Genomic DNA, 144,179 nt, shown 5'->3' with positions numbered 1-144,179 from the left:
TACATGACAGCTAGAGACTGAGTGTGAACGAATGTGGCCTTTATTGTCTTTTCCTATCGCTACCTCGCGCACATGAGGGGGGAGGGGGTTGTTATTTCATGTGTAGCGGGGTGGCGATGGGAATTGATAAGGGCAGACAGTATGAATTATGTACATGTGTATATATGTATATGTCTGTGTGTGTATATATATATATATATATATGTATACGTTGAGATGTATAAGTATGTATATTTGCGTGTGTGGACGTGTATGTATATACATGTGTATGTGGGTGGGTTGGGCCATTCTTTCGTCTGTTTCCTTGCGCTACCTCTCTAACGCGGGAAACAGCGACAAAGCAAAATAAAAAAATAAAGTATATATATATATATATATGTAGGTTTGCGGCAGGGGTGTGTGATGTCTCCATGGTTGTTTAATTTGTTTATGGATGGGGTTGTTAGGGAGGTAAATGCAAGAGTCCTGGAAAGAGGGGCAAGTATGAAGTCTGTTGGGGATGAGAGAGCTTGGGAAGTGAGTCAGTTGTTGTTCGCTGATGATACAGCGCTGGTGGCTGATTCATGTGAGAAACTGCAGAAGCTGGTGACTGAGTTTGGTAAAGTGTGTGGAAGAAGAAAGTTAAGAGTAAATGTGAATAAGAGCAAGGTTATTAGGTACAGTAGGGTTGAGGGTCAAGTCAATTGGGAGGTGAGTTTGAATGGAGAAAAACTGGAGGAAGTGAAGTGTTTTAGATATCTGGGAGTGGATCTGTCAGCGGATGGAACCATGGAAGCGGAAGTGGATCATAGGGTGGGGGAGGGGGCGAAAATTTTGGGAGCCTTGAAAAATGTGTGGAAGTCGAGAACATTATCTCGGAAAGCAAAAATGGGTATGTTTGAAGGAATAGTGGTTCCAACAATGTTGTATGGTTGCGAGGCGTGGGCTATGGATAGAGTTGTGCGCAGGAAAATGGATGTGCTGGAAATGAGATGTTTGAGGACAATGTGTGGTGTGAGGTGGTTTGATCGAGTAAGTAACGTAAGGGTAAGAGAGATGTGTGGAAATAAAAAGAGCGTGGTTGAGAGAGCAGAAGAGGGTGTTTTGAAATGGTTTGGGCACATGGAGAGAATGAGTGAGGAAAGATTGACCAAGAGGATATATGTGTCGGAGGTGGAGGGAACGAGGAGAAGAGGGAGACCAAATTGGAGGTGGAAAGATGGAGTGAAAAAGATTTTGTGTGATCGGGGCCTGAACATGCAGGAGGGTGAAAGGAGGGCAAGGAATAGAGTGAATTGGAGCGATGTGGTATACAGGGTTTGACGTGCTGTCAGTGGATTGAATCAAGGCATGTGAAGCGTCTGGGGTAAACCATGGAAAGCTGTGTAGGTATGTATATTTGCGTGTGTGGACGTGTGTATGTACATGTGTATGGGGGGGGGGGGGGTTGGGCCATTTCTTTCGTCTGTTTCCTTGCGCTACCTCGCAAACGCGGGAGACAGCGACAAAGTATAAAAAAAAAAAAAAAAAAAAAAAAAAAAAAAAAAATATATATATATATATATATATATATATATATATATATATATATATATATATATATATATATATATATTCCAAAAGAAGGAACAGAGAAGGGGGCCAGGTGAGGATATTCCCTCAAACGCCAGTCCTCTGTTCTTAAAGCTACCTCGCTAATGCGGGAAATGGCGAATAGTATGAAAGAAAAAAAGAAAGATATATATCAGTGCATGTATGGTTCATGGCAAAGTGCCTAAAGATTGGCGGAATGCATGCATTGTGCCATTGTACAAAGGCAAAGGAGATAAAGGTGAGTGTTCAAATTACGTAGGTATAAGTTTGTTGAGTATTCCTAGGAAATTATATGGGAGGGTATTGACTGAGAGGGTGAAGGTATGTACAGAGCATCAGATTGGGGAAGAGCAGTGTGGTTTCAGAAGTGGTAGATGATGTGTGGATCACATAGCGAGGTAGCGCAAGGAAACAGACGAAAGAATGGCTCAACCCACCCACATACACATGTATATACATACACACCCATACACGCTCATATACATACCTATACATTTCAACATGTACATACATATACATGTACATACTCATACTTGCTGCCTTCATCCATTCTCGTCGCAACCCCGCCACTCATGAAATAGCAACCCCCTCCCCCCGCGCGCGTGCGAGGTAGCGCTAGGAAAAGACAACTAAGGTTATATATATATATATATATATATATATATATATATATATATATATATATATATATATATATATATACCGTGTGAAAATACTATTTTTTTTTTCATGCTTACCTGACCAGCATGCATAGCCCGTTCGTGTAAAATGTACTGATCCATCCAAAACCCGTTCGTGTAAAATGTACTCCTCCATCCGAGACTGATGGAGTGTTTTCGAAAGCGTGGTTGACGTCGTCAGTATATCGTGGTTAGGTTGATCTACAGGAGGCGACCCCAGACTCCAATGAATGAATGACCCATTCCGTAGCCACTCCTTTGAATACGATGTCTATAGACCCTGTGTAATTAAGTTACTATTCCACTCGTGACAGTCGCTTTACAGTCTCTGTATTTCAGGACCGAAAAACGTTTACAGAAAAAATAGATTTTGCGCAAAAAAATATTCTACAAAATTTACTTATTCCCTATTTTTTTTTTATCTAGTTCATTACATGCTTATTTTTTTTTTTTTTTTTTTGGTCACATCCTACTACGTCCACTGATTTTCATAAGTGTTGCAAGTGCTGTATCATACTTTTGTATTTTCCTGTATCGCGTCCTTTATACGCTGTATTACTGGAAAATCGGAAATAATCCTTTTCTTTTTTTTCATTACGAGCCAAAAACCCGTAAGAGTTGACAGGTATGTTATTTTCCAGGCGCCCTGAACCCCATCTCTGGGTTCGTCAATGCTTAGAGTAAACCTGTTGCTGTTTTTCTGGTCATAGACCAAAGGGCAACAGAAACACACCTCGACATTTGCTGGGTTTGTGAGACGTTTGCAGGAATGTGTTTTGAGGGTTTGGTTTTTCTTGTTTCGTTTTCTTCCTCTAACAGATCTCTCAGCAGACTTCTGTCTATTGCACAGCAGCCACGACCCTAGCGGGAAATTACGAAACGAATCTGAATCTGTGGATTCGCCGGTAGAGCGCGAAGCTCAATGCACAATTCCGTGGACTAACTCGAATCCCGGTCGAAATGATTTCGTATTGATTCATGAACCATTTGAAGCCCTAGCGTGGTGAACTGCTTCAAATATGAACCTTTCCTGAAAATTGTGCCAGAGCTTTTGTTTCGCCCGAGATTGCTTGATGAGTTGTTTCGCAGTTATAATCAAGGAGGAGAGGGTTTATTTTTTCGTAATATTGGGGAAAGGAGGATAGGCTTAGGATAAAGGGTTAGGTCCTTTAGAAATACCGTCCGAAAATCATGGAAAATAATTCACCCCCTCATTGCCAGACTACGTGGAGCCCCGACTTCTTATGAAGGTGTGATGGAGGAGGCAAGTTGACGATTGAACTGGGAGCAGCCACACTCACGCTGCTTGCTTGCCTCCTGTACATCCTGTAGAGTCTACGGGACCACTGAGAGATGGGAGTGTACTCCCCCTCTCTTAGCTTGAGGCGCAGGCTAGTTCATCATCACGAGTCTTCAGTACGAGTACACCCTGAGGTTGACATGAGCACTGAGCGTGAGGGAGGTGTGTGAGTGTGTAAGTGTGGGTTACCGTGTCATCAACATGACCGCTGGCCTCGCTCGCACACCAGCCTGAGTTTACGGGAGACCTGGCCAGTAACACACGTATATCAAGGTTAAATCCTTTTCCTTTTCTCCTTCATTGCCTAATATAATACTGGTGTGTTACGAGTGTGGTTAGAGAAGGCAGGAGTTTGCTCCCGGGAGACTTGATAACACGTAAAACCAATCATCCACTTGTTTCCTGTGGGACAGGGAGGCGCCGGGAATGGATGAAGGCTAGCAAGTATGAGTATGTACACGTATATACATGGGTCTGGAGAAGGCATATGATAGGGTTGATAGAGAGGCTTTGTGGAAGGTATTAAGAGTATATGGTGTGGGAGGTAAGTTGCTAGAAGCAGTGAAAAGTTTTACCAAGGATGTAAGCCATGTGTGCGGGTAGGAAGAGAGGAAAGTGATTGGTTCACATTGAATGTCGGGTTGCAAGAGTTTTGGAGAGAGGGTCAAGTATGCAGCCTGTTCTGGATGAGAGGACTTGGAAAGTGAGTCAGTTGTTCGTTGACGATACAGCGCTGGTGGCTGGTTCGGGTGAGAAACTGTAGAAGTTGTTGACTGAGTTTGGTAAATGTGTGAAAGAAGAAAGGTGAGAATAAATGTGAATAAGAGCAAGGTTCAGGAGGGTTCAAGGACAAGTTAATTGGGAGGTAAATTTGAATGGAGAAAAACTGGAGGAAGTGAAGTGTTTTACTTATCTGAGAGTGGATTTAGCAGCGGATGGAACTATGGAAACGGAAGTGAATCACAGGGTGGGGGAGGGAGCGAAAGGTTCTGGGAGCGTTGAAGAATGTGTGGAAGGCGAGAACGTTATCTCGGAGAGCAAAAATGGGTATGTTTGAAGGAATAGTAGTTCCAACAATGTTATATGGTTGGAAGGCATGTACTGTCGATAGGGTTGTGAGGAGGAGGGTGGATGTGTCGCAAATGAGATGTTTGAGGACAATATGTGGTGTGAGGTGGTTTGATCGAGTAAGTAATGAAAGGGTAAGAGAGATGTATGGAAATAAAAAGAGTGTGTTTGAGAGAGCTATTTCATGTGTGGCGGGTTGGCGACGGGAATAGATGAAGGCAGCAAGTATGAATATGCACGTGTGTATGTATGTATATGTCTGTGTATGTATATGTATGTATACATTGAAATGTATATGTATGTATATGTGCGTGTGTGGTGCTTTTATGTATATACATGTGTATGTGGGTGGGTTAGGCCATTTTTTCGTCTGTTTCCTTGCGCTACCTCGCTAACGCAGGACACGGCGATTAAGTATAAAAAATAATAAAAGTAAAATAGATAGACAGATATCACTTTTACTCTCCGGTTTAGATGCAGTGTGGTAAAGCGACTAGCCAGTCCTCACGGTGTACATAGTCTATTGACAGACACGACCGGGTTTTCACGGCTTTCTTTGGTTGATTTATTCGACCGTGAGCCTCTGTTGTGGTGCGCTGAGGCCGGGGCGAACCACAACGGCTGTGGAGGTGTAGTGTGGCTCTGAGGCTGCAGCTCAGCACGCCCGGGATCAAGATGGGTGTCAGACTGGCGAGAGAGAGAGAGAGAGAGAGAGAGAGAGAGAGAGAGAGAGAGAGAGAGAGAGAGAGAGAGAGAGAGAGAGATTCTAAGTGGTAAATAACTGTAAAGTGTATACGTGTGTGTGTGTGTGTGTGTGTGTGTGTGTGTGTGTGTGTGTGTGTATCCATCTATCTATCTGAGAAAAACCCCACTTGGATGCAAGAGGCGCAAGCCTCCTAGTTTCCACCTAGCCCAGAATGGGTGGATGGTGAGATGACGTCCCTGAACAGCTGGTGGTGGAACGTTCCCGGAAGCCGACAGTCAGGTGAGAGGTGCTACCCGGGACACACACACACACACACACAGAAAGAACGAAGGGATAGTTGGCTTTCCCGATCACACTGCTTCCAAGAGAGAGAGAGAGAGAGAGAGAGAGAGGAAGACTTGAGATCGCCCTTCCTCAGCCAGGGAGGAACTGGTTCGAGTCTCCTGCCACAGGGCATTGCAGATCTCCTCCCCCTCAGACCCATGACCCAAGTCCTGATCACCCGCCTGACACTGGCACTCGGGTAGTCAAATAGACTGGGAACTCAGCTAGGCTCCTCAGATTCACCCAGGCCTGTGAATAGCCATGTCCCCCAGCTGGCCACATCCCGAATGACTGGGAACTTGAGAGCGAACACAGTCCACGAATGAACAGATATTGCCCCCAGGGTGTGAGCTGCAGGGCAAGCAAGCTGCAGGATCATTTCCCTGGTTAAACTAGCTTATGTAGAGGTACTGTGAACCTCGGCCTGTTTAATCAGGGCTCCACAGGTGTGTGCCGACCCGACACTGAAATGTAGACAGTTTATAGGAAGAAGGGAAGACGAACGAAGACGAAGGAGGGAAGACGAAGGAAGGAACAGAATTCCGCAGTTTAGCTGTTCGAGAGAAGAGAGAGGTACCATAACGGTTAGGCCTCGAATGGCTGGTCTTTACGTAGAAAGTGTGGGAAGCAGCAGCTGCCAGACGCGTGCCACAGATCAAAGCCTTAGGGGCAGGGACACATGCAGACAGCTCACGAGACTCCTGGCCAAAATTATACCCATAGAACAGAAAAAGGAGCCGCAACATCGCGACTTGCAGAGAGAGATGGTTGCAGAGAGACGGAGCCAGGAGAATCATCGAGACGGAAGGCTTTCTATTCATCTCTGGTTGCTAGAGAGGTGGAGGAAGAGCTGTCCCCTGTAGAAGTGAAGCAACTGCTCGAACAGAGGGAAACCTGATCCTTGGACGGAGACATGGGGAGAAATAGCGCTTTAGCACGAGTGAATGAGAGGGTTCACAGGTTCGAAGTGAGAGAGGAAATACCTTCAGTACGAGAAAGAGAACGGGTATTAGTAGGAAGGGAAGGGAAAACGAGATGAAGTGTGTGAAGAAGAATCTTCAACACACGAGCGACGAAGGTTACAAGTAGGAGAGAAGATCATTTATTGAGAGAGGAAAGAGAATAAGTGACAGCGCAGAACCCTAAGGAATACCATTGTTGATGGGATAGATATGGAAGTTGCTCCACCATTAACTACTGCACTTGATAGACAAAGAGGAAACCATTCATTTAGGGAAAAGAGAGAAGCAGAAAAAAAAAAGACAAGAGAAAGGAGATCACAGAGCAAAGACTTATGCCACACCCTGTGAAATGGTTTGAAAATGTCGAAAATTACGGCAAAGGGGTTTCACCAAAATCCTTGAGAGACGAAGAGCAGAGATGAGTCGCATCTGAGGAAATATCACCGATGAAACTAGAACTGCAAAATCCGTATTGATGACCAGAAAGAAGGAAATGGATTCTAATTGTCTAAGAATGTGAGAGATTAGGATAGTTCCAAAGGCCTTGGCGAAAGCAGAAGCGAGAGCAATAGAGTGGTAGCTAAAGGGGTTAAAGCCGTCTGTTTTTACGAAGGAATAGGCTACACCAAGGTACGCCTCCGAGAGGAAGAGAAACTCTTGGGTTTTCAAACAGAGACGAAATAGGCGAGCAATGCTCGGAGCTACTTAGGATCGAGGAGGTATGTTATAAACCTTGCCCATCTGTAGGAACTGAGGGAACCTTTGGAAGATCCTGCACGGGGATATTGTAGGGGATATCATACGATCAGTGGGAGGAGATGGGGGCTGAGGGCTAGGGGCAGAATTGCCCAAAGTTGAGTCAGAGGCTTTATCAGTTGGAGGGTCAACTATGGACTGATCATGTATGAAGATTGGAGGAAGTGGTTAAATTGCAGAGGTTCGTGTAGTTGCTTTCGATTAAGGACCAAATTGAATTGTCAGCCGGAGATGCGGGCAAGTCAGCACACTTCCTTTCCGTGAAGATGTGTTCGACTTTATGAAGATCAACTTTGCAGTGATACCGAGAAAAATGACAGAGTAGAAGGTTGCATTGGAAGAGAAGAGTTTCATGGCTTGGTATGCTATGTCCCCGTTGCCATAGGCATCAGAGAAGGACTTGATCAAATCCTGACTCGTGGAAGAAAGATTTGATAGAAGATGAAATGTTGGATTCTATCCTAGCCAGGTTGTCATCCTCCGCTACGCGCTCAGCACAGCATGAGGCATCCCGGCCTGCGATGCAGAACCACGCGTCTCAGGAAAAGTCAATAGAGAAGATGTGCAACGATGACCGCCGAGGTCTCCCAGAGTGCAAAAGTTGGCGTATTGGGCGTATTGGCGTACCCAATTATAAGAGGCAGAAATAAGATTATGGTCGAGGGACCCTAAGGGGACAGAAATAACGTAATTATAGTGGGAGGGTTCAGAGATAAAAAAAGAGACGGTGCTGGATCGTGATGGTCGGGAACTTGTGTTGGGTGTTTGATTCCTTGTTCCAGGTGAAGCATAGTGGGGAAAATTGAGCTCTGTTAAGTAGAAAAACCACCACACGAGTCCTATCCCCCAACCAGAAGGCTACGACCAATGAGCCCATTCATAGCGCAGCCAGGCTTAACTTACCCTGAAAAAGAGGGATTCTTTTCACCCCCATCTGACCAACATTGACTCCGCTTTTGTAACTTCCTTTATACGTTGTACCCGATTCACGACAAAGCTGTAAACTGTTACCTGGGAAATCAATGAAGAACAGCATTGGAGAGTTTGAAATACATATGTCAACTTTATTGGTATAGAAAAGCACATCAAGAAGTTCAGAGTCGTGTACATAGAGTATTGAATAGCTTCGAGTTAAGTACACAGAGTATTGAATAGCTTTTCGTGCATGTGCTCTTGGTCTTTGATTCCCCCTTCAGGGAACCTCGATCGAGGTAACAGAGAGGGGTATGTGCAAGGTTAATGTGGTGAATCTCCGTACTCATGAGTTCACATGAGTAGATTTTGCCAAAGGACAGCATTGGCGCGCAAGAAAACATAATCATGAAGAACTAGCCGTGCGAGATACACTTCGTCATATGTGAGGCAGAAAGGAAAGACAGCTACCTGGGCCAAAGGAGTGGCGCTCGACAACCGCTTCTGAACTGGCCTCAAGTCGCAGCCGTTTCTGAACCCTTCCGTTACACAAGCAGGTAGTACCGGTGATCATACATTGCTCAGCGGCTACTTACAACACTCAACGGGGAGTACATGTTGCTTTTTTGTCATTCAATTTATCTTTCTAGTTATCAGGATGCTGGTGTCGAGGCTGTGGTGAACATATGCCTCTGTCGGGGGCGAGAGGAAGACACAGTCGTCGAAGATGAGGTGAACTCAGGTTTACTGAGGGTGTGGTGATGTAACCCAACCCTGGCTTTTGGCATGACGTGCAAAAGTGATGACGCGTTTGTTCAAGAGTCAAGCGAGGTTGGGTTCTGCCGAGGGTGTAGCGAAGTTGCGCTTGTCCGGGGAGAAGTGAAGATGTGTTTGTCCTGGGTGAACCGAGTTTAAGTTTATCATCCATGGAGTGAGAAGTTTGTCGAGGGAGAGGTGATGATGCGTTTGCCAGAGGGGGAGACACACACACAGCATTTCATTTCACGAATATTGGCGTCTCTGGTTCGGACTGTGTGAGTTGACTGGAATTCTGAAAGAGGGTCTCGAACCAACGTCTCACCAGCAACGAGAGCAGAATGAGGCAGTAAAGACAGCTGCTTGAGGACTCGCTTTGTCGTCGACGGCAAGGTGAGTGGGAACATAAACATGAGACACTAGCTAGACTGAACTGATGATACTTTCTTTACAAGCGAAGAATTCCATCATAATGAAAGTGATATGATCTATAGTCTCTCACAGAGCACACCATACTCCCTCGAGGCTAAATCAGGCGTTAGGCAACGTCTTGTTTGGCTTCAGCCATCGCAATCAAAACAAAGCCTCGCTCCGGCCCAGTTAGGTAAGGTGTAAAATATCTATGACTGGCCACCAGTCATCAAAACAAAAGCCTCTCTCTGGGCGAGTTAGGTAAGGTTAAGAGATGTGTTATTGACCTCCACCCACCAAAACCTATACAAAACCCTATATACGTAAGGTTACCTTAGGTTTTATTGGGTTTCCAGCCTTCATACCCCGTCTCCTCACCCTAATTAGGTAAGGTTTAAGCGGTAATACAACACCGTGAAACCGTACAATACATTCTAAACATTTACTCCCGCTTGAAACCTTACACACATTTTTTTTTTTTCTTTGACGGGTCACATACTGCCGCTTCCTCTATACAAATGGTTGTTTCAGGGAATTTCGGCAGTTATGTAAAGCATTAGCACGTTTTATTAATGATTTTATTAAAAAAAAAACAAAAAAAGAGATTCTCTTACGATGTAATGGGTAAATTTTAAAACAGGTGAGTGATGTATTTCTATCCCTCCATACTAAGTTTACGGAGGTAAACTTGAAGCATTTCATTGTTACTCTCTGAATAAAGAAACTGAGAAATTATAGATTATTTTCTACTTTTCATAACTTACGTGAATATGAGACCTCGGTCCCCTCAAGGTGATAAAACAGCATTAGATATGGTCAATGTATATAGTCAGGGCGAGAAACAGTAACGAATGGAGAGGTGAAAAAGATATTTCGGAGACACACTTGAGCCAGTCTTATGGCTACACAAGGAACAAGACATAAGCCATATCTCATAGCCAGTGGACACTTGCAGGTCCAATCATCCTATCATACGAAGTGAGGAAATGGTGTCATGATCATATAATCCCTATAATCACTTCCACTGTAGGAAGCATTTCCACGCGCGCGCTTTGATGACCAACGCTAGATAATCTGATTATTGGGAGCTGGTGGGGCTCGGCTGCCCCACGGAACGGTAGGTGCGTTACCCAACAGAAGGGGTGAGTGCCCTCACGGCTGGGGTGGCATAGGTTGCTGTTCTGCCCCACACGGGAGGAGTGGGTGTGGCTAATCCCTTCCCCACACGGAAGGGGTCGGTGTGGCTCCTTCCTGTCCCACACAGGAGGTGTCGGAGTGCCTGCTCCCTGTCCCACACAGGAGGGGTCGGTGTGCCTGCTCCCTGCCCCACACGAGAGGAGTCAGTGTCGCTCCTCCCTGTCCCACGTGGGAGAGGTCGGTGTGGCTACTCCCACCCACATGGGGAGTCGATGTGGCTATCTTCCCCACACATGAGGGGTTGAAGTGCCAGCTCCCTTTCCCACACGAGAGGAGTCGCTTTGCCTTTTCCCTGCACCATACAGGAGGAATTGGTGTGGCTGCTCCTTGACCCACACGGTAGGGGTGGCTACTCCCTGCACCACGTGGGAGGTGTCGGTGTGGCTACTCCCACCCACATGGGAGGGATCGATGTGCATGCTCACTTCCCCACACAGGAGGGGTCGGTGAGGGTGATCCCTGCGCCACATGGGAGGAGTCGGTGTGGCTGCACCCTGTCCCAGATGGTTGCTGCTTGTCCCATAACGGAGGGATCGGTATGGCTGATCACTCCCCTGTATGAGAGGAGTCGGTGTGGCTCCTCCCTACCCTACACATCAGGGGTCGGGGTGCCTACTCCCTGCCCCACACGGGAGGAGCCGGTGTGGCTGCTCCCTGCACCACACGGGAGGAGTCGGGATGGCTACTCCCTGCCCCACATGGGAGGGATCGGCTTTGCTGCTCCATTCCCCACACGGGAGGAGTCGGTGTGGCTGCTTCCTACCATAGGAAGGTGGGGTTGGAGTGACTGCTCCCTGCCCCACACGGGAGGGGTCGGAGTGGCTGCTCCCTCCTCCACAAGGGAGGGGTCGGTGTGGCTACTCCCTCCCCACAGCTGCCCCACACGGGATGGGTAGTTATGGCCACTCCCTGCCCTAGTAGGGGTCGGTGTGGGAGCTAACTGCCCCACATGGGTTGGATCGGTACTGCCTCACATAGGAGGAGTCCGTGTGACTGCTCCCTGCCCCACACGAGAAGAGTCGGCGTAGTTGCTCCCTGCCGCACACGGGATGAATCGGTGTGGCTGATCCCTGCCCCACATGTGAGGAGTTGGTGTGGCTGTTTTCTGCCTAACACGGGATGGGTCGCTATGGCTGCTCCGTGCACCACATGTAAGGGGGTCGATGTCGCTGCTCCCTCCACCACATGTAAGGGGTCGATGTGGCTGCTCCCTGCCCCATATTGGAGGGGTCGGAGCGGCTACTCCCTGCCTTCACGAGATGACTGGAAGTGACTGCTCCTTGCCCTACACGAGAGAAGTCGGTGTGGCTGCTCCCTACATCACAAGGGAAGAGTCGGTGTATCTGCACCCTGCCCCACACGGGAGGAGTCGGTGTGGCTGCTCCCTGCCCCACACAAGAGGAGTTGGTGTGGCTGATTCCTGCCCCACACGACACGGGTCTATGTGGCTACTCCCTGCCCCACACGCGAAGGGTCGGTGTGGCTGCTCCCTGCCCCAGACGGGGGGGGGGGGGGTGGGGGGTGGCTGCTCATTCTTCTACACTAGAGAGAACGCCGTGGCTGCACCCTACCCCACAAAGGAGGGGTCGGTGTGGCTCCTCCCTGCCCCACACGGGATGGGTCGGTATGGCTGCTCCCTGCACCACGTGGGAGAGGTCCGTGTGTCTGCTCCCTGACCCGCATGGCTGGAGTCGGTGTGGCTGCCTCTTATCCCACATGAAAGGCATCGTTGTGGATGCTCCTTGCCCCAAAAGGGATGAGTCGGTGTATCTGCACCCTGCCCCACACGGGAGAAGTCGGTGTGGCTGATCCCTGCCCAACACGAGATGAGTCGTTGTGACTGCTCCCTGCCTCAGAAGAGAGGGGTTGGAGTGACTCCTCCCTGCCTCACTAGTGAGGGATCGCTGTGGCTGTTCCCTGCCCCACACGACCACACGGGAGGAGTCGGTGTTGCCTCCTCCTGTCCCATAAGGGATGGGTCGGTGTGGCTGCTCACTGCCCTATATGGGAGGAGTCGGTGTGGCTGCACCCCACTCCACACATGAACAGCCGGAGTGCCTGCTCCCTGCCCCACACGAAAGAAGTCAGTGTAGTTGCTCCCTGCCCCACACGGGATGAGTCGGTGTGGCTGCTCTCTGACCCACACGAGAGTGGTCGGTGAGGCTACTCCCTCTCCCACACGAGAGGAGTCGGGGTGGCTGCTCCCTGCCCCACACGGGATGGGTCGGTGTGGCTGCTCCCTTCCCCACACATGAGGGGACGGTGTACCTGCTCCCTGACCCACACGAGAGGAGTCGCGTTGCCTGCTCCTTGCAACACCCGGGAGGAGTTGGGGTGGCTGGTCCCTTTCCCTCATTGGTCGTTGTGGCTCCTCCCTGCCCCACACGAGAGGAGTCGGTGGGGCTGCACCCAGTCCTACACGGGAGGAGCCGGAGCGACTGCTCACTGCACCACTTGGAAGTAGTCGATGTGCCTCTTCCCTACCCGACATGTGAGGGGTCGGTGTACCCGCTCCCTGCCCCACACGGCGGGCGTCGGTGTGGCTGCTCCCTGCCCACATGGGAGGAGTCAGTGTGGCTGCTCCCTGCACACACGATAGGAGTCGGTGTGGCTGCTCGCTACCTCACATCAGAGGAGTCGATGTGGCTTCTCTCTCCCACACACGAGATGGGTCGGTATGGCTGCTCCCTGCACCACACGGGAGGAGTCGGTGTGGCTGCTTCCTACCCAACAAATAGGGATAGGAGTGCCTGCTCCCTGCCCTACACGAGAGGAGTCGATGTGGCTGATTCCTACCCAAGAAATAGAGGTAGGAGTGCCTGCTCCCTGCCCTACACGAGAGGAGTCGGTGTGGCAGCTCCCTGCACCACACGGGAGGAGTCGGTGTGGCAGCTCCCTGCCCACATGGGAGGGATTGGTGTGGATGCTCCCTTCCCCATACAAGAGGAGTCGGTGTGGTTGCTCATGCCCCACACAAAAGGGGGTCGGTGCCCCTGCTCACTGCCCAAAATGGGAGGAGTTGATGTGATTGCTTCTTACCCTACACCAGAGGAGTCGTTGTGGCTGTTTTCTGCCACACACGAGATGAGTCGGTATGGCTGCTCGCTGCACCACATGGGAGTGGTCGGTGTGTCTGCTCGCTGCACCACCTGCCAGGGGTCGGTGTGTCTGCTCCCTGCACCACCTGCCAGGGGTCGGTGTGTCTGCTCCCTGCACCACCTGCTAGGGGTCGGTGTGTCTGCTCCCTGCACCACCTGCTAGGGGTCGGTGTGTCTGCTCCCTGCACCACCTGCTAGGGGTCGGTGTACCTGCTCACTGCCCAACATGGAAGAAATCGGTGTGGCTACTCCCTACCCCAGAAGGGAGGGGTTGGTGTGGCTGCTTCCTGCCACACACGGGAAGGGTAGGTGTGGCTACTCCCTACCCCACACGGTTGGGGTTGGTGTGGCTGCTTTCTACCCCACACGGAATGGGTAGTTATGGCTACTCACTGCCCCACATAGGAGGTGTCGGTGTGGGTGCTAGCTGCCCCACATGGGTGGGATCGGTGTGCCTGCTCACTGCCCCACATAGGAGGAGTCGGTGTGACTGCTCCCTGCCCTACGCGAGGTGGGTCGTTGTGGCTGGTCCCTGATCCCTACTCCACACGAGAGGTATGGATAGCTATGGCTGCTCCCGGCACCGCATGGAAGGGGTCGATGTCTCTGGTCCCTGCCCCATATGGGAGGGGTCGGTGTGGCTGCTCCCTGCCCCATATTGGAGGGGTCGGAGTGGTTACTCCCTTCCCACACGAGATGACTCGGAGTGACTGCTCCCTGCCCTACACGAGAGGAGTCAGTGTGGCTACTCCTTACCCCAAAAGGGAGGAGTCGGTGTGGCTGCTCCCTGCTCCACATAAGAGGAGTCGGTGTAGCTGCTCACTGCCCCACACGGGAGGGTCCGGTGAGGTTGCTCTGTCCCACATAGGGGGAGTCGGTGTAGTTGCTCACTTCCCCACATGTGTGGGGTTGGTGTACCTGCTCCCTGCGCCACACGGCCGGCGTCGATGTGGCTACTTCCTGCCCACATGGGGAGGAGTCGGTGTGACTGCTCCCAGCCCCACATGAGAGGAGTCGGTGTGATTGCTCCATGCCCCACAAGAGCGGAGTCAGTATAGCTGCTCTCTTCCCCACACAGGAGGAGTTGGTATGGCTGCTCCTTGCCCCACATGGGAGAGGTCGATGTCCCTGCTCATTGCCCCACATGGGAGGAGTCGGTGTGGCTGCTCCCTGCTCCACATGAGAGGAGTTGGTGTGGCTGCTTTGTGCCACACACGAGATCGGTCAGTATGGCTGGTACCTGCACCACATGAGAGGGGTCGGTGTGGCTACTCACTGCCCCACGTGGGAGAAGTTGGTGTGGCTGCTCCCTGCCCCAAAAGAGAGGGGTCGGTGAGACTCCTCCTTGCCTCACAAAGGAGGAATTAGTGTGGCTGCTCCCTGCCCCACACGAGAGAATTCGGTATGGCTACTCCATGCACTGCACGAAAGTCGGTGCGTCATCTCCCTGTCCCACAAGGGAGGAGTCGGTGTTGATGCTTTGTGCTCCACATGGGAAGGGTAGATGTAGCTGCTCCCTGCATCACAAGGGAGGGGTCAGTGTGGGTGCTAACTGCCCCACATGAGTGGGATCGGTGTACATGCTCACTGCCCCACATACAAGGAGTCGGTATGACTGCTACTTACCCCACATGAGAAGAGTCGGTGTGGTAGCTCCATGCCCCACACGGGATGAATCGGTGAGGCTGATCCCTGCCCCACACGAAAGGAGTCGGTGTGGCTGCTTTCTGCCCTACACGGGATGGGTAGCTATGGCTACTCCCTGCACTACATGTAAGGGGTCAATGTAGATGCTCCCTGCCCCAAATTGGAGTCGGAGTGCCTACTCCCTGCCCACACGAGATGATTCGAAGTGGCTGCCCCCTGCCCTACACGAGAGGAGTCGGTGTGGCTGCTCCCTACCCAACAAGCGAAGGGTCGGTGTAGCTTCACCCTGTCCCACACGGGAGGAGTCGGTGTGGCTGCTCCCTGCTCCACACGAGAGGAGTCGGTGTGGCTGCTCCCTACCCAACAAGCGAAGAGTCGGTGTAGCTTCACCCTGTCCCACACGGGAGGAGTCGGTGTGGCTGCTCCCTACCCAACAAGCGAAGAGTCGGTGTAGCTTCACCCTGTCCCACACGGGATGGGTAGCTATGGCTGCTCCCTCCCCCACATGGGAGGGGTCGGTGTGTGTGCCTGTTCACATCTCTACATGGGAGGAGTCGGTGTGGATGCTCCCTGCCCCACACGGGATGAGTCGTTGGGGCTGCTTCCTACCCCACACAAGAGAAGTCTGTGTGGCTGCTCCCTACCCAACACGAGAGGAGTCGATGTGGTTGCTTTCTGCCCCACACGTACTGGGTCCCTGTGGCTGCTCCCTGCACCACATGGGAGGGGTCCCTGTGGCTGCTCCCTGCACCACATGGGAGGGGTCCCTGTGGCTGTTCCCTGCACCACATGGGAGGGGTCCCTGTGGCTGCTCCCTGCCCCATATGTGAGGGGTCGGAGCTGCAACTCCCTGTCCCAAGCGAGAGGAGTCGGATTGACTGCTCCCAGCCCCATACAAGAGGAGTCGGTTGTGGTTGGTCCTTACCCCACAAGGGAGGGGTCGATGGAGCAGCTCCCTGACCCACACACGAGGGGTCGATATGACCGCTCCCTTCACCACAAGAGAGAGGTTGGTGTCCCTGGTCACTGCCCTACATGGGAGGAGTCGGTGTGGCTGCTACCTGTCCCACACGGACTGTATCAGTGTGGCTCCTCACTGCTCCACATGGGAGGAGTCGGTGTGGCTGTTGCCTGACCCACAAAAGAGGAGCCGGTGTGACTGCTCCCTGCCCCACATGGGAGGGGTCGGTGTGGCTGCTCCCTACCCCACACGAGAGGAGTCGATGTGGCTGGTCCCTGCCCCACGAGTCCCTGCCCCACACGAGGAGTCGGGATGGATGCTCCCTGTCCCCACATGGGAGGGGTTGATGTGGCTGCTCCCTGTGCACATAAGAGAGAACGGTATGGCTGCCCCCTGCCCTCATGGGATGGGTCGGTGTGGTTGTCCCTTGCCCACATAGAGGAGGTCAGTGTGGCTGCTCCTTGCCCATATGAGAGGGATCGGTTTGCCTGCCCCTTGCCACTGAAGGCTTGGTGTTGCTACTCCCAGCGCACATGGGAGGGGACAGTGTTGCTACCCCTTGCCCACATGGGAGGGGTCGGTGTTGCCACTCCCTGTTCACATGGGAAGGGTTTGTGTGGCTACCCCCTGCCCACATGGAAGAGGACAGTGGGGCTGCCTCTTTCCCACATAGGAGGGGCCGGTGTGTCTGTCTATTGCCCACATTAGCGGGGCTGGTGTGGCTGTCCCTTACCCACACTGGAGGGGACGGGGTGGCTACCCTACGACCACATGGGAAGGGTCGGTGTGGCTGCTCACTGCCCACATGGAAGGGGACGGTGTGGCTGCCCCCTGACTACCTGGAAGGGTCGGTATGGCTGCCCCCTGTTCACATGGGAGGGGTCGGTGTGGATACTCCCTCCCGGCATAAGAATGGTCAGTGTGGCTGCTCACAGCCCAAATAGTCGTTGGTCTGGTTGCCCCGTGCCCACATGAAGGGGGTCCGTGTGGCTACCCCTTGCCCACATGGGAGGGAAGGTGTGGCTGATCCCTCTCAACATGGGAGGGGTTGGTGTGACTTCCCCCTCCCCACATGGAAGGGGATTGTGTGACTGCCCCCTACCCACATGGAAGGGGATTGTGTGACTGCCCCCTACCCACATGGAAGGGGATTGTGTGACTGCCCCCTACCCACATGGAAGGCGTCGGAGTGGCTACCCGTTGCCCACATTGGAGGGGTAGGTGGGCTGTCCCTTGCCCACATTGGCTACGCTCTTGTGGCTGCCTCCTTTCCACATGGGAGGGGACGGTATGGCTACCCCCTGACCACACGGGAGGGGTCAATGTGGCTGCTTCCTGCCCACATAAAAGGGTATGGAGTGGCTGCCCTCTGACCTGATGGGAGGGATGGTGTGGCTTTCCCCTCCCCATATGGAAGGGGACGGTGTGACTGCCCCCAGGCCACATGGGAGGGGTCGATGTGGCTACTCCCTGCCCACATGGAAGGGGTCGGTGTGTCTTCTTGCCCACATGGTAGGGGTCGGTGTAGCTGCCCCCTATCCATATGGGAGGGGACGGTGTGGCTGCCCCCTGCCCATATAGGAGGGGATGGTGTGGCTTCCCCCTGCCCACATGGGAGGGGTCGTTGTGGCTGCTCCCTCCCCACATGAAAAGGGTTGGTATGGCTTCCCTCTGCCTACATGGAAGGGGATGGTGTGATTGCCCCCTGCCCACATGGGAAGTGTCGGTATGGCTGCACTTTGTTCAAATGGGAGGAGTCGGTTTGCCTGCCCCTTGCCCACATTGGCGGGTCTAGTTTGGCTGACCCCTTCCCACATGGGAGAGGACGGTGTGGCTGCCCCCTGCCCACATGGCAGGGTTGGTTAAGGTGCCCCCTGCCCACATGGACGGGGTCAGTGTGGCTGACCCTTGCCCACATTGGAGGTGGTCGGTGTGGCTGCCCCCCATCCACATGGGAGGGGACGGTGTGGCTACTCCTTGACCACATGGGAGGTGTCGGTCTAGGTTGCCCCTGACCACATGGGAGGGATTAAGGTGGCAGCTCCCTGCCCAAATGGGAGGTGTCATTGTGCCTACCCCATGTCCACATGGAAGGGGCCGGTGTGGCTGCCCCTTGTCCACATGGGATGGAACGGTGAGGCTGCCCCCTGCCCACATGGGAAGGGTCGATGTAGCTGCCCCCTGTCCACATGGAAGGGGTCGGTGTAGATGCCCCTTGCACCATATGGGAGGGGATGGTGTGACTGCCCTCTGAATACATGGGAGGGGACGGTGTGGCTGCCCCCTACCCATATGGGAGAGGATGGTGTGGCTGCCCCTTGCCCACATGGGAGGGGTCGGTGTGGTATCCCCTTACGCACATGGAAGGGGACGGTGTAGCTGCTCCTTGTACACATGGGAGGGGACGGTTATACTGCCCCCTATCCACATGGAAGGAGTCGATGTGGCTGCTCCCTGCCTACATGTGAGGGGTTGGTGTGGCTGTCCCTTGCCCCCATGGGAGGGGTCGGTGTGGCTGACCCCTATTCATATGGGAGCAGTATGGCTGCCCCCCCTGACCACATATTAGGGGTCGTTGTAGCTGCCCCCTATCCATATGGGAGGAGATGGTATGGCTGCCCCCTGCCCACATGGGAGGGGACGGTGTGGCTGCCCCCTGGGCACATGAGGGATTGGTGTGGTTGTCCCTTGCCCACATGGGTGGGATCGATGTAGATGCCCCCTGCCCACATGGAAGGGGTCGTTGTGACTTCTTGCCCACATGGGAGGGGTCGGTGTAGCTGCCCCCTATCCATATGGACGGGGATGGTATGGCTGCCCCCTGCCCACATGAGACGGGTTGGTGTGACTGCCCATTATCCATATGAGAGGGGACGGTATGGCTGCCCCCTGCCCACATGGAAGGGGATGGTGTGGCTGCTCCCTCCCCACATGAAAGGGGTTGATGTGGGAGGGATCGATGCAGATGCCCCCTGCCCACATGAAAGGGGTCAGTGTGGCTTCTCCTTGACGACATGGAAGGGGTCTGTGCGGCTGCCCCCTATCCATATGGGAGATAGTGTGGCTGCTCCCTGCCCACATGGGAGGGGTCGGTGTAGCTGCCCTCTTTCCATATGGGAGGGGATGGTATGGCTGTCCCCTGCCTACATGCGAGGGGATGGTGTGGCTGCTCCCTGCCCACATGAGGGATTGGTGTAGCTGTCCCTTGCCCACATGGGAGGGATCGATGTAGATGCCACTTGCAGACATGGAAGGGGCCGGTGTGGCCGCTCCTTGCTCACATAGGAGGGGTCGGTGTGGCTGCTCCCTGCCCACATAGGAGGGGTTGGTGTGGCTGCCCCCTGCTCTCATGGGAGGTGTCGGTGCAGCTGCTCCTTGCCTACATGGGAGGCGGGGGGGGTCGGTGTGGCATCCACTTACGCACATGGAAGGAGACGGTGTGGCTGTCATCTGTCCACATGGGAGGGGTTGGTGTAGCTGCTCCTTGTCCACATGGGAGCGGACGGTTATGCTGCCCCTTTCCCACATGGAAGGAGTCGGTGTAGCTGCTCCCTGCCCACATGTGAGGGATTGGTGTGGTTTTTCCTTGCCCACATGGGAGGGATCTATGTACATGCCCTCTACCCACATGGAAGGGGTCAGTGTGGCTGCCCATTGCCCATATGATTCTTTGTGGCTGCTCCCTGCTCACATGTAAGGGGACGGTGTGGCTATCGCCTGTCGACATGGGAGGGGTCGGTGTGGCTGCTCCCTGTCCACATTCGACGGGTTTGTGTGGCTGCCTTCTGCCCTCATGAGAGGGGTCGGTGTGGCTGCTCCTTGCCCCACGTGGGAGGGGTTGGTTTGGCATACCCTTACGCACATGGAAGGGGACGGTGTGGCTGTCATGTGCCCACATGGGAGGGGTTGGTGTAACTACCCCTTGCCCACATGGAAGGGGACAGTTATGCTGCTCCCTACCCACATGGGAGGAGTCGGTGTGGCTGTCCCTTGTCCACATAGGAGGGGTTGGTGTGGCTTCCCCCTGCCCACATGGAAGGGGTCGGTGTAGCTGCTCCCTCCCCACATGAGAGGGGTTAGTGTGGCTTCCCCCTGCCCACACGGAAGGGGACGGTGTGACTGCCCCCTGCCCACATGGGAGGTGTCGGGAAGGGTACCCTTTGTTCACATGGGAGGGGTCGGTTTGGCTGCCCCTTGCCCACATTGGCAGGGCTGATGTGGCTGACCCTTCCACACTTGGGAGGTGGTCGGTGTGGCTGCCCCCTATCCACATGGGAGGGGACGGTGGCCTGCCGAAATGGGAGGGGACGATGTGGCTGCCCCCTCTCTCCATATGGGAGATGGTATGGCTGACCCCTACCCATGTGGCAGGGGTCGGTGTAGCTGCCCCCTATACATATGGGAGGGATCGGTGTCGCTACCCCTATCCATATGACAGGGGATGGTATGGCTGCCTCGTGTCCACATGGGAGGGGACGGTGTGGCTGCCCACTGCCCACATGAAGGATTAGTGTAGCTTCACCCTGCCCATATGAAGGGGTCGGTGTGGCTGTCCATTGCCCATATGATTCTTTGTGGCTGCTCCCTGCCCACATGGGAGGGGTCGGTGTGGCTGCTCCCTACCTACATGGGAGAGGTTAGTGTGGCTGCCCCCTGCTCTTATAGAAGGGGACGGTGTAGCTGTCCCCTGCCCTCATGGGAAGAGTCGGTGTGGCTGCTCCTTGCCCAGGTGGGAGGGGTCGGTGTGGCATCCCCTTACGCACATGCAAGGGGACGGTGTGGCTGTTATCTGCCTACATGGGAGGGGTTGGTGTAACTGTCCCTTTCCCACGTAGGAGACGGTTATGCTGCTCCCTACCCACATGATAGGAGTCGGCGTGGCCGCTCCCTCTCTACATGAGAGGGGTTGATGTGGCTTCCCCCTGCCCACATGGAAGGGGACTGTGTGATTGCCCGCTGCCCACATGGGAGGTGTCGGTATGGCTGCCCTTTGTTTACATGAGATGGGTCGGTTTGCATGCCCCTTCCCACATGTGAGGGGACGGGGTAGCTGCCCCCTGCCCACATGGACGGGGTCGGTGTGGTTAACCCTTGCCCACATGGGAAGGGTCGGTGTGGCTGCCCCCTATCCACCTGGGAGGGGTCGGTCTAGGTTGCCCTTGCCCACATGGTTGGGATTAGGGTGGCAGCTCCCTGCCCAAATGGGAGGTGTCGGTGTGCCCACCCCCTGCCCACATGGGAGGGGTCGGTGTGGCTGACCCTGGTCCACATGGGAGGGGACGGTGAGGCTGACCCCTAACCACATGGGAGGGGTCGGTGTAGCTGCCCTCTGTCCACTTGGTAGGGGTCGGTGTAGCTGCCCTCTGTCCACTTGGTAGGGGTCGGTGTAGCTGACCCTTGCACCATATGGCAAGGGATAGTGTGGTGCCCCTTGCTCATATGGGAGGGGACGGTGTGGTTGTCCCCTGCCCACATGGGAGGGGTCGGTATGGCTGCTCCCTGTGTACATTGGAGGGAACGCTGTGGCTGCTCAAATGTTAGGGTCGGTTTGGCTGCCACTTGCCCACATGAGGGTTCTTTATGGCTGCTCCCTGCCAACATTTGAGGAGACAGCGAGGGGTTGGAGTGGCCGTCCCTTGCCCACATAGGAGGGGACGGTGTGGCTGTCCACTGCCCACATGAGGGGCGTCGGTGTTGCTGCTCCCTGCCCACATGGGTCGGTCTGGGTGCCTCCTGCCCACATGGGAGTGCTTGCTGTGGTTACTCCTTGCCCAAATGGGAGGGGTCAAAGTGGCTGCCTCCTGCCTACTTGGGAAGGGTGGGTGTGGCTAATTGCAGCCTCCGTAGAATTTTTCAGTTGTTCTATCTTTTTATTTTCATATATTTTGTTGTTTTTATACTGCCAGGTATTGCTTCTGAAAAAAATTTACTTTGCTTTTCGTCACCAGGCGACTTATTCCAACTCGACGCTGGAGACACGGGAGACCTCTATCACGGGGTCCAGAGCATTTGAGGAGCCTTAGTCCTGCAGCCAAGGACTGGAACCAGAGCTCCTGTCTGTCATGAAAGTCACGACCTGGTGAGGTGAGACAGGCTGAGCTACGCTGGCCAGTGAGGTAAGAAATATCACAGTATTACTGATGGTGTTTAATCAATGACAGATTTAGTGTAGAATTATTACAGACACTGAACCACTTCCATAAACCTGTTGATCATCGGAAAAGTCTAAAGGTCTTGTGTTGGTATTAAGTCTGTAAATGTACACAGCCTATCAGAAGAGCCGCACGCTGGAGAGAACCCCTGCTTCAACATAGTTCCGACACGGGAACGAGTGTCATAAGACAGAATAACACTGCAAGCAGTGGTACAATACTAGTAGTGCCAAGTGACATCAGGTGCTCATAGTGCCACAACCCCAGATGATTTGTACCAACAAACATTTAGTTACTTATGCCGACTGACAACACCAAATTACCTGAGCCAGATCAGTACTTGTACCAACAACGGAGGCACAGAGCGCTGGTGGCAACGAAGTACTAGGAACAGAACCAGCAAACAACAGTAGAGCACCAGTACTAGTAGACACCAGCAGAATATCAGTGCCAACAGCTGTAAGTAGAATAACGGTAGCCACAGAAAAATAAAGAGTAGCATCAGACAGCTGCAAAAGGAGAGCAGAGGAATATCAGGACCAACAGATGAGAGCAGAGTACCATTGTCAGCACACAACAGGATACCCTTACCAACAAGAAGAAAACACGCACTCACAGCAAGATGACAAGAAAATGGCCAAGTCCCTGGTATGAAGCTGTGATATCTAAGAGACAATTTCTAAAATGAGCTGAAGTTAGGAGAGTTAGTAACGCATCACAAAATCATCGTAAAGAATTTTACCATTGTGCAGCCCTTTCTTTCTTGAACTTTTGTTTGAGCTCAGGATTCCTGTCCACACTCTGTACTGCCTACTGTTCTCATTCATACCTTCATCAGTCTGAAGCTCACTTCTTAATGCTCTTTCACACTCCAGCGACTCCTTCTGCAGTTGTGCTACTCCTCACAATAACTCCTGACTTTACCTTTAAGATATTTCCAAACCGTTATAATGGGGGCAACATGCTGGTGATGTAGTCAGGAAAACCACAGAAAAGTGTGAGGCCTGGCTGCAGAAAGGGGCTCTGATTTTGCTGTATCATTCACGTTGGTAGATGTAAGCAAATGAGGCCATTCTGCCTCTTCCTAGCACTATCATTTGATCCTAGGACCCTTCATAGGTTTCCTGCAGCTTCAAGACTGACTTCAACTTTGAGAGTGGTTAAGGTGGGCTCCTTTGAGCCAAGATCCTCAATGACTTGGTACTCTGTTGTCATGAGAAAATGATAGTTTCGTTACTGATTTTTCAGTTGGTGTTAATGTTTGTAGGCAGAGTCCGCTAATACGCCAACACTTTGAAAGTCGAACACAACCGCAGATTATGAAGTATGATGTATGTATGTTTCCATAGGGAGGGTAACTGCAGTTCAGTTACAGTTGTAGGGTGGGTGTTTGGTGTCTTTAGTGTTGTCGCTGCAAATTGGGCACTGGGAGTCTTGTGACACAGTTTGTGATGCTGAGGACTGCTGGTGTCCAGAAAACAATGTGCAAGTTTGAATCATGTTTAGACAAGTCGGTATGTTACCAATACTTCCTGACGGTATCAAAAGAATTATTGACTGCGGTGTAGCTTGCCAGCACTTTATTGGCCAAGTTGAACTCTTCTGACCCAGTTAGCTGCCTTACTCACATGTGGATTGCTGACATTCTGTTCACATAGCCTTTCCTTGAACTACGTAACATTTGGCAACACAACTCATTCTTCTGTGGAGCGACGTGGGATCGCCCTGCTTTTTGGCAAAACTTCAGGTGTAAATGATGCAAGTAGTAGGTATGAACATTACACAGGAGTACATAGCTAGTAGTAGATAGGAACATTAGGCAGTAGAAGGTTAGAACATATTAGGGAGTGCAGCTTGTAATATTAGGAAAAATCCTCTGGAAACTGTACAAAAACTGACCCCTGCCAGTGGCTTATTAAGGGAGAGGCACTAATGGTTAAGAAGTGGCACTGAAGTTCATTAGTTATGGAGACTTTTGCAGTGGCCATCCCCCTTAAGAGTTCACAGAGGGTACGAGGATCAAATATAGATAGATAGACTGAATCGTCTTTATTTGAAGAGTAAAGTATCAGATGGATGGTGTCAGAGAACAAAAATGCAGAGTGACAAAGGCAGTGCACAGTTTCAGATGGTTATATCTCCTGGAAAAGCATCCAGGAGATCGGGCTGGTGGGACAGTTATCATGTCACTTTCGTGTAAACATCGTCACTGTGGTGTTTACTAGTAGTGATGGGATCTGTGAATACAGATGGCTTAAGTTTGAGACTGGAGTGATCTTCAGATTTCTAGCTGATGGATAGTGGGTGGTTATCATGTGATTTCAATGGGAGGAAGCCAACACTTACTAGTATTGGGTGTCATGCATATTGATATGGGACTGTACTAGAAATAATTTAGTTACATTGTCCAGATGCTGAATAATTGTGGATGCTAAGCACAAAGTGACTTTGTGACTCCAGGCAGCTTACACATGGTTCAGTACTGTTTGTATGGAATGATAAGTTCTTTTCTTGTCTGAACTGATAAACGAGTGTTCTGAAGGAATTTTGTTTGTTTACAGACTCTGTGTTGATTATGATGCAAGGGGTAAGACATCTATGTCACATATAATACTTATTATGGTAGGTGTTTTGTTGAATGGGACTGGTTGATCATTCACAGTAGTGAGGGTTCACATTGGATTTGAGTCTGTCATTGGTTAAGAGGGTGGTGATGAATTCTGTGAGGTTGCTGACATTCTAATTTGTCAAAGTTATTAAGTGAACTGCATGATACAGCATTGCATGTTTACTGTTGCCTGTACAGTGCAGAAGCGATGTGAAAGATTTATGCAAACACATTGCTATCATCTAATATCTAACAAAGTATCATTATTATTATTTGACTCATCATACAGTTCTAACCAACTAAAATTCTTGCTTTACTGCATTTGAATAGTGCAGGAAAATAACAATCAAGTAAGAAGTTAGGTTTAATAAATCATATGAATTCCAAAGTAATACAATTGGTACACTATAAAAAACACTTGAATCACCCAAAAGGACTTAATCATAAACAAAACAACCTAACATTCTCTTACTAAGTTTCAACAGTTTCCACTTTAGAAAACCACTACTCATCACCACCATCCTCCTCGTCCTCATCACCCTCTTCAACAACCTCTTCATTTTCATCATAATCACCTTCCTCAACATCATCACCTTCAGCAACATCAACCTCCTCTGGGTCATCACCCTCCTCAGCATCGTCAACCTCTTCAATTTCGTCACCCTGTTCAGCTTCATCACCCTCCTCAACTCCAACACCTTCAATGACATCTACTTCTATGTCTTCACCAACTTCCTCAGTATCTGCAACTTCCTCTTCCCCAGCAATGTCAACTACTTCAACATCACCTCCAGTCCCTTCTGCAGCAGTGTTGCCTTCCTTCATCTTTTCATCCCCATCTTTTTCTTTCTTTTCAGTCTCATTCTTGTTGGCTGCTTCAACCTGGGAAATAGGTAAATTAAGTTCTTGTGGCTTTCAGACACAAAGGAATGAATGAAATAACACAAGATGTTTAACAATACATCAGAAGAAACGAAGTTAATACATAATGCTGGAGGCACAAACCTGAAAGTAAATATTGGAAACATTTGCCATGGCCACCCACTTGAGGGGGTGGCCAGAGGCATCAGAGATATAGAGAGAATAGACAGACATATATATATCCTTCACTAAATTATCAAACCATTGCACATATAACTCAAGAAGCCAAAAAAAAAATTCCAAACAAGAGCTTATTTAATCAATCTTCACATCAAGCTAAATCAACAACACTAAATTAAATTCTACATTTACAATTCAAAGCTCACACTTGGCACCTATACATCATTTGCAGTTTAGTAGTCTTCCTCTTCTCCAAAAATAATCAGCCAACCCATCATAGAGCTATAGAGTAAGGAGGAATCACAGGAAAATGAGTGTCGAGTATTCTAGGAAAGGTGTACACAAAGAAGTTCACTGATAAGAGTGATGAAAGTGACTGAAGGTAAATAAGTGAGGAGCAAGGGGGTTTTAGGAAAGGAAAGGGGTGTGTGCATTAGAATTTTGTTAAGATGACTGAAAAATATTTACCAAAAGGTAAGAAACTATACACAACTTTTATGGATCTGGATATAGTGTATAATGTAGTCGGGAAGAATGCTTTATGAGATGTGTTAAGGGCATGTAGAGTAAGGGGAACAACCGTTGGATGGTGTGAAAGCCTTCTACACAGGAGCAAATGCACGAGTTACAGTGGACAGAGTTTAGTGAAAGTTTCAGTATACATGTGGGTGTGATGTAATTGTGGCTTTACAAAATTATGGATGGAATGACAAGAGAGATGAAAGCAAAACTAGGGAAAGGGGGTGCAGAGATGGAGTGTAGCAATGAGACATGGTAACAAGGGGTAAGGCTGTCTGTGGATGATATTTTGTTTGCTTAGAGTGAAGAGGAGTTACAAAAGGTTGAGTTTTTTTATGATGAGTAAAAGTGTAAGCAATTGAAGGTAAATGCAAGTAACATAACATTGTTTGAAAGGAAATGGTGAAAATAAAAATTCTGCAAAACCAGAAAGAAGAAAATGCTCTAAACTGTGTTTTGGATACGAGAGAAGAAAGACTGGAAGAGGTGAGAGAAATTAAGTATTTAGGAGCTGTCTGAGGTAAGTTCAGTCATATGGAAGGAGATAAAGGAGCTAGTAGAAAAAAAAAAAAAAAAAAAAAGTCATTGTCCCTTAATATAATAATGAAAGGTAGAGGTGTAAGTATGGAAGCAAAGAGAGGATTAAGGAACACTGTAGGCCTCCCATCCCTAACCTATGCAGCTGAAACATGGGATGAGTCTGAGGTCAAGAATATAAACTGTGGAAATGAGCTATTTGAGAGGAGCGTGTTGTAAGACTAGATGGCATAAGGAAAAAAATGAAGGGGAGTATGAGATCTGGTTTGGCAGGAAATGAAAAGGGAATGAACTGTCTAATGGTAGAGTGGGTGAAATGTAGTACTTTGGACATTTGGAAAGAAAGCAACACTGGGAGTTTGCAAGGAAAGTGTATGATTGTACAATTAAAGCAGTTGGTGTGAAAGGAACACTAGAGGGAGAGAAATGGTGGACGAATGCGTGGAATAGAGCATGCAAGGTAGGCACGTAAGGATATGGATTAGTGGAGATGAATTTTTCGTGTCCACTCCCTTATGGGAGTTCCTAGAGGGAATGGCCATATGAGATATAGATAAGATCAAAATTTTGCAAAGAAAATGATGGTAAAACAAATAAACTGTAAAGCATAGGAAAACATAACCGAGGAAAATTATACTGCAGGGGAGAACCAATAATACTATAGTGGATGAAACAAATTCAAGAATTAGCCAACATATGAATTAAACCAAATCTGTATGAAAGTGAAAAAAAAAAAAACAGTAGTAAGGGAAGGTCCAGTAACAATACTAGGAATGGATAAGAAATGCATCCAATCAAGTAGGTGTTCAGTGACAAGTGCAGGAAATAAAATATTAACATATGAAGGAAATGAACTAAAAACATGACAACCACTGAAGTGCTGGCTCCCTACACAACCATTACTAACCTTCCTGATATGTAGGCAGGTAGTACCTGCAATATACATATTTTTCTGATCAGTGGCTAATCTATGTGCCTAATTGCCTTATGGATCCAAACAAACCTTTAACAACTGTCTGCATAAACCATTTTACTATTCAAGCTTTCAAATTTCAATTTGCTACCACATTCATAATACTTTAGCAACTTCAGATTTCTAGTTGCTAACACATTCATAATACTTTAGCAAGTTTGATATTTCAATATCTACACTAGAAATTTCTAGGCAGGAAGTAGTTGGTAGGCAGCCACTGAACAGGGAGGGATATTACTTGTACTGCCCGCCTAGGTCAGTGACAGCTGCAGAGTGAGCCAGCACTTCAGTGGTTGTCAAATTGCATTCTTCTGACCCAGGTAGCTGTCTTTTCTTTCTGCCTCACTTACAAGTGGACTACTGGCATCCTGTTCACATACATACAATCTCTCCTTGTCACAAATAGCATTCGACAACACTTAACTCACAAGACCCATCTTTACTAACTCCTAGATTTTTCTGCAGTGAAAGCTAAGCACTAGCCCTGCCTTTTTGCAAAGCAGTAGGGGGAATAGTAGGTAGGAACATAAGACAAAAGCATTAGGTAGAAATAGTTGGTAGGAACATTAGTTGGGAGCATCGAGTAGAAATAGTAGGTTGGAAAATTTGGTATACGCATTATGTAATACTAGTTGGTGTGAACATAAGATAATAGCAGTTGGTGGGAACATTTGGCAGCAGCATTCTGAAAACCCTGCACTAGTGTGGCCTGTTAAAGGTGAGGCACTAAAAGGTAAGAGGCAGCAATGGAGTTCACCAGTTCTGAAGACTCTCCTACCACAGCTAACCCCTCGAAGTTCCTAAAGGGAATGAGCATCAGATATATAGAGAGATATATAGATATATCCCTGGGATAGGGGAGAAAAAATACTTCCCACACATTCCTCACGTGTCGTAAAAAGCAACTAAACGGGAAGGGAGTGGAGGGCTGGAAAACCTCCCCTCCTTGTATTTTAACTTTCTAAAAGGGGAAACAAAGGAAGGAGTCATGCGCGGAATGCGCAACCTCCTCGAACGCTCAGATTGGGGTGTCTAAATGTGTGTGGATGCAACCAAGATGAGAAAAAAGGAAAGGTAGGTAGTATGTTTGAGGACTGAGGAAAGGAACCTGGATGTTTTGGCTCTGAGTGAAACGCAGCTCAAGGGTAAAGGGGAAGAGTGGTTTGGGAATGTCTTGGGAGTCAAGTCAGGGGTTAGTGAGAGGACAAGAGCAAGGGATGGAGTAGCAATCTCCTGAAACAGGAGTGGTGGGAGTATGTGACAGTGTAAGAAAGTAAACTAGATTGATATGGGTAAAATTGAAAGTGGATGGAGAGAGATAGGTGATTATTGGTGCATATGCACCTAGGCATGAGAAGAAAGATCATGAGAGGCAAGTGTTTTGGAAGCAGACGAGTGAGTGTGTTAGTAGTTTTGATGCACGAGACCAGGTTATAGTGATGGGTGATTTGAATGCAAAGGTGAGTAATGTGGCAGTTGAGGGAATAACTGATGTACATGAGGTGTTCAGTGTTGTAAATGGAAATGGTGAAGAGCTTGTACATTCATGTGCTGAAAAAGGACTGGCAATTGGGAATACCTGGAAGGTATTAAGAATATATGGTGTGGGAGGAAAGTTGTTAGAAGCAGTGAAAAGTTTTTATCGAGGATGTAAGGCATGTGTACGTGTAGGAAGAGAGGAAAGTGACTGGTTCTCAGTGAATGTAGGTTTGCGGCAGGGGTGTGTGATGTCTCCATGGTTGTTTAATTTGTTTATGGATGGGGTTGTTAGGGAGGTAAATGCAAGAGTTTTGGAAAGAGGGGCAAGTATGAAGTCTGTTGGGGATGAGAGAGCTTGGGAAGTGAGTCAGTTGTTGTTCGCTGATGATACAGCGCTGGTGGCGGATTCATGTGAGAAACTGCAGAAGCTGGTGACGGAGTTTGGTAAAGTGTGTGGAAGAAGAAAGTTAAGAGTAAATGTCAATAAGAGCAAGGTTATTAGGTACAGTAGGGTTGAGGGTCAAGTCAATTGGGAGGTGAGTTTGAATGGTGAGAGGCTGGAGGAAGTGAAGTGTTTTAGATATCTGGGAGTGGATCTGTCAGCGGATGGAACCATGGAAGCGGAAGTGGATCATAGGGTGGGGGAGGGGGCGAAAATTTTGGGAGCCTTGAAAAATGTGTGGAAGTCGAGAACATTATCCCGGAAAGCAAAAATGGGTATGTTTGAAGGAATAGTAGTTCCAACAATGTTGTATGGTTGCGAGGCGTGGGCTATGGATAGAGTTGTGCGTAGGAGGATGGATGTGCTGGAAATGAGATGTTTGAGGACAATGTGTGGTGTGAGGTGGTTTGATCGAGTAAGTAACGTAAGGGTAAGAGAGATGTGTGGAAATAAAAAGAGCGTGGTTGAGAGAGCAGAAGAGGGTGTTTTGAAATGGTTTGGGCACATGGAGAGAATGAGTGAGGAAAGATTGACCAAGAGGATATATGTGTCGGAGGTGGAGGGAACGAGGAGAAGAGGGAGACCAAATTGGAGGTGGAAAGATGGAGTGAAAAGGATTTTGTGTGATCGGGGCCTGAACATGCAGGAGGGTGAAAGGAGGGCAAGGAATAGAGTGAATTGGAGCGATGTGGTATACAGGGGTTGACGTGCTGTCAGTGGATTGAATCAAGGCATGTGAAGCGTCTGGGGTAAACCATGGAAAGCTGTGTAGGTATGTATATTTGCGTGTGTGGACGTGTGTATGTACATGTGTATGGGGGGGGTTGGGCCATTTCTTTCGTCTGTTTCCTTGCGCTACCTCGCAAACGCGGGAGACAGCGACAAAGTATAAAAAAAAAAAAAAAAAAAACATAAGTATACGTATGTAAGTATGAGAGATGGCCAGAGAGCGTTATTGGATTACATGTTAATTGATAGGCGCATGAGAGAGAGACTTTTGGATGTTAATAAGGTGAGAGGTGCAACTGGAGGGTTGTCTGATCATTATCTTGTGGAGGCACAGGTGAAGGTTTGTAGAGGTTTTCAGAAAAGGAGAATTTTAGGGTGAAGAGAGTGATGAGAGTAAGTGAGCTTGGGAAGGAGACTTGTGTGAGGAAGTACCAGGAGAGACTGAGTACAGAATGGAAAAAGGTGGGAACAAATGACGTAAGGGGAGTGGGGGAGGAATGGGATGTATCTAGGGAAGCATTGATGGCTTGCGCAAAAGATTCTTGTGGCATGAGAAGCGTGGGAGGTGGGCAGATTAAAAAGGGTAGTGAGTGGTAGGGTGAAGAAGTAAGATTATTAGTGAAAGAGAAGAGAGAGGCATTTGGCAATTTTTGCAGGGAAATAATGCAAATGAGTGGGAGATGTATAAAAGAAAGAGGCAGGAGGTCAAGAGAAAGGTGCAAGAGGTGAAAAAGAGGGCAAATGAGATTTGGGGTAAGAGAGTATCATTATATTTCAGGGAGAATAAAAAGATGTTTTGGAAGGAGGTAAATAAAGTGAGTAAGACAAGGGAACAAATGGGAACTTCAGTGAAGGGGGCTAATGGGGAGGTGATAACAAGTAGAGGTGATGTGAGAAGGAGATGGAGTGAGTATTTTGAGGGTTTGTTGTAATGTGTTTGATGACAGACTGGTAGATATAGGGTGTTTTGGTCGAGGTGGTGTGCAAAGTGAGAGGGTTAGGGAGAATAATTTGGTAAACAGAGAAGAGGTAGTAAAAGCTTTGCTGAAGATGAAAGCCGGCAAGGCAGCAGGTTTGGATGGTACTGCAGTGGAATTTATCAAAAAAGGGGGTGACTCTATTGTTGACTGGTTGGTAAGGTGATTTAATGTATGTATGACTCATGGTGATGTGCCCGATGATTGGCAGAATGCTTGCATAGTGCCATTGTACAAAGGCAAAGGGGATAAAAGTGAGTGCTCAAATTACAGAGGTATAAGTTTGTTAAGTATTCCTGGGAAATTATATGGAGTATTGATTGAAAGGGTGAAGGCATGTACAGAGCATCAGAATGGGGAAGAGCAGTGTGGTTTCAGAAATGGTAGAGGATGTGTGGATCAGGTGTTTGCTTTGAAGAATGTATGCGAGAAATACTTAGAAAAGCAAATGGATTTGTATGTAGCATTTATGGATCAGGAGAAGGCATATGATAAAGTTGATAGAGATGCTCTGTGGAAGGTATTTAGAAGATATGGTGTGGGAGGCAAGTTGTTAGAAGCAGTGAAAAGTTTTTATCGAGGACGTAAGGCATGTGTACGTGCAGGAAGAGAGGAAAGCGACTGGTTCTCAGTGAATGTAGGTTTGCGGCAGGGGTTTGTGATGTCACCATGGTTGTTTAATTTGTTTATGGATGAGGTTGTTAGGGAGGTGAATGCAAGAGGTTTGGAAAGAGGGGCAAGTATGCAGTCTGTTGTGGATGAGAGCTTGGGAAGTGAGTCAGTTGTTGTTCGCTGATGATACAGCACTGGTGTCTGTCTCGTGAGAAACTGCAGAAGCTGGTGACTGAGTTTGGTAAAGTGTGTGAAAGAAGAAAGCTGAGAGTAAATGTGTATAAGAGCAAGGTTATTAGGTACACTAGGGTTGAGGGACAAATCAATTGGGAGGTAAGTCTGAATGGAGAAAAGCTGGAGGAAGTAAAGTGTTTTAGATATCTGGAAGTGGATTTGGCAGCGGATGGACCATGGAAGCAGAAGCGATTCATAGGGTGGGGGAGGGAGCGAAAGTTCTGGAAGCATTGAAGAATGTGTGGAAGTCGAGAACATTATCTCGGAGAGCAAAAATGGGTATGCTTAAAGGAATAGTGGTTCCAACAATGTTATATGGTTGCGAGGCGTGGGTTATAGATAGAGTTGTGCAGAGGAGGGTGGATGTGCTGGAAATGAGATGTTTGAGGAAAATATGTGGTGTGAGGTGGTTTGATCAAGTAAGTAATAATAGGGTAAGAGAGATGTGTCGTAATAAAAAGAGTGTGGTTGAGAAAGCAGAAGAGGGTATTTTGAAATGGTTTCATCACATGGAGAGAATGAGTGAGGAAAAAAGGAAAGATTGACCAAGAGGATATATGTGTCAGAGGTGGAGGGAACAAGAAGTGGGAGACCAAATTGGAGGTGGAAAGATGGAGTGAAAAAGATTTTGAGTGATCGGGGCCTGAACATGCAGGAGGGTGAAAGGCGTACAAGGAATAGAGTGAATTGGAACAATGTGGTATACCTGGGTCGACGTACTGTCAATGGATTGAACCAGGGAATGTGAAGCGTCTGGGGTAAACCATGGAAAGTTCTGTGGGGCCTGGATGTGGGAAGGGAGCTGTGGTTTCGGTGCATTATTACATGACAGCTAGAGACTGAGTGCGAACGAATGTGGCCTTCGTTGTCTTTTCCTAGCACTACCTCACGCACATGAGGGGGGAGGGGGTTGTTATTTCACATGGCGGGGTGGCGATGCAAATGAATAAAGGCAGACAGTATGAATTATCCTCTACCACTTCTGAAACCACACTGCTCTTCCCCAATCTGATGCTCTGTACATGCCTTCACCCTCTCAATCAATACCCTCCCATACAATTTACCAGGAATACTCAACAAACTTATACCTCTGTAATTTGAGCACTCACTCTTATCCCCTCTGCCTTTGTACAATGGCACTATGCAAGCATTCCGCCAATCCTCAGGCACCTCACCATGAATCATACATACATTAAATAACCTTACCAACCAGTCAACAATACAGTCACCCCCTTTCTTAATATAGCGAGATATACATAAGTATACCTATGTAAGTAGGAGAGATGGCCAGAGAGCTTTATTGGATTACATGTTAATTGAGAGGCGCGCGAAAGAGGGACTTTTGGACGTTAATGTGATGAGAGGTGCAACTGGAGGGATGTCTGATCATTATTTTGTGGAGCCGAAGGTGAAGATTTGTATGGGTTTTCAGAAAAGAAGAGAGAATGTTGGGGTGAAGAGGGTGGTGAGAGTAAGTGAGCTTGGGAAGGAGACGTGTGAGGAAGTACCAGGAGAGACTGAGTACAGAATGGAAAAAGGTGAGAACAAAGGAGGTAAGGGGAGTGGGGGAGGAATGGGATGTATTTAGGGAAGCAGTGATGGCTTGCGCAAGAGATGCTTGTGGCATGAGAAGCGTGGGAGGTGGGTTGATTAGAAAGGGTAGTGAGTGGTGGAATGGGGAGGTGATAACAAGTAGTGGTGATGTGAGAAGGAGATGGAGTGAGTATTTTGAAGGTTTGTTGAATGTTTGATGATAGAGTGGCAGATATAGGGTGTTTTGGTCGAGGTGGTGTGCAAAGTGAGAGGGTTAGGGAAAGTGATATGGTAAACAGAGAAGAGGTAGTAAAAGCTTTGCGGAAGATGAAAGCCGGCAAGGCAGTAGGTTTGGATGGTATTGCAGTGGAATTTATTAAAAAAGGGGGTGACTGTATTGTTGACTGGTTGGTAAGGTTATTTAATGTATGTATGATTCATGGTGAGGTGCCTGAGGATTGGCGGAATGCTTGCATAGTGCCATTGTACAAAGGCAAAGGGGATAAGAGTGAGTGCTCAAATTACAGAGGTATAAGTTTGTTGAGTATTCCTGGTAAATTGTATGGGAGGGTATTGATTGAGAGGGTGAAGGCATGTACAGAGCATCAGATTGGGGAAGAGCAGTGCGGTTTCAGAAGTGGTAGAGGATGTGTGGACCAGGTGTTTGCTTTGAAGAATGTATGTGAGAAATACTTAGAAAAGCAAATGGATTTGTATGTAGCATTTATGGATCTGGAGAAGGCATATGATAGAGTTGATAGAGATGCTCTGTGGAAGGTATTAAGAATATATGGTGTGGGAGGCAAGTTGTTAGAAGCAGTGAAAAGTTTTTATCGAGGATGTAAGGCATGTGTACGTGTAGGAAGAGAGGAAAGTGATTGGTTCTCAGTGAATGTAGGTTTGCGGCAGGGGTGTGTGATGTCTCCATGGTTGTTTAATTTGTTTATGGATGGGGTTGTAAGGGAGGTAAATGCAAGAGTCCTGGAAAGAGGGGCAAGTATGAAGTCTGTTGGGGATGAGAGAGCTTGGGAAGTGAGTCAGTTGTTGTTCGCTGATGATACAGCGCTGGTGGCTGATTCATGTGAGAAACTGCAGAAGCTGGTGACTGAGTTTGGTAAAGTGTGTGGAAGAAGAAAGTTGAGAGTAAATGTGAATAAGAGCAAGGTTATTAGGTACAGTAGGGGTGAGGGTCAAGTCAATTGGGAGGTGAGTTTGAATGGAGAAAAACTGGAGGAAGTGAAGTGTTTTAGATATCTGGGAGTGGATCTGTCAGCGGATGGAACCATGGAAGCGGAAGTGGATCATAGGGTGGGGGAGGGGGCGAAAATTTTGGGAGCCTTGAAAAATGTGTGGAAGTCGAGAACATTATCTCGGAAAGCAAAAATGGGTATGTTTGAGGGAATAGTGGTTCCAACAATGTTGTATGGTTGCGAGGCGTGGGCTATGGATAGAGATGTGCGCAGGAGGATGGATGTGCTGGAAATGAGATGTTTGAGGACAATGTGTGGTGTGAGGTGGTTTGATCGAGTAAGTAACGTAAGGGTAAGAGAGATGTGTGGAAATAAAAAGAGCGTGGTTGAGAGAGCAGAAGAGGGTGTTTTGAAATGGTTTGGGCACATGGAGAGAATGAGTGAGGAGAGATTGACCAAGAGGATATATGTGTCGGAGGTGGAGGGAACGAGGAGAAGAGGGAGACCAAATTGGAGGTGGAAAGATGGAGTGAAAAGGATTTTGTGTGATCGGGGCCTGAACATGCAGGAGGGTGAAAGGAGGGCAAGAAATAGAGTGAATTGGAGTCATGTGGTATACAGGGGTTGACGTGCTGTCAGTGGATTGAAGCAAGGCATGTGAAGCGTCTGGGGTAAACCATGGAAAGCTGTGTAGGTATGTATATTTGCGTGTGTGGACGTGTGTATGTACATGTGTATGGGGGGGGGGGGGGTTGGGCCATTTCTTTCGTCTGTTTCCTTGCGCTACCTCGCAAACGCGGGAGACAGCGACAAAGTATAGAAAAAAAAAAAAAAAAAAAAAAATCTCGCTTTTTAAACCAGGTATTACACTGAACACATCATGTATACCAATGATTCCCTCAACTGCCACATTACTCACCTTTGCATTCAAATCACCCATCACTATAACCCGGTCTTGTGCATCAAAACCACTAACACACTCATTCAGCTGCTCCCAAAACACTTGCCTCTCATGATCTTCTTCTCATGCCCAGGTGCATATGCACCCATCTCTCTCCATCAACTTTCAGTTTTACCCATATAAATCTAGAATTTACTTTCTTACATTCTATCACATACTCCCACAACTGTTTCAGGAGTAGTGCTACTCCTTCCCTTGCTCTTGTCCTCTCACTAACCTCTGACTTTACTCCCAAGACATTCCCAAACCACTCTTCCCCTTTACCCGAGCTTCGTTTCACTCAGAGCCAAAACATCCAGGTTCCTTTCCTCAAACATACTACCTATCTCTTCTTTTTTCACATCTTGGTTACATCCACACACATTTAGACACCCCAATCTGAGCCTTCGAGGAGGATGAGCAATCCCCGCGTGACTCCTTCTTCTGTTTCCCATTTTAGAAAGTTAAAATACAAGGAGGGGAGGATTTCTGGATCAGGTGTTTGCTTTGAAGAATGTATGTGAGAAATATTTAGAAAAGCAAATGGATTTGTATGTAGCATTTATGGATCTGGAGAAGGCATATGATAAGAGTTGATAGAGATGCTCTGTGGAAGGTACTAAGAATATATGGTGTGGGAGGCAAGTTGTTAGAAGCAGTGAAAAGTTTTTATCGAGGATGTAAGGCATGTGTACGTGTAGGAAGAGAGGAAAGTGATTGGTTCTCAGTGAATGTAGCTTTGCGGCAGGGGTGTGTGATGTCTCCATGGTGGTTTAATTTGTTTATGGATGGGGTTGTTAGGGAGGTGAATGCAAGAGTTTTGGAAAGAGGGGCAAGTATGAAGTCTGTTGTGGATGATAGAGCTTGGGAAGTGAGTCAGTTGTTGTTCGCTGATGATACAGCACTGGTGGCCGATTCATGTAAGAAACTGCAGAAGCTGGTGACTGAGTTTGGTAAAGTGTGTGAAAGAAGAAAGTTAAATGTGAATAAGAGCAAGGTTATTAGGTACAGTAGGGTTGAGGGTCAAGTCAATTGGGAGGTAAGTTGGAATGGAGAAAAACTGGAGGAAGTAGGGTGTTTTAGATATCTGCGAGTGGATCTGGCAGCGGATGGAACCATGGAAGCAGAAGTGAATCATACGGTGGGGGAGGGGGCGAAAATCCCGGGAGCTTTGAAGAATGTGTGGAAGTCGAGAACATTATCTCGGAAAGCAAAAATGGGTATGTTTGAAGGAATGGAGGTTCCAACAATGTTGTATGGTTGCGAGGTGTGGGCTATGGATAGAATTGTGCGCAGGAGGGTGGATGTGCTGGGAATGAGATGTTTGAGGGCAATATGTGGTGTGAGGTGGTTTGATCGAGTAAGTAATGTAAGGGTAAGAGAGATGTGTGGAAATAAAAAGAGCGTGGTTGAGAGAGCAGAAGAGGGTGTTTTGAAATGGTTTGGGCACATGGAGAGAATGAGAGAGGAAAGATTGACCAAGAGGATATATGTGTCGGAGGTGGAGGGAACGAGGAGAAGTGGGAGACTAAATTGGAGGTGGAAAGATGGAGTGAAAAAGATTTTGAGTGATTGGGGCCTGAACATGCAGGAGGGTGAAAGGCGGGCAAGGAATAGAGTGAATTGGATCGATGTGGTATACCAGGGTCGAGGTGCTGTCAATGGATTGAATCAGGGCATGTGAAGCGTCTGGGGTAAACCATGAAAAGTTTTGTGGGGCCTGGATGTGGAAAGGGAGCTGTGGTTTTGGGCATTATTACATGACAGCTAAAGACTGAGTGTGAATGAAAGTGGCCTTTGTTGTCTTTTCCTAGCGCTACCTCGCATACATGAGGGGGGAGGGGGATGTTATTCCATGTGTGGCGAGGTGGCCATGGGAATAAAGGCAGACAGTATTAATTATGTACATGTGAATATATGTATATGTCTGTGTGTGTATATATATGTGTACATTGACATTTATAGGTATGTATAGTGAATGTAGGTTTGCAGCAGGGGTGTGTGATGTCTCCATGGTTGTTTAATTTGTTTATGGATGGGGTTGTTAGGGAGGTAAATCCAAGAGTTTTGGAAAGAGGGGCAAGTATGAAGTCTGTTGGGGATGAGAGAGCTTGGGAAGTGAGTCAGTTGTTGTTCGCTGATGATACAGCGCTGGTGGCTGATTCATGTGAGAAACTGCAGAAGCTGGTGACTGAGTTTGGTAAAGTGTGTGAAAGAAGAAAGTTAAGAGTAAATGTGAATAAGAGCAAGGGTATTAGGTACAGTAGGGTTGAGGGTCAAGTCAATTGGGAGGTAAGTTTGAATGGAGCAAAACTGGAGGAAGTAAAGTGTTTTAGATACCTGGGAGTGGATTTGGCAGCGGATGGAACCATGGAAGCGGAAGTGGATCATAGGGTGGGGGAGGGGGCGAAAATCCTGGGAGCCTTGAAGAATGTGTGGAAGTTGAGAACATTATCTCGGAAAGCAAAAATGGGTATGTTTGAAGGAATAGTGGTTCCAACAATGTTGTATGGTTGCGAGGTGTGGGCTATGGATAGAGTTGTGCGCAGGAGGATGGATGTGCTGGAAAGAGATGTTTGAGGACAATGTGTGGTGTGAGGTGGTTTGATCGAGTAAGTAACGTAAGGGTAAGAGAGATGTGTGGAAATAAAAAGAGCGTGGTTGAGAGAGCAGAAGAGGGTGTTTTGAAATGGTTTGGGCACATGGAGAGAATGAGTGAGGAAAGATTGACCAAGAGGATATATGTGTCGGAGGTGGAGGGAACGAGGAGAAGAGGGAGACCAAATTGGAGGTGGAAAGATGGAGTGAAAAGGATTTTGTGTGATCGGGGCCTGAACATGCAGGAGGGTGAAAGGAGGGCAAGGAATAGAGTGAATTGGAGCGATGTGGTATACAGGGGTTGACGTGCTGTCAGTGGATTGAATCAAGGCATGTGAAGCGTCCGGGGTAAACCATGGAAAGCTGTGTAGGTATGTATATTTGCGTGTGTGGACGTGTGTATGTACATGTGTATGGGGGGGTTGGGCCATTTCTTTCGTCTGTTTCCTTGCGCTACCTCGCAAACGCGGGAGACAGCGACAAAGTATATAAAAAAAAAAAAAAAAAAATATATATATATATATATATATGTAGAAGGCGACTAAAAGGGGAGGGAGCAGGGGGTTGGAAATCCTCCCATCACATTCTTTTTTTCAATTTTCCAAAAGAAGGAACAGAGAAGGGGGCCAGGTGAGGATATTTCCTCAAAGGCCCAGTCCTCTATTCTAAACGCTACCTCGCTGACGAGGGAAATGGCGAATAGTTTGAAAGAAAAGAAAAAGTAATGTTTTCTTTCATACTATTCGCCATTTCCCGCATTAGCGAGGTAGCGTTGAGAACAGAGGACTGGGCCCTTGAGGGAATATCCTCACCTGGGCCCCTTCTCTGTTCCCTCTTTTGGAAAATTAAAAAAAAGTGAGAGGGGAGGATTTCCAGCCCCCCGCTCCCTCCCCTTTTAGTCGCCTTCTACGACACGCAGGGAATACGTGGGAAGTATTCTTATGTATATTTGCGTGTGTGGACGTGTATGTGTATAAATGGGCATGTGGGTGGGTTGGGCCATTCTTTCATCTGTTTCCTTGCGATACCTTGCTTATACGGGAGACAGCGACAAAGCAAAATAAATAAATATATATATAATAGATAGAAATTCCTTATGCTTCAACAACTGTATTACTAACTTTTAGTAAGATTAACCTTACCTTCATCTTTTTGGATGGGGGTGCTTTGGTGGTATCTGAGGATCGTTTTTCCGCTTTTTCCCTGCAATAATTATATGAAATTAGTAAGTGCATGTAAATGGGCAATAAATCAAAATATCAAAATCCATTACTACGCTCTCTGTATTAAACCATTCATTCATTCAAATTACCCCAAGACCGATTTCTATGTATATGTGCTGGTAATATCCAGAACTTTTCTAAAGGCTTCTGCAGCTCTAGCAAGGAAATGTAGACTCCTTAGGAGTAATAAATTGTATGATGAGATTGTACTCCCAAATATACAAACTCACCAAGGAAGATTTTCACTTGCAGTGTAAGGTCTTGCAGTCACAGCCTTGGCAACATAATTTTTTTTCCCATACTTGTACACCAATTCCCATAATAGTGGGAGATGGAGAAAGGATGCATTTGCTCAAATCCATTCTCTAGCTCTCATTTAAAACACAGTCCCCTATCCATAACCAGACCCAATGATCTTTCCATTGATTCCCAGCCACTTCATATGCCTTGCCAGAAAAACAGACAAAAAAGGCCACATTTGTTCACACTCAGTCTCCAACTGTCATTTATAATGCACCAAAACCACACCACCAATTCCACATCCAGCCCCACACACCTTTCCATGGTTTACCCCAGACATTCCGCATGCCCTGGTTCAATCCACTGGCAGCACGTCGACCCCGGTACACCACATCATTCCAATTCGCTCTATTCCTTACTCTCCTTTCACCCTCCTGTATATTCAGGCCCTAATTGCCCAAATTCTTTTTCACTCCATCCTTCCATCTCCAATTTGGTCTCCCACTTCTCTCTCTTCCCTTCACCTTTGACACATATATCCTTTGTCAATCTTTCCTCACTCATTCTCTCCATGTGCCCAAACCATTTCAACACATCCTCTTCTGCTCTCCACCACATTTTTTATTTCCACAGATCTCTCTTATCCTTACATTATGGGGAGGTGATAACAAGTAGCGGTGATGTGAGAAGGAGCTGGAGTGAGTATTTTGAAGGTTTGGTGAATGTGTTTGATGATAGAGTGGCAGATATAGGGTGTTTTGGTCAAGGTGGTGTGCAAAGTTAGAGGGTTAGGGAGAAGGATTTGGTAAACAGAGAAGAGGTAGTAAAAGCTACGTGGAAGATGAAAGCCGACAAGGCAGCAGGTTTGTATGGTATTGCAGGGGAATTTATTAAAAAAAAAAAAGGGGGGGGGGGGGGGAGTGGCTGTATTGTTGACTGGTTGGTAAGGTTAATTAGTGTATGTATGACTCATGGTGAGGTGCCTGAGGATTGGCAGAATGCTTGCATAGTGCCTTTGTACAAAGGCAAAGGGGGTAAAAGTGAGTGCTCAAATTACAAAGGTATAAGTTTGTTGAGTATTCCTGGGAAATTATATGGGAGGGTATTGACTGAGAGGGTGAAGGCATGTACAGAGCAACAGATTGGGGAAGAGCAGTGTGGTTTCAGAAGTGGTAGAGGATGTGTGGATCAGGTGTTTGCTTTGAAAAATGTATGTGAGAAATACTTAGAAAAGCAAATGGATTTGTATGTACCATTTATGGATCTGGAGAAGTCATATGATAAGAGATGATAGAGATGCTCTGTGGAAGGTATTAAGAATGTATGGTGTGGGAGGCAAGTTGTTAGAAGCAGTGAAAAGTTTTTATCGAGGATGTAAGGCATGTGTACGTATAGGAAGAGAGGAAAGTGATTGGTTCTCAGTGAATTTTGGTTTCCGGCAGGGGTGTGTGATGTCTCCATGGTTGTTAAATTTGTTTATGGATGGGGTTATTAGGGAGGTGAATACAAGAGTCTTGGAAAGAGGGGCAAATATGAAGTTTGTTGTGGATGAAAGAGCTGGGGAAGTGAGGCAGTTGTTATTTGCTGATGATACAGCGCTGGTGGCTAATTCGGGTGAGAAACTGCAGAAGCTGGTGACTGAGTTTGGTAAAGTGCGTGAAAGAAGAAAGCTGAGAGTAAATGTGAATAAGAGCAAAGATATTAGGTACAGTAGGGTTGAGGGACAAGTCAATTAGGAGTTAAGATTGAATGGAGAAAAACTAGAGGAAGTGAAGTGTTTTAGATATCTGGGAGTGTATTCGGCAGCAGATGGAACCATGGGAGTAGAAGTGAATCATAGGGTGGGGGAGGGGGCGAAAGTTCTGGGAGCATTGAAGAATGTGTGGAAGTTGAGAACATTATCTCGGAAAGCAAAAATGGGTATGTTTGAAGGAATAGTGGTTCCAACAATGTTATACGGTTAAGAGGCATGGGCTATGGATAGAGTTGTGCTGAGGAGGGTGGATGTGCTGGAAATGAGATGTTTGAGGACATATGTGGTGTGAGGTGCTTTGATCGAGTAAGTAATAATAGGGTAAGAGAGATGAGTGGTAATAAAAAGAGTTTAGCTGAGAGAGCAGAAGAGGGTGTTTTGAAATGGTTTGGTCACATGGAGAGAATGAGTGAGGAAAGATTGACCAAGAGGATATATGTGTCAGTGGTGGAGGGAACAAGAAGTGGGTAACCAAATTGGAGGTGGAAAGATGGAGTGAAAAAGATTTTGAGTGATCAGGGCCTGACCATGCAGAAGGGTGGGAGGCATGCAAGTGAATTGGAACGATGTGGTACACCGGGGTTGACGTGCTGTCGATGGATTGAACCAGGGCATGTGAAGTGTCTGGGGTAAACCATAGAAAGTTCTATGGGGCCTGGATGTGGAAAGGGAGCTGCGGTTTCAGGTGCATTATTACATGACAGCTAGAGACTGAGTGTGAACGAAAGTGGCCTTTGTTGTTTTTCCTAGCGCTACCACGTGCACATGAGGGGGGAGGGGGTTGCTATTTCAAGTGTGGCGGGGTGGCGATGGGAATGAATAAAGGCAGACAGTATGAATTATGTACATGTGTATATATGTATATGTCTGTGTGTATACATATATGTATACGTTGAGATGTATAGGTATGTATATCTGCGTATGTGGACTTGTATGTGGGTGGGTTGGGCCATTCTTTTGTCTGTTTCCTTGCGCTACCTCGCTAACGCAGGAGACAGCGACAAAGCAAAATAAATAAATAAATAAAAATTAAAGTTTGCAAATGTAAGAAAAATAAAAAATAAATCCTTTATCTATCTTTGTTTTGGCATGGTGATGTTAAAGTTTATGAATGCTACATTTGGTGCACAGTTCAAAATAAGTGTCATGAAACTTTGTCTCAGGTGATATATGTCACACATACTCATGTACTGACAAAAGATGTATGTTGCAGTTTAAGGGTTAAATGCAGGCAACTACTACACTGATCCTAAATAAATATATCATGCAATAATTACGACATTATTTCAATCATGAAAGAGGTGGTTTTCCTAATAATGTTCACAGTCTTACTCAAGCACAATCCTTAAACATACATACATTTACTTATCTATCACCTTAAGATTGATTGTCCCCAACACCAGCTAATTCACCAACATGATCACAACAAGACTTTCTGCTGCGCTGGGCAACTAAGTCTCTCCTTGCCAAACCAAACTGACAAGATGTGGTTGGAGAGGTTTGCTAGCAGGAGGAGGTACCTTTGTCTTGCATGCCAATGACTCATTCACCAACAATAACCAACCGGTAAAGTTGGTGGACAAAGAAGTCCTGTTGGTGGACCTAAGGAACATGCTGAGTAAGAATGGACCTAACTACAATAAAATCCTGTTACGATGAAGGTCATTAAGAAGACAGAATTAGTAAGATAATTAAGCAATACATAAATACATAAAATATGCCTATAACTCGTGCAAGTATTTTAGGTCATCCAATAAACAGCAAATAAAACATTTTCATATCCATCAATTATTTTTTCAGTTTATTCCCTGTTACAGGGGTTGATCAAAAGTACACAGCTTATAAATTCACTTACATATATCTTCAACAAACGTCCTACTTGCTGAAGAGAAACATGGACTTCCACACCATTACGGGTACTTCTTAATTTTCCACTTTGAAAGCACAACTGACTCATCAAATGAGACAACTACCTCCTATCACATCTCAACCTCTGCACTCAAACTTACACTTTATATAATCCCATATCTTAAATTAAAATACATCTATCTCTTCATTCATATATGGCATTTTCATCTTCACCATAATGCCTCTTCTTTTATCTTCAAGTATACTTTCATATCTCTCCTTCACCAAGATACCATCTGCTGTGCATTCTACAACAGTCTTACCATCTCAAGTCTCTGGCATCAGAATTAATTTCCAGCTGCATTCCTGATGAGTATGAATTCTTCAGTAAAATATAAAACAATAACTGGCCCTTACTTTATAACGTTTTTATTAATGTAAAACCATAATGTTTCCATATCTGGCATCAACTTTTTAAGTTCTTAAAAACATTTGATAGCTACAAATAAATATACAAAGAGAAATGAAATTACAATAATTATGTCTCATCTTCAGTATGGTAACAACTTCAAGCACACTGGATTTCACGCTCTTTACACCTTATATGTGATTTTCATAACAAAAAGCCCATTATATTTACATGTCTGGAGGCAGTGGAGTGATTCTAAATATACTGTTAGAGAAAAACAATCTCTAAGCACAGGAAATAAAGTTAGAAGTATGATCACATGCTGAAGTCTGGTTAAACTCTCAGATTAAATGGCAGTAGTGTGCAAAGATTTAAAGGCCTCAGCTGTGTGCCATAGTTTCACTGTTTATATAGCAGGGTTACAATAACTTACTGTACCTGTTTTTTGTCATTTCTATTATGGCTAAAAATCTCCCACCTGGAGATGACCTAGGAATACACCCTCCTAAAAGGACTAAAGGACCAATACCACACATTGAGCATAAATGCTTTTACCCCTAAATTCAAAACCACAGCTGCACTCTAGTCATATGTACATGGCAACACTTAACTCATGCAGCTCATTCTTAGTGACTCTAGATTTTCCTGCTGTGAGCACTATGCACTAGCCCCGCCTTTTGGCAAAATGGTAGTAGTAAATAGAAGTAGCAGGTAAGAACAATTAAAACAGAATTATTAGGTATAAGAAGCAGTTAGGGGCATTAAATAGAAGGAGTCATTAGGAACATTAGATAGGAGCCTCTGCAAACACTGCACTTGACTTGCCCTCTGCCAGTGGCCTGTCAAGGGTGAGGCACTAATGGCTAAGAAGCAGCACTGGAGTTCTTTAGTTATGGAGAGACTGTTGCCGTGGCCACCCACTTTGAGGTAGTTCCAATTGGAACAGGCATCAGAGATATAGATATAACACTCTAGTTCTCTCAATAAGTAATCATTATAACTAAAAAATACATTTTTAAATTTGCAAAACAAATATCTTTCCAAACCAAACATTCTTCAACACAAGTCTCATACATAACTTTGCAAAGCCATCAGTACTGTTAAACACTTGATCCCCAATCCTGTATTAAAATTCCTCTACAAAAATAAAAAGACATACTTACGCACTAAGTGATTTATATGCATTGTCAACGTATGGCTTAAGACCACCAAATTCCATTCCAGATGCCTTCTTTAGCATTGAACTAGCTTCTTCTGATGTCCTAAAAGTTAAGAAGCAATTTCTGTAAAGAAAAGAGTTCATTATTTTCATGATGTAGGACTATCAGCGAGTCCTTATCAAAACATAAATATGGAATTTCAACAAAACAAATTCAGAATGCAGCCACCACCTACCTCCCCTTGAGAATCAAGAAAAACACCCTGGATGGAGGGGGGCATGGGGATTTGCCAATCAGAAGCTCAAGAGATTTGCATTTTTCATGCTGCAAAACACTTTCCCAATACTGTAACTTCTTTGAAATCTTCTAGTTTTAAAATATCTAAGTGCATTGAATAAAAAAAAATTAATAACCAGGGCATATGCAACATTTGGGGTAAACCATGGAAAGGTCCATAGGGCCAGGATGTGGATTGGGAACTGTGGTTTCAGTGCATTACACATGACAGCTAGAGACTGACTGTGAACAAATGTGACGTTTTTGCATGTTTTCCTGGCGCTACCTCGCCATGCTGTTTCCTGTGGGGTGGGGTAGCGCCAGGAATGGATGAAGGCAAGGAAGTATAAATATGTGTATATATATATGTATATGTCTATATGTTATCCATGGGATAGGGAAGAATACTTCCCACGTATTCCCTGCGTGTTGTAGAAGGTAACTAAAAGGGAAGGGAGTGGAGGACTGGAAATCCTCCCCTCTCGTTTTCAATATTCCAAAAGAAGGAACAGAGAAGGGGGCCAAGTGAAGATATTCCTCTTAAGGCTGAGTCCTCTGTTCTTAAAGCTATATCACTAATTCGGGAAATGGCAAATATGTACATAAAAAAATGTGTGTGTGTGTATGTGCATATTCATTATTTGTTTATTTTACTTTGTCGCTGTCTCCCGCATTTGCAAGGTAACACAAGGAAACAGAAGAAAGAAATGGCCCAACCCACCCCCATACACATGTATATACACACACGTCCACACACGCAAATATACATACCTATACATCTCAATGTACACATATATACACACACACAGACACATACATATATACCCATGCACACAATTCACACTATCTGCCTTTATTCTATTCTTGTGGGGTGGGGTAGCGCCAGGAATGGATGAAGGCAAGGAAGTATAAATATGTGTATATATATGTATAGGGGAGTAAGGGGAGTAAGAATACTTCCCATGTATTCCCTGCGTGTCGTAGAAGGCGACTAAAAGGGAAGGGAGCGGGGGGCTGGAAATCCTCCCCTCTCTTTTTTAGTTTTCCTAATGAAGGAACAGAGGAGGGGGCCAAGTGAGGATATTCCCTGAAAGGCTCAGTCCTCTGGTCTTAACGCTACCTTGCTAACGCGGGAAATGGCGAATAGTATGAAAAAAAAAAAAAAAAAAAATATGTATATGTCTATATGTTATCCATGGGATAGGGGAGAAAGAATACTTCCCACGTATTCCCTGTGTGTTGAAGAAGGTAACTAAAAGGGAAGGGAGTGGGGGACTGGAAATCCTCCCCTCTCGTTTTCAATATTCAATTAGATCTCTCTTAGATCTACATTGCTCAGAAGAGGGGACCTCACATCAATAAACAATCCATGTTTTTGTGCCAACTATCAAATTTTGTCTTCTCTACGATGCTGGGACCCATGGCCTTCTTATACAGATACACCACTGAATTTCTGGCAATGGATGATTCGGCATCTCCTTTAGTCCGAACAAAATCATGTGAGGGAACTTGAAATTACCGCAGCCACCAGACTAGTTTACTGGGTGGCCACAGATGGCGTTGTGTGTAGGGCCCGCTTATTCACATTATTTACACTGCACTTGGTGGTGATACCGCATATCTGTGAGATTCTTAGCTTATTTCGCTTAAATTTAATCCTAGCTATGGCTTCTAAGACATATGAGTGTTAGTCCAGGTGTCAAACATAAATATCAGTCCATAGCGATCCAAGATAAAGTACAACTTTTGAGAAAATGGACCGAGGTGTTTCGGTTCTTAAGCTGTGTGACATCTACAGTATTGGTTCATCAACCTGTTTATGATATAAAGAAGCAAATGAAGAAAATATTGAAATTCTATGCAGACAGTGATTCCAAGAAGCAAATGATGATTAGAAAAACTATGAAAGATGGTAAGAGTACTGAGCAAGATCGAGTGATGATAGAATGGTTTTGACAGCGTTGGAGTGATGGAGTGGACTTATCAGGTAACATGATAATGGACCAGGATAAGTTATTCCATAAGGAACTTAAATTACAACATGAGCATGACTACATCGAAGGATGGCTTCAAAGATTCAAGACTCGTCATGGAATTTCCATGAACAAAGTGCATGTAGAAAGGCGGTCTGCAAACCACGAAGGAGCTGTTGAGTATGTGGACGAATTTGCCGAACTCAGAGCTGACGAGCACCTCAGTCCTGAGCAGGTGTATAATGCAGACGAAACTGCATTATTCTGGTGATGCACACCTAGGAAAACGCAAACAACAGAAGAAGAAGACCCCTCAGGATTCAAAAAGGGACATATCTAAGGGAGATAGCACCTATGGCAAGCAATGAAACTGCGCCCCTGTCCAAGCATATGACACTAATATTTTCATTTGTATTGCCTCCACCATGGAGATTATGTCTTTAACAGCGTTTGTTTGTTAGTCTGTGAGCAATTTTCAACAAAAGTTATGAACAAATTTTAAAGAAATTTTCAGGGAAAGTCAGAAACGACACAAGGGCCAATTCATTAGATTTTGGGAGTGATCCAAATCATTGTTGGATCCAAGACGCCATTACAAAAATATAAATTTTTGTGAATAACTATTGAACTAATAATGATATCAATGTGATTCCAAATGCCAAAGGTATGTTTTCATGGTCAAGAAATCTAAATCTTTAAATCCAAATCATTGTCTGGATCCAGGACACCACTACACCAGTGGCGCCCCCTTCAAGTGGCACCCAGGGAACTTGCCATACCCATGATATGCCACTGGATTCAAACAATCTAAGGACAGACTTCCCATCTTAGGAAGCTCAAACATTTAATATATGTTTAATTTAAATTTCTAGCAGTCCATGGTATACTTTAGACACATGGGAGATGTATAATTAGTGGCTTAGAGGTGTGTTAAGGAATTATCATTACATGACCACAGTTGGTCCAGCAAAATGGTTATTCCGACAAGGCTTTGGAACCAAGAGTGCAGGAAAATCGGTGGTGTACCTGTACAATAGTTACGTTCTTGGCACTGGGGCAACGTTGCTGTAAACCACTACCTGCACATGGAATTTGAAATGCATTAAAGAAATTCAAAAAATATTTTATCTGATGATAAAAGACATGGATCTCAAAAGGACTCTGATACTCAACTACATATTAGTAACCATAATGAAGAAATACATGCCATAAAAACTTGGGTGCATAGCAGCCATCCCTGTCTCATCAAATATACCCATTTCCACCAATTTTTTTTTATCTCACCAAGGTTAAGTTGAGGCCTCTTTCACTTGATTTTCTGTAGCTTTCTTATCACTTAATGAAGCTCTGAGAAAAACCGATTTTCCCTTTGCTTGAAAAGAACCCATTTTTCATAAGCACCAAAGAAATTTATGAATGAGTTTTTCGAAAGTCCTCTAAATTGACTGAAGAAACAAAATTTTTGCTGCTTTCCAGTATGTAAAGACTTGAAGAAGTTAATGGTGGGCTGACAACACAAAATACATTTCTTTATATAATGGATAGGGGAGAAAGAATACTTCCCACGTATTCCCTGCGTGTCATAGAAGGCAACTAAAAGGGAAGGGAGCGGGGGGGCTGGAAATCCTCCCCTCTTTTTTTTTTTTTTTTTTTTTTTCATTTTTTTTTTTTTTTTCCAAAGGAAGGAACAGAGAAGGGGGCTGGATGAGGATGTTTCCTCAGAGGCCCAGTCCTCTGTTCTTAACGCTACCTCAGAGGCCCAGTCCTCTGTTCTTAACGCTACGTCGATGACGCGGGAAATGGCGAATAGTATGAAAGAAAGAAAGAAGAAATGTCATAAGGCAGAAGTAGGTGGTAGGATCATTTGATAGGAGCTTTGTAAATGCTGTGCTAAAATTACACTCTCCTCTGCCCATGGCCTGCTCAGGGTGAAGCACTAAAGTTTTAAAAAGTGGTGATGGAGTTCTCCAATAATAGTGACTTTTGCCAAGGTTTAACACCTTGAGGGTCCTATTGGAAATGATTATCATACAGACAGACAGACAGTTTACTGGCATTTGTTTATCAATGGTAGAATAGCTGCTTTAATGAATTATCTGGCTATATTTTTATGCCTTGAGTTTTCAAAGAAACAGTTTCTTCAGCTCACTACTGGACTTCGTATACTTCATGACTAGTTTTGTAGATTTGAAATATCACCAGGAATTAATGGTCATTCACCACTTTCTAACACGAAAAAGATATCTAAAAAAAATCTAAAGTTACTTGCAAAACAAATAGAGTTTTAATAATATGTTAACGCCCAATTTTGAGCAAAGAAATATGTTTCTCAGACACAATTGTTAATTTCCTCAAAATCATATACAGGCTGAGTTACCTTCCAAAACTTAAACCAGATGCTGTTTTTGCAATGTCCAGCAACTGTGCTGCAGCAGCAGAATCTATAGGCCGCTTGAAGTTCATGTACACACAACAGGGATCCTTCTCAGGTGCCTGTAATTGTATAATCAGTATGAGTAATATCATGGTACTCAACAAGAAAAGGAGGTAAATCACCAATTTTGAATAACAAACAAATAAATTTATCCATTCCAAGCCATACCTCACTAATGCACGAAACAGCAACCAAGTATGAAACTGCAATTCAATCCTCATTTTCAATGTGCAGAACCACTATCCCTGGGGATAGGGGAGAAAGAATACTTCCCAGCGCATTCCTCACGTGTTGTAGAAGGCGACTAAAGGGGACGGGAGCGGGGGCTAGAAACCCTCCCCTCCTTGTATTTCGACTTTCTAAAAGGGGAAACAGAGGAAGGAGTCACGCGGGGAGTGCTCATCCTCCTCAAAGGCTCAGATTGGGGTGTCTAAATGTGTGTGGATGTAACCAAGATGAGAAAAAAGGAGAGACAGGTAGTATGTTTGAGAGAAGGAACCTGGATGTTTTGGCTCTGAGTGAAACGAATCTCAAGGGTAAAGGGGAAGAGTGGTTTGGGAATGTCTTGGGAGTAAAGTCAGGGGTTAGTGAGAGGACAAGAGCAAGAGAAGGAGTAGCACTACTCCTGAAACAGGAGTGGTGGGAGTATGTGATAGAGTGTAAGAAAGTAAACTCTAGATTGATATGGGTAAAACTGAAAGTGGATGGAGAGAGATGGGTGATTATTGGTGCATATGCACCTGGGTATGAGAAGAAAGATCATGAGAGGCAAGTGTTTTGGGAGCAGCTGAATGAGGGTGTTACTAGTTTTGATGCACGAGACGGGAGGTTATAGTGATGGGTGATTTGAATGCAAAGGTGAGTAATGTGGCAGTTGAGGGAATAATTGGTATACATAGGGTGTTCAGTGTTGTAAATGGAAATGGTGAAGAGCTCGTAGATTTATGTGCTGAAAAGGGACTGGTGATTGGTAATACCTGGTTTAAAAAGCGAGATATACATAAGTATACGTATGTAAGTAGGAAAGATGGCCAGAGAGCGTTATTGGATTACATGTTAATTGATAGGCACGTGAGAGAGACTTTTGGGTGTTAATGTGCTGAGAGGTGCAACTGGAGGGATGTCTGATCATCATCTTGTGGAGGCGAAGGTGAAGATTTGTAGAGGTTTTCAGAAAAGAAGAGAGAATGTTGGAGTGAAGAGAGTGGTGAGAGTAAGTGAGCTTGGGAAGGAGACTTGTGTGAGGAAGTACCAAGAGAGACTGAGTACAGAATGGAAAAAGGTGAGAACAAAGGAGGTAAAGGGAGTGGGGGAGGAATGGGATGTATATAGGTGAGCAGTGATGGCTTGCGCAAAAGATGCTTGTGGCATGAGAAGCGTGGGAGGTGGACAGATTAGAAAGGACAGTGAGTGGTGGGATGAAGAAGTAAGATTAGTGAAAGAGAAGAGAGAGGCATTTGAACGATTTTTGCAGGGAAAAAATGCAAATGAGTGGGAGATGTATAAAAGAAAGAGGCAGGAGGTCAAGAGAAAGGTGCAAGAGGTGAAAAAGAGGGAAAATGAGAGTTGGGGTGAGAGAGTATCATTAAATTTTAGGGAGACTAAAAAGATGCTCTGGAAGGAGGTAAATAAAGTACGTAAGACAAGGGAGCAAATGGGAACTTCAGTGAAGGGCGCTAATGGGGAGGTGATAACAAGTAGTGGTGATGTGAGAAGGAGATGGAGTGAGTATTTTGAAGGTTTGCTGAATGTGTTTGATGATAGAGTGACAGATATAGGGTGTTTTGGTCGAGGTGGTGTGCAAAGTGAGAGGGTTAGGGAAAATGATTTGGTAAACAGAGAAGAGGTAGTAAAAGCTTTGCGGAAGATGAAAGCCGGCAAGGCAGCAGGTTTGGATGGTATTAAAGTGGAATTTATTAAAAAAAGGGGGTGACTGTATTGTTGCCTGGTTGGTAAGGTTATCTAATGTATGTATGATTCATGGTGAGGTGCCTGAGGATTGGTGGAATGCTTGCATAGTGCCATTGTACAAAGGCAATGGGGATAAGAGAGAGTGCTCAAATTGCAGAGGCATAAGTTTACTGAGTATTCCTGGTAAAATTATATGGGAGGGTATTGATTGAGAGAGTGAAGGCATGTACAGAGCATCAGATTGGGGAAAAGCAGTGTGGTTTCAGAAGTGGTAGAGGATGTGTGGATCAGGTGTTTGCTTTGAAAAATGTACGTGAGAAATACTTAGAAAGGCAAATGGATTTGTATGTAGCATTTATAGATCTGGAGAAGGCATATGATAGAGTTGATATAGATGCTCTGTGGAAGGTACTAAGAATATAATATATGGTGTGGGAGGCAAGTTGTTAGAAGCATTGAAAAGTTTTTATCGAGGATGTAAGGCATGTGTACGTATAGGAAGAGAGGAAAGTGATTGGTGCTCAGTGAATGTAGGTTTGCAGCAGGGGTGTGTGATGTCTCCATGGTTGTTTAATTTGTTTATGGATGGGGTTGTTAGGGAGGTGAATGCAAGAGTTTTGGAAAGTGGGGCAAGTATGCAGTCTGTTGTGGATGAGAGAGCTTGGGAAGTGAGTCAGTTGTTGTTTGCTGATGATACAGCGCTGGTGGCTGATTCATGTGAGAAACTGCAGAAGCTGGTGACTGAGTTTGGTAAAGTGTGTGAAAGAAGAAAGTTAAGAGTAACTGTGAATACGAGCAAGGTTATTAGGTACAGTAGGGTTGAGGGTCAAGTCAATTGGGAGGTAAGTTTGAATGGAGAAAAACTGGAGTGGATCTGGCAGCAGATGGAACCATGGAAGCAGAAGTGAATCATAGGGTGGGGAAGGGGGCGAAAATCCTGGGAGCCTTGAAGAATGTTTGGAAGTCGAGAACATTATCTCGGAAAGCAAAAATGGGTATGTTTGAAGGAATAGTGGTTCCAACAATGTTGTATGATTGCAAAGCGTGGGCTATGGATAGAGTTGAGCGCAGGAGGGTGGATGTGCTGGAAATGAGATGTTTGAGGACAATATGTGGTGTGAGGTGGTTTGATCGAGTAAGTAACGCAAGGGTAAGATAGATGTGTGGAAATAAAAAGAGCGTGGTTGAGAGAGCAGAAGAGGATGTTTTGAAATGGTTTCATCACATGGAGAGAATGAGTGAGGAAAGATTGACCAAGAGGATATATGTGTCGGAGGTGGAGGGAACGAGGAGAAGTGGGAGACCAAATTGGACGTGGAAAGATGGAGTGAAAAAGATTTTGAGTGACCGGGGCCTGAACATGCAGGAGAGTGAAAGGAGGGCAAGGAATAGAGTGAATTGGATCGATGTGGTATACCGGGGTCAACGTGCTGTCAATGGATTGAATCTGAGCATGTGAAGCGTCTGGGGTAAACCATGGAAAGTTCTGTGGGGCCTGGATGTGGAAAGGGAGCTGTGGTTTCGGGCATTATTACATGACAGCTAGAGACTGAGTGTGAACGAATGGGGCCTTTGTTGTATTTTCCTAGCGCTACCTCGCACACATGAGGGGGGGAGAGGGATGTTATTCCATGTGTGGCAGGATGGCGATGGGAATAAATAAAGACAGACAGTATGAATTATGTACATGTGTATATATGTATATGTCTGTGTGTATATATATGTGTACATTGAGATGTATAGGTATGTATATTTGCGTGTGTGGAGGTGCATGTATATACATGTGTATGGGGGTGGGTTGGGCCATTTCTTTCGTCTGTTTCCTTGCGCTACCTCTCAAACGCGGGAGACAGCGACAAAGCAAAACAATAAAAAAAAAATGATTCATGGCGAGGTGCCTGAGGATTGGCAGAATGCTTGCATAGTGCCATTGTACAAAGGCAAGGGGGTTTAAGAGTAAGTGCTCAAATTACAGAGGTATAAGTTTGTTCAGTATTCCCAGTAAATTATATGGGAGGGTATAGATTGAGAGGGTGAAGGCATGTACAGAGCATCAGATTGGGGAAGAGCAGTGTGGTTTCAGAAGTGGTAGAGGATGTGTGGATCAGGTGTTTGCTTTGAAGATTGTATGCGAGAAATACTTAGAAAAGCAAATGGATTTGTATGTGGCATTTATGGATCTGGAGAAGGCACATGATAGAGTTGATAGAGATGCTCTGTGGAAGGTATTAAGAATATATGGTATGGGAGGCAAGTTGTTAGAAGCAGTGAAAAGTTTTTATCAAGGATGTAAGGCATGTGTACGTGTAGGAAGAGAGGAAGGTGATTGGTTCTCAGTGAATGTAGCTTTGCGACAGGGATGTGTGATGTCTCCATGGTTGTTTAATTTGTTTATGGATGGGGTTGTTAGGGAGGTGAATGCAAGAGTTTTGGAAAGAGGGGCAAGTATGCAGTCTGTTGTGGATGAGAGGGCTTGGGAAGTGAGTCAGTTGTTGCTCAGTGATGATACAGCGCTGATGGCTGTTTCATGTGAGAAACTGCAGAAGCTGGTGACTGAGTTTGGTAAAGTGTGTGAAAGAAAGCTGAGAGTAAATGTGAATAAGAGCAAGGTTATTAGGTACAGCAGGTTTGAGGGTCAAGTCAATTGGGAGGTAAGTTTGAATGGAGAAAAACTGGAGGAAGTGAAGTGTTTTAGATATCTGGGAGTGGATTTGGCAGCGGATGGAACCATGGAAGCGGAAGTGAATCATAGGGTGGGGGAGGGGGCGAAAATTCTGGGAGCGTTGAAGAATGTGTGGAAGGCAAGAACATTAGCTCGGAAAGCAAAAATGGGTATGTTTGAAGGAATAGTGGTTCCAACAATGTTATACGGTTGTGAGGCGTGGGCTATGGATAGAGTTGTGCGCAGGAGGGTGGATGTGCTGGAAATGAGATCTTTGAGGACAATATGTGGTGTGAGGTGGTTTCATCGAGTAAGTAATAACAGGTTAAGAGAATTTTTTTTTTTTTTTTTTTTTTTTTTTTTTGTCGCTGTCTCCCGCGTTTGCGAGGTAGCGCAAGGAAACAGACGAAAGAAATGGCCCAACCCACCCCCATACACATGTATATACATACGTCCACACACGCAAATATACATACCTACACAGCTTTCCATGGTTTACCCCAGACGCTTCACATGCCCCGATTCAATCCACTGACAGCACGTCAACCCCGGTATACCACATCGATCCAATTCACTCTATTCCTTGCCCTCCTTTCACCCTCCTGCATGTTCAGGCCCCGATCACACAAAATCTTTTTCACTCCATCTTTCCACCTCCAATTTGGTCTCCCTCTTCTCCTCGTTCCTCCACCTCCGACACATATATCCTCTCGGTCAATCTTTCCTCACTCATTCTCTCCATGTGCCCAAACCATTTCAAAACACCCTCTTCTGCTCTCTCAACCACGCTCTTTTTATTTCCACACATCTCTCTTACCCTTACGTTACTTACTCGATCAAACCACCTCACACCACACATTGTCCTCAAACATCTCATTTCCAGCACATCCATCCTCCTGCGCACAACTCTATCCATAGCCCATGCCTCGCAACCATACAACATTGTTGGAACCACTATTCCTTCAAACATACCCATTTTTGCTTTCCGAGATAATGTTCTCGACTTCCACACATTCTTCAGGGCTCCCAGAATTTTCGCCCCCTCCCCCACCCTATGATCCACTTCCGCTTCCATGGTTCCATCCGCTGCCAGATCCACTCCCAGATATCTAAAACACTTCACTTCCTCCAGTTTTTCTCCATTCAAACTCACCTCCCAATTGACTTGACCCTCAACCCTACTGTACCTAATAACCTTGCTCTTATTCACATTTACTCTTAACTTTCTTCTTTCACACAGTTTACCGAACTCAGTCACCAGCTTCTGCAGTTTCTCACATGAATCAGCCACCAGCGCTGTATCATCAGCGAACAACAACTGACTCACTTCCCAAGCTCTCTCATCCCCAACAGACTTCATACTTGCCCCTCTTTCCAAAACTCTTGCATTCACCTCCCTAACAACCCCATCCATAAACAAATTAAACAACCATGGAGACATCACACACCCCTGCCGCAAACCTACATTCACTGAGAACCAATCACCTTCCTCTCTTCCTACACGTACACATGCCTTACATCCTCAATAAAAACTTTTCACTGCTTCTAACAACTTGCCTCCCACACCATACATTCTTAATACCTTCCACAGAGCATCTCTATCAACTCTATCATACGCCTTCTCCAGATCCATAAATGCTACATACAAATCCATTTGCTTTTCTAAGTATTTCTCACATACATTCTTCAAAGCAAACACCTGATCCACACATCCTCTACCACTTCTGAAACCACACTGCTCTTCCCCAATCTGATGCTCTGTACATGCCTTCACCCTCTCAATCAATACCCTCCCATATAATTTACCAGGAATACTCAACAACCTTATACCTCTGTAATTTGAGCACTCACTCTTATCCCCTTTGCCTTTGTACAATGGCACTATGCACGCATTCTGCCAATCCTCAGGCACCTCACCGTGAGTCATACATACATTAAATAACCTTACCAACCAGTCAACAATACAGTCACCCCCTTTTTTAATAAATTCCACTGCAATACCATTCAAACCTGCTGCCTTGCCGGCTTTCATCTTCCGCAAAGCTCTTACTACCTCTTCTCTGTTTACCAAATCATTTTCCCTAACCCTCTCACTTTGCACACCACCTCGACCAAACCACCCTATATCTGCCACTCTATCATCAAACACATTCAACAAACCTTCAAAATACTCACTCCATCTCCTTCTCACATCACCACTACTTGTTATCACCTCCCCATTTGCGCCCTTCACTGAAGTTCCCATTTGCTCCCTTGTCTTACGCACTTTATTTACCTCCTTCCAGAACATCTTTTTATTCTCCCTAAAATTTAATGATACTCTCTCACCCCAACTCTCATTTGCCCTTTTTTTCACCTCTTGCACCTTTCTCTTGACCTCCTGTCTCTTTCTTTTATACGTCTCCCACTCAACTGCATTTTTTCCCTGCAAAAATCGTCCAAATGCCTCTCTCTTCTCTTTCACTAATACTCTTACTTCTTCATCCCACCACTCACTACCCTTTCTAATCAACCCACCTCCCACTCTTCTCATGCCACAAGCATCTTTTGCGCAATCCATCACTGATTCCCTAAATACATCCCATTCCTCCCCCACTCCCCTTACTTCCATTGTTCTCACCTTTTTCCATTCTGTATTCAGTCTCTCCTGGTACTTCCTCATACAAGTCTCCTTCCCAAGCTCACTTACTCTCACCACCCTCTTCACCCCAACATTCACTCTTTTTTTCTGAAAACCCATACAAATCTTCACCTTAGCCTCCACAAGATAATGATCAGACATCCCTCCAGTTGCACCTCTCAGCACATTAACATCCAAAAGTCTCTCTTTCGCGCGCCTGTCAATTAACACGTAATCCAATAACGCTCTCTGGCCATCTCTCCTACTTACATAAGTATACTTATGTATATCTTGCTTTTTAAACCAGGTATTCCCAATCATTAGTCCTTTTTCAGCACATAAATCTACAAGCTCTTCACCATTTCCATTTACAACACTGAACACCCCATGTATACCAATTATTCCCTCAACTGCCACATTACTCACCTTTGCATTCAAATCACCCATCACTATAACCCGGTCTCATGCATCAAAACCACTAACACACTCATTCAGCTGCTCCCAAAACACTTGCCTCTCATGATCTTTCTTCTCATGCCCAGGTGCATATGCACCAATAATCACCCATCTCTCTCTATCAACTTTCAGTTTTACCCATATTAATCGAGAATTTACTTTCTTACATTCTATCACGTACTCCCACAACTCCTGTTTCAGGAGTACTGCTACTCCTTCCCTTGCTCTTGTCCTCTCACTAACCCCTGACTTTACTCCCAAGACATTCCCAAACCACTCTTCCCCTTCACCCTTGAGCTTCGTTTCACTCAGAGCCAAAACATCCAGGTTCCTTTCCTCAAACATACTACCTATCTCTCCTTTTTTCACATCTTGGTTACATCCACACACATTTAGGCACCCCAATCTGAGCCTTCGAGGAGTATGAGCACTCCCCGCGTGACTCCTTCTTCTGTTTCCCATTTTAGAAAGTTAAAAAAAAATACAAGGAGGGGAGGATTTCTGGCCCCCCGCTCCTGTCCCCTCTAGTCGCTTTCTACGACACGCGAGGAATGCGTGGGAAGTATTCTTTCACCCCTATCCCCAGGGATAATATACATATATATATATACACATACACACATACACACACACACACACGCACATATACACACACACACACATACATATATATTCATATGAAAAATGTACATATATATTCATATGAAAAATGTAAGAAACAATTTAGAAAACTGAAACTTCTAGCTTGAAATGAAAAGAAAAAAATGAATGTCACATAATGGTTCAACCTCTGGCTATGGAAAAAGGAAATGTTTGATTTATTTACACAAAAAGAGAAATGTGTGGTAATAAAAAGAGTGGTTGAGAGAGCAGAAGAGGGTCTTTTGAAATGGTTTCATCACATGGAGAGAATGAGTGAGGAAAGATTGACCAAGAGGATATATGTGTCAGAGGTGGAGGGAATGAGAAGTGGGAGGGCAAATTGGAGGTGGAAAGATGGAGTGAAAAAGATTCTGAGTGACTGGGGCCTGAACATGCAGGAGGGTGAAAGGCGTGCCAGGAATAGAGTGAATTGGAACAATGTGGTATACCGGGGTCGACGTGCTGTCAATGGATTGAACCAGGGCATGTGAAGCATCTGGGGTAAACCATGGAAAGTCCTGTGGGGCCTGGATGTGGAAAGGAGGCTGTGGTTTCGGTGCATTATTACATGACAGCTAGAGACTGAGTGTGAATGAGTGTGGCCTTTGTTGTCTTTTCCTGGCACTACCTCACACACATGAGGGGGGAGGGGGTTGTTATTTCATGTGTGGCGAGGTGGTGATGGGAATGAATAAAGGCAGACTATAAATTATGTGTATATATGTATATGTCTGTGTGTGTATATATATGTATACGTTGAGATGTATAGGTATGTATATTTGCGTGTGTGGACGTGTATGTATATACATGTGTATGTGGGTGGGTTGGGCCATTCTTTCGTCTGTTTCCTTGCGCTACCTCGCTATTGGACACAGCGACAAAGGAAAATACATAAATAAATAAGAACCACTATACAGCATATGGCCTTTTAACCCACTCATACACATTAGGAATACATATGGAACATTAGGTAGACACATTAGGTAGTCATCAGTAGGACTTTAGGCAGGAGCTTCTGCAAACATTGCACTAGGGTTTCTCTGCCAGTGGCCTTATAAGGATGAGACACTTAAGGCTAAGAACTGGGAGACTCTTTACAGAGACTCTTTTGCAGTGGCCACCAACTTGGGTGAATTCCTAAAGGCATCAGATATATATAGAAAAGACAAACATACATATCCTTAACTAAATTAATCAAACCATGTACATGTACCTCATACTGCCAGAAAAATAGAGGTTTCCACAATAGAGCTTCTTATTCAATCAATCTTCATATCAAGCTAAATCAACAAAGCTCACACTTGGCACCTATACATCATTTATAGTCTTCCTCTTCTCCAAGCATACTCAGCCAACCTATCATAGAGCTAACAAGCATGGAGCAATTATAGGAAAATGAGTCTGTCGAGCATTCCAGGAAAAGTGTATGCAAGAGCAATGACTGACAGAGTGATGAAAGAGACTGAATGCAAATAAGTGAGGAGCAAGGGGTTTTTAAGATAGGTAGGTGATGTGTGGATCAGATTTTTGTGATGCAAATGACTGAAAATGTATCAAGCAAAAGGTAAGAAGCTTTATGCAGCCTTTATGGATCTGGATAAAGCATATGCTTTCTGGGATGTGTTACGGATATATGGAGTAGGGGTAAAACTGATGGATGGTGTGAAAGCCTTCTACAGAGTATCAAATACATGTGTATGAGTGGATGGGAAGTTGAGCTAAACTAGGGAAAGGGGTGCAGAACAAAAATAAAAAAAATCACTGTCCACAACCAGGCCTCAGAGGCCTTTACAGGGTTTCCCCAGTTACTGCCCTGGTTCAGCCCAATGACAGTATATCAACCCCTGTAAAGCACATCAATCCAATTACAATATACCCTCTCATGCCTCACAACCTCCTTCACGTTCAGGCCCCAAATTGTCAAAGGATCTTTCATTCCATCCTTCCACTTCCTTGGTTTTCTCCTTTTCACTGTTCCCTCCACTTCTGACGTATACCTCTTATACTATACCAAGTCATCCTCTCCATATGTCCTTCATCACACCACTTACTACCCTTTCTCACCTGCCCACCTCCCATATACCACACAATTCTCTCGCAAGAATAAGCAGTGCTTTCCAAAATACCTCCCATTCCTCACCCACTCCCCTAGCTTCATTAATCTCACTTCTGCCACGCTATGCTCAATCTCTCCTCAAAAGCCTTCTTTCCAAGCTCACTCACTTTCATAACCTCTTCCCACCCATATATCATTTCCTCTTTTCCTAAAGCCTCAACAAAACCTTACTCTTGTCTCCTGATATCATGTAATGGTCACACATACCAAGAGCTGCCCCTCTCAACACATTCACATCCAAGACTCTCTCCTTTCCTTGCCTATCAATACATAAATAATCCAGTGTTGCCCCCTTACCATCTTTCCAACTCACCCATGCATACATATGTCTCTCTCTTTGCAAACCAAGTATTTCCAATCACTAGTCCTTTCTCAACACAACTAAACAAGCTGTTTATCACTATTATTCATGACACCAGGCATCCCATGCCACCCAGTCATACCCTCAACTGCAACATACCCTACTCTCATATTCAAATCATCCACCACCAGTACTTAATCCCTTGCATCAAAACTGCAGACATATTCACCAAGATCCTCCCAAAACACTCACATTTCTTTAGTCCTCTTAACTTTAGGTGCATAAGCACCACTAATCACTTTCCTCTTGTAATCCACTTGCATTTTTATGCATGCCAGTCTGGGTCTCACTTCCTTTTACTTAAAAGTTATGTCAACCCCTTCAGCAGCATTACCACCACTTCCTTAGCCCTCACCCTCACACTAACCTGGCTTTACCCTGAAGACATTCCTAAACCATTCTTCCTCTTTCCCCTTTAAACATAATTCACTGAGAGCTAGAACATTCAGGTTCCTCTCCTCAAACTTACAATCAACCTTTCCCTTCTTATCCTGATTACATTTATATGCATTCAGACACTCTAGCCTCAGTCTTTGAGGAGGAAGACCACTTCTCGCTCAGCTTCTTCTGATCCAACTTTCAGAAATCAAAAGTACAAGGAGGGGAGGGACTCCAGTTTCCTTCTCCCATCCCTTTTAGTTGCTTTCTACAACAAAGGGAATACATGGTTAGTATTCTTTCTCCCTTACTTCCTATGGATTGGGGATATCTAAATACAGAACATATATGTTACAACAATTATATGGAAAATATATACAAGTATCCTAAAAAACTAACAAAAGCAAAAACATAGTACAACATTCATTTAAGCTAAACAATATCTAAAAATCATCCAAGAGTATTCTGAACTACTAGCCACAAGAAGTTACCATTTTCTCTGTGGTGGTCTCTGATCAGCCAGAGGTGAGCCCAAATGAGCAAAATGAACAAACTACCCATACCATGGTTGAGTGTTTGGCAAAGGTGCAGAAGACCTACTCTTCTTCACTAGAAATACCAAGGGTTAAAATTAAAAGTTTTTTTTTTTTTTTTTTTTTTGCCGGTCTCCCGCGTTTGCGAGGTAGCGCAAAGAAACCGACGAAAGAAATAGCCCAACCCACCCCCAAACACATGTATATACATATGTCCACACATGCAAATATACATACCTACACAGCTTTAGATGGTTTACCCCAGACGCTTCACATGCCCTGATTCAATCCACTGACAGCACGTCAACCCCGGTATACCACATCGATCCAATTCACTCTATTCCTTGCCCTCCTTTCACCCTCCTGCATGTTCAGGCCCCGATCACACAAAATCTTTTTCACTCCATCTTTCCACCTCCAATTTGGTCTCCCACTTCTCCTCGTTCCCTCCACCTCCGACACATATATCCTCTTGGTCAATCTTTCCTCACTCATTCTCTCCATGTGCCCAAACCATTTCAAAACACCCTCTTCTGCTCTCTTAACCACGCTCTTTTTATTTCCACACATCTCTCTTACCCTTACGTTACTTACTCGATCAAACCACCTCACACCACACATTGTCCTCAAACATCTCATTTCCAGCACATCCATCCTCCAGCGCACAACTCTATCCATAGCCCACGCCTCGCAACCATACAACATACAACATTGTTGGAACCACTAATCCTTCAAACATACCGATTTTTGCTTTCTGAGATAATGTTCTCGACTTCCACACGTTCTTCAAGGCTCTCAGGATTTTCGCCCCCTCCCCCACCCTATGATCCACTTCCGCTTCCATGTTCCATCCGCTGCCAGATCCACTCCCAGATATCTAAAACACTTTACTTCCTCCAGTTTTTCTCCATTCAAACTTACCTCCCAATTGACTTGACCCTCAACCCTACTGTACCTAATAACCTTGCTCTTATTCACATTTACTCTTAACTTTCTTCTTTCACACACTTTACCAAACTCAGTCACCAGCTTCTGCAGTTTCTCTCATGAATCAGCCACCAGCGCTGTATCATCAGCGAACAACAACTGACTCACTTCCCAAGCTCTCTCATCCCCAACAGACTTCATACTTGCCCCTCTTTCCAAAACTCTTGCATTCACCTCTCTAACAACCCCATCCATAAACAAATTAAACAACCATGGAGACATCACACACCCCTGCCGCAAACCTACATTCACTGAGAACCAATCACTTTCCTCTCTTCCTACAGGTACTAACCCATATTTTCCTAGACATCCAAAAGGACCTCTAAAGCTCACATGCACAAGAGAAAAAAAATTATTTTGCTCTTCTTTCAGCACTCTGGGAGGCCATAAAAGTAAAACGCACACCATAAAGGTAAGGACTAGGTTCACTAGGTGGTTGTTTTGTGCCCAAGTCATTATGTGTCTGTTTCATCAACATCTTATATAAAGGTTTGTGGGGATCTGTGAATATGACTAGCTGAAGTACAATGGAGTAAAAACTTCCAGGCATAAACAAAAGAAATAGTAAAGAAACCTATAAACCTCCCAAAAACAATGAAGTACCAAGATTACCAACTCTTGATAATCCTAAATCCATTCAACAACAGATGTACTAACCAGTGCAAAGTGTCATTATGTATAAATGGGCAATGGGAATGTTCCATCTAAAACTGGTACATTTGAAAAATAATTTTAACAAGAAAACTAAAAAATTATAAGTACTCACTGTGCTAGTGACAGTTCTGCCTCCTCTTCCTCCCCTCGTACCTCGGAAGGCACCTCTTCCTCCCCGGCTACCTCTAAAGGAACCTCTGGCTCCCCTGAAGACAGCCCCTCTTCCTCTAAAACCATTCATTGTTCCACGGACACCACCTCTACCACCCCTGACACCTCCTCTCAATCGTCCTCTTTGTCCTCGGGTTGCTCCACTTGAATGGTCTGTAACTACAGTCTGTATTTTTGCTGGTGAAGATTTTGCTGACTGAGTCTCAACCTCTGAAGTTTCATCTTGTGGCTTTGACGGTTTAGGTTTCTTTGTTTTTGTAGCTTCTGGATCAGTTTTGGAGGTCTCTGACTCACTCTTTGGAGTATGTGGTTCAGCTGCAGGATTATCTGCCTTCGGAGTTTTAGGTTTGGGTGACTTAACTTTTTCAGACTCTACAATTTCTATTTCCTCTGTCTTTGGAGTACCAGGCTTTGATGTTTTTGCTTTTCTTCCTTTGGGAGATTCAGTCTTTGGAGTTTTAAGTTCCTCTGCCTCAGGCTTAAGTATTTTAGCTCTTTTACCTTTAGGGGTTTGTGGTTCTGGTGTTTCAGGAACCTCTTCTTTTGATACTAGTGTGTTTCTAGTTATTCGTGTTGCTGCCTTTGGTGTTTCAGACCCCTCTTCTTTTGCAGCTTGTCCTCTGAGACTTTTCTTTTTCACTTCAGGGGTCTCAGATTCCACTTTCTTAGTTTTCTTTGACTTCACACCAGCATCCCCAGGTGACTGAAACATAACAATAAATCATAAGAAAATACCAAACAATTCAATTCATTCAAAAATTCCTTGATTCAAATTCTCTTCAGTGAACTACTAGTAATGGTTTCTAACCTTTAAACCTCCATAAATACATATGAAAGATTAGATCTACGGTCTGGTAAATCAACAATAACCTCACAGTACATACTAATAAATTACTTTTCATTACTCTTAGCACTAACCTACATCCATTCTCTGGCACTTGGGCAGGAAAAAGTGCAAAATAAGAGGAAAAATTGGGTAAGAGAAAATTAGAATATCCATATGTCCTACCAAGACACTGGAGTGATAATGTACCACTATCATATGATTAACTATAAAGGAAACAACAGTCAGTGAAGCTTTGATATGAATACCTTTCTACAACACCAATGATGTCACAAAACAGTTCACAAATAATGACAACACCCTACAAAATACAATCCATAACAGTAAAACCTCACAGTAATAAATACAACATAATCAACATTTACAAAACTCCTCTTTTTTTAACACTTCCACGTGCCAACAAAGATACACTCCCCATTGAAGAACCTTGCCAGCATGTCCAACACCTACCTCTATGGAGATTTTAATGCCCTCCATTACATTTGGCTCAACACACACCCATGATTCCCTAGATGAACTACTCATAAACCAACTGTAGCTTCATAACATCCTCAACCTATGCAACCAAACAACCTGGCTCCCAACCCACCCAAGCATTACATTCTGCTCACCAACCCTACACTCAAGGACGAACCAGAACACACTACACAACCTTTCTTCCAATCACCTTCCTATCTTGATACCACTTCATCGAGCTAACTCAATCAACAAAAAAATTACAAATTACAGAAAAGTAATATGACCAGCCTTCACACAGTACACTTCCGTACAAATGATATCTAATCCCTAAATCATGCATCTTACACTTCAACATCTCTTACCAAGCCAGCAAAATGCACATACCACACAGGAAAAGACAGAAACACAACTCAACTTTCTCCCTACAAGTCACAAGAAATAAACTCAAACACAAACACTCACTGTCAGCAAAAATCTGACAACATTCAATCTAAAAAATACCACCACTAACCTAGTTACTGAAGACAGGCTGAAATCTGGCAATCCTTCATTCTCATCACAGTTAAATACAATATCCAAAACAATCAACTCTGGTGCACTCTCTTATCCCATCAGCCCAACCACAACTCATGAAGCACTCCTGGCCCAGTCTTATATCTCTTTGCCCAAAGAACACACAAAGTTACTCATGAGACACTAATCAAAAAGCATTACAAACCAACCACATCCTGAAACACAAGTCATGGAAATTCCACACAAAATCCATCCACAAACAACTGCCCACCCACCATTCACACCCACTGATATACACAATGCATTAAACTCTGAAGAACTCTCCTACTACAGGCCCGGACAACATGTCAATCTTTCACATAAAATACGACCCATTTGAAATCCTAGCAATTATATATATCTTCAACTACTGGCTGCACAACAAAATCCCTGACAGCGAGAAACCTGCCAACATGGTACCAATTGTAAAAACTCTTCAAACCATCCAACTGCCCCTCCTCCTACAGTACTATATCACTTCAATCCTTAATATCCAAACTTTGGAAAAATGATCCATAGCATAACTAAAGGAAACATCCACTCTCACCCACTCTTCATGGCTTCAGACCCAAACATTCGACAACCACAATGAACTCGCACAGCATCCCTAAGATGGATTTCATCAATCATAAACCCCCACTTGCATAGTACTAGTGGCAAAGACATGAAAAAAACATTTAACATTCTCACACAAAAAATACTTGACATCACCCTTCCCAACAATGACAAAGTTGGCCAATTTCAGAGCCTGCCACCGTGCTAGGATCATTCACATTGGCTTCACCTCCAAAACATTTTAAAACATTTAAACTCTACTATGGAATTCCCTAAGAAGCAGTTCTTTCTTTAACCCTCTTCAATCTCTTGCTAAACGACCTCCAATTACCTCGAGCAAAACTCAACATGAAGGTCCTTTCATATGCAAACTACTTCACAATCACATTACAACCCTTTACAGCACAGTAGGAACAACAAACATGCAGCATCACATTACACAAATGGAACAATAGCCCAACCAGAAAAGAATGTTAGCACCACAACAGTCTTCAACCACTCTTTTAACCCCAGACTGACACGAATCCAACTCGCTCCCTCTGAACAAAACATCAACTATTCTAAACGTCACATACGACAGACACAACATTCACTCCCAACACCAATAACATTAATCAACACAAGTATCACATTCCCTACACCAATAGCATTAATCAATACAAAAGTATTACACTTCCCACACCAATAACAATGATAAACACAAAAGTATCACATAACTAAAAGACCTCAGATAATTAACTTGCCCCAAATTTGGACAAGAAAAGAATCCCTCAACATCTTACACAAACAATTCATCCACTTTACTTTAAACCATGCCTTACTTGCCTGGTCTTCCATCCTCTAAAAAATCAAACATAACAAAGTTACAACTACACAAACAATTCATCCACTTTACTTTAAACTATGCCTTACTTGCCTGGTCTTCCATCCTCTAAAAAATCAAACATAAAGTTACAAGCCACACAAAATAGTGCATTCACTACAATTATTGGCTCCCAAGCAACCACAAACACTCAACACTTTCATTTTACAACGAAAAAAAATCCTCCAAATAAGTCCAACTTCAACATGTTCTGCACTCAGAGCTATGCAATAGCACTACACCCCCATATAGAAATAAAAAGCTTACCCCCTGCCCTTCGCTTCACTCACAACTCCTACCCCAACAGACAGAACACAAAGAAACATACATGCTGAAATTACCCAGAAAGCAATAAAGACCTGACCACCTCACTCAGTCTTGAAATGCAACCCTCTGGAATCATCAGAAACCACACTCCCCAGAAAAACCCATCACACTCTCCAGCTTATGCTCTTGACACCAATCATCAATAAAACACTGCAAACACCATTTCAACATCCCATGAATCTTCATGCCTTAACTATCATAAAGAAATCACCAAGCACCTATAACTCACTAACCCTGTATTTTCTGCACAGAGAGGCACACACATTACACTCTATGACTTATGGTCCCAAATGGTGGATTTGGCCAGCTTCCTGAGTACTGCAGGAATCTTATAAGGATAGAAGGGACTCCTAGGGAAGGAAGGTAGAATATAAATTACATATACTTTTCTTCATACCTGATACCCATTTCCTGCATTAGAGAAGTAGCGCCGGTCACAAAGAAAGAAAGGTCACTACTGCTCACATCCATTCTCTAGCAAAGAAAGCACACCACACTAGGAAATTTCCTTGGTTTACCCCCAGACACTTCACATGCCCCAGTTCAGTCTACTGATCACACATCAACCTCAACATACCACAACATCCCAATTCACTCTATCCTATCACACCTTTTACCCTCCTGCATGTTCAGGCCCCAAATTCTCAAAATCTTTTTCACTTACATCCTTCCATCTTCAATATGGTTTCCCAGTTCTCATTGTTCCCTACACTTGATAAATATATCCTCTTTGTCAACCTTTCCAAAATCATTCTTTCCTTGTGTCCAAACCATTTCACACATATTTATTTATATTTATTATACTTTGTTGCTGTCTCCTGCGTTAGCGAGGTAGCACAAGGAATGGCCCAACCCACCCACATACACATTTATATACACACACACGTCCACACATGCACATATACATAACTATACATCTCAACGTATACATATATATCCACACACAGACATATACATGTACATAATTCATACTGTCTGCTCTTATTCATTCCTGTCGCCACCCCACCACATGAAATGGAAACCCCCTCCTCCCGCACGTGAGTGAGGTAGCGCTTGGAAAAGACAACAAAGGCCACATTCATTCACACTCAGTCTCTAGCTGTCATATATAATGCACCAAAAACACAGCTCCCTTTCCACATCTAGGCCCCACAAAACTTTCCATGGTTTACCCAAGACGCTTCACATGCCCTGGTTCAATCCATTGACAGCACGTCAACCCCAGTATACCACATCGTTCCAATTCACTCTATTCCTTGCATGCCTTTAACCCTTCTGCATGTTCAGGCCCCGATCACTCAAAATCTTCTTCACTCCATCTTTCACCTCCAATTTGGTCTCGCACTTCTCCTCATTCCCTCCGCCTCTGACGCATATATCCTCTTTGTCAATCTTTCCTCACATTCTCTCCATGTGACCAAACCATTTCAAAACACCCTTTTCTGCTCTCTCAACCACACTCTTTTTATTACCACACATCTCTCTTACCCTTTCATTACTTATTCGATCAAACCACCTCACACAACATATTGTCCTCAACCATCTCATTTCCAGCACATCCACCCTCCTCTGCACAACTCTATCTATAGCCCACGTCTCGCAACGATATAACATTTCACACATACAAACACATATAAACATACACACATTTATAAACATTATGTTAAACTGATCAAATAACTGGTTTTTTATCAGATTCATTCAGAGTTTTTCAAATTGTCTAATATCTCTTATAAGGCTGGGAGGTAGTGTAGGATATCTCCAAGGAATCTCAACATTTTGACATGAATCCATCAAATCATCTTTACGAGCATGTGGAGATGTTGGTGAAGCAACTGGGAATGACTTTGGGTAGTTGAAGAGGCAGAGTAAAACTACCCAACACCTGCAGCCATTCCCATCTGCTTCAGCAACCTCTCCACATGCTCCTAGAGATGATTTGATGGATTCAAATCAAAACACTAAAACAGCACTAGGAAGTAACCTACACATCTTCATAAAAAGAAATATTTAGAAAACAGAACATGAATAGTTTACACATTTTATCAACAATAAAGTTATCCAATTTATATAGACCTTCACTAATTTAAGGTTATAATTCTTTATGTATTTAAGAATAGAAGATTCAATGATATTTCTCATGGTACTGGAGTTAATAACTGAGATGGCATTACTCCAGTCAATACAATGATCATAGTTTAAAATGTGATTAAACAAGGCATTTGATTCTTGTCCTGTTCTTATACTATATTCATGTTGCTGAAGTCTAACAGAAAGGTCCTTACCGACAGTCTGCCCAACATAAAACTTATCAATTTCTACATGGCACTTTACAGATGCACCCAAGAAAATTTTCTGCTGAGATCCTGATTAAGATATTCTTTATATTATTGTTGTTGCTGAAGGCAACATTTACATTAAAGGATTTAAGCATCCCCTGGGGATAGGGGAGAAAGAATACTTCCCACGCATTCCTCACGTGTCGTAGAAGGCAACTAAAGGGTAAGGGAGCAGGGGGCTAGAAACCCTCCCCTCTTGGTATTTTAACTTCCCAAAGGGGGAAACAGAAGAAGGAGTCATACGGGGAGTGCTCATCCTCCTTTAAGGCTCAGATTGGGGTGTCTAAATGTGTGTGGATGTAACCAAGATGAGAGATAGGTGGTATGTTTGAAGAAAGAAACCTGGATGTTTTGGCTCTGAGTGAAACGAAGCTCAAGGATAAAGAGGAAAAGTGGTTTGGGAAGTCTTGGGAGTAAAGTCAGGGGTTAGTGAGAAGACAAGAGCAAGGGAAGGAGTAGCACTACTCATGAAACAGGAGTGGTATGAGTATGTGATAGTGTAAGAAAGTAAACTCTAGATTGATATGGGTAAAACTGAAAGTGGATGGAGAGAGATGGGTGATTGTTGGTGCATACACACCTGAGCATGAGAAGAAAGATCATGAGAGGCAAGTGTTTTGGGAGCAGCTGAGTGAGTGTGTTAGTAGTTTTGATGCACGAGACCGGGGTATTGTGATGGGTGCTTTGAATGCAAAGGTGAATAATGGGGCAGTTGAGGGAATAATTGGTGTACATGGGGTGTTCAGTGTTGTAAATGGAAATGGTGAAGAGCTTGTAGATTTATGTGCTGAAAAAGGACTGGTGATTGGGAATAACTGGTTTAAAAAGAAAGATATATAAATAAGTATATGTATGTAAGAAGGAGAGATGGCCAGAGGGAGTCACTGGATTACATGTTAATTCATAGGTGCGCGAGAGATACTTTTGGACGTTAATGTGCTGAGAGGTACAACTGCAGGGATGTCTAATCTTTATCTCATGGAGGCAAAGGTGAAGATTTGTAAAGGTTTTCAGAAAAGAAGAGAGAATGTTGGGGTGAAGAGAGTGGTGAGAGTAAGTGAGCTTGTGAAGGAGACTTATGTGAGGAAGTACCACGAGGGAATAAGTGCAGAATGGAAAAAGGTGAAAACAAAGAACATAAGGGGAGTAGGGGAGAAATGGGATGTATTTAGGGAAGTAGTGATGGCTTGCGCAAAAGATGCTTGAGGTATGAGAAGCATGGGAGGTGGGCAGATTAGAATAGAAAGGGTAGTGAGTGGTGGGATGAAGAAGTAAGATTATTAGAGAAAGAGAACAGAGAGGCATTTGGACAATTTTTGCAGGGAAATAATGCAAATGACTGGGAGATGTATAAAAGAAGGAGGCAGGAGGTCAAGAGAAAGGTGCAAGAGGTGAAAAAGAGGGCAAATGAGAGTTGGGGTGAGTGTATCATTAAATTCTTGGGAGAATAAAAAGGTGTCTTGGAGGAAGGTAAATAATGTACGTAAGACAAGGGAATCAATGGGAACTTCAGTGAAGGGGGCTAATGGGGAGGTGATAACAAGTAGTGGTGATGTGAGGAGATGGAGTGTGTATTTTGGAGGATTGTTTGATGTGTTTGAGGATAGAAAGGCAGATGTAAGGTGGTTTGGTAGGGGTGGCTGTGAAAAGTGAGAGTTAGGTAAAGTGGTTTGGTGAAGAGAGGTGGTGAGGGCCTTGTGGAAGATTAACTCCAGCATGGCACCAGGAGTGGATAGCATTGCAGTTGAAATTAAGAAAGGGGATGAATGTGTTGTTGATTGGTTGGTAACGATATTCTAACATATATAATGGGTCCATGGGGAAGTTCCGGAGGATTACCAGAATGCATGTAATAGTGCCACTGTGTAAAAACGCAAAGGGAGCAAGTGATAACAGGTAGTGATGAAGTGTGGATGAGATGGAATGAGTATTTTGGAGGATTGTTTGATGTGTTTGAGGATAGAAAGGCAGATGTAGGGTGTTTTGGTCGGATTGGTGTGAAAAGTTAAAGAGTCAGGTAAAGCGGTTTGGTGAAGAAAGGTAGTGAAAGCCTTGCAGAAGATTAAATCCAGCAAGGCACCAGGAGTGGATGGTATTGCAGTTGAAATCATTAAGGGGATGAATGTGTTGTTGATTGGTTGGTAACGATATTCTACATATATATGGGTCATGGGGAAGTTCCGGAGGATTACCAGAATGCATGTAATAGTGCCACTGTGTAAAACGCAAAGGGAGCAAGTGATAACAGGTAGTGATGAAGTGTGGATGAGATGGAATGAGTATTTTGGAGGATTGTTTGATGTGTTTGAGGATAGAAAGGCAGATGTAAGGTGGTTTGGTAGGGGTGGTGTGAAAAGTGAGAGTTAGGTAAAGTGGTTTGGTGAAGAGAGGTGGTGAGGGCCTTGTGGAAGATTAACTCCAGCATGGCACCAGGAGTGGATAGCATTGCAGTTGAAATTAAGAAAGGGGATGAATGTGTTATTGATTGGCTGGTAAGGATATTCTACATATGGGGAAGTGCCTGAGGATTGGCAGAAGGCACATAATAGTGCCACTGTATAAAAGACAAAGGGGGATAAAGGTGAGCGTTCAAACTACAGAGGCATAAGTCTCTTGAGTATACCTGGAAAATTGTATGAGAGGGTATTGATTGAGAAGGTAAAGGCATGCACTGAGAATCAGATTGCGGAGTAGCAGTGTGGTATCATTAATGGTAGAGGATGCATGGATCAGGTGTTTACTTTGAAAATTGTATGTGAGAAATACTTTGAAAAACATATGGATTCGTATGTGGCATCCATGGATCTCGAGAAGGTATATGATAGGGTTGATAGAGATGCTTTGTGGAAGGTCTTAATCAAAAGTATGCCAAATCATTCAAAAAATGGGAGTGTCTATGCCTTCAAATGTAAGGCATGTAAAGATGTATACATAAGCCAGACCACGAAACTGAAACAGAGATGCTACTGGCACCATCAGTCAGTGTTAGGGACAACCAAGAAAAATGCAATCACCCTGTAAACTTAATAACCCAGTCATATTGAACCCCTCTTCAGTTTATGCTATCCATAACGTCTTTCAGTCTTAATTGCTAATACTAAAAATTTATTTGTCCCCAGGCAGCTTTATAGCCCATCCTATTATATCAACCAAATCATAATGAAAGTATCAGCAAAAAACTAAAACATAAAAAAATTACTGAACATGGGAGGGTATTGATTGAGAGGGTGAAGGCATGTACAGAGCATCAGATTGGGGAAGAGCAGTGTGGTTTCAGAAGTGGTAGAGGATGTGTGGATCAGGTGTTTGCTTTGAAGAATGTATGTGAGAAATACTTAGAAAAGCAAATGGATTTGTATGTAGCATTTATGGATCTGGAGAAGGCATATGATAGAGTTGATAGAGATGCTCTGTGGAAGGTATTAAGAATATATGGTGTGGGAGGAAAGTTGTTAGAAGCAGTGAAAAGTTTTTATCGAGGATGTAAGGCATGTGTACGTGTAGGAAGAGAGGAAAGTGATTGGTTCTCAGTGAATGTAGGTTTGCGGCAGGGGTGTGTGATGTCTCCATGGTTGTTTAATTTGTTTATGGATGGGGTTGTTAGGGAGGTAAATGCAAGAGTTTTGGAAAGAGGGGCAAGTATGAAGTCTGTTGGGGATGAGAGAGCTTGGGAAGTGAGTCAGTTGTTGTTCGCTGATGATACAGCGCTGGTGGCTGATTCATGTGAGAAACTGCAGAAGCTGGTGACTGAGTTTGGTAAAGTGTGTGGAAGAAGAAAGTTAAGAGTAAATGTGAATAAGAGCAAGGTTATTAGGTACAGTAGGGTTGAGGGTCAAGTCAATTGGGAGGTGAGTTTGAATGGAGAAAAACTGGAGGAAGTGAAGTGTTTTAGATATCTGGGAGTGGATCTAGCAGCGGATGGAACCATGGAAGCGGAAGTGGATCATAGGGTGGGGGAGGGGGCGAAAATTCTGGGGCCTTGAAGAATGTGTGGAAGTCGAGAACATTATCTCGGAAAGCAAAAATGGGTATGTTTGAAGGAATAGTGGTTCCAACAATGTTGTATGGTTGCGAGGCGTGGGCTATGGATAGAGTTGTGCGCAGGAGGATGGATGTGCTGGAAATGAGATGTTTGAGGACAATGTGTGGTGTGAGGTGGTTTGATCGAGTGAGTAACGTAAGGGTAAGAGAGATGTGTGGAAATAAAAAGAGCGTGGTTGAGAGAGCAGAAGAGGGTGTTTTGAAGTGGTTTGGGCACATGGAGAGAATGAGTGAGGAAAGATTGACCAAGAGGATGTATGTGTCGGAGGTGGAGGGAACGAGGAGAAGAGGGAGACCAAATTGGAGGTGGAAAGATGGAGTGAAAAAGATTTTGTGTGATCGGGGCCTGAACATGCAGGAGGGTGAAAGGAGGGCAAGGAATAGAGTGAATTGGAGCGATGTGGTATACTGGGGTTGACGTGCTGTCAGTGGATTGAATCAAGGCATGTGAAGCGTCTGGGGTAAACCATGGAAAGCTGTGTAGGTATGTATATTTGCATGTGTGGACGTATGTATATACATGTGTATGGGGGGGGGGGGGGCATTTCTTTCGTCTGTTTCCTTGCGCTACCTCGCAAACGCGGGAGACAGCGACAAAGTATAATAAAAAAAAAAAAATATCTTGTTACCTGGTCCAAACCCTTCCATCCAACCCCCCTTAACCACTAACACCCTACTTTCCCTTTAACAGTCAATGTCAGCCATGCCAGTGTGTAGAGAATGGCAGAAACAGGATGGCACTGTGGCGACTCTGAGATTTAAAAACTTTCATGAATTATTGGCACCTGATGAGGTGGTTTGTCTCTGTGAAAAAAGTTTTGCCACATGTATAGAAAACTTACATGTTAAGTAATATTATATGAACTACTGAATTGCGAGTTCACCTTCATAACTATCATCACAGACTAGGATAATCAATATATATTAACTATCTATTCATCTATCATACTTTATCGCTGTTTCCCATGTCAGCAAGATAGCGCCAGGAAACAGACGAAGAATGGCCCATCCACTCATATATACACATATATATATATACGTAAACACCCGTATACATATCAACATATACATACACAAACATAAACATATATACAAATGACATACTCATACTAGCTTGCCTTTATCCATTCCTGGCACTACCCCCTCACTTCAGCAAGGTAGCACCAGGAAAACAGACAAAAAAGGTCACATTTGTTCACACTCAGTCTCTAGCTGTCATATGTAATGCATCAAAACCACAGATCCCTATCCACATCCAGGCCCCACAAAACTTTCCTTGGTTTACCACAGATGCTTCACATGCCCTGGTTCAGTCCACTGACAGCACATCGACCCCAGCATACCACATCGTTCCTATTCACTCTATTCCATTGCATGCCTTTCACCCTCCCGTAGGTTCAGGCCCCAGTTGCTCAAAATCTTTTTCATTCCATCCTTCCACCTCCAATTTGGTCTCCTGCTTCTTGTTCCCTCCACCTCAGACACATACATCCTCTTTATCAACCTTTCCTCACTCATTCTCTACATATGTCCAACCACTTCAACACACCCTCATCTGCTCTCTCAAAAACTCTTTATATTACCACACATTTTTCTTACCCTTTTACTATTTACTCGATCAAACCACCTCACACCACAAATTGTCCTCAAACATTTCATATCCAACACATCCGCCCTACTCCATAAACCCTATCTATTGCCCATGCCTTGCATCCAACTACTATTCCTTCAAACATACCCATTTTTGCTCTCCGAGATAACATTCTCGCTTTCTACATCGCTCCCAGAACCTTAGCCCCCTCCCCTACCCAATGACTCACATCCACTTCCATGTTCCATTCATTGCTAAGTCCATTCCCAGATATCTAAAACACTTCACTTCCTCCAATTTTTCTCCATTCATAGTCTCACATTCCAACTAACTTATCCCTCAACCCTGCAGAACCTAATAACCTTGCTCTTATTCACATTTACTCTCAACCTTTTCCTTTCATGCACTTCTCCAAACTCAGTCACCAACTTCTGCAGCTTCTCACTTGCTTGACTCAGCCATTTTTGCTGTATCATCAGTGAACACCAATTGACACACTTCCTAGGCCCTCTCATCCACAACAGATTTCATACTCGCCCCTCTCCAAAACTCTTGCATTTACCTCCCTAACCACCCTATCCATAAACAAATAAAACAACCAAGGGAACATCACACACCCCTGCCGCAGACTGACCTTCACTAGGAAACAATCAATCTCCTCTCTTCCTACTCGTACACATGCCTTACATCCTTCTTAAAAACTTTTCTGTTTCTAGCAACTTACCTCACACACCATATACTCTTAAGACCTTCCACAAAACATCTTTATCAACCCTATCATATGCCTTCTCTAGATCTATAAATGCCACATACAAATCCATCTGTTTTTCTAAGTATTTCTCACACATTCTTCAAAGCAAATACTTGATTGACACATCATCTACCACTTCTGAAACCACCCTGCACTTCTCCAATCTGATTCTCTGTATGTACCTCCCTTCATCCTCTCAATTGGTACCCTCCCATACAATTTTCCAGGAATACTCAGCAAATTTATGCCTTTGTAGTTTAAACACTCACCTTTATCCCCTCTGCCTCTGTACAAGGGCAATATACATGCACTCTGCCAATCCATACACACACTGAATACCCTTACCAACCAATCAACAACACAGTCACCCCATTTCTTAATAACTTCCAACAGCAATACCATCCAAACCCTCTGCCTGGCCAGATTTCATCTTCAGCATGGCTTTCACTACCTCTTCTCTCTTCAACAAACCATTCTCCCTGAATCTCTCACTTCGCACACCAACCCAAAGAAAACACCATACATCTACCACTCTATCATCAAACTACCACTCTATCATCAAACACTTTCAACAAACCTTCAAAATACTCACTCCATGTCCTCCCCACTCCTTCACCGATGTTCACATTTACTTTCATCTTATGCATGTTATTTACCTCCTTCCAAAATATCTTTTCATTTTCCCTACAGTTTTCAACTGGCACCTTCCTCATGACCGGCTGCTTTCTCTTATACATCTCCCCACTCATTTGCACTCCTTCCTTGCAAGTATTGTTCAAACGCCTCTCTTTTCTCCTCACAACTTTACTTCATCCCAAAACTCACTACCCTTTCTAATCTTCCCACCTTCCACCTTTCTCATGACAAGCATTTTTGCACGTCATCACTATTTCCCTAAATACGTCCCATTCCTCATCCACTTCCCTCACAACATTTGCTCTCACCTATTGCCATTCTACACTCAATCTCCCCTTTCCAAGCTCCCTTACTCGCACCAGTCTCTTCTCCCTGACATTCTCTCTTCTTTTTTGAAGACCTCTACCTCCATCTTCCTTGCCTGTAATATAAGGCTTGGGTTGAGGGAAGGTGAGTGAGTATCACTTTAGGGAGAATATGAAGCTGTTTTGGAAGGTTAACAATGAGCAAATAAACAAGTGAACAAATAGGAATATCAGTGAAGGGGCTAAAGGGAAGTGGTAAAAGGCAGTGATGAAGTGTGGAGGATGAGGAGGAGGGACTATTTTGAGGGACTGATTAATGTGTTTGGGGTGGCAGACAGGGTATTTGCACGTAGAGTGGTTTAGTGAAGGAAAGTGGTGACAGCCTTACACAGGATCAAGTGTGGCAAGGTGTCTGGGGTGGATGGTATTTCGTTGAATTTATTAAGAAAGGGGATGACTGTGTTGCTGGTTGGTTAGATAGTATTTCTAATGTAAGTATAGATCATGGTGAGATGCCTGAGGAATGGCAGAATGCATGTATAGTGCTACTGTCTGAAGGCAAGAGAGAATATGCTGAGTGTTCAAACTACAGGGGTATAAGTTTGTTGAAAGTACCTGGTAAGTTGTATGGAAGGGTGGTGATTGTGAGTGAATGCCTGTGCAGAGCATCAGATTGGTGAGGAACAATGTGGTTTTGGAAATGGTATAGCATGTGTGGATCAGGTTTGCCTTGAAGAATGTGAGAAATAGATAAAGTACAGGATGGATTTATATTCATATGCGGCATCGACGGATCTGGAGAAAGCATATGACAGGGTTGATGAAGATGCCTTATGGGAGGTCTTAAGAATGGGAGGAAAGCTTCTAGAGATAGTAAGAAGTTTTCATCAATGGTGTAAAGCGTGTGTATGACTAGGAAGGGTAGAGTGATTGGTTCCCGGTGACGGTTGATTTGCAGTAGGGGTGCATGATGATGTCATCGTGGTTGTTTAATCTATTCATGAATGGGGTCACGAGAGAGGTTAGTTTGTTTTGGAGAATGCCGAGAGCATGTATTCTGCAAGGGGTGAGTGGGTCTGGGAAGTGAATCAGTTGTTTCTTTTTTTCTTTTCCTGGCACTACCTCGCCCCTGGGGGGATGCTATTTCCTATGTGGCTGTTTGCTGATGACAAAGCACTGGTGGCAGATTTGACTATACAACTGCAGAAGTTGGTGAGTGACTTTGGAAGGGTGTGTGAAAGACGGTTGAGAGTAAATGTGAATTAAAGCAAGGTTATTAGGTTAAGTATAGAGTTGAGGAACAGGCTAGTTGGGGTGCAAGTCTGAAAGGAGAAAAACAACAGGAAGTGATGTGTTTTCAATACCTGAGAATGAAATGGAAACAAGGAAGCACAAGTGAGTTAGAAGGCTGGGGAGGGGGTGAATGTTCTGGAAGCACTTACGTTTATAAACAAAGACCAAGGAAGCAAAAGTGAGTTAGAAGGCCGGGGAGGGGGTGAAGGTTCTGGAAGCACTTAAGTTTATAAACAAAGAGAAAACAGTATCTGGGAGGGCCAAAATGAGTATGTATGACACTTCACAGGTGGCCATCATGCCATAATCATTAACATGGGCTTCAACTCCATATCCTCAAGCTCTATAAGTGAGTTCCCAAAGGGCCAGTCCTTTCTCCATCCCTCTCCAATCTCTTCCTGCATGGTCTCCTAATTTGGATTTAAATCTGTCAAGTAAGGTGGATCTCAACAAGAATGATGACATTCTATTTTCCACATGCCAGTGTTTTAAATGTGTGATGCATCACTGCATGCTTGTTGATGCTTTACGTATTGGCACGGAGCTGTGGTGTGAATGTGAGGTCTTCCCTATTTGAAAGAACTTTCTTTGTCACAACCCCTTAAGTTTTTAAAACAGATCATTGACATGGATGGTGAAAAGTTCTTCAACGAATGCTGGGATAGAGCAACTAGAGAACATAACATGACACAAAGCATGAAAAAGATGTAAGAAGTACTTTTATAGCATTAGAGAGGTGGAAGAATGACTGAAGGCATGGTTAATGCAGACATCATACATAAATTCATGACGTATGATAGTAAAGAATTTTTAAGAGATGGGACCCATGACCATAAAACTCCCTCCCAATACAGTATAATCCAGTAATTGCACACACACACACACACTTTTTCTTTCATACTATTCGCCATTTCCCGCATTAGCGAGGTAGCATTGAGAACAGAGGACTGGGCCCTTGAGGGAATATCCTCACCTGGGCCTCTTCTCTGTTCCCTCTTTTGGAAAATTAAAAAAAAAAAGTGAGAGGGGAGGATTTCCAGCCCCCCGCTCCCTCCCCTTTTAGTCGCCTTCTACGACACGCAGGGAATACGTGGGAAGTATTCTTTCTCCCCTATCCCCAGGGATAATATATATATTTACATATATTCCCCCCCCTATTTCTAAATATAATCTAAAATTTAATTCCTATGGCTAGTGTGGCAGACAAAATCAAATCAAATACAACCGAAGGCAATCATAAGTATTTGGTTTTTAACTAAGATTATTTGGTTTTTAACTAAGATTTAATATGAAATAACTATTAATTCATGCATTAGGTAAGAACCTACTTAAGTGAAATGTGTAGAGAAAACATATGATAAACACAATTTACCAACTATTCACTGATTAAAAGCTGAAAGTTTTGAGCCAAAATAGATCACGAGCATTCGAGAGATAGGTAAAACTTATATCTCTTTTAGGAATCCCATAAAAGGGGTCCTAAGTATATGCGTCAATTATATACATATGATAGTATCACTTATTAATATGAAAATATATAAAGACCATATTTGTATCTTTGTAATACCAAAGGTTCATGGTATATGTCCTCTGAATATGTATACAAGCTTTTTTGGTCTTACAGCAGGTAAAGACATTACTGATATATACATAAAATTCCACACAACGGTTGATGAAGCAAATTTCCCAAATTAAAGTAAATCAATATGATCAAACTGCTATTTCTGAACATGGCAACTCAAACAGTCAGCTGATAATATTTATCATGCATACCCTAACTCTGAGTCTAGTAGACTATCAAATATTTGTATCATAGTAAACCTCGCTGGTGGGGAGGAGGAGGATGCTATTTCACATGTGGTGGGGTGGCGATGGGAATGGAAAGAAAGAGACAGGAGGTCAAGAGAAAGGTGCAAGAGGTGACAGAGAGGGAAAATGAGAGTTGGGGTGAAAGTATCATTAAATTTTAGGGAGAATAAAAAGAGGGCAAATGAGAGTTGGGGTGAAAGAGTATCATTAAATTTTAGGGAGAATAAAAAGATGTTCTGGATGGAGGTAAATAAAGTGCGTAAGAGAAGGGAGCAAATGGGAACTTCAGTGAAGGGCGCAAATGGGGAGGTGATAACAAGTAGTGGTGATGTGAGAAGGAGATGGAGTGAGTATTTTGAAGGTTTGTTGAATGTGTTTGATGACAGAGTGGCAGATATAGGGTGTTTTGGTCGAGGTGGTGTGCAAAGTGAGAGGGTTAGGGAAAATGATTTGGTAAACAAAGAAGAGGTAGTAAAAGCTTTGCGGAAGATGAAAGCCAGCAAGGCAGCGGGTTTGGATGGTATTGCAGTGGAATTTATTAAAAAAGGGGGTGACTGCATTGTTGACTGGTTGGTAAGGTTATTTAATGTATGTATGATTCATGGTGAGGTGCATGAGGATTGGCGGAATGCTTGCATAGTACCATTGTACAAAGGCAAAGGGGATAAGAGTGAGTGCTCAAATTACAGAGGTATAAGTTTGTTGAGTATTCCTGGGAAATTATATGGGAGGGTATTGATTGAGAGGGTGAAGGCATGTAGAGAGCATCAGATTGGGGAAGAGCAGTGTGGTTTCAGAAGTGGTAGAGGATGTGTGGATCAGGTGTTTGCTTTGAAGAATGTATGTGAGAAATACTTAGAAAAGCAAATGCATTTCTATGTAGCATTTATGGATCTGGAGAAGGCATATGATAGAGTTGATAGAGATGCTCTGTGGAAGGTATTAAGAATATATGGTGTGGGAGGCAAGTTGTTAGAAGCAGTGAAAAGTTTTTATCGAGGATGTAAGGCATGTGTACGTGTAGGAAGAGAGGAAAGTGATTGGTTCTCAGTGAATGTAGGTTTGCGGCAGGGGTGTGTGATGTCTACATGGTTGTTTAATTTGTTTATGGATGGGGTTGTTAGGGAGGTGAATGCAAGAGTTTTGGAAAGAGGGGCAAGTATGAAGTCTGTTGTGGATGAGAGAGCTTGGGAAGTGAGTCAGTTGTTGTTCGCTGATGATACAGCGCTGGTGGCTGATTCATGTGAGAAACTGCAGAAGCTGGTGACTGAGTTTGGTAAAGTGTGTGAAAGAAGAAAGTTAAGAGTAAATGTGAATAAGAGCAAGGTTATTAGGTACAGTAGGGTTGAGGGTCAAGTCAATTGGGAGGTAAGTTTGAATGGAGAAAAACTGGAGGAAGTAAAGTGTTTTAGATATCTGGGAGTGGATCTGGCAGCGGATGGAACCATGGAAGCGGAAGTGGATCATAGGGTGGGAGAGAGGGCGAAAATCCTGGGAGCCTTGAAGAATGTGTGGAAGTCGAGAACATTATCTCGGAAAGCAAAAATGGGTATGTTTGAAGGAATAGTGGTTCCAACAATGTTGTATGGTTGCGAGGCGTGGGCTATGGATAGAGTTGTGCGCAGGAGGGTGGATGTGCTGGAAATGAGATGTTTGAGGACAATGTGTGGTGTGAGGTGGTTTGATTGAGTAAGTAACGTAAGGGTAAGAGAGATGTGTGGAAATAAAAAGAGCGTGGTTGAGAGAGCAGAAGAGGGTGTTTTGAAATGGTTTGGGCACATGGAGAGAATGAGTGAGGAAAGATTGACCAAGAGGATATATGTGTCGGATGTGGAGGGAACGAGGAGAAGTGGGAGACCAAATTGGAGGTGGAAAGATGGAGTGAAAAAGATTTTGTGTGATTGGGGCCTGAACATGCAGGAGGGTGAAAGGAGGGCAAGGAATAGAGTGAATTGGATCGATGTGGTATACCGGGGTTGACGTGCTGTCAGTGGATTGAATCAGGGAATGTGAAGCGTCTGGGGTAAACCATGGAAAGCTGTGTAGGTATGTATATTTGCGTGTGTGGACGTGTATGTATATACATGTGTATGGGGGTGGGTTGGGCCATTTCTTTCGTCTGTTTCCTTGCGCTACCTCGCAAACACGGGAGACAGCGGAGAAAAAAAAAAAAAAGATTTTTGGAAGGAGGTAAATAAAGTGCATAAGACAAGGGAGCAAATGGGAACTTCAGTGAAGGGGGCTAATGGGGAGGTGATAACAAGTAGGGGTGATGTGAGAAGGACATGGAGTGAGTATTTTGAAGGTTTGTTAAATGTGTTTGATGATAGAGTGGCAGATATAGGGTGTTTTGGTCGAGGTGGTGTGCAAAGTGAGAGGGTTAGGGAAAATGATTTGGTAAACAGAGAAGAGGTAGTAAAAGCTTTGCAGAAGATGAAAGCCGGCAAGGCAGCAGGTTTGGATGGTATTGCAGCGGAATTTATTAAAAAAGGGGGTGACTTATTGTTGACTGGTTGGTAAGGTTATTTAATGTATGTATGATTCATGGTGAGGTGCATGAGGATTGGCGGAATGCTTGCATAGTACCATTGTACAAAGGCAAAGGGGATAAGAGTGAGTGCTCAAATTACAGAGGTATAAGTTTGTTGAGTATTCCTGGGAAATTATATGGGAGGGTATTGATTGAGAGGGTGAAGGCATGTACAGAGCATCAGATTGGGGAAGAGCAATGTGGTTTCAGAAGTGGTAGAGGATGTGTGGATCAGGTGTTTGCTTTGAAGAATGTATGTGAGAAATACTTAGTAAAGCAAATGGATTTGTATGTAGCATTTATGGATCTGGACAAGGCATATGATAGAGGTGATAGAGATGCTCTGTGGAAGGTACTAAGAATATATGGTGTGGGAGGCAAGTTGTTAGAAGCAGTGAAAAGTTTTTATCGAGGATGTAAGGCATGTGTACGTGTAGGAAGAGAGGAAAGTGATTGGTTCTCAGTGAATGTAGGTTTGCGGCAGGGGTGTGTGATGTCTACATGGTTGTTTAATTTGTTTATGGATGGGGTTGTTAGGGAGGTGAATGCAAGAGTTTTGGAAAGAGGGGCAAGTATGCAGTCTGTTGGGGATGAGAGAGCTTGGGAAGCGAGTCAGTTGTTGTTTGCTGATGATACAGCCCTGGTGGCTGATTCATGTGAGAAACTGCAGAAGCTGGTGACTGAGTTTGGTAAAGTGTGTAGAAGAAGAAAGTTAAGAGTAAATGTGAATAAGAGCAAGGTTATTAGGTACAGTAAGGTTGAGGGTCAAGTCAATTGGGAGGTAAGTTTGAATGGAGAAAAACTGGAGGAAGTAAAGTGTTTTAGATATCTGGGACTGGATCTGGCAGCAGATGGAACCATGGGAGCGGAAGTAATTCATAGGCTGGGGGAGGGGGTGAAAATCCTGGGAGCCTTGAAGAATGTGTGGAAGTCGAGAACATTATCTCGGAAAGCAAAAATGGGTATGTTTGAAGGAATAGTGGTTCCAACAATGTTGTATGGTTGTGAGGCGTGGGCTATGGATAAAGTTGTGCGCTGGAGGGTGGATGTGCTGGACATGAGATGTTTGAGGACAATATGTGGTGTGAGGTGGTTTGATCGAGTAAGTAATGTTAGGGTAAGAGAGATGTGTGGAAATAAAAAGAGCATGGCTGAGAGAGCTGAAGAGGGTGTTTTGAAATGGTTTGGGCACATAATGAGAATGAGTGAGGAAAGACTGACCAAGAGGACATATGTGTCGGAGGTGGAGGGAACAAGGAGAAGTGGGAGACCAAATTGGAGGTGGAAAGATAGAGTTAAAAAGATTTTGTGTGATCGGGGCCTGAACATGCAGGAGGGTGAAAGGCTGGCAAGGAATAGAGTGAATTGGATTGATGTGGTATAACGGGGTTAACATGCTGTCAATGGATTGAATCAGGGCATGTGAAGCGGCTGGGGTAAACCATGGAAAGTTGTGTGGGGCCTGGATGTGGAAAGGGAGCTGTGGTTTCGGGCATTATTGCATGACAGCTGGAGACTGAGTGTGAGCGAATGGGGCCTTTGTTGTCTTTCCCTGGCGCTGCCTCGCGCACATGAGGGGGGAGGGGGATGTTATTCCATGTGTGGTGGGGTGGCAATGGGGGTGAGTAGGGGGAGACAGTGTGAATTGTGTGCATGTGTGTACATGTGTTTGTCTGTGTGTATATATGTGTGTACGTTGGGATGTGTGGGTGTGTATGTTTGCGTGTGTGGACATGTGTGTGTGTGTGTGTGTGTGTGTGTGTGTGGGCAGGTGTGTGGGTTGGGCCATTTCTTTCATCTGTTTCCTTGCGCTACCTCGCAGGCGCGGGAGACAGTGACAAAGCAAAATGAATGAATGATGTATATATGTCTGTGTAAGTATATGTATGTATAAGTGCATGTGTGGGCATTTGTGAACATACAAGTGTACGTGGGTGGGTTGGGCCATTCCTCATCTGTTTCCTTGTGCTACCTCACTGATGCGGGAGACGGCGATTAAGTATAACAAATAATTATCATTATTATTTTATTATACTTTGTCGCTGTCTCCCGCGTTTGCGAGGTAGCGCAAGGAAACAGACGAAAGAAATGGCCCAACCCCCCCCCCCCCCATACACATGTATATACATACGTCCACACACGCAAATACACATACCTACACAGCTTTCCATGGCTTACCCCAGACGCTTCACATGCCCCGATTCAATCCACTGATAGAGTTGATAGAGATGCTCTGTGGAAGGTATTAAGAATATATGGTGTGGGAGGAAAGTTGTTAGAAGCAGTGAAAAGTTTTTATCGAGGATGTAAGGCATGTGTACGTGTAGGAAGAGAGGAAAGTGATTGGTTCTCAGTGAATGTAGGTTTGCGGCAGGGGTGTGTGATTTCTCCATGGTTGTTTAATTTGTTTATGGATGGGGTTGTTAGGGAGGTAAATGCAAGAGTTTTGGAAAGAGGGGCAAGTATGAAGTCTGTTGGGGATGAGAGAGCTTGGGAAGTGAGTCAGTTGTTGTTCGCTGATGATACAGCGCTGGTGGCTGATTCATGTGAGAAACTGCAGAAGCTGGTGACTGAGTTTGTTAAAGTGTGTGGAAGAAGAAAGTTAAGAGTAAATGTGAATAAGAGCAAAGGTTATTAGGTACAGTAGGGTTGAGGGTCAAGTCAATTGGGAGGTGAGTTTGAATGGAGAAAAACTGGAGGATGTGAAGTGTTTTAGATATCTGGGAGTGGATCTGGCAGCGGATGGAACCATGGAAGCGGAAGTGGATCATAGGGTGGGGGAGGGGGCGAAAATTCTGGGGGCCTTGAAGAATGTGTGGAAGTCGAGAACATTATCTCGGAAAGCAAAAATGGGTATGTTTGAAGGAATAGTGGTTCCAACAATGTTGTATGGTTGCGAGGCGTGGGCTATGGATAGAGTTGTGCGCAGGAGGATGGATGTGCTGGAAATGAGATGTTTGAGGACAATGTGTGGTGTGAGGTGGTTTGATCGAGTGAGTAACGTAAGGGTAAGAGAGATGTGTGGAAATAAAAAGAGCGTGGTTGAGAGAGCAGAAGAGGGTGTTTTGAAGTGGTTTGGGCACATGGAGAGAATGAGTGAGGAAAGATTGACCAAGAGGATATATGTGTCGGAGGTGGAGGGAACGAGGAGAAGAGGGAGACCAAATTGGAGGGGGAAAGATGGAGTGAAAAAGATTTTGTGTGATCGGGGCCTGAACATGCAGGAGGGTGAAAGGAGGGCAAGGAATAGAGTGAATTGGAGCGATGTGGTATACCGGGGTTGACGTGCTGTCAGTGGATTGAATCAAGGCATGTGAAGCGTCTGGGGTAAACCATGGAAAGCTGTGTAGGTATGTATATTTGCGTGTGTGGACGTATGTATATACATGTGTATGGTGGGGTGGGGGGGGGGGGCATTTCTTTCGTCTGTTTCCTTGCTCTACCTCGCAAACACGGGAGACAGCGACAAAGTATAATAAAAAAAAAAAAATATATATATACATATATGCAGGAGGGTGAAAGGAGGGCAAGGAATAGAGTGAATTGGAGCGATGTGGTATACAGGGGTTGACGTGCTGTCAGTGGATTGAATCAAGTCATGTGAAGCGTGTGGGGTAAACCATGGAAAGCTGTGTAGGTATGTATGTTTGCGTGTGTGGACGTGTGTATGTACATGTGTATGGGGGGGGGGGGGGGGTTGGGCCATTTCTTTCGTCTGTTTCCTTGCGCTACCTCGCAAACGCAGGAGACAGCGACAAAGTATAAAAAAAAAAAAAAAAAAAAATATATATATATATATATATATATATATATATATATATATATATATATATATATATATATATATATATATATATTCCTATGAGTCCACGGGAAAAATGAAACACGATATATATGTATATATATATATATATATATATATATATATATATATATATATATATATATATATATATATATATGAGTGAGGAAAGATTGACCAAGAGGATATATGTGTCGGAGGTGGAGGGAACGAGGAGAAGAGGGAGACCAAATTGGAGGGGGAAAGATGGAGTGAAAAAGATTTTGTGTGATCGGGGCCTGAACATGCAGGAGGGTGAAAGGAGGGCAAGGAATAGAGTGAATTGGAGCGATGTGGTATACCGGGGTTGACGTGCTGTCAGTGGATTGAATCAAGGCATGTGAAGCGTCTGGGGTAAACCATGGAAAGCTGTGTAGGTATGTATATTTGCGTGTGTGGACATATGTATATATATGTGTATGGGGGTGGGTTGGGCCATTTCTTTCGTCTGTTTCCTTGCGCTACCTCGCAAACGCGGGAGACAGCGACAAAAAAAAAAAAAAAAAAAAAAAAAAAAAAAAGTTTTGCACCTCTATTTCAAGGCCATGCATTGTCAAGCCTACGTTGTGGTTTAAGGTGGCAGTGTGCAATAATTTCTCCCCAGAGTCTGTCATCCTCCAGCTATGATAATGTCAGCACATTTTCTAAAGTCTTCTGAGGATGAAAAGTGAGCAACTTTTTGCTAAATTTTGAGGAACAGATGATCCTGAATTACCTAAGATGATCTAACTTGAGATCATGTCAGGAGTGATTCTATGGACAATAACTCTTTCATAATTGAAAGTTTCAAACTAGTACAGCTAGTAAGTTTACAAAACTTTTATAATTTTGCTGGTGAAAAAAAATTATCAGTGAATCACAATGATTATAATAAAATCTTACATAAATGATGAAACATACTAATTAGTAATCACTTTTTCAATCTAATTAAATCAAATGATTAATCTTACAGAGGCAATTCATCTAACAATCATGCCCAACTCCCAAAATGTTTTAGTACATTGTGCTGAGACATCTACAAAACTTGCACATTATCAGAGCAAAAGTAGTGGAAAAAATAAATGACTTTGTTCAGTGTTATAAGAATATCTTTGAAACTGTAAGATTATATGTAAATTTTTTAATATCAAACATCAATTTTGAGGATCGGAGAGGAAGTGTTAGTAATTAGGGGTTAATAAAAAATGTTCCCACAGGCCATTTTGAACTGGTTGTTAGAAAGAGGCACAGGTCAAATTGAACTGAATCAAAAAAGCACAAATAGATGAGTTAAGGAATATTATTCATTGCATTTCATTACCAACTGCAAAAAAAGAGTGAGAAAAATTTGTAAGAACCATATGACAAACAAACTGAATCAAATTAGCACAATGAAAAGTGAGAAACATTCTTTACTGCATTTCATCACCAATGGAAAGAACTTGTATAAAAAAATTTCAAAGAACCACAATCATTTAGTTTCCTTGTAAATATATCATGCCTAACAGGTTCAGTTTCCTTAGATATTTGATCAATCTAGCAGCTGTTTTTCTTAAACTAACACAGTAAAAACATGATACCTGGGCACCTAAAAACTGAAGACCATTCCAGCATCACATAATATAGTGAACTATGTATCAATAATGTTAACTACAATGCGGATTGTCTTTTCCATTCAGCAGTACTTCTATTTTTCACTCTTTACTGCACAATAAATCCCAAATTTCAATAACTACTTTCTTGATTAATTTCCCTGACATTCATTAGTACTCGGTGAATGTCACTTTTCTTTCAAACCCTATGATTCGTTGAGTCAAGTTTCTTACCATATCTAGCCAATGCTTTTGTCATCGCTGGCTATTTCATTGCCAATTATTCCCACATCCCCTTGAACCTACAGAAGTGGATGTGCTTATTTCAAGATTCACCACAGTAAAGCCAAGAATGCATTTCCAATGCTCAAGAATAACACATGTGATTTTAATGCCCATTTATACATTTTGAAAATCAAAGAAAATAGTACACACATCTCTGTTACAAAATGTTGTAAGGTGTTAGTTTCCTTCTCCTTTGCCAGCATGAACATTGTGGACAGGAGACTCCATCTACAAATCAATGGAAACAAAATGTGCATGTAGCCTTGAATGCACGTGCCTACAACATCTTATAACATGACATCCAGATTCACATTCAGTAAAATAAATCATCATTTGAAAGGAATGGAGGGATGTGAATCAGGCACTTGAAGTAAGGTACCAATGGCTATACACAAGACGGTAGTGTAATACAGGTTGAGCATCCCTAATCCAAAAATCCAAAATGCTGCAAAATCCAAAACCTTTTGAGCAGCAATATGATGTTACAGTTGGAAAATTCCACACCTAAACACATTATTTTTTCATTGTATGAATCATATTTCATACTTTTTTTGCTGTTAAATACTTATGTGTGAATAAGTGTAACAAAATGATTGCTCGGTAACATGTAAATTCAGAATCAGGAATGAAGGTGATGCCATAGAACCACAGACTTTCCACATGGGTGACTTATGTTGTGAAACCTTAATTTTCTGATGATTCAGTGTTATACAAACTTCATTTCATTTGCAAAATTATTCAAAATATTATAATTATCTTCAGGCTATGTGTAGAAAGTGTGTATGAAACATAAGAGGAATTTGTGTTTATACTCGAGTCCCACCCCCAAGATATCTCATTATGCATGTGCAAATATTCCAAAATACAAAAAATACAAAATACGAAACACTTCTGGTCCCAGGCATTTTGAATAAGGGATACTCAACCAGTACTGACAAAATATAAGAGACTTAAAAAGATTTAGGCTGCATAAATAAACAAGCTAAATTTTAATCCATGAAATTAAAGCACTATAGGTTTAACAAATCACAGATGGAAATGTGCCATGCAATAATGAACATGCGGAGATTAAGAATACTTTCTAGAGAAGCTGAACGATGAGAATGTGGATACAGGAGACATGACATTTCATATTTTCAAAAGATGTCTAAAAAAATGTAGAGAAGACAGGATTGACTTTCAGTGTGGCTGGTGTTTTTGATACAAGTGACTATAACAGGAAATATGCATTATGTTAAGTATATATGATGGTTAAGCAAGGCTCTTCAGATAAAACAGTGGTAATAAGTGTTCTAGCATTACATTTGGTGTCATAATTCAAAATAAGAATGAAACAATAATGACAAACATTGAGAAGCGGAGGAAAAACTACAAAATATACTTTCCACAAGAACAAGAGGCTCTCAATTATCTTTGGTGTTAAGAAATTTAAAAGATGATTGTAATGGTAGAAAAAAATGAAAAATTTACTTCCAAAAGGAGTTAAATGAGATCCACAGAGATATCTCAGAATCAGTACTGAGTGTGGCTACCATGATGTGGGTGCGACTGAGAACATTAACTGGGGATGCTACAAAGACATGTAGCACTAAAAGTATAGGCAAAGAAAAGAGATGAACAATATGGTGGAATACAGAAAGAAGGAGGCTGGTTCTTTAAAATATTCTGAAAGAAGCTTAATCTTCCATGAAGCAAGAAAGTACTGCACAATATACTCTTAAACAGCGAAGCCAATGAGCGACTTCCACTTGTTAAATAAGTCCACATAAAGATCTCAGAAAAAGAATGGATGAAAATCTATGGGAGATGAACAAGATATTCTCGGAAGATGTTGACAAGACAGGTCTACAGAACATATGGAAGACTCCTTTGTATGTTCCATTGTATGAGGAGAGAGAGTACCTTATACAACAAACTGGGACTGTTGATAGGACATGAATATTAGTACAACAGGATCGCAGGTAAGGATAGTGAAAAAGAAGCATGAGACAGGATCATGTTTCAAGAGGGGAGAAGTAAAGTAACGCTTCTAAAAATGGTGAGAGATGAAGAATGGAGGTGAAATTGCAGTTCAGTGGATGTTGCAACAAAGGCAGCAGGTAAGTTTTCTTCTACATAAACAATGACAAAGCAGAACTGTAAGAACTCTTGTTAAAAGGATCAGTGAAATCCATATGAGTGAGGAACAAAAAGAATATAGGAAAGAAGAGGGTGCACACTAAATTCTTACTCTTGGGGTGGTAGCGGAATAAGTTCTCATGATATCTATGAAAGATTTATATTAATAGCAAAGGATGAAATTAACAAAGCCCTTAACATCCTAATTCACAGTGTGCTGGGAGGGCTTGTAAATATCATAAATGCTTTTATAATGACGTAATGCTTATTCCAGGAGGTACAAATAAGATGAAATACATGTAAGGGTGCATCAGGGGGTGTGTAACAGCACAAATACTATATCCATTTATGGATAGGGCATTAAATATCAAGAGGTGCAGGAGAAGAGTGAAATATATCTATGTACTATTGAACCATAGTGAAACAGAAAGGAAGTTTCAATACCTGTTGCAAGCAGGTGATAATGTTTTACCAACCGGATCTGAAGAATTGGTTAGAATGGTAGGCTGCCTTGATACAATTTGTATTAGAGGATTATACTTAATGTATATGAAAAAGGGCAAGTTCTTGTTTTCAAGTGATGAACGACCAGGGTGTAATATCAGAATGAAAGAAAATTATTTGCAAGAGTTCAGGGCTTGGGACTGAAAATCATTAAGGATGGTAGGAGGAACAGTAAAACTCAGTACAGTCTTGTATGGGAGAACTTAGTCACTGCGAAATCTGATGAATGTAAAGAATTTACTGAAACAGTATGCTTGAAGCTTACACATGGACTGTCTGTCCCAATTCTAATGTAGAGAATAATGTACAGAAAGGAAATCCAAGTTTTTCAAGGTCACAATGAGTCAGTAGCATTAAAAGAAATGGATGTTTGCAATTTAGCTGAAAAGAGAAGGATGTATATAAGAAGACATTTCAAAACACCCTCTTCTGCTCTCTCAACCACGCTCTATTTATTTCCACACATCTCTCTTACCCTTACATTACTTACTCGATCAAACCACCTCACACCACACATTGTCCTCAAACATCTCATTTCCAGCACATCCATCCTCCTGCGCACAACTCTATCCATAGCCCATGCCTCGCAACCATACAACATTGTTGGAACCACTATTCCTTCAAACATACCCATTTTTGCTTTCAGAGATAATTTTCTCGACTTCCACACATTCTTCAAGGCTCCCAGGATTTTCGCCCCCTCCCCCACCCTATGATTCACTTCCGCTTCCATGGTTCCATCCGCTGCCAGATCCACTCCCAGATATCTAAAACACTTTACTTCCTCCAGTTTTTCTCCATTCAAACTTACCTCCCAATTGACTTGACCCTCAACCCTACTGTACCTAATAACCTTGCTCTTATTCACATTTACTCTTAACTTTCTTCTTTCACACACTTTACCAAACTCAGTCACCAGCTTCTGCAGTTTCTCACATGAATCAGCCACCAGCGCTGTATCATCAGCGAACAACAACTGACTCACTTCCCAAGCTCTCTCATCCACAACAGACTTCATACTTGCCCCTCTTTCCAAAACTCTTGCATTCACCTCCCTAACAACCCCATCCATAAACAAATTAAACAACCATGGAGACATGACACACCCCTGCCACAAACCTACATTCACTGAGAACCAATCACTTTCCTCTCTTCCTACACTTACACATGCCTTACATCCTCGATAAAAACTTTTCACTGCTTCTAACAACTTGCCTCCCACACCATATTTTCTTAATACCTTCCACACAGCATCTCTATCAACTCTATCATATGCCTTCTCCAGATCCATAAATGCTACATACAAATCCATTTGCTTTTCTAAGTATTTCTCACATACATTCTTCAAAGCAAACACCTGATCCACACATCCTCTACCACTTCTGAAACCACACTGCTCTTCCCCAATTTGATGCTCTGTACATGCCTTCACTCTCTCAATCAATACCCTCCCATATAATTTACCAGGAATACTCAACAAACTTATACCTCTGTAATTTGAGCACTCACTCTTATCCCCTCTGCCTTTGTACAATGGCACTATGCACGCATTCCACCAATCCTCAGGCACCTCACCATGAGTCATACATACATTAAATAACCTTACCAACCACTCAACAATACAGTCACCCCCTTTTTTAATAAATTCCACTGCAATACCATCCAAACCTGCTGCCTTGCCGGCTTTCATCTTCCGCAAAGCTTTTACAACCTCTTCTCTGTTTACCAAATCATTTTCCCTAACCCTCTCACTTTGCACACCACCTCGACCAAAACACCCTATATCTGCCACTCTATCATCAAACACATTCAACAAACCTTTAAAATACTATATATGATAGATATATATAGATATATATTTGGTAAAGTGTGTGAAAGAAGAAAGTTGAGAGTAAATGTGAATAAGAGCAAGGTTATTAGGTATAGTAAGGTTGAGGGTCAAGTCAATTGGGAGGTAAGTTTGAATGGAGAAAAAGTGGAGGAAGTGAAGTGTTTTAGATATCTGGGGGTGGATTTGGCAGCGGATGGAACCATGGAAGCGGAAGTCAATCATAGGGTGGGGGAGGGGGCGAAAATTCTAGGAGCATTGAAGAATGTGTGGAAGTCGAGAACATTATCTCGTAAAGCAAAAATGGGTATGTTTGAAGGAATACTGGTTCCAACAATGTTGTATGGTTGCGAGACGTGGGCTATGGATAGAGTTGTTCGCAGGAGGGTAGTTGTGCAGGAGAAGTGGAGACCAAATTGGAGGTGGAAAGATGGAGTGAAAAAGACTTTGAGTGATCGGGGCTTGAACGTGCAGGAGGGTGAAAGCCATGCAAGGAATAGAGTGAATTGGAACGATGTGGTATACCAGGGTCGACGTGCTGTCAATGGATTGAACCAGGGCATGTGAAGCGTCTGGGGTAAACCATGGAAAGTTCTGTGGGGCCTGGATGTGGAAAGGGAGCTGTGGTTTCGGTGCATTATTACATGACAGCTAGAGACTGAGTGTGAACGAATGGGGCCTTTGTTGTCTTTCCTAGCGCTACCTTGCACACATGAGGGGGGGAGGGGGTTGTTATTCCATGTGTGGCGAGGTGGCGATGGGAATGAATAAAGGCAGACAGTATAAATTATGTACATGTGTATATATGTATATGTCTGTGTGTGTATATATATGTATACACTGAGATGTATAGGTATGTATATTTGCGTGTGTGGACGTGTATGTATAATGTGAATGTGGGTGGGTTGGGCCATTCTTTCGTCTGTTTCCTTGCGCTACCTCGCTAATGCGGGAGACAGCGACAAAGCAAAATAAATGAATAAATAAATATATGCTGAGAAAAAATCACCAAAAAGGCAAATAAATAAAAGCCTTTCACAATGGTTTTATGATGTACAACATATGAGAGAGGACTGTTTTGCAAAGAAAAGGATGATAAGCTTGAATGGTCAAAGGCATAATATGAGGAAGACTGAAAAAAAAAGGGGGAGGGGGAAGACATAAGCAGTAGGTGAATTGATTAGGCTAGATGCATGTTAGATAATGCCAAAGAAAATTCTAATGGGGTAAAATGAAGATATTAAGTGTATGAGGGTGAAGGGGTAAACATAAATATGTCAGTCTCACTTCCATCAAACTAGTATGCACTGTAAAATCAAGTGCTAATATCAATATGGAAGAACATGTTCACTAAGGCATACTCTTCATGAGCTGATGTAAGTGAAATATGTGGCAGCAGGCACTTGATCCACCCCACATAAATAAGCTAAATAGCTAGTGATAAATATCTTACTTAGTAAATGCAATTTATTCTACTTAACAGAGAAAAGATTCTTAGAAGTACTGTTCTGTGTCAAGTGTTGTGAATTCTGTTACAAATGGGGTTATTATCAACTAAGCAATGTAATCTGTAGTGTGATACCTGCCTTTTCTGTAACTCCCTAACCTTTCATTGTGTTTCTAGGACAAAGTGATTTGCTTATCTTTATGTTATACCCTGTATCTTACCTCTGCTAATGGGAGTATCACTTGAAGAATAACCACACAGGCTTAAGAAACTGTGAAGGGTGAAGCCTCTCATGTGCAATATCTACCATCACGACAGCTGTGGAAAGTTTGGTGTGTCTCCTTAAGTTGATTACTTTCATCTGAATTATTGTCATGCTCTGAATTACTTGATGTATTCTTGATTATAATTGGCTCAACACTTTCCATTAAGTCATTTGAAGTTTCTTACGTATGTAAATAAATATGCAGTATGTACATTTTCAAACTTCGTTTGATTTCAACTGAACCTGAAAGCAAACTGCAGTACAGTATCTGTATAAAGGAAGGCTAATTTATCAACACTTAAGAAACTGTCTGAAACCTTAAACTCAATATGTAAAACTGCTAATAAGATTGATTAATTGATTTAAATTTCAACACCTGCACAGCCAAGGAGACTATCAAAAATAAATTGGTCATGAGAGATTTAATCCCCTTAAAGTCTAAAACTGGGAATAGGGTATAGAGGGAATAAGGAGGATTGGTGAGGGGTGACTGAGGGGTAAAGAGTGTAAGGATGAAGAGACTGTGAAAAAAAAAAAAAAAAAAAAAAAAAAAAAAAAAAAAAACTCAGTAGATAGATTTAGCAATGTCAGGGGCAGTGGGAGGACATGAACCCAGTCCTGGGCTGGGCAATGCCCAATGGTTATGAATCATGTCACTCATTATGAAATAATTTTCAATCAATCTGCGACTGTTTAACATCCATATAAATGAAGCTAAGAAAAATCTAAAACATAAACAAAGTAATTTGATTCATATAATTCTAAACTTGCTGGAAAGTGCTCCACAAATTTGATGTCATTCATCAGTAATATGCTTAAAAGGTTAACAAAAATACTGAAAGTAAAATTATTACAGTTTTGTTCTAACTGGGCAAATTGTTGAAAAATCTAAACTTAAGTTTATATTTGAACCTTAAATTCACTTACCATAGAAAACCTTCTCTATCTTTAATCTATCTACTTCAAATCTACAAGAATCATGCAAATAAGACTACTCAACATATTCAAACTCCTAATTCTATACTTTTTGAGCAATGATTTCAATAAAAGATAACATCTGTTCAGAAGCAGACATTTTCCCATTTCATGTCCCAAAGCTATACGATGATATGAACTTCATGTCTAATGTTCATCAGTAGGGGTACCAACAATCAAAAAAGAAAGTTTATCAAACAAAAAGAGCAATGTGCTTCATCACCATACGAATGAAATCCATAATAGTACTAATAACAATCTGTTCTCCATCCATGAAAGAAACTCCCTCCCACAACTTTCAAAAGTTCACAAATGAGTGCATGATTCTGAGGTATTTGTAAAGCACAAGAATATCATGGTTATTCACAATTTTCAGCAAAAGATATCTGAAAGCTTGAAACTTCCTTTAAAAAGTACATCAAACAACTTACATTAACACGTCTTAAAATTTCTCAATACTTCAATTCTTCCAATGTTATTATACAGTTTCCATTCAACTCAACTCTAGAATTTCATTACAACTCCAGCAAATTTCGTGCAACTGGAAGGTCACTTTCAACAAAGTTCATTCTTTTCCTGCAACTAACTGTAGTGCAGCCTTGAAGTAGCAGGAGCCCTAGAGGTGGTCCTAGGACTACAGTGTAATAGTAATAATAATAGTGGCAGTGGTAGCAGTAGTGTGCCGCATCGTTCCAATTCACTCTGTTCCTTGCATGCCTTTCAACCTCCTGTACGTTTGGACCTGAACACTCAAAGTCTTTTTCACTCCATCCTTCCGCCTCCAATTTGGTCTCCCGCATCTCCTTGTTCCCTTCACATCTAACACGTATATCCCTGGGGATAGGGGAGAAAGAATACTTCCCATGGATTCCCTGTGTGTCGTGGAAGTCGACTAGGGGGGATGGAATTGGGGGGCTACAAACCCTCCAATCCCTGTATTCTAACTTTCTAATAGAAGACGAAAGCCAGCAAGGCAGTGGATTTGGATGATATTGCAGTGGAATTTCTTAAAAAAGGGGGTGACTGTATTGTTGACTGGTTGGTAAAGTGTGTGAAAGAAGAAAGTTGAGAGTAAATGTGAATAAGAGCAAGGTTATTAGGTATAGTAAGGTTGAGGGTCAAGTCAATTGGGAGGTAAGTTTGAATGGAGAAAAAGTGGAGGAAGTGAAGTGTTTTAGATATCTGGGGGTGGATTTGGCAGCGGATGGAACCATGGAAGCGGAAGTCAATCATAGGGTGGGGGAGGGGGCGAAAATTCTAGGAGCATTGAAGAATGTGTGGAAGTCGAGAACATTATCTCGTAAAGCAAAAATGGGTATGTTTGAAGGAATACTGGTTCCAACAATGTTGTATGGTTGCGAGACGTGGGCTATGGATAGAGTTGTTCGCAGGAGGGTAGTTGTGCAGGAGAAGTGGAGACCAAATTGGAGGTGGAAAGATGGAGTGAAAAAGACTTTGAGTGATCGGGGCTTGAACGTGCAGGAGGGTGAAAGCCATGCAAGGAATAGAGTGAATTGGAACGATGTGGTATACCAGGGTCGACGTGCTGTCAATGGATTGAACCAGGGCATGTGAAGCGTCTGGGGTAAACCATGGAAAGTTCTGTGGGGCCTGGATGTGGAAAGGGAGCTGTGGTTTCGGTGCATTATTACATGACAGCTAGAGACTGAGTGTGAACGAATGGGGCCTTTGTTGTCTTTCCTAGCGCTACCTTGCACACATGAGGGGGGGAGGGGGTTGTTATTCCATGTGTGGCGAGGTGGCGATGGGAATGAATAAAGGCAGACAGTATAAATTATGTACATGTGTATATATGTATATGTCTGTGTGTGTATATATATGTATACACTGAGATGTATAGGTATGTATATTTGCGTGTGTGGACGTGTATGTATAATGTGAATGTGGGTGGGTTGGGCCATTCTTTCGTCTGTTTCCTTGCGCTACCTCGCTAATGCGGGAGACAGCGACAAAGCAAAATAAATGAATAAATAAATATATGCTGAGAAAAAATCACCAAAAAGGCAAATAAATAAAAGCCTTTCACAATGGTTTTATGATGTACAACATATGAGAGAGGACTGTTTTGCAAAGAAAAGGATGATAAGCTTGAATGGTCAAAGGCATAATATGAGGAAGACTGAAAAAAAAAGGGGGGGGGGGGAAGACATAAGCAGTAGGTGAATTGATTAGGCTAGATGCATGTTAGATAATGCCAAAGAAAATTCTAATGGGGTAAAATGAAGATATTAAGTGTATAAGGGTGAAGGGGTAAACATAAATATGTCAGTCTCACTTCCATCAAACTAGTATGCACTGTAAAATCAAGTGCTAATATCAATATGGAAGAACATGTTCACTAAGGCATACTCTTCATGAGCTGATGTAAGTGAAATATGTGGCAGCAGGCACTTGATCCACCCCACATAAATAAGCTAAATAGCTAGTGATAAATATCTTACTTAGTAAATGCAATTTATTCTACTTAACAGAGAAAAGATTCTTAGAAGTACTGTTCTGTGTCAAGTGTTGTGAATTCTGTTACAAATGGGGTTATTATCAACTAAGCAATGTAATCTGTAGTGTGATACCTGCCTTTTCTGTAACTCCCTAACCTTTCATTGTGTTTCTAGGACAAAGTGATTTGCTTATCTTTATGTTATACCCTGTATCTTACCTCTGCTAATGGGAGTATCACTTGAAGAATAACCACACAGGCTTAAGAAACTGTGAAGGGTGAAGCCTCTCATGTGCAATATCTACCATCACGACAGCTGTGGAAAGTTTGGTGTGTCTCCTTAAGTTGATTACTTTCATCTGAATTATTGTCATGCTCTGAATTACTTGATGTATTCTTGATTATAATTGGCTCAACACTTTCCATTAAGTCATTTGAAGTTTCTTACGTATGTAAATAAATATGCAGTATGTACATTTTCAAACTTCGTTTGATTTCAACTGAACCTGAAAGCAAACTGCAGTACAGTATCTGTATAAAGGAAGGCTAATTTATCAACACTTAAGAAACTGTCTGAAACCCTTAAACTCAATATGTAAAACTGCTAATAAGATTGATTAATTGATTTAAATTTCAACACCTGCACAGCCAAGGAGACTATCAAAAATAAATTGGTCATGAGAGATTTAATCCCCTTAAAGTCTAAAACTGGGAATAGGGTATAGAGGGAATAAGGAGGATTGGTGAGGGGTGACTGAGGGGTAAAGAGTGTAAGGATGAAGAGACTGTGACAAAAAAAAAAAAAAAAAAAAAAAAAAAAAAAAAAAAAACTCAGTAGATAGATTTAGCAATGTCAGGGGCAGTGGGAGGACATGAACCCAGTCCTGGGCTGGGCAATGCCCAATGGTTATGAATCATGTCACTCATTATGAAATAATTTTCAATCAATCTGCGACTGTTTAACATCCATATAAATGAAGCTAAGAAAAATCTAAAACATAAACAAAGTAATTTGATTCATATAATTCTAAACTTGCTGGAAAGTGCTCCACAAATTTGATGTCATTCATCAGTAATATGCTTAAAAGGTTAACAAAAATACTGAAAGTAAAATTATTACAGTTTTGTTCTAACTGGGCAAATTGTTGAAAAATCTAAACTTAAGTTTATATTTGAACCTTAAATTCACTTACCATAGAAAACCTTCCTCTATCTTTAATCTATCTACTTCAAATCTACAAGAATCATGCAAATAAGACTACTCAACATATTCAAACTCCTAATTCTATACTTTTTGAGCAATGATTTCAATAAAAGATAACATCTGTTCAGAAGCAGACATTTTCCCATTTCATGTCCCAAAAGCTATACGATGATATGAACTTCATGTCTAATGTTCATCAGTAGGGGTACCAACAATCAAAAAAGAAAGTTTATCAAACAAAAAGAGCAATGTGCTTCATCACCATACGAATGAAATCCATAATAGTACTAATAACAATCTGTTCTCCATCCATGAAAGAAACTCCCTCCCACAACTTTCAAAAGTTCACAAATGAGTGCATGATTCTGAGGTATTTGTAAAGCACAAGAATATCATGGTTATTCACAATTTTCAGCAAAAGATATCTGAAAGCTTGAAACTTCCTTTAAAAAGTACATCAAACAACTTACATTAACACGTCTTAAAATTTCTCAAATACTTCAATTCTTCCAATGTTATTATACAGTTTCCATTCAACTCAACTCTAGAATTTCATTACAACTCCAGCATTACGTGCAACTGGAAGGTCACTTTCAACAAAGTTCATTCTTTTCCTGCAACTAACTGTAGTGCAGCCTTGAAGTAGCAGGAGCCCTAGAGGTGGTCCTAGGACTACAGTGTAATAGTAATAATAATAGTGGCAGTGGTAGCAGTAGTGTGCCGCATCGTTCCAATTCACTCTGTTCCTTGCATGCCTTTCAACCTCCTGTACGTTTGGACCCTGAACACTCAAAGTCTTTTTCACTCCATCCTTCCGCCTCCAATTTGGTCTCCCGCATCTCCTTGTTCCCTTCACATCTAACACGTATATCCCTGGGGATAGGGGAGAAAGAATACTTCCCATGGATTCCCTGTGTGTCGTGGAAGTCGACTAGGGGGGATGGAATTGGGGGGCTACAAACCCTCCAATCCCTGTATTCTAACTTTCTAATAGAAGACGAAAGCCAGCAAGGCAGTGGATTTGGATGATATTGCAGTGGAATTTCTTAAAAAAGGGGGTGACTGTATTGTTGACTGGTTGGTAAGGTTATTTAATGTATGTATGACTCATGGTGAGGTGCCTTAGGATTGGTGGAATGCTTGCATAGTGCCATTGTACAAAGGCAAAGGGGATAAAAGTGAGTGCTCAAATTACAGAGGTATAAGTTTGTTGAGTATTCCTAGGAAATTATATGGGAGGGTATTGATTGAGAGGTTGAAGGCATGTACAGAGCATCAGATTGGAGAATAGCAGTGTGGTTTCAGAAGTGGTAGAGGATGTGTGGATCAAGTGTTTGCTTTGAAAAATGTATGTGACAAATACTTAGAAAAGCAAATGGATTTGTATGTAGCATTTATGGATCTGGAAAAGGCATATGATAAGAGTTGATAGAGATGCTATGTGGAAGGTATTAAGAAAATATGGTGTGGGAGGCAAGTTGTTAGAAGCAGTGAAAAGTTTTTATCAAGGACGTAAGGCATGTGTACGTGTAGGAAGAGAGGAAAGTGATTGGTTCTCAGTGTATGTAGGTCTGCGGCAGGGGTGTGTGATGTCTCCATGGTTGTTTAATTTGTTTATGGATGGGGTTGTTAGGGAGGTGAATGGAAGAGTTTTAGAAAGAGGGGCAAGTTTGCACTCAGTTGTGGATGAGTGGGTTTCGGAAGTGAGTCAGTTGTTGTTCGCTGATGATACAGTGCTGGTGGCTGATTCAAGTGAGAAAATGCAGAAGATGGTGACTGAGTTTGGTAAAGTGTGTGAAAGAAGAAAGCTGAGAGTAAATGTGAATAAGAGCAAGGTTATTAGGTACAGAAGGGTTGAGAGCCAAGTCAACTGGGTGGTAAGTTTGAATGGAGAAAAACTGGAGGAAGTGAAGTGTTTTAGATTTGGCAGCAGACAGAACCATGGAAGCGGAAGTGAATCATAGAATGGGGGAGGGGGCGAAAGTTCTGGGAGCATTGAAGAATGTGTGGAAGTCGAGAACATTATCTCGGAAAGCAAAAATGGGTATGTTTGATGGAATAGTGGTTCCAATAATGGTTGCGAGGTGTGGGCTATGGATAGAACTTTGCGGAGGAGGGTGGATGTGCTGGAAATGAGATGTTTGAGGACAATATGTGGTGTGAGGTGGTAATAATATTAGGGTAAGAGAGATCTGTGGTAATAAAAAGAGTGTGGTTGAGAAAGCAGAAGAGGGTGTTTTGAAATGGTTTGGTCATATGGAGAGAATGAGTGAGGAAAGATTGACAAAGAGGATATACGTGTCAGAGGTGGAGGGAACGAGGAGAAGTGGCATACCAAATTGGAGGTGGAAAGATGGAGTGAAAAAGATTTTGTGTGATCGGAGCCTGAACATGCAGGAGGGTGAAAGGCTGGCAAGGAATAGAGTGAATTGGATCGATGTGGTATAACGGGGTCAACATGCTGTCAATGGATTGAATCAGGGCATGTGAAGCGGCTGGGGTAAACCATGGAAAGTTGTGTGGGGCCTGGATGTGGAAAGGGAGCAGTGGTTTCGGGCATTATTGCATGACAGCTAGAGACTGAGTGTGAACGAATGGGGCCTTTGTTGTCTTTTCCTAGCGCTACCTCGCACACATGAGGGGGGAGGGGGATGTTATTCCATGTGTGGCAAGGTGGCGATGGGAATGAATAAAGGCAGACAGTGTGAATTGTGTGCATGTGTATATATGTATGTGTCTGTGTGTGTATATATATGTGTACATTGAGATGTATGGGTATGTATATTTGCGTGTGTGGATGTGTATGTATATACATGTGTTTCGGGGTGGGTTGGGCCATTTCTTTCGTCTGTTTCCTTGCGCTACCTCGCAAACGCGGGAGACAGCGGCAAAGAAAAAAATTATATATATATATACATATATATATTATACCTCTATAATTATAATATATATACGTATATATATGTGGTTTCGGTGCATTGTTGCGTGACAGCTGGAGACGAGTGTGAACGAATGGGGCCTTTGGTGTCTTTTCCTAGCGCTGCCTCGCACACATGGGGGGGGGGGTGTTATTCCGTGTGTGGCGAGGTGGCGATGGGAACAAATGGAGGCAGACAGTATGAATTGTGTACATGTGTATATATGTATATGTCTGTGTATGTATGTGTATATATATATATATATATATATGTATACGTTGAGATGTATAGGTATGTATATTTGCGTGTGTGGACGTGTATGTATATACATGTGTATGTGGGCGGGTTGGGCCATTTTTTCGTCTGTTTCCTTGCGCTACCTCGCAAACGCGGGAGACAGAAAAAAATAATAATAATAATAATAATAATAGGGAAAAAGAATATTTCCCACGCATTCCTCACGTGTCGTAGAAGGCAACTAAAGGGGATGGGAGCGGGGGGCAAGAAACCCTCCTCTCCTTCTATTTTAACTTTCTAAAAGGGGAAATAGTAGAAGGAGTCACATGGGGAGTGCGCATCCTCCTTGAAGGCTCAGATTGGGGTGTCTAAATGTGTGTGGATGTAACCAAAATGAGAAAAAAGGAGAGATAGGTAGTATGTTTGAGGAAAGGAACCTGGATGTTTTGGCTCTGAGTGAAACGAAGCTCAAGGGTAAAGGGGAAGAGTGGTTTGGGAATGTCTTGGGAGTAAAGTCTGGGGTTAGTGAGAGGACAAGAGCAAGGGAAGGAGTAGCACTACTCATGAAACAGGAGTGGTAACAGTATGTGATAGAGTGTAAAAAAGTAAACTCTAGATTGATATGGGTAAAACTGAAAGAGGATGGAGAAAGATGGGTGATTATTGGTGCATATGCACCTGGGCATGAGAAGAAAGATCATGAGAGGCAAGTGTCTGGGGAGCAGCTGAGTGAGTGTGTTAGTAGTTTTGATGCACGAGACGGGGGGTTATAGTGATGGGTGATTTGAATGCAAAGGTGAGTAATGTGGCAGTTGAGGGAATAATTGGTATACATGGGGTGTTCAGTGTTGTAAATGGAAATGGTGAAAAGCTTGTAGATTTATGTGCTGAAAAAGGACTGGTGATTGGGAATACCTGGTTTAAAAAGAGAGATATACATAAGTATACATATGTAAGTAGGAGAGATGGACAGAGAGCATTATTGGATTACGTGTTAATTGATAGGCGCGCAAAAGAGAGACTTTTGGATGTTAATGTGCTGAGAGGTGCAACTGGAGGGATGTCTGATCATTACCTTCTGGAGGCAAAGGTGAAGATTTGTAGAGGTTTTCAGAAAAGAGGAGAGAATGTTGGGGTGAAGAGAGTAGTGAGAGTAAGTGAGCTTGGGAAGGAGACTTGTGTGAGGAAGTACCAGGAGAGAATGAGTAGAGAAAGGAAAACGGTGAGAACAAAGAACATAAGGGGAGTGGGGAGGAAATGGGATGTATTTAGGGAAGCAGTGATGGCTTGCGCAAAAGATGCTTCTGGCATGAGAAGAAGTAAGATTGTTAGTGAAAGAGAAGAGAGAGGCATTTGGACGATTTTTGTTGGGAAATAATGTAAATGAGTGGGAGAAGTATAAAAGAAAGAGGCAAGAGGTCAAGAGAAAGGTGCAAGAGGTGAAAAAGAGGGCAAATGAGAGTTGGGGTGAGAGAGTATCATTAAATTCTAGGGAGAATAAAAAGATATTTTGGAAGGAGGTAAATAATGTACGTAAGACAAGGGAATCAATGGGAACTTCAGTGAAGGGGGCTAATGGGGAGGTGTTAACAAGTAGTGGTGATGTGAGGAGGAGGAGGAGATGGAGTGAGTATTTTGAAGGTTTGTTGAATGTATTTGATAAGAGTGGCAGATAGAGGGTGTCTTGGTCAAGGTGGTGTGCAAAGTGAGGGGTTAGGGAGAATGATTTGGTAAACAGATAAGATGAAAGCCGGCAAGGCAGCAGGTTTGGATGGTATTGCAGTGGAATTTATTAAAAAAGGGGGTGACTGTATTGTTGACTGGTAGGTAACGTTATTTAATGTATGTATGACTCATGGTGAGGTGCCTGAGGATTGGCGGAATGCTTGCATAGTGCCATTGTACAAAGGCAAAGGGGATAAAAGTGAGTGCTCAAATTACAGAGGTTTAAGTTTGTTGAGTATTCCTGGGAAATTATATGGGAGGGTATTGATTGAGAGGGTGAAGGCATGTACAGAGCATCAAATTGGGGAAGAGCAGTGTGGTTTCAGAAGTGGTAGATGATGTGTGGATCAGGTGTTTGCTTTGAAGAAAGAATGTGAGAAATACTTAGAAAAGCAGATGGATTTGTATGTAGCATTTATGGATCTGGAGAAGGCATATGATAGAGTTGATAGAGTTGAAAAGTGTGGAAATCGAGAACGTTACCTTGGAAGGCAAAAATGGGTATGTTTGAAGGGATAGTGGTTCCAACAATATTATATGGTTGCAAGGCATGGGCTATAGATAGAGTTGTGCAGAGGAGGGTGGATGTGCTGGAAATGAGATGTTTGAGGACAATATGTGGTGTGAGGTGGTTTGATCGAGTAAGTAATGTAAGGGTAAGAGAGATGTGTGGTAACAAAAAGAGTGTGGTTAAGAGAGCAGAAGAAGGTGTTTTGAAATGGTTTGGTCGCATGGAGAGAATGAGAGGAAAGATTGACAAAGAGGATAAACGTGTCAGAGGTGGAGGGAACGAGGAGAAGTGGGAGACCAAATTGGAGGTGGAAAGATGGAGTGAAAAAGATTTTGAGTGATCGGGGCATGAACATACAGGAGGGTGAAAGGCGTGCAAGGAATAGAGTGAATTGGAACGATGTGGTATACCAGAGTCGACGTGCTATCAATGGGATTGAACCATGCCATGTGAAGAGTCTGGGGTAAACCAGTGAAAGTTTTGTGGGGCCTGGATGTGGAAAGGGAGCTGTGGTTTTGGTGCATTATACATGACAGCTAGAGACTGAATGTGAACAAATGTGGCCTTTGTTGTCTTTTCCTAGTGCTACCTCGCGTGGGGGGATGTGCCATTTTATGTGTGGTGGGGTGGCAAAGAGAATGGGGGCAGCATGAATGAATATGTACATGGTTTTCCCCCGATGCTTCACATGACCTGGTTCAATCCATTGACAGTACATCATTCCAATTCACTCTATTTCTTGCATACCTTTCACTCTCCTGTAGGTTCAGGCCCAATCGCTCAAAATCTTTTTCACTCCATCCTTCCACCTCCAATTTGGTCTCCCACTTATCATTCCTTCCACCTCTGACAATCCTTCCTCACTCATTCTCTCTATGTGACCAAACCATTTCAATACACTCTTCTGCTCTCTCAACCACACTCTTTTTATTACCATACATCTCTCAAACCCTTTCATTATTTACTCGATGAAACCATTTCAACGCACTTGCTCACTGACTCCTACATTAGAGAGGTAGTACCAAGAACAGACAAAAAAAAGGCTGCATCTACCCACATCCATTGTCTAGCTGTCATATGTAATGCACCGATTCCATAGCTCCTTATCCACAAAAGCCCTACATACCTAGCCAGTTTATCCTGGATGTTTAATACACCCTGGTTCAGTCCAGACAGCATGACAACCCCAGTATACTACATCATTCCAATTCATCATACCTGGTGCATGCCTTTCACCCTCCTGCACGTTCAGGCCCCAGTTGCTCAAAATCTTTTTCACTCCATCCTTGTATCTCCAATTTGGTCACCCAATTCTCCATGTTCCCTTCACTCCTGACATATATATCCTCTTTGTCAACCTTTACTCGCTCATTCTCTGCATGTGTCCAACCATTTCAGCACACCCTCTTCAGCTCTCTCAACCACAATACTTTTTTCACGTTGAAGGCTCCAGTCACAAACAAAAGTCCACATCAAGGCTTGGCATTAACTGAAATATAGAGAGAATTATGAAACAGAAAAAGAAAAGACAAGGGAAAGTATATAAAAAATTTGAGAAGTGAAACAACTGTCTTTTGAAATGTGTCAGGTCACAGTTATTGGGAAAGACATGAGAACATAGAGTTCCAAAGGAAGAGAAGCAGGTATTAAAACGGCCCACACTTGAGTTGCAGATGGCCACACAATAACCATGTGACAGCAGCTTGCTGAATATTGCTTGGTCTAGCTGGTGGTGGTGGCACATAGCATCCAGCACTCTGGAGCAAAAACCAAAGTAATACCTATAGAAGAGGAAAAGTGAACTCACACTGCAGTATAGGATAAGGGGGTCAAATTGGAAGTTAGCCTTGGACAGTTTATAAGTTGGGCCACTTTCAACTCAACTCTGTCAAGCTGGGATACAGAGTTAGAACCACCCCAAATGTAAGAGCAGTACTCCACACAAGGACGAATCAATCCCTTGTATAAACAGAGCAACTGCTCAGAGGAGAAGTTTTGACATCTAAACAGAACATCCAGTTTCTTAGAGGCAGACTTAACTGTTCCCTTAATCTGTGGTTTCCAAAAGAGAGAGAGTGGATGTTACAGTAATACTAAGTATGTTCATTGAGTCAAGAGGTGGAATTACAGATTCGTCGAAGGAGAAACAAGAGTTGTGAGGAGTTTTCGATAGAGTTGGGTAGAAATTGCGTCTTGGAGGCATTAAACTTAAGAGATTTTGAGTACCTCTGAGATATCCAGTCCGAGTCGGAGTTTAATGAGGAAGCTGTGTCAAAAGATGCAGATCAAGTGAGAGGAGGAGCAGAATTGAAGGATGTGGATGAATGCAGTGTTGAGTCATCAGCATATGAGGGCACTGGATTATTTGTGGAGAGGAAATCATTGAAAAATAGGAGATAAAGTGTAGGGGACAAGACATGACCTTGAGGGACAATGCTATTGATGGACAAAAGGGGAGAGGCTGGTCCACCAACCACAGAGATAGATGAGCCAGAGAGGAAGCTAGATATCAAGGAGCACTGCGAAGGACGGAAGCCAAAAGAGGGGAGCTTACAGATAACACACTGATGCCACACCGTCAAAAGTCTTGGATATGTCAAGGTGTCAACTATATACGACTTTCCAAAATCTTTCAGGGTTTTCTCATGCCCTTTCATTACTTAAATTTCTTAAAGGATTAAACCATCTCACACCACATATTGTCCTCAAATATTTGATTTCCAACTAATCCACCCTCCTCTGCATGGCTTTATCTATAGACCATGCCTCACACCCATATAATATTGATGGGACTACTATTCCTTCAAACATACCTATTTCTGCCCAAGCAGAAAATAATCTTTTTCCACACATCCTTCAGCACTAAAACCCCCTCCCCCTCCCACATCACTTCCACTCCTAGGTATCTAAACAGTTCACTTCCACCAATTTTTTATCCAAACACAATCCCAACTAGCTTGTCCCTAAACTCGAAACTCTGCTTTTACTCACATTTACTCTCAATTTCCTCCTTAGACACAACACTTTATACGTCACTAACTTTTGTAATTTCTAAATCAAATTTGCTACTAGTGCTTTGTCATCAGCAAACAACAAATGACACACCTCCAGGGCCTCTCTCATCCCTACCAGACTGGATACTCTACCCTTTCTCTAAGACTCACATTTACCTCCACAACCACCCTATCAATAAAAAAAATGAACCATGATGACATCACCTATCCCTGCCACAGACCATTCATTTGGAACCATTCATTCTTCTCTCTTCCTTCTCATTTTTCTCTCTTCCTACTCATATACATACCTTACTCTCTTGATAAAACCTACAAAGCATCTCTAGATCCATTAATGACACACATAAAAGCCGTCTGTTTCACTTAGTATATTTCCTTCAAATTCTTTTAAAGCACACACTTGATCCACAAATTCTCTACCACTTCTGAAACCACACTGTTCCTCTCTAATCTAATGCTCTGTATATGCATTCACCCTCTCAATCAATACCCTCCCATACAACTTACTAGATATACTAAACAAATTTATATGTGTAGTTTGAATACTCACCTTTATCCCACTTGCCTTTATACATTGGCAATATACATACATTTTGCCAATCCTCAGGAACCTCACCATGATCCATATATACAATGAAAATCTTTACCATCCATTCAACAACAGTCACCCCCTTTCTTACTAAACTCAACTGCAATACCATCCACCTTTCCACATTTCATCTCCAGCAAGGTTCTCACCACCTCTTCTTCCTTCACCAAACCACTCTCCATGACTCTCCCACTTCACATACCATCCCGACCCGAACACCCTACATCTGCCACTCTATCATAACACACATTCAAGTCCTAAGTCCTTCAAAACATATCCTCCTGAAATATTTTTTTCATGTTAGCTGAGACAGCATGAGCAACTAAGGCCCTAATCGAGAACATCCCATTAACAATACATTTTTTTTCATACATATTTGCCATTTCCCACTTTAGTGAGGTAGCATCAAGAACAGAGAACCAAGCCGCTGAGGGAAAATCCTCACTCAGTCCCTTCTCTGTTCCTTCTTTTGGAGAAGTAAAACCTAGAGGCGAGGATTTTCAGCCCCCCTGCTCCCACCACTTTCAGTCAACATGGAATACGTGGGAAGTATTCTTTCTCCCCTATCCCCAAGGATAATATATATATTCATCATTTTTCATAAATGTTTGCCATTTCCTATGTATGCGAGATAGTGCCAGGTACCCATTTAGACCAACCCCTAGGGGTGGGTGAACAGCTGGGTTTACTGTACAGTGACCGCCGCAACCAGGATTTGAACCTATGCACTCAACCCAGGATGGTCCATGTATGCGTCATGGTCTGGAATGCTATACGCTACCTATCATCACTCCCTTTTGCATCCATAACCAATGTTCCCATTTGTTATCTTTTTTTGCACATTATTTACCTCCTAAAACATCTTACCCTCCCTAAATTTCACTAATACTAACCAGCACCAACTCTCATTTGCCCCTGCACCTTCCTCTTTACTTTTTGCAGCTTTCTCTTATACATTTCTTATGAGCTTTCTCTTCTACATTTCCCAATCATTTGCAATCCTCCCTAGTTATTACCACCAAAACGCCTCTCTTTTCTACGAGCAACTTCATCCCACCACCCAATACCCTTACAAGTCTGCCTACCTCCCACCTTTCACATGCCACATGTGTCTATTGCACATGCCAGCAATACTTCTCTAAATACTTCTCAATCCTAATCTACTCTCCTTTCTTCATTTATTCTCGCCTTTTGCCACTCTACGCTCAATCTCTCTGGTAAAAGCTCCACAAAACTTCACCCTTGCCTCCACAAGATAGTAATCAGACATTCCACCAGCAGCCCCTCTCAGCACATTTACAGCCAACAGTCTTTCTCTTCCATGCCTATCAATTAATAAACAATCCAATGCCTGCAGATCATCCCTCATACTTAACACATGTATACTTGTGTATATCCATTTTTAAACCAGCTATTCCCAATTACTAATCCATTTTCACACAACTCTACAAGCAGTTTAATGTTTCCACTCATAACATTGAATACCCTATGTCCCCAATTATACTCTAAACTGCTACATTACTATTTATCTATCAATTTATCATACTCTGTCGCTGTCTCCCATGTTCGCAAGGTAGCACAAGGAAACATACAAAAGAATGGCCCAACGCACCTACATACACATGTATATACATAAATGCCCACACACGCATATACATACCTATACATTTCAACATATACATACATATACGTACATAGATACAAATGTACATATTCATACTTGCTCCCTCCATCCATTCCCGTTGCCACCCCACAACACATGAAATGACAACTCCCTCCCCACACATGCACGCCAGGTAGCGCTAGGAAAAGACAACAATGGCCACATTCGTTCACACTTAAGTCTCTAGCTGTCATGTGCAATGCACCGAAACCACAGCTCCCTTTCCACATCCAGGCCTCACAAAACTTTCAATGGTTTATCCCAGATGCTTCACATGCCCTGGTTCAATCCACTGACAGCATGTCAACCCAGGTATACCACATCGCTCCAATTCACTCTATTCCTTGCACGACTTTCATCCTCCTCTATGTCCAGGTCCCAATCGCTCAAAATCTTTTTCACTCCATCCTTACGCCTCCAATTTGGTCTCCCTCTTCTCCTCGTTCCCTCCACCTCTGACACATAAATCTTCTTTGTCAATCTTTCCTCACTGATTCTCTCCATGTGACCAAACCATTTCAATACACCCTCTTCTGCTCTCTCAACCACACTCTTTTTATGAACACACATCTCTCTTACCCTTTCATTACTTACTTGATCAAACCACGTCGCACCACATACTGTCATCAAAACATCTCATTTGCTCTCCGAGATAAAGTGCTCGCCTTCCACACATTCTTCAACACTCCCAGAACCTTCACTCCCTCCCCCACCCTGTAACTCACTTCCACTTCCATGGTTTCAATCACTGCTAAATCCACTCCAACATGTTTAAACACTTCACTTCCTCCAGTTTTTCTCCATTCAAACTTACCTCCCAATTAACTTGTCCCTCAACCCTACTGAACCTTATAACCCTGCTCTTATTCACATTCACTCTCAGCTTTCTTCTTTCACACACTTTACCAAACTCAGTCACCAGCATTGTATCATCAGCGAACAACAACTGACTCAATTCCCAAACCCTCTAATCCACAACAGACTGCATGCTTTCCCCCATCTCCAAAACACTTGCATTCACCTCCCTAACAATCCCATCCATAAACATATTAAACAATCATGGAGACATGACACACCCCTGCCGCAAACCAACATTCAATGGGAATCAATCACTTTCCTCACTTCCTATTCGTACACATGCCTTACATCCTCGCTAGAAACTTTCGCTGCTTGCAGCAACTTATCTCCCACACCATATACTCTTAATACCTTCTACAGAGCATCTCTATCAACTCTATCATATGCCATTTGCTTTTGTAAGTATTTCTCATACATTCTTCAAAGCATACACCTGATCCACACATCCTCTACCACTTCTGAAACCACACTGCTCTTCCCTAATCTGATGCTCCATACATGCCTTCCCCCTTTCAATCAATACCCTCCAATACAATTTCCCAGGAATACTCAACAAACGTATACCTCTATAATTTGAACACTCACCTTTATTCCCTTTGCATTTATACAATGGCACTATGCATGCACTCCACTAATCCTCAGGCACTTCACCATGAGCCATACATACACTGAATATTCTCACCAACCAGTCAACAACGGTCACCCCCCTTTTTTAATAAATTCCACTGCAATACCATCCAAACCTGCCGCCTTGCCAGCTTTTATCTTCCGCAAAGCTTTCATTACCTTTTCTCTGTTTACCAAAGCACTCTCCCTGACCCTCTCAATTTGCACACCACCTCAACCAAAACACCCTATATCTGCCACTCTTATCATCTAACACATTCAACAAACCTTCAAAATCCTAACTCCATCTCTTTCTCACTTCACCACTTTTTGTTATATCCTTCCCATTGGCCCCCTTCACCGATGTTCCCATTTGTTCTTGCCTTACACACTTTATTTACCTCCTCCTAAAACATCTTTTTATTCTCTCTAAAATTTAATGATACTCTCTCGCCCCAACTCTCATTTGCCCTTTTTTTCACCTCCTGCACCTTTCTCTTGACCTCCTGCCTCTTTCTTTTATAAATCTCCCAGTCATTTGCACTATTTCCCTGCAAAAATCGTCCAAATGGCTCTCTCTTCTCTTTCACTAATAATCTCACTTCTTCATCCCACCACTCACTATCCTTTCTAATCTGCCCACCTCCCACCTTTCTCATGCCACAGGCATCTTTTGTGCAAGCAATCGATCACTCCTTCCCTAAATACATCTCATTCCTCCCCCACTTCCCTACATCATTTGCTCTCACCTTTTTCCATTCTGCACTCAATCTCTCCTGGTACTTCCTCACACAAGTCTCCTTTCCAAGCTCACTTACTCTCACCAATCTCTTTACCCCAACATTCTCTCTTCCTTTCTGAAAACCTCTACAAGTCTTCACCTTCGCCTCCACAAGATAATTATCAGACATCCCTCCAGTTACCCCTCTCAACACATTAAAATCCAAAAGTCTCTCTTTCATACGCCTATCAATTAACACGTAATCCAATAACACTCTCTGGCCACCTCTCCTACTTACATACATATACTTACGTATATCTCTCTTTTAAAACACAGTATTCCCAATCACCAGTCCTTTTTCAGCACAAATCTACAAGTCTTCATCATTTCCATTCACAACACTGAAGACCCCATGTACACCAATTATACCCTCAACTGCCACATTACTCACCTCTGCATTCAAATCACCCATCACTATAACCTGGTCTTGTGCATCAAAGTTGCTAACACACTCACTCAACTGCTCCCAAAACACCTGCCTCTCAAGATCTTTCTTCTCATGACCAGGTGCATAAGCACCATTAATCACCCATCTCTCTCCACTCTATCACAAACTCCAACAACTCCTGCTTCAGTAGCAGTGCTACTCCTTCCTTTGCTCGTCCTCTCACCAACCCCTGACTTTACTCCCAAGACAATCCCAAACCACTCTTCCCATTTACCCTTGAACTTCACTTTACTCGGAGCCAAACATCCGAGTTCCTTTCCTCAAACGTACTACCTCTCTCTCCTTTTCTCATCTTGGTTACATCCACACATTTTGACATCCCAATCTGAGCCTTCGAGGAGGATGAGCACTCCCTGCACGACTCCTTCTTCTGTTTCCCCTTTTAGAAAGTTAAAATGCAAGGAGGGGAGGGTTTCCAGCCCCCGATCCCGTCCCCTTTAGTCACCTTCTACAACACCTGGGGAATGTGTGGGAAGTATTCTTTCTCCCCTATCCCCGAGGATAGGGGAGAAATATACATACGCATATACAAAAGTATACGTATGTAAGTAGGAGAGATGGTCAGAGAGCATCATTAGATAACGTGTCCATTGATAGGAACATAAAAGAGAGACTTTTGGAAGTTAATGTGCTGAGAGTGGCAACTATCTTCACATTTAAATCATTACCACTCTCTTGCATCAAAAGTGCTGACACACTCACTCAGCTGCTCCCAAAACACTTGCCTTTCCCATGACCTTTCTTCTAATGGCCAAGTGCATAAGTACTCATAATCACCTATCTCTCACCATCCACTTGCCTTTCCCATGACCTTTCTTCTAATGGCCAAGTGCATAAGTACTCATAATCACCTATCTCTCACCATCCACTTTCATTTTCACCTACATCAATCTTGAATTCACCCCCTTACACTCCATCCACTCCCACAACTCCTACTTTAGGGGCAGTGCTACTCCTTCCTTACCTCTTGTCCTCTCATTCTCCCCTACCTTTATTTCTATGACACTTCCAAACCATTCTCCCCCTTTACCCTTGAGCTCTGTTTCACTCAAAGCCTGAACAAGCAGGTTTCTTTCCTCAAACATACTATCAATTTATCCTCTCTTCTCATCTTGGTTATATCCATACACATTTAGACACCCCAGCCAGCTTTCAATTCAAGGAGGATAAGCACTCTGTTTGGCTCCTCCTCCTGATTCTTCTTTCAGAAACTGAAATACAAGAAGGGAGGGATTTCTGTCCCCCCCCCTTCACCTGTCCCTTTTAATCACCTTCTATAACAAACAGGGATTAATTAACAAATCCTATTTATCTATCTATCTGACACCTGTTCCCTTTGGGAACTTCCATCAAGGGGAAGGGCATGGCAAAAGGGTCCCCACTTATCCCTGTCCAAATGTGCCTCATATGCATTTACCTTTACACACATTCTTCCATCATTTCTCTCCCTCCAGTACTCTTCAATTGTATTTCCCCATGCTTCTTAACCCATCTATCCTTAACACATCCCATAAAGCATTTCACTCATCAGTCATACACTTTCCCTAGATCTGTAAGAGCTGCATACAACTCCTTACCTATCACGAAAACAATTATCCAGACATTTCAACCACAAAAATCTGATCCTCATATCACCTACCTTTCCTAAAACCTCCTAGCTCCTCATTTATTTATTCTGCATTTATCACTTACATCGCTCAATCAATCAACACTGCTGCATAAACTTCACTTAGCATACTTGACACTTATTCTCTATCACTGCTACATAAATCCTTAGCACCTTTTCCTTTACATATATGAAACAATAATATCTTATGCTCAACCTTCTGGTTCCATGCTAAGTTGCATATCAAATCTGTCCACTCTACCACACTTTCTCCTCCATACTTCAATATTGCAGCCATAATCCCAGCCACTCCAGAGCCTTACCTACCTTTAATGTTGTTATCACCCTTTTTACCTCCCTTTTCCTAGCCCCTGCACTTGTATCCTTTCCCTTCTATCCATCATACATAAGCATGTAACAACTGTTGCTTTAACTTCTCCCAAATTCATCAGTTCATCAACATACTCTTTCCATCTTCCTTTCCCTTACTTATGATTTAGCAACTTCACTCTTACTTTTTACATTCATATTTCCACTTTAACATCAACCTCTCCTTTTTTCACCCACTTCAAGTATAATTTCTTATTTTCCCTAAATTTTCAATTCACTTTCTTCAAAAATCTTCTTTCTTTGCTTTCCTCTATCAGCTTCTTAACATTCTGCTTACATATTTTACATTCTTTCCTCCTCCTATGCCAAACTTGCACTGATACATTCCTTAAGAGCAACCACAAAACACTTTTCATTTCTCTTCCACAGAATTTCTAATTTCATTCACCCATCATGCATTTCCCCTTTCAGTATCATATCTTACAACCTTGCATCCAACTACGAATACTACAACCTTTAGCAGTCTCTCTTAACATTTTGATGACTCATTCACACATAACTGCAACCCTACATTTATTGCACTTTCATCTGAACTTTCTGTCACTCTTCTTTCATACTACTCCTTGCATCCTTTCTGATTCTTCATCTTCTTGCTTGTCCACACTTTTACCACTCCATTCTTCCCTGATCCTTTCTGATTCTTCATCTTTTCGCTTGCCAGCACTTTTACCACTCCATTCTTCCCAACATCATTCTCCACCTGTCCCAGATTTTCACCTTCACAAGACCTGCAAAATACTTGGAATAAAACCCCAACTTCCTTATATTTGGCATTCCATTAGTACATGTTCCATAGTAATAATGTAACTGCAAGGTTCACAGATTGAAGCTGAGCATCCACTTTCAACTAAATTTCCTTCATGTGGCATCTTGAAGGTCAGAAGAATAAAACAAAAAGGTGCTATCATAAACATCTTTCTAAATGAAATATCTAAATTCCCAAAAAACTTCATACTTCAGGAACACTTCTTAGTACTGTACAATGAATTCTGGGTTATCTACCACTTTGCACGTCTTTCATAATAAATGGCATGGGGCAAGCAACACATAACCTAATCATGGTTATCTTGAGTGAAAAGAAAAAGGTAACAAAAATGAAGAAAGTAAGTAGGGCTGCACAGGTGTTGAAATGTTATAGGAAGAGAAAAGACATAAAAGGAAAGAGATCTGTATCGATATTTGAGGATATATAAGAAAGCATTATGACAATCAATCATTGTGTTGTTAGTCTCCGTGCAAAACCTACAGAAACAGCAATTAGACACATGCTTTGGATCTGAGCCTTGGTGGCAGACATCTCATGACAGCATTAGCCAAAATAATGCCAGTATAACAGGGAGAGGGCACCAACAATGCATGAGAGAAAAACACGGTTGGAGAAGGATGACGCATAGAGAACAGATGACGTGAATGGCTTTAGAATCTACTCTCACTAACAGAGGTAGACAAAGAAACACCCATCAGCAATTATTCTGAAGGCATTTCTACAAAGAATTCATTGGGAGTTTTCATCATCTTCAAACCTGCACTCATCTCACTTCACACATTCCCAGAGTAAGAGACTGACTGCACCACATCATACAGCTCCTATTGATTTCATTCATTTAATGACATTACTTTCGTATCTTTTTTAAGAAACAAGTGAAATGATATCACATACCTGGTCAGTATTCTGTGGTGAAAGTCTGGGAAAAGTTACATGCAACATAAATATCAAGATTTTGATGAGATATTGTGTTGAGGCAATACCAAAAATTATTCTTAGATCCCCAATCAGTGAATACTAATGGTGTGCACATATCACAACAAATTTAGCATTTCATATTTTTGGTAATGAATTATTGTTACAAACTAAACATCATTTTTGTTGTCAGGTTCTTATGATAAAAAGTAGGGAAGGTTAAAGATAGCAAAGCTAGTAATGCTTACAAAATTGTTCAGGTATGTCTATCTAATAACACAATTTACAGAATTCCTCGAGAAATGCTGGGAAAAATCATTATTGAAGTTTCCTCAAAATATAAGGACTACTATCAAGGGCATCAAGACAAAAATGAAATATATTAAGCATCAACCTGCAAAGTTATCAGATATGTAAGCAGCTTCAATCAAGTCACTGATATCAAACACAAATAAAGCTCAGGATATCAGATGCAGGTTGTACAAAACTTCAATTCAATAAAATTGGCAACAGATTTTGAACATACCAAGCAATTCCTGAAAATATATTTCTAGGTAGAAAATCTGGCATCAAGAGACTTTATAAACTTTAGAAACTGTTTGAATGAAAGAGGCCACTTCTACACAGTCTAACCTTTTTACTGTGCAAGACTTGTAATTATTCAATCTATCTATACATTTGTCTACATATCTGATGAACATTCCCTTCGGGAACTCCCTCAAAGGGGTGACCACAGAAATAGTCTCCAGAACTGGTGAACTATGCCTCTTCATAGCCTTTAGTGCCTCACTCTTAAAGGGCCACTGGCAGGTGGCACCTCTAGCACAGCATTCTCATTCACACAAAAAAAATTCTCTATCATGTATTATTAGACATAACCAATCCAATAGTATACTTTACACTTTACTGGTGTGGGAGGGTGCTGAATTGACATGTGTAGGTCCTGGCTACTGGCACCTGATCGCATTACAATGTGTTTTTAATCAAAGCAATTTCGCACATCCATAAATATCAATTACATATATTTTCCTTTATGCATATCTTTTACATTATATATATAATTAATGTATTTCCTTATCATTTATAAAAAAACATTACTTACAAGAATGAAAAAAATAACCTTTTCTTCATCAAATGTACAAAAATAACGAGAAATTTTTTCTTTACTGCAAAATTGACTACAATAGTTGCCACACACACATTCAGATTCCCACCATCATTATGCAGTTATTTTCTTTAATTATTATTGGGTGAGTGTGATGCATACTATTTTTTCCAGTTGTATTGTTCAACTGCTAGTGACATAGCTGGATGTGGAATCCTAAAACATATGGGAATTTAAATGAAGGCACAAAAGTTTGGGGCCATGATCATCGTTCAGCAAACTGTGCTATGTCTGGCCATGTTCCTGAGATTCAACAGTATTCTTGAAAATAAAAGAGCAAAGTTGGTGTTCCCTGGGATAACACACTTCATGTCTATCATTAATGACCCTATATGGATGGAATCAGAAGAAAGCAAATGTAGTGACATGAGTCTCATTAGCAGGAATGGTAGAGAAAATGAGGGGATGAGGATCCGAGCCTTTTAAGTTATTGGCATTACAGAAGGGGGAAGAGAAGAAAACCAACAAGGGAACTTAAGGATAACAGATTTGATGAGCTTTGTCAGTACAGGGGATATGTTCCTGGACAACCTGTCATAAGTCGTGCCCACCATGAGTCAAACCGATAAAACACGTTAGAAGGGAGTTAAAGGTCTATCCAAATTTTTCCCAAATCTTATCTGTATCTGAAACAACACAATTATCACCCATAAACAGTACCACACCGTCATGATGTAATTTTGATGATATTCAATGAAAACTTACTGAAAAGGTACTGTCCTGAAATACAGTGATGAGGGATCTAAGTACTGCTAAAGAGGGTTAGGGTTGACTTAGGGTTGCTACAAGAGAGGGATAAGGGTGGTTAGATTATGTTCACCATCCTCTTCATCATCTGATTCAACATGCTGATATATAACAGCTAAAGTTTCTTGACCTAACTCTTTTTCTACCCCTTCTGCAAGATTCATTGTCTTAATTTCAACTTCCCTGTGTTGAACATTATGTGATTACATCCCCCCCTGATCTTCTACTTCTCTCTGAAGCCCAACACTCCAAGGCTGCTTTTCCTCTGCATTACTCCCCTGGTCATCTACTTCTCTTTGAAATCCAGCCATCCAAGGATGCTTCTTCGCTGCACTATCAGATTCCCATCTATAATTTGTATCATCATTTCCACCCAAGGGTAGAGTTTGTGCCTATTGCTCGCCTCATGGATCTTGAGTCTCTAAACCTTGATGCCATCTTTTTTCTTTTACTTTGGAGGCTCCAGTCTTGGACAAAAGCACACATCAAGCCCCCTAATTGAAATATAGAGATGTTGATTAAGAGAAAAAGAAGAGGTAAAAAGAAGAGACAAGTGAAAGTACTTACAAATTCTGGAGAAAGTGGAGACAAGTATTTACAAATTTTGAAGAAAATGAAAGACCTGTCTTTTAAAATGTGTTAGGTCATAGCTGTTGGAAAAGCCATGAGAGGGTAGTGAGTTCCATGGCTTTCAAGTGAAGGGATAGAAATGGTTATCAAAACTGCCCACCCTTGAGATGGCTACAGCCACACAGTAATCATGCAACACTGCAGCTTGCCAAGTACTGCATGGTCCAGCTAGTGGCAGGCCACATGAGCAGCCAGTTCTCCAGGGTAAAAAAACCAAATTTATACCCATAGAAGAGGGTGTGAACCAACAATACAGGGTAGGACAAGTGGGTCAAGTTTTGATGTTAGCCTGGGAGAGTTTAAAAGTCAGATCAATTTCAATTCAACTCTGTTAAGTAAGGATGCATAAGTAGAACCACACCAGATGTGAAAGCAGTACTCCACATTAGGATGGATATATCCTTTGTATAATAGGAACAACTGGCTTGAAATATTGCTATCTTCAATTACCCTGCTTTTGTTTCATTATTTTCCCACCAATTCTTCAACTATACATTTTCTTGCCATGAAGCTCTGCTCTCTTCTCATCAATCCACTGAGACCCTCTATGCAGGGGATTTCAACAAATACATGGACTGGTTAGGCTCTCACCATGATGATCGTGGTGGGGCCAAGGCCTTTTCTTTTTCTCTCCTTAATGATCAGAAACAATTAACTGAACAGCCTATGTGAGCTCCTAGCCATTACAACCAGTCTTCTAAGACATGTAATCTCTTTTTTGACATACATGGCAAGCTTTCTGGGGTGTTCTTGGTTGGGTTTGTAGGGGTGCTAAAACAGAAAGAGGCATAGAAACAAATTAAATAACAATGCTTCATGGGACAGGATATACAAGGTGAGGTAACAGAGGGCAATGGGCCACTGGAAATGCAGGATTATGGTGTAGTGGAGGTAAAGAAATGTAGGTTGAATAATAGGAGACAGGCTCAGCAGGGGTCCTGTGATGCTGGTGATGGTATGCATCAGATGAAGCAGGAATATGTGGGTGAAGTGCTGGCTACCGAGTAAATGTAGAGCTCCTGTAGGAGGTGTGAAGGTCCTATCAAGACCTACCCAAGGTGGAGTTCGGAGGTGAGATACCACAATGCAACCCGTTAGGTCCTATCAAGACCTACCCAAGGTGGAGTTCGGAGGTGAGATACCACAATGCAACCCGTTAGGAAGATGAAACATCAAGGGGAATCTGAGTAGAGTCCATTTCCATGACTACAGGTAACAGAATGGTACACTTATTTTCTAACGGTGAGTCAATTGCCTGACTACCTTGCTGTAGAGATATCCGGATATTTAGGGGGCGGTGGTCATGTCTGAAAGAGGTAGCTATTCTCAAAGGGAATTAGAGACATCGAAGCTTTTGATCTGCTACTGCCAAACATCAAACGTGGGTGTCGGAATTAATACTACAAGTGTAACTGAAGGATGAGCCACCAAACATTCTTCTCAGGATAATTTAGTCAATTGAGGTCACACACTATCGCCTACCACCCAATCAAGGTGTCATCTGTATGGGGAGACAGTCATAACAGGCTTAACTTTAAATCAGCTAGTGCATTAGTTACTGTCTGCCTTCATATCCAGCAACTATTTTCCCATGATTTTTCCACACTCTGCAAGGTATTTTCCCATCAGGATGTCTGCAAAGAGGCCATCAAGTTCAAGTGCAACTAATATCACATATATCCAAGTAATCTGTGATCTCAAGTAAACTGAGATTTTGGGCCAAAGTATCCTTCATTTATTTAATATCTCAAATAGCAGGCAAATGTGGAAAAAAGTATAGTAGTTTGAAAGGAAAGAGAGAGAAAATTTTCCAGTCATACAAAATGAGAGATAAGTGTACTAAATTGTTACTAATACGAGGGAAAAATACTGGAAAAGGTGACAGATACGTATTTGAATTCAAGAGTTTTGGAGCTATCTTAAGTACGTTCGGTGATAAGGAAGAAGGAATAAGGGAGAAAGCAGTACTGGGTAGAAGAGCCACTCCCTTCCCAGAATAATGATGGGTACATGGTAGAAGAGCCACTGCGTCCCTTACCAGAATAATGATGGGCACATGGTAAAAGAGCCATTGGGTCCCTTACTGAAATAATGATGGGTAAAGGTGTACAAATGGAAGAAAGAAAGGCTCAAGAGACAGCATAGTTCTCTCAACCCTAACCTTTCCAATTGAAACATGGACATGGGATGAGTCACAGAGGTTAAGACGCTAGGCTGTGGAAATGAGTTAACTGAGTGGAGCCTGTGGTATGATTAGAGTTAAGACTAATGAAAAAGTGCATCAGAAATTTGGTATGGCAGGGAATGCAATGGGAGTGAATTGTGGAGTGAGAGTGGGTGAAACAGAATACTTTGAGTGGGTTTGGGCACATGGAAAGAAAGCAAGACAGAAAGTCTATACAGACAGTGCATGATAATACAATAAAAGGGGTTGGTGTGAGAGGAAGACCATCTGTGACATGGGAAAACTGAGCAGAACTGGAGGAAAAGAAATGGTGGAATGCCTTGGAATGGTGTATGCAAGGGAGATATCTAAGGACAGGGATAAGGAGACTTTTGTCGTGGTCAATCCCTTGATGGGAGTTCACAGGGGGAAATGGGCATCAGTCAACTACACTTCCTTAGAGGTCCAAAAATTCTGAAGTGATGGCGATTCTTACTACTCAAACAATAAGAGTCAAGCACAAAACTAAACCATTCACAATTGTAAGCACATTCTATAAGTTGAAACATTTATCTGCAGCATGTTATGGGCCCACATCTATGGTTTTTAATGGGGGTGCCAAGTGTTAAAATTAAATACACATCTGTACTAAACAAACAAATGAAAATGGTGAACTTATCTTACTTGTACCAAGTTGAAAATGCAACAATATCCTCAGCTTCAAGGGTAAGCATGGTTGGTAAACAAAAGTTACATTGTCTGCTACTGGTACCACTGAAGCCAGATCATCAATCAGTTCTCCATTCATAAATCAAATAAGGCGTGTTTCAATAACATTACAGTAAAATCATCAGTAAGACTGAAGGTAATTGTAGGCTATGATTTGTAACACAACCTCTTCACTCACTAACCCATCAGTCATCATTCACACTCTGATGAGCAGTGCGATGCATCTTTGCTACCCTATTCCACCAAAGGTACATTACTTCCTCCCTAACTAGGGGCCTGTAATTTTTTTAAAGTACAGTTCTCCATTTATCCCTGGGGATAGGGGAGAAAGTATACTTCCCACGCACTCCTCACGTGTCGTAGAAGGCGACTATAGGGGACATGAGCGGGGGGCTAGAAACCCTCCCCTCCTTCTATTTTAACTTTCTAGAAGGGGAAACAGAAGAAGGAGTCACACGAGGAGTGCTCATCCTCCTCGAAGGCTCAGATTGGGGTGTCTAAATGTGTGTGGATGTAACCAAGATGAGAAAAAAGGAGAGATAGGTAGTGTGTTTGAGGAAAGGAACCTGGATGTTTTGGCTCTGAGTGAAACGAAGCTCAAGGGTAAAGGGGAAGAGGGGTTTGGGAATGTCTTGGGAGTAAAGTCAGGGGTTAGTGAGAGGACAAGAGCAAGGGAAGGAGTAGCACTACTCCTAAAACAGGAGTGGTGGGAGTGTGTGTTAGTGTAAGAAAGTAAACTCTAGATTGATATGGGTAAAACTGAAAGTGGATGGAGTGAGATGGATGATTATTGGTGCATATACACCTGGGCATGAGAAGAATGGTCATGAGAGGCAAGTGTTTTGGGAGCAGCTGAGTGAGTCTGTTAGTAGTTTTGATGCACGAGACCAGGTTATAGTGATGGGTGATTTGAATGCAAAGGTGGGTAATGTGGCAGTTGAGGGAATAATTAGTGTACATGGAGTGTTCAGTGTTGTAAATGGAAATGGTGAAGAGCTTGTAGATTTATGAACTGAAAAAGGACTGATGACTGGAATAACTGGTTTAAAAAGAGATATACATAAGTATACGTATGTAAGTAGAAGAGATGGCCAGAGAGCGTTATTGGATTATGTGTTAATTGATAGGCGTGCGAAAGAGAGACTTTTGGGTGTTAATGTGCTGAGGTGATGTCTAATCATTATCTTGTGGAGGCGAAGGTGAAGATTTGTTGAGGTTTTCAGAAAAGAAGAGAGAATGTTGGGGTGAAAAGAGTGGTATGAGTAAATGAGCTTGGGAAGGAGACTTGCGTATGGAAGTACCAGGAATGACTGGGTACAGAATGGAAAAAGGTGAGAACAAAGGACATAAGGGGAGTGGGGGAGGAATGGGATGTATTTAGGGAAGCAGTGATGGCTTGCGCAAAAGATGCTTCTGGCATGAGAAGCGTGGGAGGTAGGCAGATTAGAAAGGGTAGTGAGTGGTGGGATGAAGTAAGATTATTAGTGAAAGAGAAGAGAGGCATTTGGACGATTGCTGCAGGGAAATGATATAAATGACAGAGATGTATAAAAAAGAAAGAGGCACGAGGTCAAAAGAAAGAGGCACGAGGTCAAAAGAAAGAGGCACGAGGTCAAAAGAAAGGTGCAAGAGGTGAAAAAGAGGGCAAATAAGAGTTGGAGTGAGAAATTATCATTGAATTTTAGGGAGAATAAAAAGATGTTTTGGAAGAAGGTGAATAAAGTGCATAAGACAGGGGAACAAATGGGAACATAAGTGAAGGGGGGTAGTGGGGAGGTGATAACAAGTAGTGGTGATGTGAGAAGGAGATGGAGTGAGTATTTTGAAGGTTTGTTGAATGAGTTTGATGAGTAGCAGATATAGGGTGTTTTGGTCAAAGTGGTGTGAAAAGTGAGAAAGTTTGGGAGAATGATTTGGTAAACAGAAGAGGTAGCAAAAGCTTTTGTGGAAAGAGTGCAAGAGATAAATCAACTAATAAGTTCTCATACTATTATTAATAAGGGCTGGCCAAGATTGACATGAGTCCAGTTAGACATTAACCAAAATAACAATGTACACAGCTTCATTTGTGTACTTAACTATATGTACTGTAGCATGGAAAAGGAGACTTACACCAGTCAGGCCCAACCCTTGAGAATCTTTAGCTATCATATAATTTTTAAATTTCTGTAAGCTGTCTCAATTTACAATACCTTTATTCATTTCAATCCATTCATCCACCATTTGTAGTACTATAAAAGTACTTCACAACTTTCTTTACAAATTTCTTGCTTAATCTATAACAATGCTGTTCAAAGGAGTGTTCAATCTGTTTATGTATGATTACTATTTGTGTGTAATGGTGAAGTTTTACACTTGTTACCCCATCTCAACCTTGTATGTATGTACCAATCCTATACTTCCTCATATGTATAGGGAGGCACCTAAGTACCTGGCATAAGCTTGGGGATGGTGTGTGTGTGCATACATAGGAGTAAAGACATGATACATATAAACAAGAACACAAGTATAAAACTTAATCCCTCTATCACACAACTAGTAATCTCATATACACACACACAACCTATGCTAAGTACCCATTTTTTCATTAAGGCTCTAAGGAAAGATGAACAGCTAAGTGAACTATGGATCAGCTACTGTTAACAAGGTTTCAAGTGTATGCGGGATTTCATCACAGGTGACTTAGCCCATGCATGCATGATGGTCACTTAATAATAAACCATGGAAGCATGTGTCTATGTAAGTGCTGACTATTATAGCTTAATAAATAATCCAACAAATATATATAATACCATATCAAAATGTCATTAAAGACACAGTATACACACATTCAAATGCAATGAAGATGTGCAGAGCAAAGGTTTTTATTAGAAGAGGCAACAAGTTAAAAAAAAAGGTAAATGAGTGAGATGGCTGGAGTTGAAGCTTCATATGGTAAAGGCTGATGAGTCTATATATATATATATATATATATATATATATATATATATAATGATCAGACATCCCTCCAGTTGCACCTCTCAGCACATTAACATCCAAAAGTCTCTCTTTCGCACGCCTGTCAATTAACACGTAATCCAATAACGCTCTCTGGCCATCTCTCCTACTTACATAAGTATACTTATGTATATCTCGCTTTTTAAACCAGGTATTCCCAATCATCAGTCCTTTTTCAGCACATAAATCTACAAGCTCTTCACCATTTCCATTTACAACACTGAACACCCCATGTATACCAATTATTCCCTCAACTGCCACATTACTCACCTTTGCATTCAAATCACCCATCACTATGACCCGGTCTCGTGCATCAAAACCACTAACACACTCATTCAGCTGCTCCCAAAACACTTGCCTCTCTTGATCTTTCTTCTCATGCCCAGGTGCATATGCACCAATAATCACCCACCTCTCTCCATCAACTTTCAGTTTTACCCATATTAATCGAGAATTTACTTTCTTACACTCTATCACATACTCCCACAACTGATCATTATCTTGTGGAGGCTAAGGTGAATATTTGTATGGGTTTTCAGAAAAGAAGAGTGAATGTTGGGGTGAAGAGGGTGGTGAGAGTAAGTGAGCTTGAGAAGGAGACCTGTGTGAGGAAGTACCAGGAGAGATTGAGTACAGAATGGAAAAAGGTGAAAACAATGGAAGTAAGGGGAGTGGGGGAGGAATGGGATGTATTTAGGGAATCAGTGATGGATTGCGCAAAAGATGCTTGTGGCATGAGAAGAGTGGGAGGTGGGTTGATTAGAAAGGGTAGTGAGTGGTGGGATGAAGAAGTAAGAGTATTAGTGAAAGAGAAGAGAGAGGCATTTGGACGATTTTTGCAGGGAAAAAATGAAATTGAGTGGGAGATGTATAAAAGAAAGAGACAGGAGGTCAAGAGAAAGGTGCAAGAGGTGAAAAAAAGGGCAAATGAGAGTTGGGGTGAGAGAGTATCATTAAATTTTAGGGAGAATAAAAAGATGTCTGGAAGGAGGTGAATAAAGTGCGTAAGACAAGGGAGCAAATGGGAACTTCAGTGAAGGGCACAAATGGGGAGGTGATAACAAGGGAGCAAATGGGAACTTCAGTGAAGGGCGCAAATGGGGAGGTGATAACAAGTAGTGGTGATGTGAGAAGGAGATGGAGTGAGTATTTTGAAGGTTTGTTGAATGTGTTTGATGATAGAGTGGCAGATATAGGGTGTTTTGGTCGAGGTGGTGTGCAAAGTGAGAGGGTTAGGGAAAATGATTTGGTAAACAGAGAAGAGGTAGTGAAAGCTTTGCGGAAGATGAAAGCCGGCAAGGCAGCAGGTTTGGATGGTATTGCAGTGGAATTTATTAAAAAAGGGGGTGACTATATTGTTGACTGGTTGGTAAGGTTATTTAATGTATGTATGACTCATGGTGAAGTGCCTGAGGATTGGCGGAATGCGTGCATAGTGCCATTGTACAAAGGCAAAGGGGATAAGAGTGAGTGCTCAAATTACAGAGGTATAAGTTTGTTGAGTATTCCTGGTAAATTATATGGGAGGGTATTGATTGAGAGGGTGAAGGAATGTACAGAGCATCAGATTGGGGAAGAGCAGTGTGGCTTCAGAAGTGGTAGAGGATGTGTGGATCAGGTGTTTGCTTTGAAGAATGTATGTGAGAAATACTTAGAAAAGCAAATGGATTTGTATGTAGCATTTATGGATCTGGAGAAGGCATATGATAGAGTTGATAGAGATGCTCTGTGGAAGGTATTAAGAATATATGGTGTGGGAGGAAAGTTGTTAGAAGCAGTGAAAAGTTTTTATCGAGGATGTAAGGCATGTGTACGTGTAGGAAGAAAGGAAAGTGATTGGTTCTCAGTGAATGTAGGTTTGCGGCAGGGGTGTGTGATGTCTCCATGGTTGTTTAATTTGTTTATGGATGGGGTTGTTAAGGAGGTAAATGCAAGAGTTTTGGAAAGAGGGGCAAGTATGAAGTCTGTTGGGGATGAGAGAGCTTGGGAAGTGAGTCAGTTGTTGTTCGCTGATGATACAGCGCTGGTGGCTGATTCATGTGAGAAACTGCAGAAGCTGGTGACTGAGTTTGGAAAAGTGTGTGGAAGAAGAAAGTTAAGAGTAAATGTGAATAAGAGCAAGGTTATTAGGTACAGTAGGGTTGAGGGTCAAGTCAATTGGGAGGTGAGTTTGATTGGAGAAAAACTGGAGGAAGTGAAGTGTTTTAGATATCTGGGAGTGGATCTGGCAGCGGATGGAACCATGGAAGCGGAAGTGGATCATAGGGTGGGGGAGGGGGCGAAAATCCTAGGGGCCTTGAAGAATGTGTGGAAGTCGAGAACATTATCTCGGAAAGCAAAAATGGGTATGTTTGAAGGAATAGTGGTTCCAACAATGTTGTATGGTTGTGAGGCGTGGGCTATGGATAGAGTTGTGCGCAGGAGGATGGATGTGCTGGAAATGAGATGTTTGAGGACAATGTGTGGTGTGAGGTGGTTTGATCGAGTGAGTAACGTAAGGGTAAGAGAGATGTGTGGAAATAAAAAGAGCGTGGTTGAGAGAGCAGAAGAGGGTGTTTTGAAGTGGTTTGGGCACATGGAGAGGATGAGTGAGGAAAGATTGACCAAGAGGATATATGTGTCGGAGGTGGAGGGAACAAGGAGAAGAGGGAGACCAAATTGGAGGTGGAAAGATGGAGTGAAAAAGATTTTGTGTGATCGGGGCCTGAACATGCAGGAGGGTGAAAGGAGGGCAAGGAATAGAGTGAATTGGAGCGATGTGGTATACCGGGGTTGACGTGCTGTCAGTGGATTGAAGCAAGGCATGTGAAGCGTCTGGGGTAAACCATGGAAAGCTGTGTAGGTATGTATATTTGCGTGTGTGGACGTATGTATATACATGTGTATGGGGGGGGGGGCCATTTCTTTCGTCTGTTTCCTTGCGCTACCTCGCAAACGCGGGAGACAGCTACAAAGTATAATAAATAAAATATAAATATATATATATATATATATATATATATATATATATATATATATATATATATATATATATATCTTTTCTTTTTTTTTAAACTATCCACCATTTCTCGCATTAGCGAGGTAGCGTTAAGAACATCCGCCATTTCTCGCATTAGCGAGGTAGCGTTAAGAACAGAGGACTGGGCCTTTGTGGATTATCCTCACCTGGCCCCCTCTGTTCCTTCTTTTAGAAAATTAAAAAAAAAGAAAAAAAAAAAGAGAGGGGAGGATTTCCAGCCTCCCGCTCCCTCCCCTTTTAGTCGCCTTCTACGACACTCAGGAATACGTGGGAAGTATTCTTCATCCCCTATCCCCAGGGATAACATATATATATATATATATATATATATATATATATATATAATCTCGGAAAGCAAAACTGGGTATGTTTGAAGGAATGGTGGTTCCAACAATGTTATATGGCTGCAAGGCATGGGGTATGGATAGAGTTGTGCGCAGGATGGTCGATGTGCTGGAATTGAGATGTTTGTGGACAATATGTGGTGTGAGGTGGTTTGATCGAGTAAGTAATAACAGGATAAGAGATGTGTGGTAATAAAAAGAGTGTGGTTGAAAGATCAGAAGTGAGTGTTTTCAAATGGTTTGGTCACATGGAGAGAATGAGTGAGGAAAGATTGACCAAGAAGATATATGTGTCAGAGGTGGAGGGAACGAGGAGAAGTGGGAGACCAAATTGGAGGCGGAAAGATGGAGTGAAAAAGATTTTGAGTGATCAGGGCCTGAACATGCAGGAGGGTGAAAGGCGTGCAAGGAATAGAGTGAATTGGAACGATGTGGTATACCGGGGTTGAAGAGCTGTCAATGGATTGAACCAGGGCATGTGAAGCATCTGGGGTAAACCATGGAAAGTTCTGTGGGGCCTGGATGTGGAAAGGGAGCTGTGGTTTCGGTGCATTATTACATAACAGCTAGAGACTGAGTGAACGAATGAGGCCTTTGTTGTCTTTTCCTAGCACTACCTCGCGCACATGAGGAGGGAGGGGGTTGTTATTTCATGTGTGGCGGGGTGGCGATGGGAATGAATAAAGGCAGACAGTATGAATTATGTACACGTGTATAAATGTATAAGTCTGTGTGTGTATATATATATGTGTATAGGTTGAGATGTATAGGTATGTATATTTGTGTGTGTGGACATGTATGTATATGCATGTGTATGTGGGTGGGTTGGGCTATTCTTTCGTCTGTTTCCTTGCGCTACCTCACTAACACGGAAGACAGCAACAAAGCAAAATAAATTAAATATATATATGTATATATGGAAAGATGGAGTGAAAAGGATTTTGTGTGATCGGGGCCTGAACATGCAGGAGGGTGAAAGGAGGGCAAGGAATAGAGTGAATTGGAGCGATGTGGTATACAGGGGTTGACGTGCTGTCAGTGGATTGAATCAAGGCATGTGAAGCGTCTGGGGTAAACCATGGAAGGCTGTGTAGGTATGTATATTTGCGTGTGTGGACGTGTGTATGTACATGTGTATGGGGGGGGGTTGGGCCATTTCTTTCGTCTGTTTCCTTGCGCTACCTCGCAAACGCGGGAGACAGCGACAAAGTATAAAAAAAAAAAAAAAAAAAAAAAAAAAAAAATATATATATATATATATATATATATATATATATATATACATACATACATACATACATATGTATATATATTTCTTTCATCTTTCATACTATTCGCCATTTCCCGCCTCAGCGAGGTAGCGTTAAGAACAGAGGACTGGGCCTCTGAGGAAACATCCTCAACCGGCCCCCTACTCTGTTCCTTCCTTTGGAAAATTGAAAAAAAAAAAGAGGGGAAGATTTCCAGCCCCCCGCTCCCTTCCCTTTTAGTCGCCTTCTACGACACGCAGGGAATACGTGGGAAGTATTCTTTCTCCCCTATCCCCCGGGATAATAAATATATATATATATACTTATATATACTTATATATACTTATATATATATATATATATATATATATATATATATATATATATATATATATACTTATATATATATATATATACTTAGAAAAGCAAATGGATTTGTATGTAGCATTTATGGATCTGGAGAAGGCATATGATAGAGTTGATAGAGATGCTCTGTGGAAGGTATTAAGAATATATGGTGTGGGAGGCAAGTTGTTAGAAGCAGTGAAAAGTTTTTATCGAGGATGTAAGGCATGTGTACGTGTAGGAAGAGAGGAAAGTGATTGGTTCTCAGTGAATGTAGGTTTGCGGCAGGGGTGTGTGATGTCTCCATGGTTGTTTAATTTGTTTATGGATGGGGTTGTTAGGGAGGTAAATGCAAGAGTCTTGGAAAGAGGGGCAAGTATGAAGTCTGTTGGGGATGAGAGAGCTTGGGAAGTGAGTCAGTTGTTGTTCGCTGATGATACAGCGCTGGTGGCGGATTCATGTGAGAAACTGCAGAAGCTGGTGACGGAGTTTGGTAAAGTGTGTGGAAGAAGAAAGTTAAGAGTAAATGTGAATAAGAGCAAGGTTATTAGGTACAGTAGGGTTGAGGGTCAAGTCAATTGGGAGGTGAGTTTGAATGGAGAAAAACTGGAGGAAGTGAAGTGTTTTAGATATCTGGGAGTGGATCTGTCAGCGGATGGAACCATGGAAGCGGAAGTGGATCATAGGGTGGGGGAGGGGGCGAAAATTTTGGGAGCCTTGAAAAATGTGTGGAAGTCGAGAACATTATCCCGGAAAGCAAAAATGGGTATGTTTGAAGGAATAGTAGTTCCAACAATGTTGTATGGTTGCGAGGCGTGGGCTATGGATAGAGTTGTGCGCAGGAGGATGGATGTGCTGGAAATGAGATGTTTGAGGACAATGTGTGGTGTGAGGTGGTTTGATCGAGTAAGTAACGTAAGGGTGAGAGAGATGTGTGGAAATAAAAAGAGCGTGGTTGAGAGAGCAGAAGAGGGTGTTTTGAAATGGTTTGGGCACATGGAGAGAATGAGTGAGGAAAGATTGACCAAGAGGATATATGTGTCGGAGGTGGAGGGAACGAGGAGAAGAGGGAGACCAAATTGGAGGTGGAAAGATGGAGTGAAGAGGATTTTGTGTGATCGGGGCCTGAACATGCAGGAGGGTGAAAGGAGGGCAAGGAATAGAGTGAATTGGAGCGATGTGGTATACAGGGGTTGACGTGCTGTCAGTGGATTGAATCAAGGCATGTGAAGCGTCCGGGGTAAACCATGGAAAGCTGTGTAGGTATGTATATTTGTGTGTGTGGACGTGTGTATGTACATGTGTATGGGGAGGGTTGGGCCATTTCTTTCGTCTGTTTCCTTGCGCTACCTCGCAAACGCGGGAGACAGCGACAAAGTATAAAAAAAAAAAAAAAAAAAAAATATATATATATATTATCCCTGGGGATAGGGGATTAAGAATACTTCCCACGTATTCCCTGCGTGTCGTAGAAGGCGACTAAAAGGGGAGGGAGCGGGGGGCTGGAAATCCTCCCCTCTCGTTTTTTTTTTTAATTTTCCAAAAGAAGGAACAGAGAATTGGGCCAGGTGAGGGTATTCCCTCAAAGACCCAGTCCTCTGTTCTTAATGCTACCTCGCTTACGCAGGAAATGGCGAAGTTTAAAAGAAAAAGAACATATATATATATATATATATATATATATATATATAGAGCAATAAAATGTCAGCAAGTATTAAGGCTGTACTATCGATAACAGTTGGTGTCACCCAACCTCTGAATGTGTATAAGTCTAGGGACATGGCCCTTAATGGCAAGCTGGTGAACTAAACAAGCTTTAGCACTTTTGTTACTTTTATTAAATTTTCCAAACACTATAACTGCCAAATGAAATCAATGACATGTAAAGCTAGACCTGAGATGAAGTTTCCTAAAATCTTACTTTTCACATATGTACTAAATTTACATATACTATCAACAAGGAACAGTAAACATTAAATACTGTCAACAAATGTGCAATGCAGTCCACCATGCTGAGCAGGTCACTGAATTTGTGTTTACCACAGTAGTGAAGCTGACACGCTCAACGTCATTTAAGTCTACCCCAGGTTATGAAGACGTTTCCCCCTTACAGCCACGTAATGACGGCAGAAGGTCCGAGTGCTATGAGAGCAAGAGCAGAGTGTTCATGGAGAGAAGGGGACTGAGTGCTCTCAGAGCACGGGCCAAGGTACTTCCAAACCACGCGCTACCCTCAGCCACTGATGCCTGGCTGGATCATGCCTCGTGGAACCCCTCACAACTACATGTAATATAACGTTAACAAAACCCACCGGTCACTATGGCAAGCTAGATTTCCAGTGTTATTTAGAATATCCATCACTCCAGAGCAAACCTGACTCAATATATCTACTGAAAACTTCTAATTTCAAAAAATAACCAAACACGAAAAGCACAATGTCTACCACTACGTCAAGAAAACCTTACTTCCTAAACCTTTAATCCATAACAAAACAGTCAAATTACCCTACCGTATTCTGAATGGCATACCTTCATATTAGGATTCAGCGGAGATGATCAAAACTGGCAGAAGGATGGAAATTTACTTTACGGCTCTACAGTCCCCACATCGAGTCTGCGCGCAACACGAGGAAAGGACGCTGAGCAACGGGTGCGGATATATATAATGTTTCTGTCTCTCATGATTAATGTCGATTTTTTAGGATTTTGATGTTCTAGAATTTAATAGAAATATTCCAAAATTTATGTGCTCATTGTTACTAAGACAGTACTAACACAGATTAAATGCAACATAATATTTCTGCAGGCTCTGATTATGGCGCCAGATGTATGATCATTCATACCACAGCAACGAACTTCCACAAGTAATCAAACTAATTTTCTTATACATTCTCAGGATTTGATGAAGACCAGTGAATTTGGTTTCGTGTAGTAATTTAAGTTGATAATAGAAATGTATCAGCTAAATCTAACTACGAAATCAAACGAACCACAAACTATAGCGAATACGTTACACAAACTCTAAAGATGACTTGATAAACCCCAAAAAGAATTGTTAAAGCAAAGTCCAATCACCCCCTAATCAGTTATTTTTCCATATATCTGTTATTCTTTTCTAACCATCCTCATTAATTGAAACATCTGAAGCGTTCATCCTAACATACATAGTCGTTCAATTATATGAAGCAATATATGGCAATAACGGAGTTATGTTTGGTTAATAGGAATCAATTTGCCGCTGGTCCCGACATGAGCACAATAGTTGGATTCTCAACATATAATTAATGTACTCCCGTATATTTTTGAGCTTGATACTTTTACAATGCAAACTAGTCTACCGGACGGACCCCACACTTTCTGAAGCTCGCTAGAAGTAAATTCAAAGAAAGTTAAATGAGGCCAGGCCCGCTATCAATCAATATAATCAGTTCGCAGCTGCGATAGCGTTGCTGAAAAATAAGGGAAAACGCCATTTCTTCAATATGCAGGATATTAACAAAATTGAATTGTATCATCTGATAAACTTATGAGGATGGTATCATATCTCGTTAGTAACTTCTTTTTTTTTCTCAACATGCACAGAACTTGGGTGGGCATAAATTGACATACAAATTGCTGTATAAAACCTACTTTACGTTAAGATGATCACTTATCAATGGTATAACATCCACAATATGAATTTTGTTTTAATATTTCGAATGAATCCCAAATTCAAAATGACTAAAATTGTACTATCATATTATTTCTGATGAGTAACGTACGAACAACGACTTAATACGTGAAATATGTACAAAAAATGACATACATTGTAGATCAGGCTAAGTTTATTGTAACCAGATATATAGTCTCTGAAATATCTTGTAAGTGAATACTGACTTCAACCTGTCATCTTTCAGGTAAAACCTGTTAGTTACATCACATGAAAACGATACCTCAGCAAGAGTTACGTAACGTGGGACTATAGGGTGAGGTGAACTCTGTAACCATGAAAGTACATGTTTGTAATATCTTGTGTGCCATACTGTAGAGGATGTTACAATAGATATAAGCCCCCTTAACTGATAACCTATGAATGCATTGTTGATAAATTTTAAAGAGCATTTGTCATACAGGGTGTATATATATATATATATATATATATATATATATATATATATATATATATATATATATATATATATATATATATATATATATATATATATATATATATATAATATATATATATATATATATATATATATATATATATATATATGTATATATATATATATATATATATATATATATATATATATATATATATATATATATATATATATATATATATCAAACACATTCAACAAACCTTCAAAATACCCACTCCATCTCCTTCTCACATCACCACTACTTGTTATCACCTCCCCATTTGCTCCCTTCACTGAAGTTCCCATTTGCTCCCTTGTCTTACGCACTTTATTTACCTCCTTCCAGAACATCGTTTTATTCTCCCTAAAATTTAATGATACTCTCTCACCCCAACTCTCATTTGCCCTTTTTTTCACCTCGTGCACCTTTCTCTTGACCTCCTGTCTCTTTCTTTTATACATCTCCCACTCAATTGCATTTTTCCCTGCAAAAATCGTCCAAATGCCTCTCTCTTCTCTTTCACTAATACTCTTACTTCTTCATCCCACCACTCACTACCCTTTCTAATCAACCCACCTCCAACTCTTCTCATGCCACAAGCATCTTTTGCGCAATGTGTTTGATGATAGAGTGGCAGATATAGGGTGTTTTCGTCGAGGTGGTGTGCAAAGTGAGAGGGTTAGGGAAAATGATTTGGTAAACAGAGAAGAGGTAGTGAAAGCTTTGCGGAAGATGAAAGCCGGCAAGGCAGCAGGTTTGGATGGTATTGCAGTGGAATTTATTAAAAAAGGGGGTGACTGTATTGTTGACTGGTTGGTAAGGTTATTTAATGTATGTATGACTCATGGTAAGGTGCCTGAGGATTAGCGGAATGCGTGCATAGTGCCATTGTACAAAGGCAAAGGAGATAAGAGTGAGTGCTCAAATTACAGAGGTATAAGTTTGTTGAGTATTCCTGGTAAATTATATGGGAGGGTATTGATTGAGAGGGTGAAGGCGTGTATAGAGCATCAGATTGGGGAAGAGCAGTGTGCTTTCAGAAGTGGTAGAGGATGTGTGGATCAGGTGTTTGCTTTGAAGAATGTATGTGAGAAATACTTAGATAAGCAAATGGATTTGTATGTAGCATTTATGGATCTGGAGAAGGCATATGATAGAGTTGATAGAGATGCTCTGTGGAAGGTATTAAGAATATATGGTGTGGGAGGCAAGTTGTTAGAAGCAGTGAAAAGTTTTTATCGAGGATGTAAGGCATGTGTACGTGTAGGAAGAGAGGAAAGTGACTGGTTCTCAGTGAATGTAGGTTTGCGGCAGGGGTGTGTGATGTCTCCATGGTTGTTTAATTTGTTTATGGATGTGGTTGTTAGGGAGGTAAATGCAAGAGTTTTGGAAAGAGGGACAAGTATGAAGTCTGTTGGGGATGAGAGAGCTTGGGAAGTGAGTCAGTTGTTGTTCGCTGATGATACAGCGCTGGTGGCTGATTCATATGAGAAACTGCAGAAGCTGGTGACTGAGTTTGGTAAAGTGTGTGGAAGAAGAAAGTTAAGAGTAAATGTGAATAAGAGCAAGGTTATTAGGTACAGTAGGGTTGAGGGTCAAGTCAATTGGGAGGTGAGTTTGAATGGAGAAAAACTGGAGGAAGTGAAGTGTTTTAGATATCTGGGAGTGGATCTGGCAGCGGATGGTACCATGGAAGCGGAAGTGGATCATAGGGTGGGGGAGGGGGCGAAAATTCTGGGGGCCTTGAAGAATGTGTGGAAGTCAAGAACATTATCTCGGAAAGCAAAAATGGGTATGTTTGAAGGAATAGTGGTTCCAACAATGTTGTATGGTTGCGAGGCGTGGGCTATGGATAGAGTTGTGCGCAGGAGGATGGATGTGCTGGAAATGAGATGTTTGAGGACAATGTGTGGTGTGAGGTGGTTTGATCAAGTGAGTAACGTAAGGGTAAGAGAGATGTGTGGAAATAAAAAGAGCATGGTTGAGAGAGCAGAAGAGGGTGTTTTGAAGTGGTTTGGGCACCATGGAAGTGGAAGTGAGTCATAGGGTTGGGGAGGGGGGGGAAAAAGTTCTGGGAGTGTTGAAGAATAAGTGGAAGTCGAAAACATTATCTCGGAAAGCAAAAATGGGTATGTTTGAAGGAATAGTGGTAAAGTCTGGGGTTGGTGAGAGGACAATACTCCTGAAAGAAGGGTTGTAGGATTATATGATAGAGTGTAAGACAGTAAACCCTAGATTGCTATGGGTAAAAAATGTGGATGGAGAAGAGATGGGTGATCTTTAGTGCCTATGCACCCGGGCATGAGAAGAAAGATCATGAGAGGCAAGTGTTTTGGGAGCAGCTGACTGAGTGTGCTAGCAGTTTTGATGCACGAGACAGGGTTATAGTGATGGGTGATTTGGAAGGGAAAGTTAGTAACATGGCAGTTGCGGGAATAATTGGTGTACATGAGATGTTCAGTGTCATAAATGGAAATGGTGAAGAGCTTAGCTTGTAGATTTGTGTGCTGAAAAAGGACTGGTGATTGGGAATACCTGGTTCAAAAAGAGAGATATACATAAGCATACGTATGTAAGTAGGGAAGGAGTAGCACTACTCCTGAAATAGGAGTGATGGGAGTATGTGACAGAGTGTAAGAAAGTAAACTCTAGATTGATATGGGTAAAACTGAAGGTGGATAGAGAGAGATGTGTTATTATTGGTGCATATGCACAGAGTGTAAGAAAGTAAACTCTAGATTGATATGGGTAAAACTGAAGGTGGATAGAGAGAGATGTGTTATTATTGGTGCATATGCACCTGGGCATGAGAAGAAAAATCATGTGAGGCAAGTGTTTTGGGAGCAGCTGAATGAGTGTGTTAGTAGTTTTGATGCACAAGACCAGGTTATAGTGATGGGTGATTTGAGTGCAAAGGTGAGAATCTGGCAGTTGAGGGAATAATTTGTGTACATGGGGTGTTCAGTGTTGTAAATGGAAATGGTGAAGAGCTTGTAGATTTAGGTGCTGAAAAAGGACTGGTGATTGGGAATACCTGTTTTGAAAAGAGAGATATACATAAGTATACATATGTAAGTAGGAGAGATGGCCAGAGAGCGTTATTTGATTACGTGTTAATTGACAGGCGCAGGAAAGAGAGTTTTGGATGTTAATGTGCTGAGAGGTGCAATAGGAGGGATGTCTGATCATTATCTTGTAGAGGCAAAGGTGAAGATTTGTAGAGATTTTCAGAAAAGAAGAGAGAATGTTGGGGTGAAGAGGGTGGTGAGAGAAAGTGAGCTTGGGAAGGAGACTTGTGTAAGGAAGTACCAGGAGAATGAGTACAGAATGGAAAAATGTAAGAACAAAGATATAAGGGGAGTGGGGGAGGAATGGGATGTATTTAGGGAAGCAGTGATGGCTTGCGCAAAAGATGCTTGGAGCATGAGAAGCGTGGGAGGTGGGCATATTAGAAAAGGTAGTGAGTGGTGGGATGAAGAAGTAAGATTATTAGTGAAAGAGAAGAGAGAGGCATTTGGATGATTTTTGCAGGGAAATAATGCAAATGACTGCGCGATGTATAAAAGAAAGAGGCAGGAGGTCAAGAGAAAGGTGCAAGAGGTGAAAAAGAGGGCAAAGGAGAGTTGGGGTGAGAGAGTATCATTAAATTTTAGGGAGAATAAAAAGATGTTCTGGAAGGAGGTAAATAAAGTGCGTAAGACAAGGGAGCAAATGGGAACTTCAGTGAAGGGCGCAAATGGGGAGGTGATAACAAGTAGTGGTGATGTGAGAAGGAGATGGAGTGAGTATTTTGAAGGTTTGTTGAATGTGTTTGATGATAGAGTGGCAGATATAGGGTGTTTTGGTCGAGGTGGTGTGCAAAGTGAGAGGGTTAGGGAAAATGATTTGGTAAACAGAGAAGAGGTAATAAAAGCTTTGCGGAAGATGAAAGCCGGCAAGGCAGCAGGTTTGGATGGCATTGCAGTGGAATTTATTAAAAAAGGGGGTGACTGTATTGTTGACTGGTTGGTAAGGTTATTTAATGTATGTATGACTCATGGTGAGGTGCCTGAAGATTGGCGGAATGCGTGCATAGTGCCATTGTACAAAGGCAAAGGGGATAAGAGTGAGTGCTCAAATTACAGAGGTATAAGTTTGTTGAGTATTCCTGGTAAATTATATGGGAGGGTATTGATTGAGAAGGTGAAGACCTGTACAGAGCATCAGATTGGGGAAGAGCAGTGTGGTTTCAGAAGTGGTAGAGGATGTGTGGATCAGGTGTTTGCTTTGAAGAATATATGTGAGAAATACTTAGAAAAGCAAATGGATTTGTATGTAGCATTTATGGATCTGGAGAAGGCATATGATAAGAGTTGATAGAGATGCTCTGTGGAAGGTATTAAGAATATATGGTGTGGGAGGCAAGTTGTTAGAAGCAGTGAAAAGTTTTTATCGAGGATGTAAGGCATGTGTGCGTGTAGGAAGAGAGGAAAGTGATTGGTTCTCAGTGAATTTAGGTTTGCAGCAGGGGTGTGTCTTGTCTCCATGGTTGTTTAATTTGTTTATGGATGGGGTTGTTAGGGAGGTGAATGCAAGAGTTTTGAAAAGAGGGGCAAGTATGAAGTCTGTTGTGGATGAGAGAGCTTGGGAAGTGAGTCAGTTGTTGTTCGCTGATGATACAAGGCTGGTGGCTGATTCATGTGAGAAACTGCAGAAGCTGGTGACTGAGTTTGGTAAAGTGTGTGAAAGAAGAAAGTTAAGAGTAAATGTGAATAAGTGCAAGGTTATTAGGTACAGTAGGGTTGAGGGTCAAGTCAATTGGGAGGTAAGTTTGAATGGAGAAAAACTGGAGGAAGTAAAGTGTTTTAGATATCTGGGAGTGGATCTGGCAGCGGATGGAACCATGGAAGCGGAAGTGAATCATAGGGTGGGGGAGGGGGCGAAAATCCTGGGAGCCTTGAAGAACGTGTGGAAGTCGAGAACATTATCTCGGAAAGCAAAAATGGCTATGTTTCAAGGAATAGTGGTTCCAACAATGTTGTATGGTTGCGAGGCGTGGGCTATGGATAGAGTTGTGCGCAGGAGGGTGGATGTGCTGGAAATGAGATGTTTGAGGACAATGTGTGGTGTGAGGTGGTTTGATCGAGTAAGTAATGTAAGGGTAAGAGAGATGTGTGGAAATAAAAAGAGCATGGTTGAGAAAGCAGAAGAGGGTGTTTTGAAATGGTTTGGGCACATGGAGAGAATGAATGAGGAAAGATTGACCAAGAGGATATATGTGTCGGAGGTGGAGGGAACGAGGAGAAGTGGGAGACCAAATTGGAGGTGGAAAGATGGAGTGAAAAAGATTTTGTGTGATCGGGGCCTGAACATGCAGGAGGGTGAAAGGAGGGCAAGGAATAATAGAGTGAATTGGATCGATGTGGTATACCGGGGTTGACGTGCTGTCAGTGGATTGAATCAGGGTATGTGAAGCGTCTGGGGTAAACCATGGAAAGTTGTGTGGGGCCTGGATGTGGAAAGGGAACTGTGGTTTCGGGCATTATTGCGTGACAGCTGGAGACTGAGTGTGAACGAATGGGGCCTTTGTTGTCTTTTCTTAGTGCTACCTCGCACACATGAGGGGGGAGGGGGATGGTATTCCATGTGTGGCGAGGTGGCGATGGGAATGAATAGGGGTAGACAGTGTGAATTGTGTGCATGGGTATATAAGTATGTGTCTGTGTGTGTATATATATGTGTACATTGAGATGTATAGGTATGTATATTTGCGTGTGTGGGCGTGTGTGTGTGTACATTGTGTACGGGGGTGGGTTGGGCCATTTCTTTCGTCTGTTTCCTTGCGCTACCTCGCAAACACGGGAGACAGCGACAAAGCAAAATAAAAAAAAAATATATATGGATCTGGAGAAGACATATGATAGAGTTGATAGAGATGCTCTGTGGAAGATATTAAGAGTATATGGTTCAGGAGGTAAGTTGCTAGAAGCAGTGAAAAGTTTTTATCGAGGATGTAAGGCATGTGTATGAGTGGTAAGAGAGGAAAGTGATTGGTTCCCGGTGAATGTCGGTTTGCGGCAAGGGTGCGTGATGTCTCCATGGTTGTTCAATTTGTTTATGGATGGAGTTTTTAGGGAGGTGAATGCAAGAGTTTTGGAGAGATGGGCAAGTATGCAGTCTGTTGTGGATGAGGGGGCTTAGGAAGTGAGTGAGTTGTTGTTCACTGATGATACAGTGCTCAAGGCTGATTCGGATGAGAAAATGCAGAAGTTGGTGACTGAGTTTGTTAAAGTGTGTGAAAGAAGAAAGTTGAGAGTAAATGTTAATAATAATAAGAGCAAAGTTATTAGGTTCAGACTGCATACTTGCCCCTCTCTTCAAAACTCTTGCATTCACCTCCCTAACCACCCCATCCACAAACAAATTAAACAACCATGGAGACATTATACATGGAAATGAAGCACAATAAGTTCCCAAGTGCACTTTCATGTAATGATCACATCATCAGGGGAGATAAGGAAAGAAATATAAGTGTCAGTTGATATAAAGTGAAGAGATGAAGCTAGATCACCATTTGGTAAACAAGTGTCTACCCAAATGTTGGTCGGGTGCGTTCAAGTCTGGGAAGATGCATATCATAAAATTTAACATGTGGACAAGAAAAGGAACTTCTTATAAATCTTGTCAACAATAAAGCTATCACATTTGTATAGACCTTCACTAATATTAATGTTACAATTCTTCATCTGTTTAATATAAGAATATTCGATGATATTTCTTGTGGTACAAGAGTTAGAGTTAATAACTGACATGGCTTTACTCCAGTCAATACAGTGATCATAATTTTTAACATGATTGAACAAGGCATTTGATTTTTGTCCTCTTCTTATACTATATTTATGTCGCTTAATTCCAACAGAAGGATCCTTACCTTCATATAACTTATCACCCTTACCAGTCTGCCCAACATAAAACTTATAGTTTTTACTTGGTACTCTATAAATCACCCTGCAGAACTTTCTGGTAAGTTCCTGATTAATACATTCTTTATGGTATCATTGTTGCTGAAGACAACATTTACATTAAAGGATTTAAACAAAATGGGAAGTAAAATTATTACTAAAAGGGAGAACTAAATGGTTCTTGGTGTCAAGGGGAGGTTTGGGTTTAACTACATAAAATGATTTCTTTGCCAGCATAAGAGATTTATGAATGTAAGATCTAGGATACTTTAACTTAGATCCAATAAAACATATCTTCTCAAACTCATCATCAATAAATTCTGGACTGCATATGCATAATGCCCTAAGGAACATAAGACTGGAATGATGATCATTTAAATTTGTCTTGTTGAGATGAGTAACAACGGATATATGAGCATACATTGGTGGGTTTTCTGTATATGCTAAACTTAAACTTGTTTCCATCCCTCTGAATCATGCAGTCTAAAAATGGTAACATACCATTATTTTTCATTTTTACTGTAAAACTGATGGAAGGTACTAAATTGTTAAGTAAAAGAAATGTTTGTAAATTTTCATTTGTTGGCCAAACACAAAGAACATCATCTACATACCAAAACCAAATTGCATTAGCGGGTAAGGTATCCTTTAGTAACTCTGTTTCATAGAGTTCCATGAACAGATGACTTAATACAGGTGAAAGAGGGTTACCCATTGATATACCAGATTTCTGAGCAAAATATTCTCCATTCAATTGAAACGCAATCTATACAAAATTTTATCAATTCAATAAACATGGACTTTGAAAGAGGTAAATGAATAAAGTCCAAGACTTCCATTAAATATTCTGTAAGTCATCGGCTGGAACTTTTGTGAACAGAGATGAAACATCAAAGCTAACCAGTTTGAAATCAAATTCATCATTGATACCATTAAGCTTGTTACCTAAATCTACTTTGCTCACGATACTAGAATTTGATATCTTACCCACAAATTGGCTTAATAAAGAAACTAACCACTTTGACAATTTATATGTGATAGTGGGCTCATTCCTTGCTTTCTTATGCTACGGAAATTCTGGCTGGCTGGAGTGCATATCTCCATGCTGCTTTGCTTTTCCATATCTCTTATCAAACCATCCTTTCCTCTTTGATACACCATTCCCTACATATTTATGGCCAGAGGTATACATGTTCCTACTTTTTCTTGTAAATTTCACAGAACTCCAGTTCCCAATATGCGTTACCACAGAAATTGTTGAGGTCTGTGTAGTTTTCAAGCTTATATCTCCTCTTTATGTCATGTTTAAACACTGCTCTTTTAATGTCCTCATTTACCACATAGTCAAACTCAAGCATTACATACATAGTCAAACTCAAGCATTACATGATCACTTTTCCCAGTTGATGTACATAATATAATATTCTTGATGTCCATGCTAGTATGTGTAAAGATAAAATCTTGTAATAATGATGCATCAGTCCCTCTCATCCTAGTGTGCTCACTTGACATGCTGCTATAGGAAATTTTCCTGTATAAGTTCTAAAAATTTGTTTACATGACTCCCAATCACAGTGTGTGTGTGTCCTATCATTTCTTATTTGTTCAAGTATACCACATGTCATTCTCAAACATTTAATTTCCATCACATCCACCCTCCTTTATATTTTTGTCTTCGGCCCACAGCTCGCATCCATACAGCACTATGGGACTACAATACCGTCAAACATACCTATCTTTTCCCCTTATGACAGTGATGTCTCTTTCCACAGACTCTTCAATGTGTCCAAGTCCCCAGCCTCACACCCTATGGCACACTTCAGCTCCCATGGTTCCATTTGCTGCCATATCCATTTCCAGGTATCTAAAACATTCCACTTCCTCCAAGTGCTCTCCATTCAAACTCACCCTCCAAATAACCTCTCTCTCTCTCTCTCTCTCTCTCTCTCTCTCTCTCTCTCTCTCTCTCTCTCTCTCTCTCTCTCTCTCTCTTCATTCCTCAACCTAATGTCTTTGCTCTTAGCCATATATCACTTCATTTTTCTCCTTTCATACACTCTCCTTAACTCAGTTTCTCAGTGTCATGAGCAAAGAACAACTGACTCCCCTCCCAGGCTCTCCACCCCCAAAAGACTGTATACCTGCTCGTTTCTTCCTTTACCACCCTATATATACACAAATTAAAAAGCCATGGTGACATCACACAACCCTGATACAGACCCAACCTCACCTGACATGACTCACCTTTCTTTCTTCTTGCATATATGCCTTACTCTCTTGATAAAGATTCCTCACTGCTTCTAGCAGCTTTACCACATACCATATATTCACAACACCTTTTCACACAATATTCCTGTCATATACTTTCTCCAGATACATTAATATCACATGCAAGTCCTTCTGTTTTTCAAGTATTTTTTTGCACACAACTTTTCAAAGCAAACACCTAATCCACACATCCTCTACCATTCATCAAGTCATAGTGTTCCTCCCCACTCTGAAGCTTTTATCATGCCACCAACTTCTCAATCATCATTCTCCCACACAATTTACCAGGTACTCTCAACAAATTTATACCTATGTAATGGAACATTCACTTTTATCCCCACTGTGCTGAGGATGGACACAGCTTTCACCAATGCAAGGCCCAGACACCAATCTGTTTAAATTGCAGAGGCCCACACATTGCTGTCTGGACGATGACCACAAAGAAGGGATCAACTTGGCACAGCACAGCAGACTCTTAAATCCTCTGGCTCCTCCCAAAACACAAACCAACCTCACCTTTATGCTGCAGTTGCTGCCAAACAAACCACCACCAGCACCCAGCCTTCTCCAATCTCAACCACAGACTCCTCTGACCTCCTCACTCTCCAGGGGAAAATGCATGCTTGCTATCTAAATGCACTATTCCTGAGCAAGGAAGACAATTCTGAATTCAACAGAATATCTGACTTACTGCTAACCCACAACAACCTACCTACTGTGCAAACCCCTCCCGAACTCCTTACTTCCCTCGCCAACAACAATCCTTCCCAGAATCCTGTCATACCTGCTTCCCCAACTCCAAATAGAAATGCAACATCCCAGGCGACCTCTAGCAACAATTCAAACCCTCCCCTAGTACACTGATCTCTAGCTCTCTCAACTTCCAATACCAACTCCACATCCTCTAACACAACTCCCCCACCACCCCCAATCCAACACTACCAACCCATCCGTATCTCCACTTACCAATCCCACTTCTACATCCTCAACATAACTTCCACTACGACTCCCCTAACCATCACCTCCAACCCCTCAAACCCTACACTTCCCAATCCCCTCTTACTGAACCCAACCTTCCCCAAGGAGCTCCACAACCAACCCCTGTTGACTCATCAGAAATACTTTCCCTGAAGCACAGCTACTTACAATGCTGATACTCAACTCATTTACAATGACTCTCCCTCTTTCCCAAGACAGTTGTCAACCCAAGACCAGACAGAAGTCCTCCAATCTTGTACTCAAGGAAGAGAACAGTGTGAAAATGGCCTTCCTTGATCCCAAACTCAAAAGATTTATAAATTTTCAGAAATCATA

General features: G+C 42.9%; 1 protein-coding gene and 1 non-coding gene across 2 annotated transcripts; both read right to left on the bottom strand.

The window, feature by feature from the left end:
* Window positions 1-25,461: 25,461 nt before the first annotated feature.
* On the bottom strand, window positions 25,462-132,214 carry LOC139756433 (uncharacterized). The gene is made up of 6 exons (XM_071675872.1): window positions 132,058-132,214; window positions 63,663-64,424; window positions 50,174-50,289; window positions 45,551-45,670; window positions 40,057-40,117; window positions 25,462-25,992 (listed from the first exon to the last, which is right to left on the bottom strand). Exons 1-6 carry the CDS (start codon window positions 132,061-132,063, stop codon window positions 25,615-25,617), a joined length of 1,443 nt encoding a protein of 480 aa, XP_071531973.1. The 5' UTR covers window positions 132,064-132,214; the 3' UTR covers window positions 25,462-25,614.
* Window positions 43,517-43,746, bottom strand: LOC139756464 (small nucleolar RNA SNORA53). The gene has a single exon (XR_011714349.1). It is a non-coding gene; the product is annotated as a small nucleolar RNA SNORA53 (small nucleolar RNA).
* Window positions 132,215-144,179: the final 11,965 nt, after the last annotated feature.

Source organism: Panulirus ornatus, chromosome 21 (assembly GCF_036320965.1).
Source record: "Panulirus ornatus isolate Po-2019 chromosome 21, ASM3632096v1, whole genome shotgun sequence".
Classification (NCBI taxonomy): Eukaryota; Metazoa; Arthropoda; class Malacostraca; order Decapoda; family Palinuridae; genus Panulirus; species Panulirus ornatus.
The sequence above is the reverse complement of the archived record's forward strand: the minus strand, read 5'-3'. Positions and strand labels throughout refer to the sequence as shown.

Excerpts from the sequence above, each read along its gene's own strand:
- LOC139756433 (XM_071675872.1), bottom strand. Across the intron at positions 50,290-63,662 it reads GCAGAACTGTCACTAGCACA|GCACCTGAGAAGGATCCCTG; the intron begins GTGAGTACTTAT and ends ATACAATTACAG. Across the intron at positions 40,118-45,550 it reads GCATATAAATCACTTAGTGC|GGAAAAAGCGGAAAAACGAT; the intron begins GTAAGTATGTCT and ends TAATTATTGCAG.